This window comes from Pecten maximus, chromosome 9 (assembly GCF_902652985.1).
Source record: "Pecten maximus chromosome 9, xPecMax1.1, whole genome shotgun sequence".
NCBI lineage: Eukaryota > Metazoa > Mollusca > Bivalvia > Pectinida > Pectinidae > Pecten > Pecten maximus.
This window is the reverse complement of record NC_047023.1, coordinates 1,251,925-1,373,820: the sequence shown is the minus strand read 5'-3', so window position 1 is coordinate 1,373,820 and position 121,896 is coordinate 1,251,925. Positions and strand designations below refer to the sequence as shown.

Below are 121,896 nucleotides of genomic sequence, written 5' to 3'. Positions count from 1 at the left end.
TTCGTGTTTTGCCATAAATAATATATCCTGATTTGCGTAAATAACATATTTTGTACTACATAAATTATCAAAATTATCATGGGATGTTGAAATGATAATTATTGGCTAATTTTGCGGAGATGGCATACAATTTGTTTAGTGCGTAAAATTTAAGGTTAAAAAAAATTTTGCCCCCCCCCCCCACTTTTTGACGACTTCCTACGCCACTGTCATATATTAAATACGAAGTAGACAAAAGACCAGTCTTACAATGAATCAATAAAGAAAATTTAATGGTGGGCGCCAAGATCACTCCGAGATCTCTTGTTTGTTTATAACCATCAGTTCTGCTCTTAAAATAAAAACAATATGAGATCAGATGTGAACTTCATCCTGTCGGACATTTTATTTATATATTATATATGTTTTGTAATTAAATGTGATGCGGCTGACCCAGACTAATAACAGTATCCATATGTCATGTACACCTTATTTACCCACACAGCAATATACACTGGTACTACTGATGTGACAGAGTGACGATTCATACACGGCCACTGACGTTGACAAATCTCAACTACCAGGTTAGAAAAGTTACGGATCTCATCCCGGATATTAATATCTGTCCATGACACACTCAAGTGCTGAGAAGTTCTACAGAACTGAAATCGGCATACCAGGCGACCTTCAATTCAGAAAAAGTTCTACAGAACTGAAATCGGCATACCAGGCGACCTTCAATTCTTCTGAATTGTAGGTCGCCTGGTATGCCGATTTCAGTTCTGTAGAACTCCTGATGAATCAATTTCTAAATCATGAAGTTCATCAAAATAAATAAAGTCCAACATATTCAGAAACTTGTCAGCTGATGTTTCAAAACATATGGTGTTTAATTAGTTATAATATTTCACAAATGAAATACAATGTTATGTTACTTTTCTCTCTCTGTTTTTTGGAATTTACCATCAACATCTGATTCTAGTATTTGTTTTTTGATGAGGGAAAGAGTGCGTCAATCAGTCTATAAGGCTTGTGCTGTGAAACAGAACATTAAAATGAAGCCAAGTTATACTCTACGCAGCCCCGGTTTTACCATCGCCACTTAACTTCCGGAATTTCTTAGCCGAAAATTTACCATTAGAAATCATTATAGAATTTAAGGGGGGATATAATACTTTAACGCTTTCCTATGGAAAATTTTAAGCTAAGGAATATCAATGAAACTGGCCTCAGACATCTTTACCTTGGTGATGTGTCCAGAGTTAATCCGGATCCCAACTTTTTCATCATTTATGACATATTTAAGAATAATCACTGACTCTCTTAAATCACACATTGTAATATGCACACAATAGTCAGTATCAACGACGCCTTTTATATAAAACACTCTTTCTGTTCTTTTTGTTTCTTTCTTTCTCCTCCAGCTCATCCAAAGTCATTTCCCTTTCTTCCTCTTTCTCCCATGGAGCTTTTATATATGCCCTCTTGATTTGCTGTTTGTTTTCAAAGAATCTAAGTGTCTCCTCCTTTTCCTGGAGTTCTGCAAGTTTCTGCGCGATTTCTTCAATCTTCTCATTACGTAGATAATCCTCTACCTGTTGATCGAACATCTCCTGTCGTTCTTTCTCCCATAGGTTTAAATGTTTTACATAGCTGTCCATGTCTGCTTTCTCCGAGTTTTTCAGCTGTCCTGTCACAAATGTCTCTACTTCAGTAATCAGAGAGTGAGAGGATAACTGACCGTTGCTTTCAAGTTCTGCAGACAGTACCTAAATCAAGAAAGAGTAAATTAAATCAAAATTACTGTAAATTATGTTATAACATCAGCATAAACCGGTATATTTACATCTGAACGAGTCCTGTAACGTGTAATACACATACTTCCAAAGAAAAACTTTCATATCTCCTGGATCTATTGCGTATGAAATTTAATGTATACAGTAAAAGCTAGGTAGCGTAAGTGTGTAATTATGACACCAATAATCCGGTGGTTATATGCTGTCTGTGGACTCCGACACCTGTATCAAAACATGCATGAGATCGACCACAGTACCCTGGGGTTCGACACAGCTAAGTGTTACACAGGTAAATATGGTCGGCTGTGGTACCTGTTCGACAAACAAGAAGGATTATGAATATGAAGGAAGGGGGATAAATAAGAGAATAGTTCGAGGAATGCAGGTATTAAACAAATAGTGGTTGGAGTTATCCGAGATTAATTTACAAGGAATATATAAGGACATGGTCAGGACCAGTTTGACAAATAGGGCTATTTGAGTAATGCGGGTTCGAGTAAGTGGGGTTTTACTGTGAAAAAAACTTATTTTTAACTTCTTGATGTCAGGCAGAATCAATTTGCTAATATATTTTTTTAAATCTATCAATCAAAATACAGGTTTGAGAAAGTGGGGTTTTACTGTATATAAAACTTTTTTTTAACTTCTTATTGCCAGACAGAATAAATTTGCCAATATTTTCAAACTCTATCAATCAGCATACAAAACAAGTGAATTACTTGTAGTTCCTTTGTGTATTTTTCTTTTTCCTCAGGTGTTAGGTTATGTTTAAGTATATCATCCTTCAATGTCCGCATCGCGTATTCCTTCTCCGGAGCATCTGGGTCTCTAGTAGCAGTTTCGTTCAGTAGTTCTCCCAATCTGTCGACCTAGTTAACACATTATACGTTATAGTTCAACTGCATGTAAATCAGAAAATATAAACGATGTAGAAATTGAATCAAACACACATTTCATAGACTTAATGTAAAAAAAGGTCTCGTGAGTCTCTTTGAAATCGGAGCATTCGATCGTAAAATGCTTGACAATAAAAGATTGATAACATGCGTGAAAAAGGAGGATCTTCCTTTCGTAAAATAAAACTGTGGGTGATGTATTGGATTGGATTGTTTTTGTTTAACGTCCTATTAACAGCTAGGGTCATTTAAGGACGTGCCAGGTTTTGGAGGTGGAGGAAAGCGGGAGTACCTGGAGGAAAACCACCGGCCTACGGTCAGTACCTGGCAACTGTCCCACGTAGGTTTCGAGCTCGCAACCCAGAGGTGGAGGGCTAGTGATAAAGTGTCGGGACACCTTAACCACTTGGCCATCGCGACCCCTGGGTGATGCACTTATCGCCAATGTGGAAACGTGAGAAGACAACTTCCTCTCAATTATTTACTTTAAAGTTTATGTTGAACATCGTTCAGTTTTCTACAGTTTGCGACCAATGGTCTTGCCACTTCAGTTTAATCATGTTTGATACCGATGGTATAAAATCAGAACTTGGTGGTCTTATGCCATTTTAATGTAGGTTTAACAGTCGTATCATCTTTCTCGTTTCCCGTAATTTTGACATGACCTGGAATCCAAAACAGGGTAAAGTGATACATCGTTAAAATTTTATGGATGCAAAATCCACATTTTCTTAAAATTTTGATTATACATGCAAGACAAGGTATCTGTATGACATGAAACGGAAAAACAATGTTGTTTGTTTAAAATATGTTTTTGTTCTTACCGCTTCTTTCATGACTACCTCCTTCTCCCCCGTCTCCTTCCACTGTTTCAGTAGACTCAAGGCCCTAGCGAACTTGTCATAGAGGGCCAGGCCTGTTAGCTTTACTGACCGTCCCAGGAGGTTGTCCCCTTGGACACAGCCAAGCATGTACATAGTCTTCCCCAGTTTGTACTGTTCACATTGGATGTCAAAGTGGTCATCATAATGTGGGGCTTGGACGACTTTCTTGGCTACCCACTCGACGTTCTGTCAATCAAAAAAAATACTGTGGTCACACCTAACTAGAACACTAACTTGATTCATCATCTGTTAAAAGGAGTCACATTTTTAAAATATTCCTTTAAAAAAGGTTCCATATGTAACTCATCAGTACTGTTACTCTAAAACTAATCTTATTTTCTGTAAGTCCCCATCGGTAAAACTGGGGGACAACAGGTTTCCTCCCCAACAGTTTGTCAGTCCGTCCACTCAGTTTTCCAAATTTTTCTCAGCCATGCTTTAAGGTATTTTGGTGAAAGTTGGTATTTAACTTCAGTATGAGTAGCTACAGATCATGTTTGAATTTCAGGTTTGTTTTTGTCAAGGTCAAGGTCACTATGCACGTGATCAGCTTCAGAATACCAACGATATCAAATCTAAAATCAATAGGATTCAATGGAGCACCCCTTTAATGTTTCTAATATATTAAAGCAAGATAAAGCTGTGATCCTGCCATTACAAACAAAAATTAAATAAAAGTATTACATCATCATCATCGTCTTCATCCTCTTCCTCCTGAACGTCCTCCTCTTCCTTCGAGTGGGCGTCCATGGTCGCAGTGTGAGTCAAGTGTTTTGTGCACGTGTACAAGGCTAACAGGAAGTTTATCCGACCACTGAAGTCTTCCTGGAACATCAATTCATACGCCACCTTGGCAGCCTCTGGAAAGGATAAACAACATTTGACAATATTCTCCCTTAACATACGTGAATCAGCTACTCAGGCGGTAAGACACTTGTTTTTCACCTAGGTGGCCGTGGTTTGATTCCCTGAGCAGGTGTGAAAATGTGGAGGTAAAGGTCCTTGCCTGACCACAGGTGCCGGACTCGTTTTATAAAATAATAACACATAAATGAGATATGTACTCTTACATGTTATTATTTTATAAAACGAGTCCGGCACCTGTGGCCTGACCATGTCTTTTTTTCTCCAGGTACTCTGGTTCCCTCCAACGGAAAGACCTCTCACACACTTCTATCCAGGCCAACAACATTGGTTAATGTAAATTGATATTACATGTATCACAATCGTTGTAAAACAAATAGAGGATATCTAACAGTGTCTTCAGTAATACCAAATATATTTCACTCGTGTGGCTAATACATGTATTTTGATATTTTTCACTCGTGAAAAATATCAAAATATTAGCCCCACTCGTGAAATTTATTTGGTATTACTGAAGACACTGTTAGATATTCTGTTTATTACATTTTTTATCAACGAAAAACCTACCCCGTATGCTAACTAGGCCTACAGCGAAAGTTTGCATACTTTTATAGTAGTCCCCCCTGTCCAGGTGCTGACATATATGTCGGGCTTTCTGATTGGTCAATTATTTTGGTATTTTCTAATCATTGATTTGATTGGTCAAATCAGCAAAAGTGATATTTTTCACTATGAAAAATATGATATTTTTCACTAGTTTTTCACTAGTGAAAAATATCCCTTTTATAGATGAATAATTTTTGATATTTCACTGGTAAAAATGTAATAAATAAAGTTTACATTAACATGTATGAGAGATAACAGTACGTATCCTTAGGCATGTGGCATGAAAATAATGAGAGAACGATCAATCAAAATTAACGAGGGAACCTTTCCAAAAGAACAAACAATAAAAAATAAACGAGGGAACTGTTCCCAATAAACGGTCAATTAAAATCAATGAGGGAACTGTTCCCAAAGAATCAATCAAAATTAACCTGGGAACCTTTCCCAAAGAACAATAAATCAAAATAAACAAGGGAACTGTTCCCAAAGAACGATCAATTAAAATTAACGAGGGAACTCTTCCAAAAGAACGATCAATTACAATTAATGAGAGAACTGTTCCCAAAGAACAATCAATTAAAATAAATGAGGGAACTGTTCCAAAAGAACGACCAATTAAAATTAACCAGGGAACTGTTCCCAAAGAACAATCAATTAAAATTAACGAGGGAACTCTTCCCAAAGAACAATCAATTAAAATTAACAAGGGAACTGTTCCAAAAGAACAATCAATTAAAATTAACAAGGGAACTGTTCCAAAAGAACAATCAATTAAAATAAATGAAGGAACTGTTCCAAAAGAACGATCAATTAAAATTAACGAGGGAACTGTTCCAAAAGAACAATCAATTAAAATAAACAAGGGAACTGTTACCAAAGAACAACCAATCAAAACTAACGAGGGAACTGTTCCCAAAGAAAGATCAATTTAAATAAACGAGGGAACTGTTCCAAAAGAACGATCAATTAAAATTAATGAGGGAACTGTTCCCAAAGAACAATCTATCAGAACTAACCAGGGAACTGTTCCAGCTTGATGAAGTGGTCCATCAGTAAATTGGCAGTGTAAGAGTCGGGAAATAAACCAAATGTTTTCTGCAACAGAAAATCAGAAATTTATATATATACAGTACAAGTATTGACAAATTCTACTGGATGGAGCAAAAGTTAATCATTAAACTGCTAAGTAATAGTCCTTTAATTCATTGAATAACGTGCGTAAGACAAAACAATGTCATTAAGGTCAATGTCATGAACATTATTCTTCACATCACTACACCACGCATGTGGGTTAATGTTGCATATATAATTGAAAAGAACTAAAATAGTTATGTTTTTAAATAAATGCATTATTTAACAATTTCCCCGTCAGTTCTGTTTGTTTCCTTGATCGGATTTTAATGTTAGGTGTCCACCGTCCTAATCGGGATGTTTTCGTCGGTCCTCGTGTTGTCGCGTGGTCACGTGACCGGCACGAAGGACTACATTAACACTTGGTCTGTAAATATGGCCAGAGCACCCAACTAACGTATTTTGCCGTACAAACAAACGTGATACACTTGTTCATCGTACTAAGAAACCGCGGAAAAGTGCTGTACATTCTTCTATTTATTCCCGTACAGTTACATAACGGCGTTATGTATGTTTCATAAGTATTAATTTTGGGTAGTAGGGTGCTCTAGGACGATTTATTGAGCAAGTGTTAATGTTCACGCTTCAATATTGGAACTCTTAAATGTTTTAAGTATCGAAATCGGCATATAGAAACGAACAAACGTTGATAGACGAATGCAATGGATCGTAATTAATCTAATTAATTATTTACAGGTGATTTCCAAAGAAATAATGTATAGTTACAAGTTTTCGGTTGTACAAACAAGTTTGTAGATTCGACACTGTGGTAAAACCACCGTCCTCGTCGTTGCCATGACAGCCGATCTAAGCCGCGATCACGAATGCACTGACAAAGTGAAAGTTGAAGTCTTTTGCGCAACATGCCGTTGTTTCTTAAAACTACATTCACAACTCATATTGATTGAGGCTGTTTTACCATACCTGATCAATTGAAATCAAAGAAAACTAACAAAAACACTAAAAAACACAGAATGAAGCTTTCGTGTCAGGCAGTGCAGACACAACGCGGGATCTCTACACAATGTGACGTCATCTGAATGTACAAGTTGCAACAATGTACAACAATGTATATTTTATATGAATACACTAATGAGCAACGAAATGGAACGCAACATTAACCCACATGCGCAATGGGAATTATTTGAGAATTATGATCTGATAACTTCAAATGTTTGTTTGGTAAGGTTATATAGAGGCAAAGCAGTGCAAATTGAAATATATGGTTGTTCCATGCCTAATTCAAATAGAATATCAAAATATATACAGAAATGTAACAATGAAGAATTATTCAATTAAAGCTTTGCTGTCACATTGACAAAACCTACCAAGTTTCGTACAGATTAGTTTACAGCCTGACGATCTCCAGGCAATGTTAAAAAAATCAATAAGTGCAAATGTACAACAACTTCTCAAAATTATAAAAAAAAAAATACTAGCTGGGAAACCACAAGCATTGTTCATAAATGAGAGAGTGTGTGGCAGAAAAATATATATACCCGTCAAATGCCATATAATGTTTGAACTATCTTACATCACATCAAAATAAGATTTACATCACCTTTAAGAGTGGCGAGCTGTTACTTCAACATCAATGTTCAATTTTCTAACCATTTCAGTAAAACAAGTAATCAATTGACTAAATGATTATAAAGCCTACCAAGTTTCAAATCAGTTGAAAAAGATCTCCAGATAAGATTTGAGTACTGGAAATAAACAAAGGGCAATAACTTCTGCAAAAATACTTGAATCAAAATTCTTTTTCGGGGAATACAAAATGCAAAATAATGTGACAACAAAGCTTACCAAGTTTCAAAGAAATCGAAAGAAAATGTAGGAGATCTCTGGACAAAAAATTAAATACAAATGCACTCAAATAACAAAGGGGAATAACTTGCGTAAAAATGGTCTATTCACACAAACACAATTTCATATCATGGTTATAATATTAACCATGTTTCAAAGAGTTCCGTCAAAAAATGTAGTAGAACACCGGGCAGACAAAACTTAATGCCACACTTATGATGCCATACCATAATACTCCTGTCAAATTTGACAGGCGTAAAAAAAGTTGGTACCCTAAATTGGGATGTCTTTCTCCTAAATTCTAAATCTACACAGTTGCCAGAGATGTGTACTTACCCGATCTTGTATCATTTCTAGGATTTCTTTGTCCATTCCTTTTTCTAGGTAGTTCCTTATAATACCATGTACAATGGAATCACGTACAGGAAATGCATCTTTGCTTCTCCGAAACCTGAACAAAAATTGGGAACTTTGGTATATAGTTTCTAGTAGGATATGACCTGTGTCCAGACTTATCATTACAAACATTGGTATAAGACAGAAAAAAGACTTTTTTTCAAATATTGTACCAGGCCACTTTATATATGCTGTTAATGTTGGCAAGCCTCATGCTTACCAAACTCTTACACTAGGGTTGAGATATCCCTGTTCACGACTCATGTTAGATTCTGTTAGTCTTTTCTCTACCAAAAACTGGGAATTTCCCTCTGAAATAACTCCCTTGAATTTGGAGGAAAAAACGACCTTGTATAAATTTTATATCGTAAACAGCTGTATAAACCGCAGATATACCAAAACCTACATTTTAATTATTCTCTGCATGTATTCGTGGTCCTGTTCATGCATTGTCTGTATTTTATTGGCAAGCTGAAAGTAAAAATGATAACAATAGGCAATATTAAATATATACATTACTATATCTACAGCTAATAATTAAAACATAATTTTGAAGTAGGTAATGTTTGAATATACATGATTTTATACTATTTTATGTCAATGATATCAAATTCAAAGTTTGTTAAATGACTGATAAAGGACTTTTGTCACTTTACAAAATAACAGTAGCTACATTTATATACTGGATAAGGGTAAATAAAATGAATTATTTGGTTCTCAGGCCAATTTTTCTAGAGGGAATTCCTTTTTATCACTAAACTGGTGAAAAAAACAGATGAGGGCATGATTTGTTTTTAAATTTCTCAAACCAAACATCCTTTTTCATATAAACTCATTCAAAATTAGGGAAACAAGGATTTATCATGATTCTTTGTCTTACATTAATGAACATGTGCTCTAATTTCATGGTTAAATAGCATAATGGATATTACAGGAGAAAGGTTTGTTGGTGATGCTATTTTCTACACATTTTTCTCCCGAAGAATAATGCAATTTTTTATTCAACAGGAAAAATATATATGATAAGTTTTTTTTTTATTATTTCAAAGCCTGAGAACCAAGTAATTATTTTTTGGGGCCTATATATACAGTACTATGTATTATTTTTTCTGGTAATAAAAAAGGAATGGAAAATCATATATACAATACAGAAAGCATCATTATCTTTAATACTTACAATATCCATGTCTATCAGACTGCTGAAGCCCTGATTATCAAATTTTGTATACATTTGATAAGACAGGTATCCTGCAATAAGTATGAAAACTATTTATAAAGTAAAATATTAATTGTATATATCAAAACTAAATAATACATGTATCTGGAATCAAAAAAACAAAACAAGCGTTCCGAGAGGGATATTGGCACCCACCATTGAATTATCTTTATAAGTCCTATGAAAGATATTTTCTCTACTTTTCCCTTTTTTCATCTCTTTCTCTCAATCAGTTACAAGTTTAATCTACTTGGTGTGTAAGAAGATCCAAGAAGAACTAAAAGATATATCAATAACAAATTCCCACTTTCAAAAGCAAACATGGCGGCTATACTGTTCTCTTGATCTGACTCAAATTTAAATTGGCTCCACGGGGAACCTACATTTAAAGTTTGAGAAATATCCAGTCCTCCTCAAAATAGCAATAATAAATGTCAACTGTCAAAATCCATAATGGGCCCTGTCTGCAATTTTTTCCTGGTAGGACTCAAAAATTAACAGGTACACGATTCTAGGGATCAATGAGAACCTATACATCAAGTTTCAAAAATATAATTCCAATAATTCTCAAGAAAAGGTGATAACAAACTTTCATTGTCAAAATACAAGATGGCCTTCTGTCAGCCATTTTGTTTTTCCTGATCAGTCCTAAAATCAAAAGGACACAACTACAGACCAAAGAGAACCTACATATGAAACCTGAGGAAGATTCATCCAGTACATTTCTAGAAATATTGATAACAAGAATTCTTTATAGACTGATGACAGTTGAATGAATGACCACAGATCTAGACACAATGTGATTTTAACAACCCTCATCTGGGGATGGCAGGCTAATAAGTAAAAAGCCTTCAATACTCTTTCTTAAATGTATAATACTGGTATCTAAAAAAAACTATTATTGAATTGCAATTCAGCAAATGCAGAGCACCAACTTAAAAGTTTAACAGTTGGAATTTTAAAATGATAAAATAATGAGTTGTCTTACCAAATTCTACTTGTGTCAGAGTGGGAGAATTGAGATATTTTTGCCATTCTTCTTGACATCGATAATTGTCAGACAATAAGCAGCGTCGGAATTCTGAAAGAAAAAAGTTAGAAAATTGAGAACTAAAATGGAAAAATATTACAACAAACCCAAAGTACAGAAGTATGGTAGCACACCACAGTAAGACAGCCTGGCCATGGGCAATTTTTTTGTTAAGCAAATAACTCCTGTATCATGATATGCATAAAAAATGAAAAAATAAATGTACACTATAATTGGTATATTCAGTATGAAGTAGTACATACAGGCTTCACATTTATTAAAACAAAAATCAATAAATTGGTTCCAGATTTTAAATATCCAGATTTTCCGAACGTGTGTTAACACAGGAAATTTAGTTTTGCCTACAGCGCAAAATGGAAGCCCACAGAAAAGGTAAGATAGCGGAAAAACTTAATTTACAACATATGTCCAAACAAGATTAATTCTGTCTTTGGGATAGAGATATTTAATTTTAAATAGGTTTCAGAAAAAAAATTGTGTAGAGAATTGTGCCATTTTGGGTCAAATATCATAATATTTTGCAATTTTTGAGAATTTTTTAAGCTGTTACCATGGTATTCACAGCTCTAAAAATCACAGAAAATATCAGTTTACTTATCCTTCAGAGCTCTATTAAAATTGCAAATGTTGTACAGATTTCAAATATATATACTTTATTAGAGGTTATATGTAAGGTTAACTGGCAATGTTTACATATCTAAAACATGTGCCATATTTTTCAGAATATGGCATTTTTACTGTACACTGCTACCTATGCTAATACATTACTCCAACAATGTTAGAGGTTTTACATGGCGAGATACTTTTGACAGGCGCCGTGTAACGTCGCAGTCGGCAAAATAATATCCGATAGAATAAGAGCCGACCAGCAGCTTCTTATGTTATAGGAGTAGCTAATACATGTAAGAACCTTGTTTTATTACAAATCATGGGGGGGGGGGGGGGGGGGGGGGGGGGGGGGGGCACAAAACTACTGCTACTAGTTTGGAGTTAATTTTCTAGTGAAGGGCCACAGTGCACTCTTATATGAAAACGAGTGATTTCCCGACACCGTTCGATGTCGGAAAGATTTTGGTGCAAATACAATCAAATTGGGCGTGACATAACACCTACTGCTACTAGTTTGGAGTTAATTTTCTAGTGAAGGGCCACAGTGCACTCTTATATGAAAACGAGTGATTTCCCGACACCGTTCGATGTCGGAAAGATTTTGGTGCAAATACAATCAAATTGGGCGTGACATAACACCTACTACTGCTACTAGTTTGGAGTTAATTTTCTAGTGAAGGGCCACAGTGCACTCTTATATGAAAACGAGTGATTTCCCGACACCGTTCGATGTCGGAAAGATTTTGGTGCAAATACAATCAAATTGGGCGTGACATAACACCTACCTTCAGTTTTTGATAAATACGTGTAGACCCTCGCTTTACGCGTTACAAATAACATAAGATAACAATATCGATTAAATGGAAACGTGGCTACGTTAATGTTCATATGTAATGCAATATATCTATTCATCTAGCTTTGAAAAGTTAAATAAAACAAACAAAATTTCCCATTCGTCAAAACTGGAGACGTATCGCAGAAGATTTATCTACTGCAACCAGTTACTTATAACTTTGTTACAACACGAAAACAAACATAAATCAGGCTCTTATTAAGTTAGTGAAACGAGTATTACACAGATGCATACTTAAACTGTCTATATACCTAAATATTTGCAAAACGTTCCCCGATATCGTCGAGTGTGCCGGATTGACCTCCACAAGGCAGCCATGCTTGATTGTGATCAAAGTCCGTCAGGCGCTTTTAATTTGTACTAACTAAGAACCAACCCGGATCATTTTGCTTTTATCCGCAGCGTCGGCGTCGAGTTCTGTTTAAAAACTCTTGTGATTTCTCAATAACAATTCTATGTGAATATGTATCCAGTTGCCAGAAGGATATTCTGTAATTTCCCGGATCTAGCTATATTAAGTGATCAATTTGAAATCGAATCGGTGATGAGTGTAACTGCCCATTATCTCTACTGTACAAAAATACATTTATCGCATTCTTTTAGCTTAAATAGCCAAAATCTTTAAAAAAAATCAACCTAAGGTAATATGTAATAAATATTAAAACTGCTGGTCATGTCGGCAATTTATATATATATATATATATATATATATATATATATATATATATATTAAGCGTTTATCTCAAGTTATATGGTAAATATAACCTAACACTCGTGCTCATATAACATATAATTCAGTTTTCAATTAAATCATCATCATCACTACCACTACTGCCGCCGCCATGCACCGCCACCACTCCAATCGAATGTCAGGGGGAATAATTAATATACGTCCGTCGGATGTCATATATTGTTAAATACTATCTTGCATTAGAATAAGATCTGCATTACCATAGCGGTCTGGTATGCTATCAATCTCACTTTTCACTACAAAGTCTGTATATAATTTTCTGACCAGAAAACCAGTCTTCAACATCTCCAATACCAGAAATTGATTTAAATAACTCTTGCAAGTAAAGAACTTTTTTTTCGGGAAAAAAACCCACATAACTTCCAGTATATATCATGACTCTAATGCATTAATGTTTCACAGAAATATAGGACGAAATTTAATACCGAAATAAACAAAGTGGATTTTTTTTTTTTTTTTTTTTTTTTACAAAAATCGTTTAACAAAGAAATTGATTGAAAACTGAAGGAGGAGATTCAAGGAGGAGAACTCCGGATAAAATAAAAATTATAATAATGATAACAAGAATAATCAAATAAATTATTGGCAGCAATTTTTGTAAAAACCGCGGAATTGGAATTATTTTCAAGGGGACACAACTTTGTATCAGGATCATAGTGCCTTCTAAGTTTCAAAGAGATCGGTCAAAAAAGGAGATCACTGGACAAAAATCAAATAATGAAATAAACAAAGGACAATTTATAATTTGTTCAAAATAATTGAATCATTTTCTGGAATTCATTTTCGGAAAAACACAAAAACATATTACGAGTATAAAGCCTAGCAAGTTTCAAAGAAATCAGCCAAAAAATATAGGAAGAGATCCCCAAACAAGGATTGAATACTAAAATAAACAAAGGGCAATAACTAACGAAAAAAAGTGGGATTGAAATTCTTTTCAAGGGACACAACTTCATACCAGGATCATAATATATCCCAAGCTTCAAAGAGATCGGGTGGAAAATGTATAGTATATTGCCGTACAAAAAATGAATATTGAAATGATGTATACATGTACTAAGTCCGAAAGAGATCGGTCGAAAAATGTAGGAGCAGATTGCCGGACAAACGAAAGTCCGGACGGACAACGCAATACCATAATATTCTCGTCAAAGCACCCAGTCTTCAAAATACAATTCAATTTTTAAAATGTATTAGTTTTACCATTTTAAATTTCCTTACATAATATAAAGGATATCTACCTTATTCAAAATATACCATTGCATTACAAGCCGACTTCTTAACTTTTGAAATCTTCTTACGAAAGTGTAGGAGTTCTCTCTCAATAATGCAATGGACCTTTGACTGAATGCGGATGGACAGGCAGCTCATCATAGTCTAGCAGTCCGTCTAGAGTTCGGAGGTCCCGAGCCCCACTCGATTTGCACTCTTCTCCTTCTAGAATATATCTTCCGGTCACTCTATTTGTAGCTCTTCTGCTTCTGGAAGATTTTCTACTTCTTCCGTCTCGAAGCTGGAAGATTCATCTTCCAAGATGTGGCGACGACCAAGTTTTAAGTGTGCGAGTGACGAGTTTTACTAGAGAAGGATTTATGACACATATATGCACGTGTCTGTGTCAAAGTGTTTGAGAAAACTTGAAAATTTGTTTATTTTGGGTTATATTTTCCCGGTTTACTCGATAAAGCTTCTCTTCTGAGAAGAGTGCAAATCGAGCGGGGCTCTTCTTAGAAAGCTTCTCTTCTGAGAAGAGCGGAAATTGAGTGGGGCTCTGGGTTCGAGCCCCGGTCTGGTCGTTGCTTATATATCCTCTTTTATCGTAGTATAACAAATAGTTCATTCAAGTGTATGACATTTATAGACGCATGTAACAAATTGAATATTTCGAATTGTATAAAACATAAAATAGATACATGGGGGTTACCGCGACTAGTTAATGAGATATGCAGGAAGATATGTTTATTACATACTATATGTGTGTTATAAATAAACACTGGGGTATATATATGTATTGTACTGTATGTGTCGTACACGGTAATCTGATACCTCATACCCAATATACACAACTTCCTTGTTCATACTACGACATGCCATGAATCGACCACATTTAAACTGTGCACCGATAGACGCCAACACCTGTATGGAATCCCCAAGTATCGATTTGTAACGTTCAGGTAAGATGGAAGACAGGAGAGTGACTGAGGAGAACCAACAACCTACCCAAGTCCCGCGGGTGGGTGTATCACAGACTCGTCGCCGCTCCCCCTCGGGGACAGACAAAGCCATAGTCGCCGCGATAGATTTCGGTACGACGTATTCGGGATACGCTTATACGTTCAGGAGCGAGTTTGAGAAGTCAGCAGGGGCGCGGGAGATCTTCTCTAACAGGTGGTCCCCCAACACAGGGGCGCTTCTGTCGGCCAAGGCCCCCACCACCGCCCTGTTTGACTCTGGGATGAACTTTCACTCATTCGGGTATGAAGCCGAGGAGAAATACGCGGACTTGATACAGGAAAAATTACAGAAAGATTGGCACTGCTTTAGGAGATTCAAAATGAAACTACACGACAGAATGGTAATTATTAAAGAGGAATGATTGGAAAAATTAAACACTATTCGATACGTAGGCCGTGTGTATATTATATATGTACCACAGGGACCCGATAATTTGTGACAGTCTACATGTATTTGGACCCAGTATGTGCTTATAATGAACATCGGGGTGTCATTTTTATCAGATTTCAATCCAGGTAGCTAAAACACTAGGAAGATCTGGCCGTGGCTTTTTTACTCTCCTATAACATAGTCCTAATTAAGTTATTATTCGAATCAGATTCTCACAAAGAAAGATCGCTGTATACTGATGACCTTGGAAAATGACAGAAAGCGATTGTCAACAGCAAAAACTGGACCCAAGTAATGTACGGTGTATTTAAGTGTATTTCAGCATGTCAGTAGATTTAAATCGCTACCTACGATTACCTACATGTAACGTTACAATTTACGAGCTATACATGTAGGTACTGATTGAAGGGCTATGCCGGTAGGGGGTTAAAGTACTCGTGATCAGCGATGTGAACTCAATTATTACACGGAAACATTAAAGATCCGGAAATGTACGCCATTATCACCCCAGAATATAGAATTATCGGTGGTTGATGGAACCGAATTAGCCGATAATTATTTTCCCTTCAGTGTCATATTTTCTGATAGGTGGCGTCGTGGTCGAGTAGCGCGCGTACTTGGGTACGTGATTTTCGTTTTTGATTTAATATATATAAATCTATATACTATTCATTTACGTGATTGAGTGGAAATTTACAACTTATAAAATTTGTATAGAATGAGATTTGATTGAATATCAGAAAAGTGAGTTGTGTGAGATGATGACATTGTACATATCACCGGGACTTGAGAATTAGTTACAGTCTACGTGTGTATCTGGACCACCCCAAGTGTGTATCACAGGGACTTGAGAATTAGTTGCAGTCTACGTGTGTATCTAAACCTCCCCTAGTGTGTATCACAGGGACTTGAGAATTAGTTACACTCTACATGTATACGTATTTGGACCTCTCCTAGTGTGTATCATAGGGACTTGAGAATTAGTTACAGTCTACATGTATTTGGACCTCCCCCAGTGTGTATCACATGGACTTGAGAATTAGTTACAGTCTACATGTATTTGGACCTCCCCTAGTGTGTATCACATGGACTTGAGAATTAGTTACAGTCTACGTGTATCTGGACCTCTCCTAGTGTGTATCATAGGGACTTGAGAATTAGTTACAGTATACGTGTGTATCTGGACCTCCCCTAGTGTGTATCACAGGGACTTGAGAATTAGTTACAGTCTACATGTATTTGGACCTCCCCTAGTGTGTATCACATGGACTTGAGAATTAGTTACAGTATACGTGTGTATTTGGACCTTCCCTAGTGTGTATCACAGGGACCTGAGAATTAGTTACAGTCTACATGTATTTGGACCTTCCCTAGTGTGTGATCACAGGGACTTGAGAATTAGTTACAGTCTACATGTATTTGGACCTTCCCTAGTGTGTATCACAGGGACTTGAGAATTAGTTACAGTCTACATGTATTTGGACCTTCCCTAGTGTGTATCACAGGGACCTGAGAATTAGTTACAGTCTACATGTATCTGGACCTCTCCTAGTGTGTATCACATGGACTTGAGAATTAGTTACAGTCTACATGTATTTGGACCTCTCCCTAGTGTGTATCACAGGGACTTGAGAATTAGTTACAGTCTACATGTATTTGGACCTTCCCTAGTGTGTATCACATGGACTTGAGAATTAGTTACAGTATACGTGTGTATTTGGACCTTCCCTAGTGTGTATCACAGGGACTTGAGAATTAGTTACAGTCTACATGTATTTGGACCTCTCCTAGTGTGTATCACAGGGACTTGAGAATTAGTTACAGTCTATGTGTATCTGGACCTCCCCTAGTGTGTCACAGGGACTTGAGAATTAGTTACAGTCTACATGTATTTGGACCTCTCCTAGTGTGTATCACATGGACTTGAGAATTAGTTACAGTATACGTGTGTATTTGGACCTTCCCTAGTGTGTATCATAGGGACTTGAGAATTAGTTACAGTCTACATGTATTTGGACCTCCCCTAGTGTGTATCACAGGGACTTGAGAATTAGTTACAGTCTACATGTATTTGGACCTGCCCTAGTGTGTATCACAGGGACTTGAGAATTAGTTACAGTCTACATGTATTTGGACCTGCCCTAGTGTGTATCACAGGGACTTGAGAATTAGTTACAGTCTACATGTATTTGGACCTGCCCTAGTGTGTATCACAGGGACTTGAGGATTAGTTACAGTTTACATGTATCTGGACCTCTCCTAGTGTGTGTCACAGGGACTTGAGAATTAGTTACAGTCTACATGTATTTGGACCTTCCCTAGTGTGCATCACAGGGACTTGAGAATTAGTAACAGTCTACGTGTATTTGGACTTCCCCTAGTGTGTACCACAGGGACCTGAGAATTAGTTACTGTCTAGATGTATTTGGACCTCTCCTAGTGTGTATCATAGGGACGTGAGAATTAGTTACAGTCTACATGTATTTGGACCTTCCCTAGTGTGCATCACAGGGACTTGAGAATTAGTTACAGTCTACGTGTATTTGGACTTCCCCTAGTGTGTACCACAGGGACCTGAGAATTAGTTACTGTCTAGATGTATTTGGACCTCTCCTAGTGTGTATCATAGGGACTTGAGAATTAGTTACACTCTACATGTATTTGGACCTCTCCTAGTGTGTATCATAGGGACTTGAGAATTAGTTACAGTCTACGTGTATTTGGACCTCCCCCAGTGTGTATCACAGGGACTTGAGAATTAGTTACAGTCTACATGTATTTGGACCTCCCCTAGTGTGTATCACATGGACTTGAGAATAAGTTACAGTCTATGTGTATCTGGACCACCCCTAGTGTGTATCACAGGGACTTGAGAATTAGTTACAGTCTACGTGTATTTGGACTTCTCCTAGTGTGTACCACAGGGACCTGAGAATTAGTTACTGTCTACATGTATTTGGACCTCCCCTAGTGTGTATCACAGGGACTTGAGGATTAGTTACAGTCTACATGTATCTGGACCTCCCCGATTGTGTATCACAGGGACTTGAGAATTAGTGACAGTCTACATGTATTTGGACCTTTCCTAGTGTGTGTCACAGGGACTTGATAATTAGTTACAGTCTACATGTATTTGGACCACTCCTAGTGTGTATCACAGGGACTTGAGAATTAGTTACAGTATACGTGTGTATTTGGACCTTCCCTAGTGTGTATCACATGGACTTGAGAATTAGTTACAGTATACGTGTGTATTTGGACCTTCCCTAGTGTGTATCACAGGGACTTGAGAATTAGTTACACTCTACATGTATTTGGACCTCTCCTAGTGTGTATCATAGGGACTTGAGAATTAGTTACAGTCTACATGTATTTGGATCTCCCCTAGTGTGTACCACAGGGACTTGAGAATTAGTTACAGTCTACATGTATCTGGACCTCCCCGATTGTGTATCACATGGACTTGAGAATTAGTTACAGCCTACATGTATTTGGATCTCCCCTAGTGTGTACCACAGGGACTTGAGAATTAGTTACAGCCTACATGTATTTGGACCTCCCCTAGTGTGTATCACATGGACTTGAGAATTAGTTACAGTCTACATGTATCTGGACCTCCCCGATTGTGTATCACAGGGACTTGAGAATTAGTTACAGTCTACATGTATTTGGACCTCTCCTAGTGTGTATCATAGGGACTTGAGAATTAGTTACAGTCTACGTGTATTTGGACTTCCCCTAGTGTGTACCACAGGGACTTGAGAATTAGTTACAGTCTACATGTATCTGGACCTCCCCGATTGTGTATCACAGGGACTTGAGAATTAGTTACAGTCTACATGTATTTGGACCTTTCCCTAGTGTGTACCACAGGGACTTGAGAATTAGTTACAGTCTACATGTATTTGGACCTCCCCTAGTGTGTATCACAGGGACTTGAGAATTAGTTACAGTCTACATGTATCTGGACCTCCCCTATTGTGTATCACAGGGACTTGAGAATTAGTTACAGTCTACATGTATTTGGACCTTCCCTAGTGTGTATCACATGGACTTGAGAATTAGTTACAGTCTACGTGTATTTGGACTTCCCCTAGTGTGTACCACAGGGACCTGAGAATTAGTTACTGTCTACATGTATTTGGACCTCTCCTAGTGTGTATCACAGGGACTTGAGAATTAGTTACAGTCTACATGTATTTGGACCTGCCCTAGTGTGTACCACAGGGACCTGAGAATTAGTTACAGTCTACATGTATTTGGACCTTTCCTAGTGTGTGTCACAGTGGCTTGAGAATTAGTTACAGTCTACATGTATTTGGACCTCCCCTAGTGTGTATCACAGGGACTTGAGAATTAGTTACAGTATACGTGTGTATTTGGACCTTCCCTAGTGTGTATCACAGGGACTTGAGAATTAGTTACAGTCTACGTGTATTTGGACTTCCCCTAGTGTGTACCACAGGGACCTGAGAATTAGTTACTGTCTAGATGTATTTGGACCTCTCCTAGTGTGTATCATAGGGACTTGAGAATTAGTTACAGTATACGTGTGTATTTGGACCTTCCCTAGTGTGTATCACATGGACTTGAGAATTAGTTACAGTCTACGTGTATTTGGACCTCCCCTAGTGTGTCACAGGGACTTGAGAATTAGCTACAGTCTACATTATTTGGACCTCTCCTAGTGTGTATCACAGGGACTTGAGAATTAGTTACAGTCTACATGTATTTGGACCTCCCCTAGTGTGTATCACAGGGACTTGAGAATTAGTTACAGTCTACATGTATTTGGACCTCCCCTAGTGTGTATCACAGGGACTTGAGAATTAGTTACAGTCTACGTGTGTATTTGGACCTCCCCTAGTGTGTATCACAGGGACTTGAGAATTAGTTACAGTCTACATGTATCTGGACCTCTCCTAGTGTGTATCACAGGGACTTGAGAATTAGTTACAGTCTACATGTATTTGGACCTCTCCTAGTGTGTATCACAGGGACTTGAGAATTAGTTACAGTCTACGTGTGTATTTGGACCTCCCCTAGTGTGTACCACAGGGACCTGAGAATTAGTTACAGTCTACATGTATTTGGACCTCTCCTAGTGTGTATCACAGGGACTTGAGAATTAGTTACAGTCTACGTGTATTTGGACCTCTCCTAGTGTGTCACAGGGACTTGAGAATTAGTTACAGTCCATATGTATTTGGACCACCCCTAGTGTGTATCACAGGGACTTGAGAACTAGTTACAGTCTACGTGTATCTGGACCTCTCCAAGTGTGTCACAGGGACTTGAGAATTAGTTACAGTCCATATGTATTTGGACCACCCCTAGTGTGTATCACAGGGACTTGAGAATTAGTTACAGGATACGTGTGTATTTGGACCTCCCCTAGTGTGTATCACAGGGACTTGAGAATTAGTTGCAGTCTACATGTATTTGGACCTGCCCTAGTGTGTATCACAGGGACTTGAGAACTAGTTACAGTCTACGTGTATCTGGACCTTCCCTAGTGTGTATCACAGGGACTTGAGAATTAGTTGCAGTCTACATGTATTTGGACCTCCCCTAGTGTGTATATCACATTTTCAGACGTTTTTGGGGACTAGAAATGTGCTTTACCCATTAGGGGAGGTCTAATACATGAAGACTGTAACTATAATTCCCAAGTCCCCGTGGTGCATAGCTGTCGGCGATTATGCGCTCCTTTTCAATAAATATTATTATTGTTATTGAAGAGTTGAGTTTTTTCCTGTCAGAATGTATGGTCTTTGTATTGACTTCATAACCGATAAAACCATCGCTTACACACCAATAAAATATTTAGTTTTTTGACGAAAATTGCCTGTATATCTAGGTACTGAGCCGTAAGCTGGAGATCACAGATGAGGCTGGGCGCCCTTTCCACGCCAAAACCGTATTCACCGAGAGCATCCGGTATCTACGCCAGCAGTTGATCAACACGATCGAGAATCGAAACCCTATGAACAAGAACGACGCCATACATTGGGTTCTTACCATACCCGCCATATGGACTGAACCCGCAAAACAGTTCATGCGCGAAGCGGCAATAGACGTAAGCAAATATAGAAACTTATACACATAGATAAAGAGAAGCAGATTGCTAAAAAGAACATTTATACACATAGATATAGAGAAGCAGATTGCTAAAAAGAACATTTGTTAGAGTATAATTCAGTTCGGTTTTTGTAAAGTTTGCCCTCAAAGTTATTGTCTCGAAATGTCATATGATAAGAAAAGATAAGATAAATTTTATTACCAGTGCAGGACCTTTTGATCCTCTATACCGGACTCAGAAATATGGTTATTACAATCAGGGACATATATATTATACGTCCCTGTTACAATAAATAAAATCAATGAATTGTGATAACAGTTCCAATTCCTATATAATTTCACATTTATAGTTATATAAAAGTTCCTGATTTTCCCAATGATTATCTGGTCTATTTTTGAAAGAATTTACTGTTGGTGTCATTCGGTTTTTTTCAGAGATCTATATACTAACTTTAGTATATAAGTTTCTGGGTTTTTTAAGGAACACGTACAAACGGAGAATTAGAAAAAAAATCATATCAAAATGGATACTCAAAGAACCATTTTTTAGCCTATAGCTAAATATGTTAACTATTATAAAATATCGATATCACAAATGTGCTAGCGTTAGCTCTATTTTCTGACCTTAGGCAGGAATCCCCACCGGAGACTTACAAATAGCCCTTGAGCCTGAGGCCGCCGCTGTTTACTGCCGATCCCTTCCGGAAGGCATTTTGAGAGACTCCCAGGATCGCGGGGTGACGGATGCCTTCCGGCCTGGTGGGTGTTACATGATCGTCGACCTAGGAGGTATGTTATATTCCAAGAATTTGTTTGTTTGTTTTTTTTTGTTTAACGTCCTATTATAACAGCCAGGGTCATTTAAGGACGTGCCAGGTTTTGGAGGTGGGGAGTACCCGGATAAAAACCACCGGCCTACGGTCAGTGTACCTGGCAACTGCCCCACGTGTGTCGGGACACCTTATCCTCTCGGCCACCGCGGTCCCTCCATAGATGTATTATAGTACCTGTGTATTATAAATATAAATACCGTGGGTTAGAAATTTATGCCAAGTCCCTGTGTTATATTCTGTTTGTAACATTTATTATTATTTTTTTCAATGACAAATATAGATATTATGGTATTTTTTTGTGTGTGTTAACCTTGGTTAATACTCTTGAGTAGTTAAGGGTACAGAGAAACGGCTGTCAAACAAATTACAACAAATTATTTTGTTAATTTAATGTATCTAATTAGAAATAAATGTACACGTTAAGACAGTCATGATGTATGTATGTAAATATTTATGTTAGGAGACGGCTTATTTTGTTGTAAGAACTTGTGCCTAATCCTTTTTGTCATTTTAAGGCTTTAAAATATGAGACGGAATGCCCCTTTAAAAATTAAGTCAACAATTGTATTTTATCTATTTGATGACGTAATTATCTAATGACGTCATATGTGTTAAAATAACGTCATCGTTTATATTAAGCTATAATAGTGTTAAGATCTTTCTTTAGACGTTTCTATAGCATGTCTGTAATATTGTTCCGTATCCAATACCGCGTCACGTTGTGACTAACAACCACGTGACTCTTTTAGGTGGAACTGTTGACACGACTGTACACGAGGTAGCCGAAGACGGCCGACTTGTGGAGATTCGACAAGCGTCTGGCGGACCCTGGGGTGGTACCTCTGTCGACGATACGTTTTACGGCTTTGTCGTTAGGAAGTTTGGCAAAGAGTTCATTGAGCAATTCCGAATCGAACGAGCCAGTGAATGGATGAAGTTATCCATGGATTTTGAAACACAAAAAAGAAAACTCAAATTTGAAACTAACTATAACATCAGGATAGAGATTCCTCAGCGTCTGATCGCGGAGAGTAACCTACAGGTAGCCGACATCCAATCCTACAATAAACTGAGCATAGAAAACGATGAATTCAAAAACTTCTTCCGTCCATCTTCAGAGGATATCGTGGCCCACATACAGTCGATTCTAGCGGAAGTGAGTAAGGTTGACTTGATTTTATTGGTCGGTGGGTTTGCTACATCCGGGTATGTTAGCCATGTCATCATGGACGCTTTCCCTGAAAAACGCGTGGTAGTTCCGCTGCAGGCGGAAGTGGCTGTAATGTACGGCGCCGTGCTGTTTGGGTTCGAGCCTTTGGTCATCAGTTCAAGAGTTTGTCGATACACCTATGGAATTGACGTCTTCGAGGACTTCCGAGAAGGGTATCATCCGCCGGAGTACAAGGTGGTGATAGACGGAGAACCGTCCTGTGTGAATGTGTTCAGTGTCCTTGTGAATGAAGGAGAAGCCATGGGAGTTGCAGAGAAACGCAAGCGAACGTACTCTTCCACACACCGAGATGAAGATCGTAAGTACCTCATAATGGACGTTCCGGTGTTCGCCTCCAAGACAGCTTGTCCCAAGTACACAACGGAGGCGACCTGTGTGGAGCTCGGCCGCATCCAGGTGGAGCCACCGGCAGACGGATGGCCGCTGGAGGTCCACTACTCTGTTAACATGTTCTTCGGGCAGACTGAGTTCAATGTTATCGTGAAAAACGACGTCACTGGACACGAATATAAATCCAGACATGACTTTCTGCAGTGAGGGAATATAACATGCATTCTCAAGTATTATCACTTACATTATTTTATTTACGTGGCAATGAAAATTATGCTGATTGTAATTGACATCCATCCCGTGGCCATTATGAAGTCACAAGTGTGAGGTTATAAACGTCAAAGAAATCGTACAGAAGCGAGGATATATCCTTCTTACATGTTGTAGGCGAATGGATTGTGGCGAATTGTTGCTCAGATGTCTTTTGCCAAGAGGACACTGATGGCCTTAGACCCGATATATCCCGCGACATATAGCTATGGGAGGCCACTTAAAAGTGAAGAATCGAGAGAATTATTGCCCGTCTCCATCCAAATTTAGGGGTTATAAAGATAGACCAAAAATAATGTGTTTTTCTCCTCGCCCTTGTTTATCTCTTTTTTTCTTTCCTCTGTATGATTTGTTTTCCTCTTTGGTATCTCCTTCGTCCGTCCTCATGTGACCCAGGTGGATTTTATAACCCCGTAAAACAAAGCCGTCCAAATAACTGCCCATCGCCCGGAATATTTTATATTAAATTTTAAATGATCTTCATAAAACAACAAAGGGTGCCGTAATTGGTAGAATGCATTGAACTCTCTAGTTATGGTATTGAAAGTGGTTATAAATGACAAAGCTTTTATGGACAAATATGATGCGTGCTTATCCACAGCTAGACATTTCAACGCTTGCTGTTCATTTTGTAAAGTTTGTCGTTGGCAGGTAAATAAATATATTTTTTTTTACAATTATATAGAAAAAAGCTATTTCAGGTTTCTTTAATTTTATACTTGGATGCAATATTTATACAAATTTACACATGCCACTTTATATATATATATATATACGTTCTATCATATTTCATCAGTGTCAAATTTTACATAGCAAGTGTTGTCGATGAAGTAGCTTATACGCTTCCGAAACCTCTTGTCTTTGTATTTTTCTACTTTTTAAGAGCCTCATATCTTGATATTGTGTAACAATAACGATTTATTCTACGTCTGTATTATCTTGACCTTTTTGTTCTGAATTGCGTTGATTGTACACATATGTTTTATTTCTGTGACACACGTGACTCACACCTTCCTCCACGACTGTTTTATGACTGTGATTCATGTGATACAAGCTTTCCCTACGTCCATATTTGGGTTGGGAATTTGGTCCCTGTGCCCACATTTACCAATTGTATATTATAACTGTGATAAAATGTCTACATCCGTCCAACAGAATCATTAATTCCAACATATGTTTACAAGTAATAAAAACTGTACAATAAAAAATGCACCATTGTCTTGTTCTAATTCAGTTGGGAAGAAACCAGATGAATATGTTCAAGTTAAATAATTTATCATGGGATTTAGTCAGAGAATCGATTATCTAATGTATCAATGAATTTAGTCAGGGAATAAGTTACCTAATGTATCATGGAATTTAGTCAGAGAAACGGTTAACATATATCATGAATTTAGTCAGGGAATAAGTTAACTAATGTATCGTTGAATTTAGTCAGAGAATCGGTTATCTAATGTATCAATGAATTTAGTCAGGGAATAAGTTAACTAATGTATCGTTGAATTTAGTCAGAGAATCGGTTATCTAATGTATCAATGAATTTAGTCAGGGAATAAGTTAACTAATGTATCGTTGAATTTAGTCAGAGAATCGGTTATCTAATGTATCAATGAATTTAGTCAGGGAATAAGTTAACTAATGTTTCGTTGAATTTAGTCAGAGAATCGGTTATCTAATGTATCAATGAATTTAGTCAGGGAATAAGTTAACTAATGTATCGTTGAATTTAGTCAGAGAATCGGTTATCTAATGTATCAATGAATTTAGTCAGGGAATAAGTTAACTAATGTATCGTTGAATTTAGTCAGAGAATCGGTTATCTAATGTATCAATGAATTTAGTCAGGGAATAAGTTAACTAATGTATCGTTGAATTTAGTCAGAGAAACGGTTAACATATATCATGAATTTAGTCAGGGAATAAGTTAACTAATGTATCATGGAATTTAGTCAGAGAATCGGTTATCTAATGTATCAATGAATTTAGTCAGGGAATAAGTTAACTAATGTATCGTTGAATTTAGTCAGAGAAACGGTTAACATATATCATGAATTTAGTCAGGGAATAAGTTAACTAATGTATCGTTGAATTTAGTCAGAGAAACGGTTAACATATATCATGAATTTAGTCAGGGAATAAGTTAACTAATGTATCATGGAATTTAGTCAGGGAATAAGTTAAATCAGATAATAGACATATACCACAAGATTTGTTCAGACCTAGAAAAAAAGAAACACGCTTGACTGTTACCCTGACTTTTCTAAAACCTTTGACAGAGTCTGGCATAAAGGTATATTTGGAACGTTAAAATCATCATGGTATTTCAGACATATCTCGTCATCTGATGTTGATGGTTTATCATTGGGACTGGAGGTCCACAGGGCTCCAGTCTCGAGCCTCTTCTTTTTCCTATTTATATAAATGATATAGCTCATTTGTTGATGATACCATCCCTGGTTATTTTCATATCAAATTCAGATGATACTGATGAAGATCTTGACTTTTATACATGGATGCTCGCAATCGGATTAGAAAAAAAGTTTATCGGGATCAGCGTGAAGCAGAAAGACTAATTACTGGATTGCCATCTTATATATCTTATGCCAAAAAAAGAATCTATATATCGAATCAGAATAATTACTTTATATATAGAATCGGAAGTATAATCACTTTCAGAAAGAAGAGCAACACGCGGAAACTTTAATTATATATTTATACAGTATTATCATATCAAATCTAAAAATAAGCTTAAATATGTTTCTCTTTGGAAATTAAAACCAGGCTTTGGGTGTAAATTACAATGTACAGTCTTTCATTAAATCAAGCAGAAGATTTTGAAAATTAACTTTATATACATATTTTGAATATGTGTCATTGACTTCCGTTCTTCCCGTTGTTAAATTTGAAACTAATTGTCTATGTAATCAACTGCACACACACACATATACATATACGAAAGGAGATGGCTCTATAAGTTGCTATAACTTGTGCAAAATCCTTAATTTATACCAATTTTGAAAAATAAGATATCATAGTCATTGAAACTTCCTTGATGATATCTCAGAAATTCTTCAATCTACTGCACGTCTTTTCGCTGACGACACCTCTTTGAAAGTCTCTTCATCTTCATGTCTAGAAATACAAACAGTTTTAAATAGAGACCTGGATGCTTTAAACAGATGGGCAAGTACTTGGCTAGTTACTTTTAATCCAAATAAGACGGAAGTTATTTTTATTTCTAATTCGGATAACGTTGATGAAGATCTGGAACTGATTTTTGATGGCCATTTTTTAAATTTTAGTAGTGAGCATAGACATCTTGGAGTTAATATAATCTTAATATTATTCACACTAAATTAAGACATGAATGCAGTTCCCTTAATCATGATCTTTACCGTTCAAATCTGGTCCAAAACTCAAATTGTGTAAATTGTGGCTATTATTGTGAGAATGCCTATCACTTCTTCTTTGAATGTCAATCTTACACAAATGCTCGAGTTGTGCTTTTAAATCATTTAAGTGATTTAGATATAAATATATCTTTAAGATTATTACTTTTTGGAAATGAAAATATGTCTTTGGATTTAAATTGTGTTGTATTTAACAAAGTACAAAATTTTATAAAATCCAGAGGAAGATTTTAACAAGATTTTAACAATATTTAACATGTTTGAAAATTTTATTGACTTTGTTATATTATTTTGTGTGAGTGCCTAATGTTATGTAGGCCTATATCTCTTTCGTACTGCAGTTGATCAGTCTGTAATATCATCTGTTGTCTATGTAACTATTGTAAGGAAATGGCTTCATAAGTTGTAATAACTTGTGCCAAATCCTATTTGCAAATATGTGTAAATAAAATATGTTTAAAGTCAAAGAAACTTCCTTCCTACCACAATCACCGGGACCATTACGTTTGCCCAACAACACAAATATGTTAGCCCCCTTTAATATGATAAACAAAATCATTCGACTGTAACTTATTACACACACGTACCTAATACATATATCTCTAAGTGTGGAGCTGTGTTCTTTTATGATGAAATTATAGTTTCCCAATTCATTGAATAGATTATAGTTCGACCTTTTATTGCTCATACACTGTATAATGAATAATTATGTATCCGTTTATAAATGGGAAAAAAACAAGTGAGAAGAAGAAAAATTCTAGGTCTAATATTTACTTGAAAATCCAAGAAGTTGGCAAGCTATTTTAACTTTCTCCTACCGAAGATCAAGGGGAATAACTGTAGCAGACTTGGAGTTTTGTACACCTAACGTGTCATCGCACATGCGCACAAACACCAAAATGTGTTTGTAAACAAACCAGCAGGCCTACGTCTACGTTTGTAAGAATGACAGAAGAAACCGAGGTCTGTATGCAATATATACTTTTGCTTTGGTATCGAAACTTTTTTTCATATAAACTCTAATGATTTCTGAATGCGAATATCATTGATAACGTCATACTAAACATCCTCGATCTTAGTTTGCGATGTGAACTTAACGTTAGGCCGCCAGTAGGCAATGAATGGGCATGAAAATGTCGCCTCGTTTAGGCCACAGACAATTAGTCGTGAAAGCATGGGAACGAACAGTAAGTTCGATGTTCCAGTAGACTTATTTTGCAAAAATGTTATTAAACAAATTCTATGACATTAACATGCAATAAGCCCTCTCGTGCACACTACTTTGATTATGTTGTGGCCCCGGGGCTTATCAGTACTGCCCTACTCAAGTCCCATAAAGGGGGTGGGGTTGTTGGAAGTTGCTATCTAATGACAATGATAGGTAAATGGGCCACATGAATTGTTAGCATATTGAATTATTAGATATCCAAAGTGTTTTATTTAAATGATGTGTAAATTGGATGTAATTCTAATTTCGTTAATTTTTCATTTCAGTTTCGTATGTAATTCTAATTTCGTTAATTTTTCATTTCAGTTTCCTTCAGTTATTGAATTAAATGTCGGTGGGAGACATTTCACAACTAGTCTCCTAACCTTGACTAAGTCTGAAGGTACAATGCTGGCCGCTATGTTTAGTGGTAATTATGATGTCAAAAAAGACAAGAATGGCCGATATTTCATTGATGCAGATGGCGACACTTTTGCACATGTGTTGAACTATTTAAGGTACGGCGAGCTGCCCCCGACACAACAGGCCCCGTCTGTGTATCGTGATGCTGTCTACTTCGGACTCCATGGCTTAACGGAAGAATTGGAACGCTACCCTAGTATGCTCTCAAAAATTCAACGTGATGCGTATCGGACACAATTTCCTGGCTATCAGAAGGTACTGGTGAAGATTTTAGACACCGTTACAGATTCCAACCAAAAGATTATTGATACCACTTCAGATATCTTCATCGCATTGTTTGCTAAAGTGAAAAAAAATAAATTACCAAATTTTGATAAAAGTCATGTTTGTTCTTATAAACCAAAAAACAAAGAAAACAAGCATGCTGATGTTTCCTTGGGTCCTTGGGATATTCCAACACCTGAGAAAGATGTTATGAATTGTATAACTTTTGACCTCAAAGAGCGAGGATTTGTTGTGACCCACGACTCGCTGGGACAGTGTAACTACATGTGTGAAAAAATCCCAGGAATGCCAGGTCAACTCCTGGTAGAAAATTGTTGTTATTCCATGTTTAAAATTACATTTCATTGGTGGAAAATGTAATGTTTGTCTACACGATAAATTTACATGCAAGACTTTTGTTGCAGTTTTCATATAAACGTTACCATCAAATGAGGAGAAAATGCCAAGTGTGAAATATTGCTTAGAATAAAAAAATGAGGACTTCTTCATCTGACTTCACATACATATTATTTTAAACCTGTCGCCAAAATAACTATAATTTTACAGTATACTGTAGATGAAAAGTTTTAGACTTTAGAGTTCAAAAGATTGATCCCTAAGTATTTGTCCTTTTTGTTGTGAATTCATTGTTTTACATTGTTTATAAAAACACAATAGATGTTTATTGTTAACACCTATACCAAACAGATGTTTATTGTTAACACCTATACCAGTTTTACATTTTAATTCTTATTCAATATTGGGTTCTGTGAACTTTATAGCTTTTAAGTGTAAAGTTGATTTGACACTCATATTGAAAATTTAAATACATTTTTAAAATATCATATTTTTACTAGTTAGTATTTTCACAGAATAAATTTACGTTTGATGTAATTGGTATGTCATATATATTTCACATATATATGTGTGAGCGTACAAGTCTACAACTCATGGCTGTATCAACTTGTGCATTACTTACCTTTTTGTGCCAGGATTTGTTTTACATCAGTTAAATTTTTCAATACTTTGAAATTGTTGACATTTTATCTGTTGGAAATTGTATACATTTTACATATACCCATTTGATTTTACCCAGAATGTATTATTAAGTGAGTAAATGCTTTATCTTGTTGAATAAATCTTTGAACATTCATTTAACACGTGATTATTTTTAGGTCATCTGACCCGAAGGGTCAGGATGACCTATAGTCATCATGCTTCGTCCGTCGTCGTGCGCCGTCCGCCGTGCGCCGTGCGTAAACTTTTCACATTTCAAACTTCTTCTCAAGTTCCACCAGTGGGATTGAGCTGAAACTTGCCAGAAATGATCCTGAGATGGTCCTGACCAAGTGTTGTTAATTTTCGGGTCGGTCCAAAATCCAAGATGGCCGCCATAGCCGCCATCTTGAAAAACACATTTGAAACTTCTTCTCAAGTTCCACCAGTGCTATTGGGCTGAAATTTGCCTGAAATGATCCTGATATGATGCCGACCAAGTGTTGTTATTTTTCGGGTCGGTCCGAAATCCAAGATGGCCGTCGTGGCCGCCATCTTGAAAAACACATTTTAAACTTCTTCTCCAGTTCCACCAGTGCTATTAAGCTGAAACTTGCCTGAAATGATCCTGATATGATGCCAACCAAGTGTTGTTATTTTTCGGGTCGGTCCGAAATCCAAGATGGCCGCCATAGCCGCCATTTTGAAAACACATTTTAAACTTCTTCTCATGTTCCACCAGTGCTATTGAGCTGAAACTTGCCAGCAATGATCCTGAGATGGTCCTGACCAAGTGTTGTTATTTTTCGGGTCGGTCGAAAATCCAAGATGGCCGCCATAGCCGCCATCTTGAACAAGAGATCCCAGAGGGATCTTGGCGCCCACCATTGAATGATCTTGATAGGTTCCATGTCAGATTGATCTTTTCTCTACTTTTCCCTTCCTCTAAGCCTTACTAATCTGTGTAAATTCAGAAACAGCCCTCTAGTACTTTTCAAACAAGGGAAACCTATATATAAAATTTAAGATTTAGCGATAATGGCTGTCTGTCGGCCATGTTGTTTTCGGATTGGTCCCAAAATGCAACACCAGGGACCAAGGGGAACTTACATATGAAATTTGAGAAAGATCCCTTCAGTACCTTCTGTAAAATAGCGATAACAAACTTCAATTGTCAAAATACAAGATGGCTGCCTGTCGGCCAGGTTGTTTTCTGACTGGTCTCAAAATGCAATATGCATAACTAGGCACCAAGGGAAACCTAAATATGAAGTTTGAGAACGATCCCTTCATTACTTTCTGAGAAATAGCGATAACAAACTTCAATTGTCAAAATCCAAGATGGCTGCCTGTCGGCCATGTTATTTTCCGTTTGGTCTCAAAATGCAATATGCATAACTAGGCACCATGGGGAACCTATATATGAAATTTGAGAAAGATCTCTTCAGTACATTCTAAGAAATAGCGATAACAAACTTCAATTGTCAAAATCCAAGATGGCTGCCTGTTGGCCATGTTGTTTTCCAATAGGTCTCAAAATGCTTTATGCATAACTAGGCACCAAGGGAAACATACATATGAAATTTGAGAAAGATCTCTTCAGTACATTCTGAGAAATAGCGATAACAAACTTCAATTGTCAAAATCCAAGATGGCTGCCTGTCGGCCATGTTGTTTTCCGATTGGTCTCAAAATGCAATATGCATAACTTGGTACCAAGGGGAACCTACATATGAAATTTGAGAAAGATCCCTTCAGTACTTTCTGAGAAATAGCAATAACAAACTTCAATTGTCAAAATCCAAGATGGCTGCCTGTCGGCCATGTTGTTTTGCGATTGGTCTCAAAATGCGATATGCATAACTAGGCACCAAGGGGAACCTACATATGAAATGTGAGAAAGATCTCGTCAGTGCATTCTGAGAAATAGCGATAACAAACTTCAATTGTCAAAATCCAAGATGGCTGCCTGTCGGCCATGTTATTTTCAGATTGGTCTCAAAATGCAATATGCATAACTAGGCACCAAGGGGAACCTACATCTGAAATTTGAGAAAGATCCCTTCAGTACTTTCTCAGAAATAGCGATAACAAACTTCAATTGTCAAAATCCAAGATGGCTGCCTGTCGGCCATGTTGTTTTCCGATAGGTCTCAAAATGCGATAAGCATAACTAGGTACCAAGGGGAACCTACATATGAAATTTGAGAAATATCCCTTCAGCACTTTCTGAGAAATAGCGATAACAAGAATTGTTTACGGACGGACGGACGGACGGAGGGACGGACGACGGACGCAGGACGATTTGAATAGCCCATCATCACAATAGCCCACCATCTGATGATGGTGGGCTAAAAACACATTTTAAACTTCTTCTCAAGTTCCACCAGTGCTATTGGGCTGAAATTTGCCTGAAATGATCCTGATATGATGCCGACCAAGTGTTGTTATTTTTCGGGTCGGTCCGAAATCCAAGATGGCCGCCGTGGCCGCCATCTTGAAAAACACATTTTAAACTTCTTCTCCAGTTCCACCAGTGCTATTAAACTAAAACTTGCCTGAAATGTGGTGATATGATGCCGACCAAGTGTTGTTATTTTTCGGGTCAGTCCGAAATCCAAGATGGCCGCCGTGGCCGCCATCTTGAAAAGCACATTTTAAACTTCTTCTCAAGTTCCACCAGTGCTATTGGGCTGAAATTTGCCTGAAATGATCCTGATATGATGCCGACCAAGTGTTGTTATTTTTTGGGTCGGTCCGAAATCCAAGATGGCCGTCGTGGCCGCCATCTTGAAAAACACATTTTAAAATTCTTCTCCAGTTCCACCAGTGCTATTAAGCTGAAACTTGCCTGAAATGATCCTGTTATGATCCTGACCAAGTGGTGTTTTTTTTTTGGTTGGTCTGAAATTCAAGATGGCCGCCATAGCTGCCATCTTGAAAAACACATTTTAAACTTCTCAAGTTCCACCAGTGCTATTGGGCTGAAATTTGCCTGAAATGATCCTGATATGATGCCGACCAAGTGTTGTTATTTTTCGGGTCGGTCAGAAATCAAAGATGGCCGCCGTGGCCGCCATCTTGAAAAACACATTTTAAACTTCTTCTCCTGTTCCACCAGTGCTATTAAGCTGAAACTTGCCTGAAAGGATGATGTTATGATCCTGACCAAGTGGTGTTTTTTTTTTTGGTTGGTCTGAAATCCAAGATGGCCGCCATAGCTGCCATCTTGAAAAACACATTTTAAACTTCTTCTCAAGTTCCACCAGTGCTATTGAGCTGAAACTTGCCTGAAATGATCCTGATATGATCACGACCAAGTGTTGTTATTTTTCGGGTCGGTCCGAAATCCAAGATGGCTGCCATATCTGCAATCTTGAAAAACACATTTTATACTTCTTCTCCAGTTCCATTGGTGCCATTGAGCTGGAAATGGGTGAGGATGTCAAGGCAGGCGAGCCAACATAGTGTTGTTATTTTTTCAGCCTCGTAAAAACTTTGACTTGACAGCCATGGCGGCCATTTGTAACATGATTGTGCAATCATGGTTTTCCTGAACAATGCCTATTTTAAACTTCTTCTCAAGTTCTCCCAATGGGATTCAGCTGTAACTTACCAGAAATAATCCTGAGATGGTCCTTACCAAGTGTTGTTATTTATTGGGTCGGTCAGACATCCAAGATGGCCACCATGGCAAACAGTGCCACTATATACTTGCTACAGAGAATACATACTACAATTATATAAGGTTTTTAATTTAGAGTCAGATGACCGTTAAGGCCCCTGGGCCTCTTGTTTGTCTTTTCAAATCCTTAGATCATATCTCAATTGTTCATCATATTGTGTTTCAGTGTATAAGGTGTCCCTAAATTGTATTACCGCGTACAAGATATCCCTAAATTGTATTACTATGTATAAGGTGTCCCTAAATTGTATTACTGTGTAGAAGGTGTCCCTAAATTGTTTTACCGTGTATAAGGTGCCCCTAAATTGTATTACCGCATATAAGATATCCCTAAATTGTATTATTATGTATAAGGTGTCCCTAAATTGTATTACTGTGTAGAAGGTGTCCCTAAATTGTTTTACCGTGTATAAGGTGCCCCGGAATTGTATTACCGTGTATAAGGTGCCCCTAAATTGTATTACCATGTATAAGGTGTCCCTAAATTGTATTACTGTGTATAAGGTGTCCCTAAATTGTATTACTGTGTATAATATATCCCTAAATTGTATTACCATATATAAGATATCCCTAAATTGTATTACCGTGTATAAGGTGTCCCTAAATTATATTACCATGTATAGGGTGTCCCTAAATTATATCAAAGTGTATAAGGTGTCCCTAAATTGTATTACCGTGTATAAGGTGCCCCTAAATTGTATTACTATGTATAAGGTGCCCCTAAATTGTATTACCGTGTATAAGGTGTCCCTAAATTGTATTACCGTGTATAAGGTGCCCCGAAATTGTATTACCGTGTATAAGGTGTCCCTAAATTATATTACCGTGTATAAGGTATCCCTAAATTGTATCACCGTGTATAAGGTGTCCCTAAATTGTATTACCGTGTATAAGGTATCCCTAAATTGTATTACCGTGTATAAGGTGCCCCTAAATTGTATTACCGAGTATAAGGTGTCCCTGAATTGTATTACCGTGTATAAGGTGCCCCTAAATTGTATTACCGTGTATAAGGTGTCCCTAAATTGTATAACTGTGTATAAGATATCCCTAAATTGTATTATCGTGTATAAGGTGTCCCTAAATTATATTACCGTGTATAAGGTGTCCCTAAATTGTATTAGTGTATGAGGTGTCCCTAAATTGTATTACTGAGTATAAAGTGTCCCTAAATTGTATTACTGTGTATAAGGTTCCCCTAAATTGTATTACTGTGTATAAGGTGCCCCTAAATTGTATTACTATGTATAAGGTGCCCCTAAATTGTATCACCGTGTATAAGGTGTCCCTAAATTGTATTACCGTGTATAAGGTGCCCCTAAATTGTATTACTGTGTATAAGGTGCCCCTAAATTGTATTACTATGTATAAGGTGCCCCTAAATTGTATTACCGTGTATAAGGTGTCCCTAAATTGTATTACCGCGTATAAGGTATCCCTAAATTGTATTACCGTGTATAAGATATCCCTCAATTGTATTACCGTGTATAAGGTGTCCCTAAATTGTATTACCGTGTATAAGGTGTCCCTAAATTATATTACTATGTATAAGGTGCCCCTAAATTGTATCACCGTATATAAGGTGCCCCTAAATTGTATTACTGTGTATAAGGTGTCCCTAAATTGTATCACCGTGTATAAGGTGCCCCTGAATTGTATCACCGTGTATAAGGTGTCCCTAAATTGTATTACCGTGTATAAGGTGCCCCTAAATTGTATTACTATGTATAAGGTGTCCCTAAATTATATTACCGTGTATGAGGTATCCCTAAATTGTATCACCGTATATAAGGTGCCCCTAAATTGTATCACCGTGTATAAGGTATCCCTAAATTGTATTACCGTGTATAAGGTGCCCCTAAATTGTATTACCGTGTATAAGGTGTCCCTAAATTGTATTACCGTGTATAAGGTATCCCTAAATTGTATTACCGTGTATAAGGTGTCCCTAAATTGTATTACCGTGTATAAGGTATCCCTAAATTGTATTACCGTGTATAAGGTATCCCTAAATTGTATTACCGTGTATAAGGTATCCCTAAATTGTATCACCGTGTATAAGGTGTCCCTAAATTGTATTACCGTGTATAAGGTGCCCCTAAATTGTATTACTATGTATAAGGTGCCCCTAAATTGTATCACCGTATATAAGGTGCCCCTAAATTGTATTACTGTGTATAAGGTGTCCCTAAATTGTATTACTGTGTATAAGGTGCCCCTAAATTGTATTACCGTGTATAAGGTGCCCCTAAATTGTATTAGTGTATGAGGTGTCCCTAAATTGTATTACCGTGTATAAGGTGTCCCTAAATTGTATTACCGTGTATAAGGTGTCCCTAAATTGTATTACTGTGTATAAGGTGTCCCTAAATTGTATCACCGTGTATAAAGTGTCCCTAAATTGTATTACCGTGTATGAGGTATCCTAAAATTGTATTACCGTGTAGAAGGTGCCCCTAAATTGTATTACCGTGTATGAGGTATCCCTAAATTGTATTACCGTGTATAAGGTGCCCCTAAATTGTATTACCGTGTATAAGGTGCCCCTAAATTGTATTACCGTGTATAAGGTGTCCCTAAATTGTATTACTGTGTATAAGGTGTCCCTAAATTGTATTACTGTGTATAAGGTCTCCCTAAATTGTATTACCGACATTGAATATAAATGAAGTCATTATAGGAAAATTGAGCAAACAATAATCAATATATTATGTCTTGTTGTCTCAGGTGACAAAACGAAAGGTGGAGTCGCTGACCATTCTTTCTGAGATGTCCCACCTTTACTTTGTGGGACACACAAGGAAATAATTAAGACTTAAAAACCGGATTGTCCAATCAACATTTTTAATTAATGAAGCAGATTTAATTTGAAAATTTTGCACAAATTATCAAAATAGTTCAAACCAGCCGTATATAAGACCATTACAACAGTTGGTACAACATATATATATATATGTATATCTTATTATAATAAATATAAGATATTGTCATCAGGCAATAGAACTGATTGTCATATAGATCAGGAAAAAGATTCTGAAATCACAAAATGAAATGTGAATTATGAAATGATATCAAATCTTTGTAATATAAACAGATTATCACACATATACTATAAATGGTAGGAATTTGTATCAATCATGAAAAAGTAAAGAACAAAATGTATGGTTTACAATGCAATGAACTACTAAAGTCATAAAGACTATAGCACATGATTTATACATTTTATCAGGAATTCTCGTGATCACCTGCCCAGGTGTGCAGAGAACTGATTAGACAAATTAAAACACCACTTAAGACTCGCACATTCTCACATCTGTCTCGAGACAGAACAGGTCCATATTCCTGAACTGTTTTGGTTACTCCAGTACAGATTATATAACAAATCCAATACAACCCCATTGATGATACAAAGTTCATTTATTTCATTCTAAGAAAACTTATACAATATATACAGGGTAAATGGATATGAGTTAGATATTTGTAAAAAAAAAAAAATGTAATTATGTACTTTCAGTTGTTGTTTTTTTTAAATAATTTTTACTAAACTCTACTGTTTTTTTTTATTTTATAACCAGTAAATGATAATATACTGTTAAAAACAGTTTTAAAGGCATGTGTAGCAAGCAGAGCCTAAAAAATACAAATATTTGTAAAGAGTATAAAAATCTTGATTATACGACAAATTTCAAGTTCACAACATAGGCTATCCCTTTCCTAGTTACTATCAACTGAATTAAGCATAAAATATGTCCCCAGTTTTTGTACATCTTTTTGCACGTGTCTGTCAATGCCTGTGATTCATGCTGACATGAGTGACACTGTACTTTTGGGGTCAAGCTATTGTTCACAATGTTGCCGGGTCATTGACGTCATTTACATTTATATACCAAAAGATTTCCTAATTTTTAACAATATGCGGTCACTGACATCATCAACGATTTCATTATGTACCAAAAGATTTCCTAATTTTTAACAATATGTCTGAAGAATCTCATTTGATAATTTACTCAATAGCTCTTCAAATATCTTCTTGTATGTAGAAACTACCCACACCTTTCAAGTGCCGCCCTCAATAATCAAGTGCTACAGGTCTAGTCAGGCACTTCTCCGACATTTGTTACATTTTTCATTCATCGAATGACGATAGCCACTTAGTATGTACCGTATTTAGACCAATTTACGCCCCAGGGACTTAAATTTGGAGATGAGAAATAACACAGGAAAAGACTAATAACACTTTAGAATTAATGCTCTATACAATGCTTCTACAATATATGATAACATTTTATAAAATACTATTGTGAAATGAATTATCAAAGGTACTGAAAATGTGACACACATACAATATATGCCCTTGTGAGGGGATAATTAACACGGTAAATACAAACTATTTCCTGTTTAGTATACACATTAACAAGTATTTCCGATCTTAAGTCTCCCACAACTTAGTTACCTGATTTAGTTAACAGATAGGTAGGCATACCATTCACCTTAATAGTCAAATACTAAATTCATCACACATTAAAAATGTACTTGGAAGATTTAAGGATATTTAATCATCACTATCAAACTCCCTCCAGTAACTAAACCAGATCAAGTAGATCTCCATCTTGGGCTAAGATTCTGAGTCATTAAAGCTTAGCTCCATGTCCTCATCTCAGCTTATTTGGGGTTAAGAGAATCTTTCACTGCCTTGGGGGTGAGACGGGGAATCTCAACCCGAGGGGAAAGATTCTTAAGTAGCTAAACATGAGGCTTGCCGAGTGTTTGGCAGCTTAAGTATCTTACCCCGAGGGTTGAGATTCCCCTGTCTCACTTCCATGGGGGTGAATGATTATTTTTCTCTTACCCTGTTTACCCTCTTGTGTAACTAATATTGATGTTACATCAATACAAGACAATGTTGATGTGACGTCATTGAATTTTTGATGTGACATCATTGTATTGTTGCTGCAACATCATACAATTGTTGAGAGCATGCAAAGAGCACATGTAGGTTGTCTTTTCCCAAGGATAAGAAAAGAAAATCTCACCCCGGTAAAACTGCAGACATATTCCTGTCGAGGGTAAGAGAATAATAGAATCTTTTGGAAGATTTGTTGACCCGACATCCTTGTAATAGAAGCTCACATGAGTGTGTTCCGTAAACAGCGATATCTCAACCAAATGTGAGAGTTGAGCTGGACAGCATGAGGCTTGCTTATGCTACTTGCACATACTTACAAATAAAGAAATTCAAGTTGGAATAAACATCATTCTCCTTCATCTGAAAAGATGAGAGTTTAAACAGATTCCATATTTACAACAATTGTATGAAGTCACCAAAACAATACACATAATGTCACATCAACAATTCATTATTATTCGGCCTTAACTGAGAGTCATAATCTCCCTCAGCCTTGACTGAGAGATCAAATCTCTCTCGGCCTTGACTGAGAGTCATAATCTCTCTCAGCCTTTACTGAAAGTCATAATCTCTCTCAGCCTTGACTGAGAGATCAAATCTCTCTCAGCCTTGACTGAGAGATCAAATCTCTCTCAACCTTTACTGAGAGTCATAATCTCTCTCAGCCTTTACTGAGAGTCATAATCTCTCTCAGCCTTTACTGAGAGTCATAATCTCTCTCAGCCTTGACTGAGAGATCAAATCTCTCTCGGCCTTGACTGAGAGTCATAATCTCTCTCGGCCTTTACTGAAAGTCATAATCTCTCTCAGCCTTGACTGAGAGATCAAATCTCTCTCAGCCTTGACTGAGAGATCAAATCTCTCTCAGCCTTGACTGAGAGATCAAATCTCTCTCAGTCTTGACTAAGGGACACAATCTCTCTCAGCCCTTGACTAAGGGACACAATCTCTCTCAGCCCTTTACTGAGGGACACAATCTCTCTCAGCCTTTACTGAGGGATGCAATCTCTCTCAGCCCTTGACTAAGGGACACAATCTCTCTCAGCCCTTGACTAAGGGACACAATCCCTCTCAGCCCTTTACTGAGGGACACAATCTCTCTCTGCCCTTGACTAAGGGACACAATCTCTCTCAGCCCTTGACTAAGGGACACAATCTCTCTCAGCCTTTACTGAGGGATGCAATCTCTCTCAGCCCTTGACTAAGGGACACAATCTCTCTCTGCCCTCGACTAAGGGACACAATCTCTCTCAGCCCTTTATTGAGGGACGCAATCTCTCTCAGCCTTTACTGAAGGATGAAATCTCTCTCAGCCCTTGACTAAGGGACACAATCTCTCTCTGCCCTTGACAAAGGGACACAATCTCTCTCAGCCTTTACTGAGGGATGCAATCTCTCTCAGCCCTTGACTTAGGGACACAATCTCTCTCTGCCCTTGACTGGGGGACACAATCTCTCTCAGCCCTTGACTGAGGGACGCAATCTCTCTCGGCCTTGACTGAGGGACACAATCTCTCTCAGCCCTTGACTGAGGGACACAATCTCTCTCAGCCTTTACTGGGGGACGCAATATCTCTCAGCCCTTGACTGAGGACGCAATCTCTTGCAGCTTTTGACGGAGGGACGCAATTTCTCTCAGTTATAAATTTCTTTCGATTACTGACTATGTTATATGATGAACATGATGAATGTTTAACATAATCATTTATCAACAACCATTAATTACCCTGAGATTTTTTTTATTTAAAAAAAGTAGCTTTGGTTTTACTTTCCTAATTTCTAATGAAAATCACAGCAGTAATATAAAACTATTGTAAATATCTTTAATCATATCACTTTGAATTAGAATATGAGATACAGTTGAAATCACAGACTTATTATCACTACACATCACTAAGGATATATCTGTGACCTTGAAATTGGGTCAAGGTCATTCATATGAACGTCATGCCAGCATGTTACTGGTCCAATGTTATATCTTTAGGTCTCTGGGTAATGAACAAGTTGCTTCAAGGCACAAACCCTTAGGCAGTTGAACCAAAAATCACTGGTTGGAAATTTCAATAACAATCACCATTTAGAAATTTCATTAACAACCCATAATGCTAATCTTTACCACTGATTATCAAATGCTGTCAGTTCAAATATATGGGTAAGTGTTTTCAACCTTTTGTACATGGATATGTCATTTTAGAGAAAACATTTCATCATTCAAAATCTGGTTATTTTATTGTCAAGCCATACCTCTGTCGTGAATTTTCTATTCCTCATAAGTTAATAAGTTACAGGTTTCCCATGTATTTGTAGTTAATTGATATCCTCGAGGAATTCGCGCATGTGCTCGTTGACAATATCGGGCGTGTCTATCTGTACCCAGTGACTGGCGCCCTGGATATACTTGATGGTCAGGTTTGTGACGTAATCCTTCGCCAGAGCCGGGAGCTCTTCAGATAGGGCTACATCCTTACAGCCCCACACAATCAATGTGGGCTTCTGAATCTTTGGCACATTTGTTGCTAAAGCTTTTTCATTTTTCATGGCTGACCTATAGAAGTTCAATGGCCCGGTGAAACCACCTATAAATATTTATAAAGGAAAGTACAAATATTTTTGTTTTAAAAACAAAATTGATCGACGGTCCAGCTTCAATGTGACAAGTTAAGGAGTTACACTGGACAGTACTTTATAAATACAAATTGTAAACATGATAATTTACAAATGGCCACTTCTTTTTTTCTAATCAGTAATCAGAATGCACAACTAGGGACCAAGGGGAATAAACATCTGACATTTGAGAAAGATAAAATTGACTACAGACCACAGACTACCAACAACAGACCATGAACGACATACACTACCGACAACAGACCATGAACGACATACTACCAACAACAGACCATGAACGACATACTACCGACAACAGACCATAAACGACAGACTACTGACAACAGACCATGAACGACAGACTACCGACAACATAACATGAACGACAGACTACCGACAACATAACATGAACGACAGACTACCAACAACAGACCATGAAGGACATACTACCGACAACAGACCATAAACGTCAGACTACTGACAACAGACCGTGAACGACATACTACTGACAACAGACCGTGAACGACAGACTACTGACAACATACCATGAACGTCAGACTACCGACAACATACCATGAACGACAGACTACCGACAACATACCATGAACGACAGACTACCAACAACAGATCATGAACGACAGACTAACAACAACAGACCAAAGCCATGAACGACAGACTACCGACAACAGACCAAAGATGATGGACTGCTTATGACAGACCATTGACGACAGACTACCGACAACAGACCACTGAAAACAGACTACCAATGAAAAAACAGTGATGAAGGGTAATTTGAATAGCCCACTTATCTGAAAACGGAAGGCTGTAAAATCTATTTACTAAATGTCATCAAAGTCAAAGTTCTTGACCAACTAGCACATGTCCAACGTAACAAAAAATGTATAGTAAGTAGCATCAAGTATGTGGATTGTTACCCAAAGCTAAAAACGCATGAACAGGGATGTGAATGGTTCATGTAGACAAGGAGGAAAACCAACCATTGGTACAAGGTCCTTAGTCGGTGTTTATAGACAAAATGTTTCCAAAAAACCTTAACAGCAAACAGATGGACAGTAACCCAAAGCAATAAGCACCCTTTGGACAAGTGAACTAAAAATCACACTAAGAATATTTAACAACACATAACGCGGAAGTGGTTTCTTCCAGCTAGAAAGCACTGATGTCATGTGTCAGGTTCTTCACTGATGTCATGTCAGGTTCTTCACTGATGTCATGTCAGGTTCTTCACTGATGTCATGTAAGGTACTACACTGATGTCATGTTAGGTACTACACTGCTGTCATATGTCAGGTTCTACACTGATGTCATATGTCAGGTTCTACACTGATGTCATGTCAGATTCTTCACTGATGTCATGTTAGGTTCTACACCGATGTCATATGTCAGGTTCTTCACTGATGTCATATGTCAGGTTCTACACTGATGTCATATGTCAGGTTCTTGACTGATGTCATATGTCAGGTTCTACACTTATGTCATATGTCAGGTTCTACACTGATGTCATGTCAGATTCTTCACTGATGTCATGTCAGGTTCTACACTGATGTCATATGTCAGGTTCGTCAACCTTTCATATTTGATATGTGAACATCACCAAAGAGAAAACATTTCAACATTCAATATCTAGTTGCTTGCATTCCTCAAACTTGAAGGTTCATGTTCCCCATGTATTTGCCGTTAATTTATTTCCTCGAGGAATTCGCGCATGTGTTCATTGACAATATCGGGTGTGTCCATCTGTACCCAGTGACTGGCGCCCTGGATATACTTAATGGTCAGGTTTGTGACGTAATCCTTCGCCAGAGCCGGGAGCTCTTCAGATACGGCTACATCCTTACAGCCCCACACAATCAATGTGGGCTTCTGAATCTTTGGCACATTTGTTGCTAAAGCTTTTTCATTTTTCATGGCTGACCTATAGAAGTTCAATGGCCCGGTGAAACCACCTATAAATATTTATAAAGGAAAGTACAAATATTTTTGTTTTAAAAACAAAATTGATCGACGGTCCAGCTTCAATGTGACAAGTTAAGGAGTTACACTGGACAGTACTTTATAAATACAAATTGTAAACATGATAATTTACAAATGGCCACTTCTTTTTTCTAATCAGTAATCAGAATGCACAACTAGGGACCAAGGGGAATAAACATCTGACATTTGAGAAAGATAAAATTGACTACAGACCACAGACTACCAACAACAGACCATGAACGACATACACTACCGACAACAGACCATGAACGACATACTACCAACAACAGACCATGAACGACATACTACCGACAACAGACCATGAACGACAGACTACTGACAACAGACCATGAACAACAGACTACCGACAACATAACATGAACGACAGACTACTGACAACATAACAAGAACGACAGACTACCAATAACAGACCATGAAGGACATACTACCGACAACAGACCATGAACGACCGACTACTGACAACAGACCATGAACGACCGACTACTGACAACAGACCATGAACGACAGACTACTGACAACAGACCATGAAGGACATACTACCGCCAACAGACCATAAACGTCAGACTACTGACAACAGACCGTGAACGACATACTACTGACAACAGACCGTGAACGACAGACTACTGACAACATACCATGAACGTCAGACTACCGACAACATACCATGAACGACAGACTACCGACAACATACCATGAACGACAGACTACCAACAACAGATCATGAACGACAGACTAACAACAACAGACCAAAGCCATGAACGACAGACTACCGACAACAGACCAAAGATGATGGACTGCTTATGACAGACCATTGACGACAGACTACCGACAACAGACCACTGAAAACAGACTACCAATGAAAAAACAGTGATGAAGGGCAATTTGAATAGCCCACTTATCTGAAAACGGAAGGCTGTAAAATCTATTTACTAAATGTCATCAAAGTCAAAATTCTTGACCAACTAGCACATGTCCAACGTAACAAAAAATGTATAGTAAGTAGCATCAAGTATGTGGATTGCTACCCAAAACTAAAAACGCATGAACAGGGATGTGAATGGTTCATGTAGGCAAGGAGGAAAACCAGCCATTGGTACAAGGTCCTTAGTCGGTGTTTATAGACAAAATGTTTCCAAAAAACCTTAACAGCAAACAGATGGACAGTAACCCAAAGCAATAAGCACCCTTTGGACAAGTGAACTAAAAATCACACTAAGAATATTTAACAACACATAACGCGGAAGTGGTTTCTTCCAGCTACAAATCACTGATGTCATGTGTCAGGTTCTTCACTGATGTCATGTCAGGTTCTTCACCGATGTCATGTCAGGTTCTTCACCGATGTCATATGTCAGGTTCTTCACTGATGTCATGACAGATTCTTCACTGATGTCATGTTAGGTTCTTCACTGATGTCATATGTCAGATTCTTCACTGATGTCATATTTCAGGTTCCTCACTGATGTCATGTTAGGTACTACACTGATGTCATGTCAGATTCTTCACTGATGTCATGTTAGGTACTACACTGATGTCATGTTAGGTACTACACTGATGTCATGTTAGGTACTACACTGCTGTCATATGTCAGGTTCTACACTGATGTCATATGTCAGGTTCTACACTGATGTCATGTCAGATTCTTCACTGATGTCATGTCAGGTTCTACACTGATGTCATGACAGATTCTTCTCTGATGTCATGTCAGGTTCTACACTGATGTCATATTTCAGATTCTTCACTGATGTCATATTTCAGGTTCCTCACTGATGTCATGACAGATTCTTCTCTGATGTCATGTCAGGTTCTACACTGATGTCATGTTAGGTTCTACACTGATGTCATATTTCAGATTCTTCACTGATGTCATATGTCAGGTTCTTCACTGATGTCATATTTCAGGTTCCTCACTGATGTCATGACAGATTCTTCACTGATGTCATGTCAGGTTCTACACTGATGTCATATTTCAGGTTCTTCACTGATGTCATATTTCAGGTTCCTCACTGATGTCATGACAGATTCTACACTGATGTCATATTTCAGGTTCTTCACTGATGTCATATTTCAGGTTCCTCACTGATGTCATGTCAGGTTCTACACATATGTCATATTTCAGGTTCTTCACTGATGTCATATTTCAGGTTCCTCACTGATGTCATATTTCAGGTTCCTCACTGATGTCATATTTCAGGTTCCTCACTGATGTCATGACAGATTCTTCACTGATGTCATGTCAGGTTCTTCACTGATGTCATATGTCAGGTTCTTCACTGATGTCATGTTAGGTTCTTCACTGATGTCATATTTCAGGTTCCTCACTGATGTCATGACAGATTCTTCACTGATGTCATATGTTAGGTACTACATTGATGTCATGTTAGGTACTACACTGATGTCATGTTAGGTACTACACTGATGTCATGTTAGGTACTACACTGATGTCATGTTAGGTACTACACTGATGTCATGTTAGGTACTACACTGATGTCATGTTAGGTACTACACTGATGTCATATGTCAGGTTCTTGACTGATGTCATATGTCAGGTTCTACACTGATGTCATATGTCAGGTTCTACACTGATGCCATGTCAGATTCTTCACTGATGTCATGTTAGGTTCTACACTGATGTCATATGTCAGGTTCGTCAACCTTTCATATTTGATATGTGAACATCACCAAAGAGAAAAAATTTCATCATTCAAAATCTAGTTGCTTGCATTCCTCAAACTTGAAGGTACATGTTCCCCATGTATTTGCCGTTAATTTATTTCCTCGAGGAATTCGCGCATGTGTTCATTGACAATATCGGGTGTGTCCATCTGTACCCAGTGACTGGCGTCCTGGATATACTTGATGGTCAGGTTTGTGACGTAATCCTTCGCCATTGGCGGGAGCTCTTCAGACAGGGCTAAATCTTTACAGCCCCACACAATCAATGTGGGCTTCTGAATCTTCGGGACTTTTGTTTCAAAAATACTAGAGTTTTTCATGGCTGACCGATAGAAGTTCAACGGCCCAGTCAGACCACCTGTAACAGGTAGAACACAAAGGTGTCACATGTCTCGTTTATTTGATGCTATAAATAGCGGAATCTTTAGGTGTTTCCATGCAGGGATACTTTCTAGAAGTCATAGGTCGGCTAATATTACAAAGATATAATTGGAAGTCATGCTCAGAGATACTTTCCCAGGAGTAGTAAAGGTCGGCTAATATTACAAAGATATAACTGGTAGTCATGCTCAATTCTACATATGGCCTAAAGAAACTTGAACAGTTAAATGAATGATACTAGAATTTTTTTATTTACCATTTACATAAAAAATTCTAGAACAGTTATTTGCAGTGATATCTGATTTTAGGGCTACATATCACATACTAAGGGTTATATCTTATATTATTGTATGTGGACAATGACCTTGATTTTTGACCTTTTTTATTTCAAGTAAGCAATTTTCAGTAAGGAAGCTGGCTGTATCAAATCTGAATTTGTCCACGCAGGGAAAAGCCTTGACCTTTGACCTTCAAGTAATTTACATTGAAGGAGCTGAGCGTATGTACATCAAATCTGAATTTGTCCATGCAAGGAAAACCTTGATCTTTCAACTTCAAGCATAATAAGCAATCCAAAGCATGCATTTTCAGTGGGGAAGCTGACTGTATTATATAGCTGAATTTGCCCAGGCATGTTAAACTGTGATCACGACATTAAAGCTCTTCTCAGTGAGGGAGCACAAATAAAGCTCTTCTCAGTGAGGGAGCACAAATAAAGCTCTTCTCAGTGAGGGAGCACAAATAAAGTTGAGTTGATATGGCCTAAGGGATCTCAATTTATTGTGAGGAAACCAATAAATGTGACCTTCACCTTTGACTTTAAAACCTGAAAAGCAATCCTAAGAAAAACCTATAATGAAGGCAGAATTGTGATAAGCCGCCTGAGTTCATTTAGCCTTCAAAGAACAACTAAACTTTTCTATTTACATTAACAAATGACCATGATGTTGGACCTTCACCCGCGGTGGCCGAGTGGTTAAGGTGTCCCGACACTTTAACACTAGCCCTCCACCTCTGGGTTGCGAGTTCGAAACCTACGTGGGGCAGTTGCCAGGTACTGACCGTAGGCCGGTGGTTTTTCTCGGCTTTCCTCCACCTCTAAAACCTGGCACGTCCTTAAATGACCCTGGCTGTTAATAGGACGTTAAACAAAAACAAACCAAAGGACCTTCACCCCCAGAAACCAATACCAAGTAACTCAACGTCAGAACTTTTGATAAGGAAAAACTATAACTGAGTTTCAGTTTCAATAGCCAAAGGGAACATAAGACAACACACAAACCTTTCTCAGTTGATACAATTAGCCATGCTGTACAACACCAGGAAAACCATACATCACACTTCAAGGTACAAACAAAAGGTTGTATGATACAATTAGTCATGCTGTACAACACCAGGAAAACCATACATCACACTTCAAGGTACAAACAAAAGGTTGTATGATACAATTAGCCATGCTGTACAACACCAGGAAAACCATACATCACACTTCAAGGTACAAACAAAAGGTTATATGATACAATCAGCCATGCTGTACAACACCAGGAAAACCATACATCACACTTCAAGGTACAAACAAAAGGTTGTATGATACAATTAACCATGCTGTACAACACCAGGAAACAATCTTTATTCATCACACTTCAAGGTACAAACAAACAAAAGGTTATACAGAATATTTTTGGAAGTTTCAGAACATTGCTTAGCTGCTTGTTCCTACTCTCCATGATATTAATTTTACCTCATGCCTGGCACAAAAGGTACCTTTAATTTACTTTTAGTAATGCGTAAATATATTGAGCAAATGAGCAAATAAAGAAATTATACACAACTTTAACCTGAACAAGAGAAATTTATATAAAACTTACCCCAATGAAAGAAATTTATACATAACTTACATGAATGACAGAAATTTATACACAACTTACCTGAATGAGAGATATTTATACATAACTTACCTGAACGAGAGATATTTATACATAACTTACCTGAACGAGAGAAATTTATACACAACTTACCCGAACGAGACAAATTTATACATAACTTACCCGAACGAGAGAAATTTATACATAACTTACCTGAACGAGAGAAATTTATACACAACTTACCTGAACGAGAGAAATTTATACATAACTTACCTGAACGAGAGAAATTTATACATAACTTACCTGAACGAGAGAAGGCATACTTGTATGCTTCAACATCCTCCTCAGAAACTGTGCCAACCTTTACACCTCCATGCTTGCCAGTGAACATTTCATTGACTGATCGGAAGTCATCCCTGGACAACATATACTCTGGCAGGTAGGGCACTTGGAAAAGAAACATGTACCTGTAAAGGTAAATTATTAAAGATCAATCAGTATCAAACATCTAGGCATGATTAGGAACGTATACGTGGAAGGTGATTACACTACCTCGGAGAAATCACATCAACAAACTTTCAATTTATTTTATGATCAATCTCAAAATTAAGCATTCACTACATGGAACAAAGAGAAAGATACATATGAAATTTAATAAAGATCAAAATAGTCCTTTCTGAGAAATAGGGATTACAAGTTCAACTGTTAACATCAAAGATGGCTGCCTTTCAGGCATTTTGTTTGATTCATCAGCCTCTAAACTTAAACACGGACAAAGAGAAACCTACACATGTATACAAATGAAATTTGAGGATTCTAGAGTAACATTTCTTAGGAAATTGAGATATAATGAGGATTGTTTAAGAGTGAATGACGACACACTCAGACTCCAGTGGACACAGATTTACTTCTAAAATTTATGAGATAATCTTTCTCAGCTCAACCTACTTCATAACAATGTTATTTTTACTGACACACTTTCAAAGACAACGGTTAGTGTCTGTAGACTGTTAAGGTGTGTCAAGTTAACAAACAACAAACCATGATTTCTTAAACTGTGCGAAGCTTTTCCTGAGGTAGGCCCGGAAGGTGGATGGATGTGGGCAGTTCAGGACAATCAGCTTATCTACCATATCCTGATGTTTCATAGCGAATGCCCACGCAATGGCACCACCCCAGTCATGGCCGACAATAACACCGCTCCGATGTCCTACAACAGATATCACATATATCAGATACACCGCTCCGATGTCCTACAACAGATATCACAGATATCAGATACACCGCTCCGATGTCCTACAACAGATATCACAGATATCAGATACATAGCTCTGATGTCCTACAACAGATAGCACAGATATCAGATACACAGCTCTGATGTCCTACAACAGATATCACAGATATCAGATATACAGCTCTGATGTCCTACAACAGATATCAGATACACAGCTCTGATGTCCTACAACAGATATCACAGATATCAGATACACAGCTCTGATGTCCTACAACAGATATCACAGATATCAGATACACAGCCCTGATGTCCTACAACAGATATCACAGATATCAGATACACAGCTCTGATATCCTACAACAGATATCACAGATATCAGATACACAGCTCTGATGTCCTACAACAGATATCACAGATATCAGATACACAGCTCTGATATCCTACAACAGATATCACAGATATCAGATACACAGCTCTGATGTCCTACAACAGATATCAGATACACAGCTCTGATGTCCTACAACAGATATCACAGATATCAGATACACAGCTCTGATGTCCTACAACAGATATCACAGATATCAGATACACAGCTCTGATGTCCTACAACAGATATCAGATACACAGCTCTGATGTCCTACAACAGATATCACAGATATCAGATACACAGCTCTGATGTCCTACAACAGATATCACAGATATCAGATACACAGCTCTGATGTCCTACAACAGATATCTTAGATATCAGATACACAGCTCTGATGTCCTACAACAGATATCACAGATATTAGATACACAGCTCTGATGTCCTACAACAGATATCACAGATATTAGATACACAGCTCTGATGTCCTACAACAGATATCACAGATATCAGATACACAGCTCTGATGTCCTACAAACAGATATCAGATACACAGCTCTGATGTCCTACAACAGATATCACAGATATTAGATACACAGCTCTGATGTCCTACAACAGATATCACAGATATCAGATACACAGCTCTGATGTCCTACAACAGATATCACAGATATCAGATACACAGCTCTGATGTCCTACAACAGATATCAGATACACAGCTCTGATGTCCTACAACAGATATCACAGATATCAGATACACAGCTCTGATGTCCTACAACAGATATCACAGATATCAGATACACAGCTCTGATGTCCTACAACAGATATCAGATAAACAGCTCTGATGTCCTACAACAGATAACACAGATATCAGATACACAGCTCTGATGTCCTACAACAGATATCACAGATATAAGATACACAGCTCTGATGTCCTACAACAGATATCACAGATATCAGATACACAGCTCTGATGTCCTACAACAGATATCACATATATCAGATACACAGCTCTGATGTCCTACAACAGATATCTTAGATATCAGATACACAGCTCTGATGTCCTACAACAGATAACACAGATATCAGATACATAGCTCTGATGTCCTACAACAGATATCACAGATATCAGATACACAGCTCTGATGTCCTACAACAGATATCACATATATCAGATACACAGCTCTGATGTCCTACAACAGATATCAGATATCAGATACACAGCTCTGATGTCCTACAACAGATATCACAGATATCAGATACACAGCTCTGATGTCCTACAACAGATATAAGATACACAGCTCTGATGTCCTACAACAGATATCAGATACACAGCCCTGATGTCCTACAACAGATATCACAGATATCAGATACACAGCTCTGATGTCCTACAACAGATATCACAGATATCAGATACACAGCTCTGATGTCCTACAACAGATATCACAGATATCAGATACACAGCTCTGATGTCCTACAACAGATATCACAGATATCAGATACACAGCTCTGATTTCCTACAACAGATATCACAGATATCAGATACACAGCTCTGATGTCCTACAACAGATATCACAGATATCAGATACACAGCTCTGATGTCCTACAACAGATATAAGATATCAGATACACAGCTCTGATGTCCTACAACAGATATCACAGATATCAGATACACAGCTCTGATGTCCTACAACAGATATCAGATATCAGATACACAGCTCTGATGTCCTACAACAGATATAAGATACACAGCTCTGATGTCCTACAACAGATATCACAGATATCAGATACACAGCTCTGATGTCCTACAACAGATATCAGATATAAGATACACAGCTCTGATGTTCTACAACAGATATCAGATATAAGATAAACAGCTCTGATGTCCCACAACAGATAACACAGTGGCGAGTGGCGGTGGCGGTGTCAGTGCGGTCGTCAGTGTCAATAAACAGCTAGGTTAAAGTATTTATAAAACAGTGGTGTGTCAATACTAATGAGGATACGTATACAGCCTTCCTATTTGACATTTGCGTTCTTTGTGACGAGACCTTTACATTGTTACTATTTTTGTAGACCTGCTGACCTTTACTATGACATTTGACCTATTTTTAAAAAATTAATTTGGAATTTCAATCCACTCATTGTTTTCTGACAACTTATGATTTATTTAGATTCAAAAAAATTGTTTGTTACTTTCAGAATGACATTTTTTTTTTACATACACACATGTAGAGAAAATACTATTTCAATTGCAACACCAAAGTTCATTAGTGACACTAGTGTATCAGTACACACCAGATTTATAATCAGTAAGATAGACATTCCATTATCATTTGTTCATTCCCAAGTAAAAGTTTCATTGATGACTGTCTCCTAAACAATTAGTTTCTATTCAGTTGTTTCATGATTATCTAAGCATGGCTGCCAAAATTTACCCTAAAAGAATAAAATTATTTCTTCAAATGCTGTGTATATATCGACATTAAGTGTCCATCCCAACATCTGGTATTACTCTGTCAGCCACTGGAGCAGTGATGTTAAATCACAACATAACATCTAAAAGGGATTCAGGAACAAAAATCTCTGTCTGTACTGCCAAGGTATGTTGTTAAGGTTCAGGGTAATAGGTACACAGAACCCAATACTCCCACTGAATTCTACACAAAACTCAACATGTTTACAGATAAATTATGTGAGTAATTCTGCAACCATTCCCTCCATCACCCTGTGTTGTAAATGCTCAAAAATTATGATGCTGAAATTTGATGTACCATAATTATGTTGTCATTATAGACTAGAAAGTTTTGTGTCCTCACAACTCAGATGAGTTTGACACGGTTTGAACTAGCTTCAATAAAACCAATTTCAGAAAGCAAGATTTAGAATAACAGAAGAGTATCAGAAGTGGGAATGAAGGCTAAGAATAACTTGTACCATCATTCCAAAATATTTACACTTTATCAAACATTGTAGATTATTTACTTCACCACAACACAAATGTTTTCTTCATTACAACACAGGAAAGCCAAGGACGACTCCTTTTAACAAAGTCATAACTCTAATAACTTACCTCTTTTAAGAAAATAAAATTTTGTTCTTACATTCATTAAGTTAAAAGTCTGGACACATTGGATACATGTGTTATACGTATCATTGCAGAGGGAAGAACAGTACTCTGGCTTGTAGAATTTATACTTACCAAGAGCTGGAATGAGTTGTTTTATGTCACCAACAAGCTTTTCTGTTGTGTAGCTGTTGTAGCCATTTGGTTTTTCTGATTCGGCGTAACCTCTTTGGTCGATGGCCACAACCCTGAAAATATATTTATACAATAACGATGAGATTACAACATCACCATTGTTCTATAAATACACTGAGACAATACCACTGAGACAATAACATCAGCACTGTTCTATAAATACACTGAGACATTACCATGGAGACAATACCATCAGCACTGTTCTATAAATACACTGAGACAATCTGTTCTATAAATACACTGAGACATTACCATGGAGACAATACCATCAGCATTGTTCTATAAATACACTGAGACATTACCAGCGAGACAATACCTCACCACTGTTCTATAAATACACTGAGACAATACCATTGAGAGAATAACATCAGCTCTGTTCTATAAATACACTGAGACAATACCATTGAGACAATACCTCACCACTGTTCTATAAATACACTGAGACAATCTGTTCTATAAATACACTGAGACAATACCATTGAGAGAATAACATCAGCTCTGTTCTATAAATACACTGAGACAATACCATCGGGACAATACATCACCACTGTTCTATAAATACACTGAGACAATACCATCGAGACAATACATCACCACTATTCTATAAATACACCAAGACAATACCATCGAGACAATACGTCACCACTATTCTATAAATACACTGAGACAATCTGTTCTATAAATACACTGAGACAATACCATCGGGACAATACATCACCACTATTCTATAAATACTCTGAGATAATACCATCGAGACAATACATCACCACTGTTCTATAAATACACTGAGACAATATGCAAAGCCAGGAACCAAGTGGGACCTACATATGAAATTTGAGAAAGATCCCTTTAGCACCTTCTGAGGACTAGTAGTATCAATCTACTATTGTCAAAATCCAATATTGCTGCCTGCCATGTTATGTTCTGATGAAAATCGATAAGTATGTAAACAAAATCGATAAGTATGTAAACAAAACAAGTTCAGTATGTTTCATGATGCAAGTTGATAAAAAAATAAAATAACCGAGTTCTGACATCAGACAATAAATTCATGACCACAAAGTACAACCCACAACATAAACTTCAATCCTGATGATTTAATGAAAATGCTGCGTATACAATACCCCAGTATTCATGAGTATGGTAAGTGGCATCATGGCAAACAGCTGTTTGGTCCATGTACTTCACCTGAACTGTGAAAGCTGGTGAAACCAAGTTCAGCAGGTCAGAGAGTTTAGTTGTATGTTTGTGGGATTTTAACTGTTGATATTAACTTGTGCTTGCCAAGATATTTGTGTTAGTTCACAGATAAGAACCAAACATTCAGAGATTTACTCTTACCAGAATTAGGGTATAACTGAGGGGGCAGATAAAGATAGCTGTAAAAAAACGAAATCATCAAGCAACCTCAACCCGAGCCCACTGGGACCACAGACACACTCAACTACTACAGTACTATTATAACGTGGCTGTAAATATGGGACAACACTTTATGTTGATGTTGTCAGTTGAGAGTTTTCTAGGTAGATAAGAGAATTTACCGTATTTATTCATCCATAAACCCATGCCTGGTACCATATCTAACCATATGATCAGCTCAGTTAAATATTTGCAAAGGTCATTAAATTTTAATTGCCCTAAAAAACAGCCTACTTTAGGTGAAAATTGTTGTGTTTGCCTCCTGGGCTTGTTCTTGGATAAATACGGTAATGATACAAAGATAATTCAGAGTACAAAACTGATCATGGAAACTTAGTTGGGTCTGTGGTACTGGGGCTAAGGAATTCGGAAAAGTTGAGCATAAACTGGTCTATAAAATCCTGACTTGTGGCTCAGTGTTACGCTGGCTACTAGACGTCCCATTCTAGAAAATTAAAAATTTTTAATCTATCATAGAAATCTGTCTGGTCCCAAGTCTTAAACTAAGGGGAGGTAAGCTAGTGTTAGAATTCAGCTGGGCAATTCTTTACAAAGACTTTTGTCTAATTAATGCCGACTTCCAGTCCCCAAGCTTTTGAAAAAGAATTATCCAGCTGCCTTTTAACACAGTTATCTCCCCCTAGTTTGAAAGCGGGATCAGACATATCAAAGACATTAAATATTTTGAACCTTATTCTTTTATGCAAATTTAAGATTCCAGAGACTGGGGTAACTATATCTATAACTGCATATGTCAATAATCACTGAACAGAAGCATCAGTCTGTGTAAACAGTAATAGGGACCATAGTAAGTGACCTTGACCTTAACCTTTGACCTCAGACCTGAAATGCAAGCCTTTTTCTGTGTAGAAACCTTGACCTTTGACCTCAGACATGAAATACAAGCCTTTTTCTGTGGAGAAACCTTGACCTTCACCTTTGACCTCAGACCTGAAATGCAAGCCTTTTTCTGTGGAGAAACCTTGAGCTTTGACCTCAGACATGAAATGCAAGCCTTTTTCTGTGGAGAAACCTTGACCTTCACCTTTGACCTCAGACCTGAAATGCAAGCCTTTTCTGTGGAGAAGCCCAATGAAACTGAGATGAAGTGTGGAAACTGAACAGTGGGATATGGCCTGACAAATATGTAGTGTAGATTGATTTCAAATTTTCACATTTGAAAGTGTAGCAATATGAATTAATCTGTTGAGATTTTTTTTCGTCCCTATTCATCAAAATTACCTGGATGTATACAAACTAAAACGGTTGTAACGCCTACAATGTACTTATGTTATAAAGGAAATACCTCTCCCTAAGGACATGTACTTATAATATAAACAAGTGCTGATACGGAGAAGTGATGATACAGCTTTATATATAGCTTTGTCCCCCTCAACACAACCTTGGACCAGCCACTTGTACCTCACACTATAATTTATCTAAGTATACATATGTAAGGAGGACCAGATTTGTTATCAGGTATGCGGGTTGTCTGTGTATATCTTAGTATACCAAAGGTAGACAGTTTATCTATCTTAGTATACCAACATTAGGGGTGTGGGGTGTAGACTGATGGAAGGGAGTGAGTGATAGATGACATAACTCCGTCCCAATTCTAACCCCCCCCCCCCCCAAATCCTTACAACTACACCCCTCCCCTCCAAATCTATACAACTACAACCCCTCCCCTCCAAATCTATACAACTACAACCCCTCCCCTCCAAATCTATACAACTACAACCCCTCCCCTCCAAATCTATGACTACACTCCCTCCCCTCCAAATCTATACGACTACACCCCCTCCCCTCCTAATCTATGACTACACCCCCTCACCTCCAAATCTATACGACTACACCCCCTCCCCTCCTAATCTATGACTACACTCCCTCCCCTCCAAATCTATACGACTACACCCCCTCCCCTCCTAATCTATACGACTACACCCCCTCCCCCTCCTAATCTATATGACTACACCCCCTCCCCTCCAAATCTATGACTACACCCCCTCACCTCCAAATCTATACAACTACAACCCCTCCCCTCCTAATCTATACGACTACACCCCCTCCCCTCCAAATCCATATGACTACACCCCCTCCCCTCCTAATCTATACGACTACACCCCTCCCCTCCAAATCTATGACTACACCCCCTCACCTCCAAATCTATACAACTACAACCCCTGCCCTCAAAATCTATACGACTACACCCCCTCCCCTCCAAATCTATACGACTACACCCCCTCCCCTCAATATGTATACGACTACACCCCCTCCCCTCCAAATCTATACAACTACACCCCCTCCCCTCCAAATCTATACAACTACACCCCCTCCCCTCCTAATCTATACAACTACACCCCCTCCCCACCAAATCCATACAACTACAACCCCTCCCCTCCAAATCTATATGATCACAACCCCTCCCCACCAAATCTATACAACTACACCCCTCCCCTCCAAATCTATGACTACACTCCCTCCCTCCAAATCTATACAACTACACCCCCTCCCCACCAAATTCATACAACTACAACCCCTCCCCTCCAAATCTATACGATCACACCCCCTCCCCTCAAAATCTATACGACTACACCCCCTCCCCTCCTAATCTATATGACTACACCCCCTCCCCTCCAAATCTATGACTACACCCCCTCACCTCCAAATCTATACAACTACAACCCCCTCCCCTCCTAATCTATATGACTACACCCCCTCCCCTCCAAATCCATATGACTACACCCCCTCCCCTCCTAATCTATACGACTACCCCCCTCCCCTCCAAATCTATGACTACACCCCCTCACCTCCAAATCTATACAACTACAACCCCTGCCCTCAAAATCTATGACTACACCCCCTCACCTCCAAATCTATACAACTACAACCCCTGCCCTCAAAATCTATGACTACACCCCCTCACCTCCAAATCTATACAACTACAACCCCTGCCCTCAAAATCTATGACTACACCCCCTCACCTCCAAATCTATACGACTACACCCCTCCCCTCCAAATCTATGACTACACCCCCTCACCTCCAAATCTATACAACTACAACCCCTCCCCTCCAAATCTATACGACTACACCCCCTCCCCTCAATATGTATACGACTACACCCCCTCACCTCCAAATCTATACAACTACACCCCCTCTCCTCCAAATCTATACAACTACACCCCCTCCCCTCCAAATCTATACAACTACACCCCCTCCCCACCAAATCCATACAACTACAACCCCTCCCCTCCAAATCTATATGATCACAACCCCTCCCCTCCAAATCTATACAACTACACCCCTCCCCTCCAAATCTATGACTACACTCCCTCACCTCCAAATCCATACAACTACACCCCCTCCCCACCAAATCCATACAACTACAACCCCTCCCCTCCAAATCTATACGATCACACCCCCTCCCCTCAAATCTATACGACTACACCCCCTCCCCTCCAAATCTATGACTACACCCCCTCACCTCCAAATCTATACAACTACAACCCCTCCCCTCCTAATCTATATGACTACACCCCCTTCCCTCCAAATCTATATGACTACACCCCCTCCCCTCCTAAATCTATACGACTACACCCCCTCCCCACCAAATCTATGACTACACCCCCTCCCCTCCTAATCTATACGACTACACCCCCTCCCCACCAAATCTATGACTACACCCCCTCACCTCCAAATCTATACAACTACAACCCCTGCCCTCAAAATCTATACGACTACACCCCCTCCCCTCAAAATCTATACGACTACACCCCCTCCCCTCAATATCTATACGACTACACCCCCTCCCCCCCAAATCTATACAAACTACACCCCCTCCCTCCAAATCTATACCCCCCCACCACCCCTCCCTCCAAATCTATATGACTACACCCCCTCCCCTCCAAATCTATACAACTACACCCCCTCCCCTCCAAATCTATACGACTACACCCCTCCCCTCCAAATCTATACAACTCCAACCCCCTCCCCTCCAAATCTATACAACTACACCCCCTCCCCTCCAAATCTATACGACTACACCCCCTCCCCTCCAAATCTATACAACTACACCCCCTCCCCTCCAAATCTATACAACTACACCCCTCCCCTCCAAATCTATATGACTACACCCCCTCCCCTCCAAATCTATACAACTACACCCCTCCCCTCCAAATCTATATGACTACACCCCCTCCCCTCCAAATCTATACAACTACACCCCCTCCCCTCCAAATCCTTACAACTACACCCAACTACACCCCCCCTCCCCTACAATTCTCCAAACCACTATGTTATTCTATAGCCACTCAAGCTGTGATTAGTCTGTTTAATGTTTCCTGTGTCTGTACCAATCAATAGAACTGGGATAACAGTGTAACAGCCTAAAAGTGCATCTCTCTAAGGACTGCTGTTTATAGAATCAGTGGTACTTAGACTACAGCCTCTGATGTAGGATGACAAATCCTTCCTGTTGATGATGTTCGATATCTCTATATATTCTTGCTGGCATCTTCATTATATGTTACATTCATTATTCATCATTTTAATCAGATTTTAAACTTTGCAAGCCATAAGAACACGGATTGGTCAACATCTTTGGATCACTAACGTCTTTGTAATTCAAGGTTTAAAAAGGGTAACACTTAAACAGGGGTAACATATCACTTGGGATTTCTACACAGGGTAACACATCACTTGGGATTTCTACACAGGGTAACACATAACTTGGGATTTCTACACAGGGTAACACAACACCTGGGATTTCTACACAGGTAACACCACCTGGATTTCTACACAGGGTAACACATCACCTGGGATTTCTACACAGGGTAACACAACACCTGGGATTTCTACACAGGTAACACCACCTGGATTTCTACACATGGTAACACAACACCTGGGATTTCTACACAGGGTAACACAACACCTGGGATTTCTACACAGGGTAACACAACACTTGGGATTTCTACACAGGGTAACACAACACCTGGGATTTCTACACAGGGTAACACAACACCTGGGATTTCTACACAGGGTAACACAACACCTGGGATTTCTACACAGGGTAACACAACACCTGGGATTTCTACACAGGGTAACACAACACTTGGGATTTCTACACAGGGTAACATATCACTTGGGATTTCTACACAGGGTAACACAACACCTGGGATTTCTACACAGGGTAACACATCACTTGGGATTTCCACACAGGGTAACACATCACTTGGGATTTCCACACAGGGTAACACAACACTTGGGATTTCCACACAGGGTAACACAACACCTGGGATTTCCACACAGGGTAACACAACACCTGGGATTTCCACACAGGGTAACACATCACTTGGGATTTCTACACAGGGTAACACAACACCTGGGATTTCTACACAGGCTAACACAACATCTGGGATTTCTACACAGGGTAACACAACACCTGGGATTTATACACAGGGTAACACAACACCTGGGATTTCTACACAGGGTAACACAACATCTGGGATTTCTACACAAGGTAACACATCACTTGGGATTTCTACACAGGGTAACACAACACTTGGGATTTCTACACAGGTAACACCACTTGGATTTCTACACAGGGTAACACATTATCTGGGATTTCTACACAAGGTAACACATCACTTGGGATTTCTACACAGGGTAACACATAACTTGGGATTTCTACACAAGGTAACACATCACTTGGGATTTCTACACAGGGTAACACAACACTTGGGATTTCTACACAGGGTAACACAACACCTGGGATTTCTACACAGGGTAACACAACATTTGGGATTTCTACACAGGGTAACACAACACCTGGGATTTCTACACAGGGTAACACAACACCTGGGATTTCTACACAGGCTAACACAACATCTGGGATTTCTACACAGGGTAACACAACACCTGGGATTTCTACACAGGCTAACACAACATCTGGGATTTCTACACAGGGTAACACAACACCTGGGATTTCTACACAGGGTAACACAACACCTGGGATTTCTACACAGGGTAACACATCACTTGGGATTTCTACACAGGGTAACACATCACTTGGGATTTCTACACAGGGTAACACAACACCTGGGATTTCTACACAGGGTAACACAACATTTGGGATTTCTACACAGGGTAACACAACACCTGGGATTTCTACTTAGGGTAACACAACACCTGGGATTTCCACACAGGGTAACACATCACCTGGGATTTCTACACAGGGTAACACAACACCTGGGATTTCTACACAAGGTAACACAACACTTGGGATTTCTACACAGGGTAACACAACACCTGGGATTTATACACAGGTAACACCACTTGGATTTCTACACAGGGTAACACATTATCTGGGATTTCTACACAAGGTAACACATCACTTGGGATTTCTACACAGGGTAACACATAACTTGGGATTTCTACACAAGGTAACACATCACTTGGGATTTCTACACAGGGTAACACAACACTTGGGATTTCTACACAGGGTAACACAACACCTGGGATTTCTACACAGGGTAACACAACATTTGGGATTTCTACACAGGGTAACACAACACCTGGGATTTCTACACAGGGTAACACAACACCTGGGATTTCTACACAGGCTAACACAACATCTGGGATTTCTACACAGGGTAACACAACACCTGGGATTTCCACACAGGGTAACACATCACTTGGGATTTCTACACAAGGTAACACAACACTTGGGATTTATACACAGGGTAACACAACACCTGGGATTTCTACACAGGGTAACACAACATTTGGGATTTCTACACAGGGTAACACAACACCTGGGATTTCTACTTAGGGTAACACAACACCTGGGATTTCCACACAGGGTAACACATCACCTGGGATTTCTACACAGGGTAACACAACACCTGGGATTTCTACACAAGGTAACACAACACTTGGGATTTCTACACAGGGTAACACAACACCTGGGATTTATACACAGGGTAACACAACACCTGGGATTTCTACACAGGGTAACACAACACCTGGGATTTCTACACAAGGTAACACAACACTTGGGATTTCTACACAGGGTAACACAACACCTGGGATTTCTACACAGGGTAACACAACATTTGGGATTTCTACACAGGGTAACACAACACCTGGGATTTCTACACAGGGTAACACAACACCTGGGATTTCTACACAAGGTAACACAACACTTGGGATTTCTACACAGGGTAACACAACACCTGGGATTTATACACAGGGCAACACAACATTTGGGATTTATACACAGGATAACACAACATCTGGGATTTCTACACAGGGTAACACATCACTTGGGATTTCTACACAGGGTAACACAACACTTGGGATTTCTACACAGGGTAACACAACACCTGGGATTTCTACACAGGCTAACACAACATCTGGGATTGCTACACAGGGTAACACAACACCTGGGATTTATACACAGGGTAACACAACACCTGGGATTTCTACACAGGCTAACACAACATCTGGGATTTCTACACAGGGTAACACAACATTTGGGATTTCTACACAGGGTAACACAACATTTGGGATTTCTACTTAGCGTAACACAACACTTGGGATTTCTACACAGGGTAACACAACACCTGGGATTTCTACACAGGTAACACCACCTGGATTTCTACACAGGTAACACCACCTGGATTTCTACACAGGATAACACAACACTTGGGATTTCTACACAGGGTAACACAACACCTGGGATTTCTACACAGGTAACACCACCTGGATTTCTACACAGGTAACACCACCTGGATTTCTACACAGGTAACACCACCTGGATTTCTACACAGGGTAACACAACACTTGGGATTTCTACACAGGGTAACACATCACTTGGGATTTCTACACAGGGTAACACAACATTTGGGATTTCTACACAGGGTAACACAACACCTGGGATTTATACACAGGGTAACACAACAACTGGGATTTATACACAGGGTAACACAACACCTGGGATTTATACACAGGGTAACACAACATTTGGGATTTCTACACAGGGTAACACAACACCTGGGATTTCTACACAGGGTAACACAACACCTGGGATTTCTACACAGGGTAACACAACATTTGGGATTTCTACAAAGGGTAACACATCACTTGGGATTTCTACACAGGGTAACACAACACCTGGGATTTCTACACAGGGTAACACAACACTTGGGATTTCTATACAGGGTAACACAACACCTGGGATTTCTACACAGGGTAACACATAACTTGGGATTTCTACACAAGGTAACACAACATTTGGGATTTCTACACAGGATAACACAACACCTGGGATTTCTACACAGGGTAACACAACACTTGGGATTTCTACACAGGGTAACACATCACCTGGGATTTATACACAGGGTAACACAACATTTGGGATTTCTACACAGGGTAACACAACACCTGGGATTTCTACACAGGGTAACACATCACTTGGGATTTCTACACAGGGTAACACAACATTTGGGATTTCTACACAGGGTAACACGACACCTGGAAATTCCAAACAGTATAATACATCACCTGGGCTTATTGATGGACAAATACAGTACATATCCTAAACATAATGTTACCACACCAATTTCAGAAATTTTAGATTTAAACAAAATTAGGACAGACTTCCTTTCAAATGGTAACCTGTAGCTTGCCTGGGATTATGGACATTTACCCAACCACGTACCTAAACCAATTAAATTTCTTTCGGTTGGAATTAATAATAATGATATTTATATTTTCTCTATTATGATAAAATAAATCTCAAATGTCAACTACAAGAAATAAAGATGATCTTTTTATTTTGCAAAGCTAAGCACTCACTGAAACTTCTCTGTCATGGAGGCTTAAGTGGCGACTGACAGACAATTTGGACAGACAGATGGACTATACGGCCTGTAGACAGACCATTTGGACAGACAGATGGACTATAGGCCTTTAGACAGACAATTTGGACAGACAGATGGACTATAGGCCTTAAGACAGACAATTTAGACAGACAGATGGACTATAGGCTTGTAGACAGACAATTGTGAGACAGATGGATGTTAGTCCTGTAGACAGGCAATTGGACAGACAGATGGATGTTAGTCCTGTAGACAGACAATTGGACAGACAGATGGATGTTAGTCCTGTAGACACACAATTGGACAGACAGATGGACTATAGGCCTGTAGACACACAATTGGACAGACAGATGGATGTTAGTCCTGTAGACACACAATTGGACAGACAGATGGATGTTAGTCCTGTAGATCACACAATTGGACAGACAGATGGATGTTAGTCCTGTAGATCACACAATTGGACAGACAGATGGATGTTTGTCCTGTAGACTCACAATTGGACAGACATATGGACTATAGGCCTGTAGACACACAATTGGACAGACAGATGGATGTTAGTCCTGTAGACAGACAATTGGACAGACAGATGGCCTTTAGGCCTGTGACAGACCATTTGGACAGACAGGTGGCCTATAGACAGACAATTTGGACAGACAGATGAATGTTAGTCCTGTAGACACACAATTGGACAGACAGATGGATGTTTGTCCTGTAGACACACAATTGGACAGACACTATGGATGTTAGTCCTGTATCTCTGGTGGTGGAGGGTTGGGTGTCATCCAATGCTACTGCAAAGTTAGCATTTCCAAATAATTAACCATTTTAATTAGTCCTATAATTTATAAATATATCTTCAGATAAAATCAAAACAGTATTCTATGCAAGTGTGGTCAAGCGTCTGTGATATAATGACTACTGTGTGTTTTAGTCTACAGATAGATGATTTATTTACTGGTGCGTGTACTCTGTTTAGTGTGTGATAGTTTCACGATTCAGACTCCCTCAGACTCCCGTACCTAGATTATGTAACTCCAAATGCTCCACTTATTGTATTCAACAAAATAATTGCCCTGGGCTCTTCATCACTTGGATAAACAAACTTTGAGTGCACACATCCTCTTTTCCTCAAAAAAAGGGGTGGTGGGCACGATGAGGTATGACAGCCCAGTCAGTTGGAGCGTAGGTCGCGCAATCTCAGGTGCTGTCATGGAACAGTCACTTGTGTAGACCCCGTATGTAGTTCAGTGTTGTAGTCCCCAACTACTACAAGGGCCCCCGTCCACCACCACCCCCCCCCCCCCCACCCCCCAAGCACCATCCCCCAGCCCATTCCCCACCCGCCTCAAAACGACCCTATAGCTTTTCACAGGATAATAAACCCAGCAAACAAACATTCCCTGAGGTGTACTAAAAGGCAAGGCGCATTTATTTGAGCAACTACGATATATCATATTATTTTCTGATGTTCTACTTGGTGACTTAGTTTTACCGCATTAACCCACACTAACTTCTATCTGTAAAACGTATAGTTAAGATCCTAAACCAATTAAGCTGGCCTGAGGCTCTACTGTTGGAGCTGCCTACCCACGGGGGAACAATCAGATCCACAACTCCTGACAGACATATGGTATCTATCACAAACACACAAGTTTATATGCTTCAAAATTTAATGGCAGATCTGTCGGAAATACAGAAATGAATATATTTTTTTGTATAATGAGAATTCAGTTCAGTGTAAATTATCTGGAAAACAAATTGTTTCCTGTTTTTACGACTGTTTCATTAACAGTTTAACAGGAAGTCTGTTAGTTTTTTTTAAGTCAAAGACAGTTTCCAGATGAAACATTTGAATTTATTATAAAAGAGAGCATCCTTTTACAATTTAATTTCAGACCACTTCAGTATCAACCCTTTAATAGTGTTATCAACATCCCCATGCTCTACAGCACCGTGAGGATTACAAACTCACAATTAATCAACCACTGTGGATGATAAAGAGAGCCAATGCACATTGTAACTAAACACACAAACATGACTGCTAAGGCTGCAAAATGACAATGACAATTAAGTTAAAAACAAAATTCAAACTATATTCTAAGCCAATGGCTAACCATACAATACTCCCTTCCACCATCATCCCTCATTTGCCATCACTGCTTTTAATCCCTCAAAACACTTATATACCAATTTTCAGCTTAACAACACATTCTCCATTCTGACCAATCAGAAGCCAGTTTATTCCTGAGTAATTCTGTTCCTCTGATCCCCAATGATCATCCCATCACTTAAAATTTCTGCCATTTTTTTAATGGAATATGCCTTTTTCTTTTAAATTTCTGATAATGTTATCTGCTTAACAGGTGAAAAAGGTATTTATCTTGTAACAGGAAAGCAAGTAGTGTGCTTCCACATGGATCCAATCTGTGACCTTGTCCGTCCTTCAGTCTATATATAGATAATACCAATTGAGCTAAAGGGAGATTCCTCCTAGTGCAAAGCTAGAAGGCAACCATAACAATTTACACCGTTTACAATTAAAACCTGCCATAATGAAATAAAAACAAAAACAAACAAACATATTTACTCTTATTTACTCATATCTTCCTTTGCCAGTATAGAGGATTAAAAGATTCTGCGCTGGTAATAAAATTCATCTTTATCTTATCTTATCTTATATTTACATTTTCTACGAGAATCTTGAATGCTTCAGTATTTGAAGTTGTGTAGTGATGGGAATCGGTTTCACTAGCTTTCAGAATCGATAATCGGAAACTCAAAATTGATCGATTATCGATTATAATCATTTCTTAAAATTTAGCACAAAATTGCCCTTTTGTACAAAAAATTAATGAACATATCTTCATCCCATAACAAAAATATGTGAAGCCAAATATTTATGAAAACTTTCAGAAATTTCCAATTAAATGCCTTTTCAAATTCATTATCGATGATCGGTTTTATCTATTTATTTTTTGGAACAATTTTCTATTATTTTTAATAATAGGCCGACCACCATTTTTTAGTATCCAAAAATAATGACATACCTGTATTTGTCAGCAAAGGCTCGGAGCTGAAACCTCCACGAGTACCAGAACTCCGGAAAGCCATGGATCAGTAACATCAGAGGTTTCTTCTCATCTCCATTGGATACGTAGTGTAGCTTCACGTGCTGGCGTCAGGGAAATTACAAAAAATACAGTTCATAAGCTTCAATTAATAGTTGATGGTTAAAGTTTACCCAGAATGATTTTTGTTATGGTTGGTTATTGTTAGAAAAAGTTGTCAAATGTAGTATTTTGAATAAATCCTCTGAAAATATTGTGTCGTTTTCAAGGAATGGGAGGTAAAAAATTAAAAAATTTCTGAAATGTATCAATAACAAATTTCAACTGTAAAATTCCAAGATGGTTGCATGTGAGCCATTTTGTTTTCCTGATCAGACTCAAAAATGGGCACAATTTCGGAGCAGGGGGAACCTACATAAGAAGTATGAGAAATATCTCTTTAGAACTTTTCAACAAGTAGTATGTGATATAAACAAACTTCAACTGTCCAAATCCAAGATGGCCACCTGTCAGCCATCTTGTTTTCCTGATGAGACTCAAAATCGAATGGGCACAACTACTTGGTAGGTACAAAGGGGAACCTACATGTGAATAATGAAAAATCTCCCTCTAGTACTTCAGTGTTAATAAGAATTTCTATGGACGTACCACCGATGTAGGGCGATTTGAATAGTCCACCATCTGATGACGGTGGGCTAAAAAATACAATGATTAAAAAATTCTTGCACATCTCTTGTCTCATCCATAGTTACATGCAAGTCTACATATTTTTACATGTAAAAAGTAAACTATTTTTCTCCTGTGTTTGTCACCACAGCATCATTAGTTGGAAAATTATGGTTTATAAAGTTCAATCTAATAAATTTTAAACTTTAGAGCCAAGCTGGAGTAAAATAAATTATGAACAAGTAACCATTATTCATAGTTTATGTGATGACTTTGGGGAATGAGACTACATTTTTATCTTAACAGATAAGTTCAGTGCTTCCTGTTAACACTTGCTGCCATATGTCCAACTGTTTACAGAAAGACTTGGCAGTCTCTCATTCCTCAATCTCTAAGTAAAAACTAGATATTTCAACTAAAATCAGGAATTTCAATATCCCAGATACTTATAAATACTGTATACCATACTGACATCTGTAGACGTACAATATGTAGATATATAAGTAAACTAATAGCCACATGAAATTTATCTATCCCAGATACCTATGTATGTACATACACTGTATATCATATTAATGTGTATATGCTGTATATATACATACACTGGTAAAATTTAAGCATCAGATTTTTATCTTTTCCAATACTGAAGTTTTTAGAGATGATGTTATTAGAGCTAGCACTTTAAAATTAATTACCGTATTTGACTAAACAAGAGATCCCAGACAGATCTCGGTGCCCACCATTGAATTACCTTTATTGGATCTCTGTTAGGCTGATTGTTTACCTATTTTTCTCTTCTTTCTCTCAATCATTTGAAAACATGGGGAACCTACACATGAAATCTGAGAAAAATTCATTAAAAATTCTCTGAGAAATAAGGATTACAGCTTCAACAACCGGTAACACAAGACAAACCTATGAATGAATACCGTAACACAAGACAAACCTATGAATGAATACCGTAACACAAGACAAACCTATGAATGAATACCGTAACACAAGACAAACCTATGAATGAATACCGTAACACAAGACAAACCTATGAATAAATACCGTAACACAAGACAAACCTATGATTGAATACCGTAACACAAGACAAACCTATGAATGAATACCGTAACACAAGACAAACCTATGAATGAATACCGTAACACAAGACAAACCTATGAATGAATACCGTAACACAAGACAAACCTATGAATGAATACCGTAACACAAGACAAACCTATGAATGAATACCGTAACACAAGACAAACCTATGAATGAATACCGTAACACAAGACAAACCTATGATTGAATACCGTAACACAAGACAAACCTATGAATGAATACCGTAACACAAGACAAACCTATGAATGAATACCGTAACACAAGACAAACCTATGAATGAATACCGTAACACAAGACAAACCTATGAATGAATACCGTAACACAAGACAAACCTATGTATGAATTTAAAGAAAGACTATAACAAACTTCAACTGTCAAAACCCAAAATGGCCACATGTCAGTTATCTAATTTTCTGACCAGGCTCAAAATAGAACATGCATGACTAGGGATTAAGAGGAATCTACATATAAAATTGAGAAAGAACTTTCTGAGAACTGATAATAAACTTTAACTATCAAGATTCGAAATAGCCACCTGTCAGCCATCTTGACTTTTTATCAGTTTCAAAATGAATCATACATAACTAAGGTTGGTTTATTTTGTTTAACGTCCTATTAACAGCCAGGGTCATTTAAGGACATGACAGGTTTTGGAGGTGGAGGAAAGACGTCGAAGTAACTAGAGAAAAACCACCGGCCTACAGTCAGTACCAGGCAACTGTCCCACATGGGTTTCGAACTCACAACCCAGAGGTGGAGGGCTAGTGATAAAGTGTCGGGACACCTTAACCACTTGGACACCTCGGCCCCTCACATAACTAGGGACCAAGAGGAACATACATATGAAATATGAGAAAAGCCATCAAGAACTTTCTGAAAAATATAAATAAAAGAGGGGAAATCCCCACAGAACCAACGTCCATTCAGTGTAGTTTAGGGAAAAGTTTGTCTTCTAGGTCTCAGGAGGATACCACATGGTATGCAGGGCACTCTTAAAAAGTAGACAAATTAAGGTATGACAGAGCAGCAACTCCAGAGTCCAGGTTTGAAAATGATCCTGCTATTTCAGGCCTCGAATTTAACACTTAATTACTTGCTATTTGCAAGAAGATGTTAGAGAATAGAGAGTAGAAAATAAATGTGCTTGCTTTTTCAGCAAGTGGTTTCATCAGATTCAAACTGTAACAATTATATAACAAATTAATCCAATTAGTCAGTTCTTACTATTATGTCTATATACATTCTCACATACACATGATAAATCACATTTTTCATAACAAAACACATATCTTAATTGTCTTTGGAGAGTACATAGAAAGTAAAAAGACATTTTAGCAAGGTGCTTGCTGTTTTTAGCAAGTGACATAAAATGTTGAATTCAAGGCCTGTATTTCTAAGCAAATAGTGATAACATGGATTGTTTATAGATAGACAATGTACAATGGATGAATGCAGAGACAGAGTGATGACGGACCAAGGGCTAATGGCAATTTGAACAGCCCACCACCTGGAGGGCCAACTCGCACACCAAGCATGGATAAATGACTAAATGATATGTATGACATTTACTTTTTCTACTGTAACAGAGATATGGAGATCTGTTTAATATCACTCTCTTATGTTAAACTGAAGATAGATAAAACATGATATATTCATTGTGTATAAACACTCACAGCAGCTGTGGTTGAGGAAGAACAGATATACAACTGGTTGAAATTCTAGTCCGTCATTCATTAGGTGAGGTATCCATGAACCACAAACTAATCTAAATAGCCAGAAACCACGAAAAGTAGTACCCTCAAATATTTCATGTTATACAGTAACATGGCTGGTGAGAACTATTTATGCTAGGCTCATCCTCCAGACAAACTTTGGTCTGATCTGGGTGCTGTGTACATTACATTTGTCTCATTTTGCACTGGTAGCATCTGGGGAGGGGAAGAGCATGAATGGGGGCAGAACAGGGATAGGCAGGGATGGGACAGAGCAGGAAGTGGCAGGGATGGGACAGAGCAGGAAGGGGCAGGGATGGGACAGAGCAGGAAGGGTCAGGGATGGATCAGAGAAGGATGGTCAGAGATGGATCAGAGAAGGATGGGTCAGAGATGGGATAGGCAGGGATGGACAGAGCAGGGAGGGTCAGGGATGGGACAAAGCAGGGATAGGCAGGATGGGGCAGAGCAGGGATAGGCAGGATGGGGCAGAGCAGGAAGGGTCAGGGATGGGCAGAGCAGAGAGGGTCAGGGATGGGCAGAGCAGGGATAGGCAGGATGGGGCAGAGCAGGGAGGGTCAGGGATGGGGCAGAGCAGGGATAGGCAGGGATGGGGAGAGCAGGGACAGGCAGGGATGGGCAGAGCAGGGATAGGCAGGGATGGGCAGAGCAGAGAGGGTCAGGGATGGGCAGAGCAGAGAGGGTCAGGGATGGGCAGAGCAGGGAGGGTCAGGTATGAGCAGAGCCGAGAGGGAGGCTGAGCAGGGATTGGGAAGAGCATGGAGGGAGGCAGAGAAGGGATATGAGCAGAGCAGGGAGGGGCAGGGGCAGGGAGGGGCAACAATGGGGCAGAGCAGGGAGGGGCAGGGGCAGGGAGGGGCAACAATGGGGCAGAGCAGGGAGGGAGCACAGCGGCAATGCACAGCAGAGAGGGCAAGAGGAGAAATAGATAGATAAACCTTACACTGAAAACTTCTAGGGAGGGGCAGATCAGGGAGGGGGCAATAGGGGAAATCGAATGGGTAATTTCTAGGTATTTGTTAATTCATCTGCAGCCTTACAGGTTAGATGAGAGCCCATTGTTTATAAAACTGGGGCCAGCCATGTAGAACATACATGTCGTATAGAACATACATGTCGTATCGACAATATTAGCAAAGAAATAAAGATTGGGCATAAAACTGTTTTATCTGGATTAAGTGATGCAGGCCCACTAGGCCTTTTGGTATTACTTTGTATATATGTGTGTTTAGTAGTAGTACAGTTGACTGACTGGGCTTTCTAGTATAATAATAATGGAGTTAATTTAAATGACCCCTCTAGCACCCAGGAGAAGAAATATATAAAAACAATAAAGGAATTAAATATTGTAATACATTGTTATAATAAGTAACAGATTTTTTTAAACCTGACATATAGTCTGTAACTGTGAACATAATAGATACATTGTATAATTATATCTCAAAACAATGCTACATGTATATTAAGACTATATCTTAGCGCCACCCTGCTACAGAAGCCGGATATAAATAAGGGGTGCTGGATATCCAATGCATGGCTCCCGAGTTTTAGGTGCATGTCCGGATATCAAAGTCCACTGCTAAACTTAATCATAAAAGAAATTATCAAATTTTATGTAGTAAATACCTGAGCATGACAACTGTCAAATGGTTCATATATTGCTAGAAAAAAACCATTAGCATATACGTTTGATGGAGTTTAAAAGCCTACTTTCATTTCAAACTTACCTCCAAATGGATAAAACCGTGGGTTCCCAAAGTCGGGTCGTTCAGACAAGCCGGCATAACTTCTCTTTTTTTCCTGTTAGTTTCTTCTTGGATAAATTTGAACGGGTGTCGTACACATCTCCATAATAAGGACAAAATGCACATCAATCCAATGCCAGCAGCAATTACATGTGCTATCACTACCTGTATATAATGTGCAGCAGTCATTTTGGTACGTGCTTCACGATCTCTTCAAATCTCAGAACTGACAATCATTCACATCTACACGCAGAGTTACTTCCCTTGTTACATATTGCACTCCGTCAATACTACATTAATATCACTTGAAAAAAAGATAAGAGGTCGCTTAAGTTCACAGTGATTTTCATATTCACAACTTCAGAATTTCTTCCGTAAATTTGATAATAGGCTTTATAGGACAAATTCACAGACATTAATATTACCGCAAATATCCGTGAAACACTGATGTTTAGATAAGGTTTACGCCTCTCGCTCTAAATTGATAACAGATTTGAGTATAACAATTACATGGACGGCACGCCAACACAAGTTTATGAATGGTTTGCTTGAACATTTCTGCGTTTTTTCCTTGCATTGAACTTTGACCCTACATGAATTGTGAGAAAATTGCCTCGTGATTTAAGCGTAATTTTTTAATATTCATTCAAATAACAAGTTCAAGAGTTAACCTCTTGACAGTTAACACATGTCAAAAATCACTCTGGACAGTGCAGTCCTCTCGACGAAACCCGTGTCTCAACCAACCCCCGTCCTCCCTAACCCGTGTCACACCCAACCACCGTCCTCCCTAACCCGTGTCACACCCAACCCCCGTCCTCCCTAAAATGTCTCAACATTCCCCCGTCCTCTCTATTACGTCACGATAAAAATGCATCGACAAACACATAAACAGACCAGGCAAACTCACAAATTCAATATATCTCTCTTTTATCCTTTCAAACTTCAATTTCTGTCCACTAACATGGCACTTCTGCGGAGCGCACAAATGGAGAAAAAAATCAGGAAAGGGCACTCAGATTCATATACGACACACAGGAAGATACTTACGAAAATTTACTAGTCCGTTCAAATTATCATCACTCAGAATTAGGAGACTCAGAAATTTTGCAATAAAAGTCTTCAAAATCACAAACACCAGCATACTCACATGACAGAAAAGCATACACATACCACATGTTAGGACAACAAAAAACGGCCAGCATTCTTTTCGGTCAGAAGCACCTAAAATCTGGAATGCCCTACCAGACCACTTCAGAACAACAACTTCACTCACACAATTCAAATCACTGACAAACAGCTGGTATGGGCCACAATACAAATGCAGAACATGTAGACATAACATATAGACATACACATAACATCAGAGGGTCAGATGTATATACCCTAGTCCTACCACTTCCAATAAATAAATAAACTTAATGGTTATTTCCACATTGTAACAGTGCTATATTTAAAGGGGTAAGTCTTATATGTAGTATATATTTTCAAATAATTATTTTTTGCAATTATCTGGGTTTTTTTTGTTTTTGTTACATTTTCAACAGGTATATTATAATATCTTTCAAATCTTAGTAATAAAACTCATAATCAGGTAAACACATTTGTATGTTTTTTGATGTTTTATTATTTATTTATTTATTTATTTATTATTCATCATTATGTATCTTTATTTATTTTGTATTTATGCAGGTCTTTTACTGTTTGAGTCGGTTTTAATAGTTTATTAGATCTAATGTTGATTTGTTATAATAAGTAACAACTATAAATAAAGTTTTAATTTAATTGACCAACTGCCGTCCTCCCCAACCCGTCACAACCAACTCACGTCCTATTTAACACGTCCCAACCAACTACCGTCATCTCCTAACACCCGTCACAACAAACTCACGTCCTCCCTAACACCCGTCACAACAAACTCCCGTCCTCTCTAACACCCGTCACAACAAACTCGCGTCCTCTCTAACACCCGTCACAACAAACTCACGTCCTCCCTAACACCCGTCACAACAAACTCCCGTCCTCTCTAACACCCGTCACAACCAACTCGCGTCCTCTCTAACACCCGTCACAACAAACTCGCGTCCTCTCTAACACCCGTCACAACAAACTCGCGTCCTCTCTAACACCCGTCACAACAAACTCCCGTCCTCTCTAACACCCGTCACAACCAACTCCCGTCGTCTCTAACACCCGTCACAACAAACTCCCGTCCTCCCTAACACCCGTCACAACAAACTCCCGTCCTCTCTAACACCCGTCATAACAAACTCCCGTCCTCTCTAACACCCGTCATAACAAACTCCCGTCCTCTCTAACACCCGTCACAACAAACTCGCGTCCTCTCTAACACCCGTCACAACAAACTCCCGTCCTCTCTAACACCCGTCACAACAAACTCCCGTCCTCTCTAACACCCGTCACAACAAACTCCCGTCCTCTCTAACACCCGTCACAACAAACTCCCGTCCTCTCTAACACCCGTCACAACAAACTCCCGTCCTCTCTAACACCCGTCACAACAAACTCCCGTCCTCTCTAACACCCGTCACAACAAACTCCCGTCCTCTCTAACACCCGTCACAACAAACTCCCGTCCTCTCTAACACCCGTCACAACAAACTCCCGTCCTCTCTAACACCCGTCACAACAAACTCACGTCCTCTCTAACACCCGTCACAACAAACTCCCGTCCTCTCTAACACCCGTCACAACCAACTCCCGTCCTCTCTAACACCCGTCACAACAAACTCACGTCCTCTCTAACATGTGTCTTCTATACGACTTCTATAATAGGTGTCACAGCCAACTTTTGTCTTCTGGCTGAAATATATAAAGTCTCAGAACTTCGTTGGAATAGAAGTGAACTGGAAGCCGATAGCTACCTAATTATAAATACTTTTTAAGAAGTGATAATTACGAGCACTTGATGAGAAGTGATACGTACTGTCATCAAGTGAGTAAGCAGCAACCTTTAAATAATCTGTGTAATTATGTAATAACTGCGATCGGTGGGGAAGGTCATTATAAAAATATTATGTACAAACAAAATATGTTATTATGTGCGAACGTTATAGTATATGAGATAATAATTATCATACATATTGACAGGATTGATGCTGATGATGCTGATGATGATGTTTTTACTTCTCCCGAACCCAATAATATTTCGTTAAAACGTAATGGATGGGTGTGACGGAGTATCAAATATGAGTGAATTCCAAAATGATTTGATTTTCTCGTAACCTGTTAATTTTATTGTTTTTTGTTGTTTTTTATGACTTTGTTTTTTTTCACTATTTATTTTACTCCCCACACTGTCCTAGTTAACCTGAGAGAACAGTCGTAATCAGTGATGTACTCAATCAGCCTTGTTAGCTTTACACATGTACGATATATGTCAGACTTCTACAAAAACAAGTTTGTGGTGATTTAAAAACACCTTCGCTAACTTTCATTGATCAGCCTAAATTCCGTACAAACAAATGTTTTCCCACAAGTTAGTGTTTTTGTTATACAAATTCACACGAAAGCATCTATTAATTTCATCAATTAAATCCGATTCCTTAAAGTTAGCATATAAACAAATATATAGATACGTTCGTGCGGCCTTATTTGGTCAGAACGGGTTTGCGTTTTAATAGCAGAACAGTATAACATATTTGTCTACATTCTAAACTCGGTCAGAAGTAATCAAAGCCTAAAGAAGCAATGAATTCGAACTTGTGATCACAGTAGGAAATTTAAGTGGACCAGGGGTAATGCCACCATTTCGCTTGTTTAGATGTTTGACAATAGTTTTAAAAGTAGTTAGAAAGAGTTCTTAACAAGAAATATCTTTAAAAAAGATAAACGGCATAGTTTTAATGCTGGTGGTTATAATGTAAAACTGCTAGTGAATAAATTAACGAACTGATACGTTTCAGCACGGATAACAAAATTATATCAGTTTGAATCATTTTTGGTGATAATAAGACTGCATTTGAATCATGAATATAAATTTATTAATGTGTCATTTGAAAAGATACTTTCACTTATTCAGCTTGCATTCAATTTTATCTTTGTTTCGTTTTTAACTGCATATCTGCATTTTGCATACTTCATCTTGACCAGTAACGCCACCTTTCGCGTCATATCCGGGGCAAAGCGAAAATTATACGGCTATGCCGAAAAAATAAGGAACATACAGGATTGTCTGTCGCTGTTCCATACCCTTCACATTGAGTAACTGTCCAGCCATTTCCTATTAATTCTGTACTGTATGGCAAGCCAAAGTGGAAAAAGTCCCTAATTATTGACATCAATAATTCATGTACGGATATCCATAATTCATTTATTGGTTTCAATAATTCATTCATGGAATTCCGAAATTCGTTTATTGAATTCCAAAAATAATTTGCTGATATCAATAAATCGCCTATTTGTGATATCCATAATCTTTTTCTAATATTGATTTATTGATATCAATAAATCATCAAATAAATCATTTATTGATATTAACAAATGTGCATATTTATTGATTTCCAAAAATAGATATTTATTGATATCCATAAATCGAATTATGGAAATAAATAAAATAATCATTGATATCCATCAATCGATTTATTGAGACTTTTTTCCATTTTGGCTTGCCATAGTTTTGCATAGTAGGAAAATCAGTGAGTCTATGGTATATATGCCAACGAGTGTGTGATGTGCATATGATGTGCTTGCTTTCTGCACTTGTGTATATTAATTAGTGCTTATTTGGTTGTATTTGTTTGTTTCGTTAATCTTAATATCACATTTGTTGTAAAAATAGCTCCACAGAGCTTAAGTCTGTACACATTGTGTCTTGCAAAAATATTTTGTCTGAAATAACAAGTAAATCTGGCGAATTGTAGACTAGATATCTACATATTGACAAATTAATTATATCGACACGAAAGGACACGTATTCGGCTTTTCGTAATGTTGAGAAATGTCCCTTTTTAATGAGCGTTTTGCCAATGTCGATGGTTAATGCCTAGCTATCAAATCAGAATTATCATTTATCAAAATTATCAAAATGCCTTTTTTTCGAATGACCCTCATTTGTCCATAGATGTAGTAATGATGTGCGCTAAGCACACTCGTTTGGAGCCCTCTCTATAATATATACGTGTAATTATGCATGGACCTCGCTCTATAATTATATGGAGCGCTTGATATTGTGTAGTTAATGTCCGTCATGGTTCGATAAATTTTCTGAAATAGTCGTCTGCATCGCGCACTTTAACAGGTGCCCGTACACTTGATAACGAACGATTCACGCCCTTAAAATCTTTCCTTTCAAACTCCGTACAAACAGTTGCGTATGCATACATCAGGTTGAAATCCCTTTCGATATTTTCTTGCTGGAAACCAATTAAACAATTGAACTGGTGGAATTTATTATCTTATAAAACATATCAGTAAAATATAACGCTGAGTTTTACTAGATATATTTCGTAAACAATTTTAAAACGAAATGTAAACATTTTGTGCGGCGCTAACATCTTCGCGGATTGGCAGCGGGAACTGATCAAAATGGCGACCGGATCGCCAGTGTTTGATCCATGGTATGCCTCATTACTAGGATTAGCGGAGACATTTAGGACTTCAAACCCTCCAAATATCAGACTATGTATCCACTGCCTTCAGTCCATGTTCAACTTCAAACCGCCACCAAAAATCGAAGCCAGAACACACCTGCAACTCGGTAACATTTTGTTAGCCCATACAAAAAACACCGACTTGGCCAGGACGCATTTAGAACAAGCAGTAAGTATACATCCAGTTCTGTGTGACATTCGTGATCACCTTGTCTACACTGGCCGATGTTGTTACATATTTCTCTGCTGATTCATACGTGTATGACATTAATCCATTGTTTATTTCTACTTGCAGTGGACGTTGTCTGTTTCTGTATCCTTTTGAGTATTTATCAACAATGAACAACTATTTTGATTGTCAACGGCTGACTGCTCGAACGGACCTCAACGAGGGTAAACAATGGCTCGCACTATAGGGTCGCTATAATGTTGTTAGCAGAAAGAAATACGAGAACAGTTGGTAAATAAAGCGATAATTGAGAGAAATATTTTAACTTGTTTTGAAAGCAGTTGGTCAAGGGGAAGTAACCTAACATTATTTTAGATATTCAATAAATAGGAAAATGGAGGTATCCTATTCATTTTCTATTACACTTGGTGCCGTTTACCACTGCAAGCTGTAGGGGATTTAGAGGCTTCCTTGTTACATGTGATGTTCGGCAGGGGCGAACATGTTCAAAATGTGGTAATGGTATGGCAGATTTTGATTGTTAATTAGAATACTGTCACCTTGAGCTTCATGAAAGGGTTATCCTTTTCTTCATTCAATGAGTGACAAGATGGAAGTCACAGGCTTATTTTCAGTGCAAATACAACTCGAAGAACAGGGAAAAACATGACCTGCCAAGTGCCGCTACAGAAATTGAGTCTGGGTCTCAAATCATGAAATGTGATAATTTCATGAATCTACTTCCTGTGCAAATGAAGCATTCTCTGTCAGCTGAGTGATCGAGAATTATTAAACACTATGTACAGCCACACTGACCCATTGTAGCGGAACTGGACTGGGATGAATGCCGGCGATCAGGCAGCTCAATTGTTAGAGCATCTGGCTATATAGCTAGTGTTCGGAGGTCCAGGGTTTCAACCCTGGTCTGGCAGTGCATTTTGTTTCAATCCTGGTCTGGCAGTGCATTTTGTTTCAACCCTGGTCTGGCAGTGCATTTTGTTTCAATCCTGGTCTGGAAGTGCATTTTGTTTCAATCCTGGTCTGGAAGTGCATTTTGTTTCAATCCTGGTCTGGAAGTGCATTTTGTTTCAATCCTGGTCTGGAAGTGCATTTTGTTTCAACCCTGGTCTGGCAGTGCATTTTGTTTCAACCCTGGTCTGGAAGTGCATTTTGTTTCAACCCTGGTCTGGCAGTGCATTTTGTTTCAACCCTGGTCTGGAAGTGCATTTTGTTTCAATCCTGGTCTGGAAGTGCATTTTGTTTCAATCCTGGTCTGGAAGTGCATTTTGTTTCAATCCTGGTCTGGAAGTGCATTTTGTTTCAATCCTGGTCTAGAAGTGCATTTTGTTTCAACCCTGGTCTGGCAGTGCATTTTGTTTCAACCCTGGTCTGGAAGTGCATTTTGTTTCAACCCTGGTCTGGAAGTGCATTTTGTTTCAACCCTGGTCTGGAAGTGCATTTTGTTTCAACCCTGGTCTGGCAGTGCATTTTGTTTCAACCCTGGTCTGGAAGTGCATTTTGTTTCAACCCTGGTCTGGCAGTGCATTTTGTTTCAACCCTGGTCTGGAAGTGCATTTTGTTTCAATCCTGGTCTGGAAGTGCATTTTGTTTCAATCCTGGTCTGGAAGTGCATTTTGTTTCAACCCTGGTCTGGAAGTGCATTTTGTTTCAACCCTGGTCTGGCAGTGCATTTTGTTTCAACCCTGGTCTGGAAGTGCATTTTGTTTCAACCCTGGTCTGGAAGTGCATTTTGTTTCAACCCTGGTCTGGAAGTGCATTTTGTTTCAACCCTGGTCTGGCAGTGCATTTTCCACTCCTCTCACACTATTCCTTTTGCAAAACTCTCTGTTTTTCTTGAGATTCAACTCGAGACTTTCATTAACACACCACCAGGGGTTTTAGTTGAGTGCCAATGTGAAACAGGGAAATACATATTTCTGCCTATTGTCCAACAGGAATCGAGTCTGGATCTAAGTGATAATCCATGACTATTTCCTGAGCAAAAGAAGCATGCTCTGTCAGCTGAGTGATAGAGACCATATAGTTAACACTTGAGTACAAGTTACAATGACCAACTCTGTCAGCTGAGTGACACTGACAGAGAAAGTATTTAACACTATGTACAATTCACACTGACCAACTCTGTCAGCTGAGTGACAGAGATCGTATTTAACGCTATGTACAATTCACACTGACCCGCTCTGTCAGCTGAGTGACAGAGATTGTATTAATGCTATGTACATGTCACACTGACCCGCTCTGTCAGCTGAGTGACAAAGATCGTATTTAACGCTATGTACAATTCACACTGACCCGCTCTGTCAGCTGTGTGATAGAGATCGTATTTAACACTTGAGTACAAGTCTCACTGACCAACTCTGTCAGCTGAGTGACAGAGATCGTATTTAACGCTATGTACAATTCACACTGACCCGCTCTGTCAGCTGAGTGACAAAGATCGTATTTAACGCTATGTACATGTCACACTGACCCGCTCTGTCAGCTGAGTGACAAAGATCATATTTAACATTATACACTTAGTGTTGGGAATCGGTTGGGAAATCATAATCGATAATCGGTTGGAGACAACTTAATAATTATCGATTATGTAATTGGTTGGGACGGTTGCTAAATAGTCCAACATAAGTTACAACTTACATGAATGAAAGTTACAATAGTGAACAGTCATTCTTTCTGTCAACATTTGCTAAAAATGCATAGCAGAAAAACAACTGAGCTATGTTTCAGACTCAATTCAGAGAACCCGGAGCAAAAGTGAAATTGACTTCAATTCGCGGAACTCCGATTGTAAAACGAAACTAGTTTCGTGCACTTAGTCTAACGTTTGTTGGCATATGACCGCCTGCACAGTTTGCATATCACCTTCGTCATATCCAGATTTTCTTTGGTTGGCCCCCCTTCTCTTATTTTATAGAACCCGAAATGGGTCCAAACCCGCGACCGGGCTTTGCCGCCTGGATAGGGATAGATTGGGGCAACCGCGTCCATTTTATTTTACAGCGGAAGTACCATCGGAAGGTTACACGTTCGGAACATTTTTGTTACTTTCTTTTTCAATGTACCAAATCTACCGCCGATGGACCAAAACCAACTACGTTACAACCGTTTCATAATAAGGAAATCACAATCGTTTTCAATGAAGAAAAACAGTTCTAAAACTGTTAATAACGTATTTCTTTTTGGGATATGATATGTTATATTCACTTGATAATAATAGTACATGTAGTTATGTATGAGTTACCTCCCGTCCTATATAATCGATTGTTAGCTTTCATAATCGATAGTCTCTACCAGGACAAGAAACAATCAATTATCGATTATAATCGATAATCGTCCCAACACTATTATACACTACAAGGTCACACGAGCCCACTCCTTTAAATACAGATGATCAAATAGTGATGGAGATGCACACTTGGTTTGCATTTTAGTTTTATTTGTAAACCTGTGGATTCTATGCCACTAAAAAATAATTAGAAATAATTTGATCATAGAAAAGTGTTTAATGTCAATAATCTTAATTGCTGCTGTTACAGATCGATTTAATATAACTGTAGACAGCATGTGTATACATTGATTTCCCAATGCATGATCAGGGCCTAGCCTGTCCACGTGTACATGTTGTTGTCATATGAATGAGAGTGGAATGTATATCATAAAGCCCCTGTGTCTGTGCATGCATCTCGAGGATTCTCGTAGGCGCATGCGCTGCCACATCGGCTCACACACCCCAATCCCTCACACGTTCATTCGTAGCTATGACATGGACCAGGACACATGAGTCCCCACTGATGGCTCCCAACTACCTGGTAAGACAGCACAACATATAAATATATATAATGCGTTTCTATTATATAGTATCATATATGCGTATAAAGAACCTACTTTTATATGTTTTATGTCCATTGGACTTATACTTGTTATATTTATATTTGTAGGCTCTATTTACCAGAAATATAATGAAAACCCTACTACGGAGTTTGTGTTGTAATTCCATGTCTTCACAAGTCTAAATAACTATCTCTTGTCAATTGGAAACAATTGCACAATATATTTATTTCTATCAACATCGTGAGGTTGCAAGAGTAGTCAAAGGGAAATAACTCCACCTTACTTATGAAGATTTTACTTTAAAATTTCAGATGGAGAAAATTTATTCTATATATTTGTTTTGGTGATGAAAGACTTGACATAAACAATTCCTTAACATACATACAGATGCCAGCTTGTGATGATGTCAAATTTGAAGCTGCTTGTGTGTTAGCACAGATGTTCCAGGATCAGGTAGGGTGAAATCACTTCCACAGGTTATAATATCAGTCATCTTACCATTACAATGGTCGGATATCCCCGGATCAATGGTCAGATATCCCGGGATCAATGGTCAGGTATCCCAGGATTAATGGTCAGATATCCCAGGATCAACAGTCAGATATCCCAGAATTAATGGTCAGGTTAACTCACTATTAGATTGGTCATAATTAACAATCAAAGTCCAAAGTTTGATTGGTTTTGAGTTAAAGGGACCTGAGCAGTTTTAGTATTTCCATTAGCTGTAAATAAATAGAATAATCTGCTTGGAAATTGCAATGAAAGCGAGTGTTAGACAGTGCTGTTTGTGTTTTCTGGTGTTAAAAACGTGTGAACCTTTTCGTATTTCAAATTTCAATGGAACTTACTTTTTGCCTTTAGAATCAACTACAGCATGCAAGACAGATCCTGATGAAGGCAGTAGAAATCTCCCAACAGGCGCCCTATTGGCACTGCCGGCTCCTATTTCAGCTTGCAGTAAGTATCCTGTCCATATTAATGCAGGATTAAAATACATATCTATAGTGTTTATCCTGGTATGATGAATTTAATCTGTAGTCAATGTTTATCCTGGTATGATGAATTTAATCTGTATTCAATGTTTATCCTGGTATGATGAATTTAATCTGTAGTCAATGTTTATCCTGGTATGATGAATTTAATCTGTAGTCAATGTTTTGGTGACAAGCTAAGTTTATGTCTTATTGCTTCATCAACAAATATCAAATAGTTAAAGACAATTTTCAATCTTTCTTGGAGTTTACATCATGAATTGATAGATTCTGATTAAACTTAAAATATTAGTAATGTAATTTAGGGCTATTCCATTAAAATATCTACCCGGCCCCAGGACTCCACGATAAATCACTGCTATCCATGGTTGGATTTCCTTCCTATTACTTCTATGTAATTCATTGAATAAATTCTGTAAGTGGTACCCCTTAACCCACCCTGGAATCCTGGGGTGAGGAAGATATTTTACTGGAAAAGCCCTTACACAACAGTAGTGTGCCATGCTTACTGAAATATCCCAGTGTGTGATGCAGGCCCTCTGGGCCCCTTGTTTATTGGAAAACATATGTAATTACTTGTGGTATACTGATTGTCAGAGTATGACATTCAACCCTCGGCACATTATAAATGCATGGTACCATGTCATCAACAAGTTCAATAATTAAAACATCATATTACTGACTGGCCATGTCATTTATTTTCAGCAAATCCATTCAATAGAGAAGGATTTTGTCACAGCCTGTCAGTTACTGACAGCAGGAGCAGAGTTCTCGGACACCGCTCACTCGGAGTACACCAAGCTCCTATTTGTTCTCAGCAAAGGCATGGTGAGTATAAGTCATTGTTACCTTTCTGTGCAAAGATAAATTAAATATTTTTGACCGTGTCTCAGGATAATTGCTTGAAAACTGTAACATGTCGGCCAGTCAAAATTGTCGACAGGCTTGTTTCGACTGTTGACCTGTATGGAACATCCGAGCAAGCCCAAGTTTTGTTATTTCTTTTCTTAGTTTTGTGAAGTTGTACTCCAGTTTTGTTGTAGAAATTTACACATATAGTGGTCAAGTATGAGTATACATCGAACAAGTTTGTGTTTAAGGATGCTAAGGTCAAGGTCACTGTTGCTGAAGACAATTCACTCTTTTAAGGTTACTTCCTTGTAAAAGATTTTGATCAAACTTCATAGATTTGTCATGTATGAGAATACTTCAAACGAGTTGGCATCACTCCGGACTTATTGCAGGATATTTCAGCAGATATACTTGGCATGCATGGGGATCTGTATTGTTTGCGGTGCCTTGTTTTTTTTTCTGATTCTAAATGATAAAAATCTGTATAACGGGGCACTCAAAGTGGATATTATTACCAGGGTCCAGTTGTTCAAAAGGCGGTTAGATTAATCACTTGATGAGAGAAAATTTCATTTCTCACTTGTTACAAAACCTTTAAATAATGCCAGAACTTGGAAGACAGTAAGAATTACAGAATTTTTGACAAGCTAGGCCTACCAGAAATCATATCAGGATTTGAAAAATGTTGTTAAAATGTGATTAGCTTAATCACCTGTTGAACAACGGGGCCTAGGTGGCCTAATTGGCTAACAAGTCATAAAATCTAGGTGCCAATTGGAAAACTTAGTCACCTGGCCTATATTTAAAAAAAAAAAAATGAAATTCTTTAGTTCAGTATAACATCTCTCTGTAACTTTTTCAATTGTGAACGTCATTTTAGCATTGACTGCAACCTTTGACAGATTAACAAAATTGCAAATTTACACAATTTGTACGGATAACAGTATATAATTTACCTGTACCGATAACTATATAATTTATCTGTACCAATAACTATATAATTTACCTGTACCAATAACTATATAATTTACCTGTACCAATAACTATATAATTTACCTGTACCAATAACTATATAATTTACCTGCACTGATGACAGTATATAATTTACCTGTACCGATGACAATCTTTGATTTACCTGCACTGATAACAATATATAATTTACCTTTACCGATAACAATATATAATTTACCTGTACATAACAACTGATAATAATCTGATTTACCTGTAGTTGTACCTGATAGACAAGAAGACGGCAGATGTACACAGCACCCTAAGTACTGCTGGTCAGATGATCGAAACGTACAACGGTCAACCTGTACAGAAGGAGTCGTTGAAGGTGTTTTTCCTTGTCCTGCAAGTGTGTCATTATCTCATGGCAGGCCAGGTAAATTTTAATTCATTTCCATCTAAAACCATCTCTTAGTTAACCATGTTCTGAGCGCATATTCGTATATTATATTGATAATCAATACATGTCCAGCTTTGATCATTGTGGAAATTTTTAAATGAAATATCATCTTTCAACAACTTTTCAGACAAATTATGTCAGTGATGTCTGTGGAAATTTCTCATTCAGTGTAGAATTCTTTATTCAAGGACCAACTTTATACAAATGTCATTGTTTCTGACAATGATGAATTGATACATTGCAATACAGTGGAATTTCGTTAACTCGAATACCCTGCTTAACTCGAATACCCCGCTCAACTCGAAGTAGTTCGTCAGTCCCAGCCGAATTCTCTCTTTATCCTAGTAAAAAAAACTTGAATTAGGAAAACTCGAAAAACTCGGATAATACGATGTGAAATTTGGCCCCAAAAATACAAATCCTACCTGAAATGATCAAATAACTCGAAGTATTATTTGTGTGTCCAACCCAACAAAGATCGGTGGTAAATGCCAACATTTTTTCAACATCGAAATTCCGTTTGTATCAGCACTACAAACCTACCGATTATTATATGCTATTGTAAAATGTTTAATAAATTCATTTAAGAAATTGTCGGTGGAATCCAATAACTGTCGGTGATAAAAAGTACTGTTCTTACTTACATCAGGTAATGTCCTAAGGCTGTCGCCGATAATAGTACACATGATAGTCAACAACTCATCTACCCGCTCGCTCAAGCGGAACTTATCTCTGACACACTGGTAGATCTACTCGGCTGATATTTTTACCGGTGTAGAAATGAAACAGTCACCGGTGCCTATTAAATCTTTAAACTGCTGAAACAATAGCGTAATTACTACCGAGGTGTTCTGAATAAGACTGTATCGGTCAGCGCTGTCTATTAAATCGGATAACACGCCAACTCAGTAACAATAACATTTTATACGCACATGCGCAGCCCAACTTCCTGTGCTAATACACTTGGAAATGGCGTGGTTGTCGGTATTAAAACGTAAGTAGGACTATCAAACAGTATTTTATATGTCCAATATAAGGTAATGGTTCTGTTAAGTTTTTACATATAATCTATCTTAAATTTAAGCGGTTATTTGATATAACATTAATAAATTGTTATTCGGTTGAATTCCATTTTATCGTTATTAGCTCACCGGTTACGAGTAACTGAGAGCTAATGCTGTCACCCCGGCGTCCGCGTCGGCGTCCCACCCCAAAACTTTAAAGTTTTTGGGGTAAGTTTTTGGAAAGCTTGTAAGTCCGAAAGTATACACCTCATGCCCTTCTAATTTGGTTTATACATTCATTAGAGGTCTAGAAGTGATGTTATGGCAAAATCATGCACAAAAAAATGTGATTTTTTCGCATTTTACCATTTTGTGGACTTAACTTTTTTTCAACCAAAGCTCACTTTAAAGTTTTGGGGGTAACCAAAACTCACTTTAAAGTTTTGGGGGTAAGTCCAAAAGTATACACATCACCCTTCTAATTTGGGTTTTACATTCATTAGAGATTCAGGAGTGACGCTGTGGCAAAATCATGCAGAAAAAATTTGTGATTTTGTTTTTGGCATTTTAACATTTAGTGGACATAATTACTTTTTTTGACACAAAAACCCACTTTAAAGATTTTGGGGGTTAGTTTTGGAAAGCTTGTCAGGCCACACCCTTCTTATTTGGTTTATACATATACATCCATTAGAGGTCTAGGACATTGCTTATACATACATAAAAAATGAATGCATAGTGTGATTGCTGCCGCCGGTGAGCTTTCGCAATCATTGATTGCATTTGTTCCTTTTGCAAACATGACATGTACATCAGACCGTTCTTGAAGGACTAAGCGAAAGAAACTTTATCGAGGCTGTATATCGGCAAAACTACACCAAACTACGAGTGACAGAACGAAATATTACATATACATTTACATGTATTCACCAATCTTTACACTTAACTGATGAGCGACAGAGCGGAGTTATAATGATTATATAATGTTGACAAATATTGACCAAACTTTGTACCAAAAATGACAACTCGCTTAATTCAAAAACTCTGATAACTCAAAATTTTCTTGTGGTCCCGTCGAGTTCGAGTTAACAAAGTTCCACTGTACATTGAATTAATAATGACACCTGTACATCAGAATTTGTTACACTAATTGAACTGATTCTTTAGAATAACTTGGACTTGTCAGGTTATTAGACTTGTCAGGTTATTAGACTTGTCAGGTTATTACAAAATATTACTGAACAATTATATTGTTCAAATTTTCATCACCAGATGCTCAATCTGTGTAGTAGTGTAAATTTGTTAATTCTGTTTCAGGTGAAGAGTGTGAAACCAGCCCTAAAAAATCTTCAGCAAATCATACAGACCATTACACAATTACACACAGACGAAGGTAGGTCTTCAGCAAATCATACTGACCATTACACAATTACACACAGACGAAGGTAGGTCTTCAGCAAATCATACAGAACATTACACAATTACACACAGACGAAGGTAGGTCTTCAGCAAATCATACTAACCATTACACAATTACACACAGACGAAGGTAGGTCTTCAGCAAATCATACAGACAATCACACAATTACACACAGACGAAGGTAGGTCTTCAGCAAATCATACAGAACATTACACAATTACACACTGACAAAGGTAGGTCTTCAGCAAATCATACTGACCATTACACAATTACACACAGACGAAGGTAGGTCTTCAGGAAATCATACAGACCATTACACAATTACACACAGAAGAAGGTAGGTCTTCATGAAAACACAGAACATTACACAATTACACACAGACGAAGGTAGGTCTTCAGGAAATCATACAGACAATTACACACAGACGAAGGTAGGTCTTCAGGAAATCATACAGACAATCACACAATTACACACAGACGAAGGTAGGTCTTCAGGAAAACATACTGACCATTGCACAATTACACACAGACGAAGGTAGGTCTTCAGCAAATCATACTGACCATTACACAATTACACACAGACGAAGGTAGGTCTTCAGGAAAACACAGAACATTACACAATTACACACAGACGAAGGTAGGTCTTCAGGAAAACATACTGACCATTATACAATTACACACAGACGAAGGTAGGTCTTCAGCAAATCATACTGACCATTACACAATTACACACAGACGAAGGTAGGTCTTCAGCAAATCATACAGACAATCACACAATTACACACAGACGAAGGTAGGTCTTCAGGAAAACATACTGACCATTACACAATTACACACAGACGAAGGTAGGTCTTCAGCAAATCATACTAACCATTACACAATTACACACAGACGAAGGTAGGTCTTCAGGATCAGTGAAGTGAAATAATCCTAGAATTTGTATTATACCCACTGATAATGACACAGGACTAATGACAAAAATGGACTCGTCCGATATTTGACATATTTGCTGTGATTTTTGCCAAGCCAGTTTGGTTTGTTAAGTTAGTTTATTTTATGATTTGTATCAATAATATTTGAATTTGATACCATGCATCCTACTATTCTGAATAAATTATCTTCATGAATATATTTGAAGAATTGAAATAAAAATCATTGTCAGTCTACAATATATGCTACTGTTCATAAATCATCTTGGAAGTTAATGAATATATTCAAGTTTTCAGTTATTAGTTATTGTCTGGCCTGCCCCGAGCAGGACTGTGAATTTACGTTTCTGGTGGTGACAGCATCGTTGTCAGCAGTTCACTGGTAAAGCTTTGTGTTTAGATCCATTGCTCGAAAGGTGTTAGGCAAACTGAACCAAATTTGGTAAATAGTTTGATCCCGGACATCTCAAAATAGCCTTCATTTATGTCATATCATCCAGAAGTTATTGGTCCCGTGACTCTGGAAATTAGAGATGCTGGGAAACTGGACTTTAAAGTTTTGTGTTCATCTCAGTTTCTCAAAAAGTATCAATATTATTCTAACCAAGCTAGGAGTAAAATCGCATTGAAGTATGGATACCTCTGCACACCCAACATGTTACACATTATTTTTTGCTGTATTTTGAGGTTAAGTTTTTAGATTTTTAGAAGTCATTAAGAAATCTTTATTGCTTTTCCAATTTACTTACAAATTAGTTTATCAAATTCAAATAAATTCTATAATACATCAGATGTATTTTCTTCACACCCTTCAGGAAGAGTGATATTTTGGGCTAAAATGTCATGTTTAGGTGAATTTTGACAATGAGTGACTTTGTGAAATCTGATATTTGTTTTTGCAATTCATTGATATTCACTCATTTCTGTAACATAACATGTGCTTCCATACTATGAAGCGGAGACCTTTTGGTCATTTTGGAAAAATACCAGTATTTTAGTGAATAGTTCAGTTTGCTTGAATTTACTAATTATAATACTGACATTAAAGAAAGCGGGAGAGACGAGACATGAGACAAGACTTTACATGTAATTCTGGTGTATTATAGGCTGTTTATTGTGTCCACAGGATCCTTAATCGATTTGTTACTTTTTCATCCCCAGAACCCACGTCCAGTAACCCTGTAGATATGTTTCACTGGCTCCCTATTGAACACATGTGTGTTCTGGTATACTTGGTAAGTATGTGTGTTCTGGTAGACTTGGTAAGTATGTGTGTTCTGGTAGGTAAGTATGTGTGTTCTGGTATACTTGGTAAGTATGTGTGTTCTGGTATACTTGGTAAGTATGTGTGTTCTGGTATACTTGGTAAGTAGTGAAGCTCAAATTGCACTGGTATTCTGGCTGATCAGGTTTAAATATCAGGTGTGGGACAGCATCAGCATCATTTAGAAGCTTTTTTACAATAAGTTTGAATGAAGCTGATATTAAGTTGAATTGATTTTGTTTGCCTTGTTGGAAGAAAACAGGGTGGGTACTCGGGGGGGGGGGGGGGGGGGGGGGGGGGGTGATGAGAAATGAAACATTAAGAGATATAGGAAAAGTTGGATCAAAGCTTCTGAAAAAGATATCTTTTTTTTTTGTTCTGGAAGAAATTTATTGGATTCCCATAAATATGGTCAACTTAATACAATTATCGACAATACCAATATCTGACATGTTTTGTATGTTGAAAACGGCACTAATTGATTAAAATGTGAATGACAGCGAAATTGATTTGTTTCATTTCAGGTGACAGTGATGCACTCCATGCAGGCAGGGTACATGGACAAGGCACAGAAATATACAGACAAAGCTCTTATGCAAATAGAAAAATTAAAAAGTAAGAAAAAGTGCTTCTGTAGACAAAATTATCTAATTGTTTGAAATGTCTTTTTATGTCATGTTGAAAAAGTGCATGTATACAATTATTTGGGATTCCATTGGTCATTTCATTTGGAAGCAATATATATAGGAATGTGGTTGTCAACCATCCTTGTCTACTAAAATAGGCTGTCAAACATGTTATTAAACAACATGTGAAAATATGCTGTTGGACATGTAAACAACATGTGAAAATATGCTGTTGGACATGTAAACAACATGTGAAAATATGCTGTCAGACATGTAAACAACATGTGAAAATATGCTGTCAGACATGTAAACAACATGTGAAAATATGCTGTCAGACATGTAAACAACATGTGAAAATATGCTGTCAGACATGTAAACAACATGTGAAAACATGCTGTCGGTCATGTAAACAACATGTGAAAAACGTGAAAATATGCTGTCTGACATGTAAACAACATGTGAAAACATGCTGTTGGACATGTAAACAACATGTGAAATTGTGCTTCAGGAAAAGTTAGTCATCTCTGACAAATTTAAAATTCCCTGATAAGTTATATGATCTACTTTTAGATTCCCTGATTAAGTTATATGATCTACTTTTAGATTCCCTGATAAGTTGTATGATCTACTTTTAGATTCCCTGATAAGTTATATGATCTACTTTTAGATTCCCTGATAAGTTGTATGATCTACTTTTAGATTCCCTGATAAGTTGTATGATCTACTTTTAGATTCCCTATTAAGTTGTATGATCTACTTTTAGATTCCCTGATAAGTTGTATGATCTACTTTTAGATTCCCTGATAAGTTGTATGATCTACTTTTAGATTCCCTGATAAGTTGTATGATCTACTTTTAGATTCCCTGATAAGTTGTATGATCTACTTTTAAATTCCCTATTAAGTTGTATGACCTACTTTTAAATTCCCTATTAAGTTATATGATCTACTTTTAGATTCCCTATTAAGTTGTATGATCTACTTTTAGATTCCCTATTAAGTTATATGATCTACTTTTAGATTCCCTGATAAGTTGTATGATCTACTTTTAGATTCCCTATTAAGTTATATGATCTACTTTTAGATTCCCTATTAAGTTGTATGATCTACTTTTAGATTCCCTGATAAGTTGTATGATCTACTTTTAGATTCCCTATTAAGTTATATGATCTACTTTTAGATTCCCTATTAAGTTGTATAATCTACTTTTAGATTCCCTATTAAGTTGTATGATCTACTTTTAGATTCCCTATTAAGTTATATGATCTACTTTTAGATTCCCTATTAAGTTGTATGATCTACTTTTAGATTCCCTATTAAGTTATATGATCTACTTTTAGATTCCCTGATAAGTTGTATGATCTACTTTTAGATTTCCTGATAAGTTGTATGATCTACTTTTAGATTCCCTATTAAGTTATATGATCTACTTTTAGATTCCCTGATAAGTTATATGATCTACTTTTAGATTCCCTGATAAGTTGTATGATCTACTTTTAGATTCCCTGATAAGTTGTATGATCTACTTTTAGATTCCCTGATAAGTTGTATGATCTACTTTTAGATTCCCTATTAAGTTGTATGATCTACTTTTAGATTCCCTGATAAGTTGTATGATTTACCTTTAGATTCCCTGATAAGTTGTATGATCTACTTTTAGATTCCCTGATAAGTTATATGATCTACTTTTAGATTCCCTATTAAGTTGTATGATCTACTTTTAGATTTCCTGATAAGTTGTATGATCTACGTTTAGATTCCCTATTAAGTTGTATGATCTACTTTTAGATTTCCTGATAAGTTGTATGATCTACTTTTAGATTCCCTATTGTATGATCTACTTTTAGATTCCCTGTTAAGTTGTATGATCTACTTTTAGATTCCCTGTTAAGTTGTATGATCTACCTTTAGATTCCCTATTGTATGATCTACCTTTAGATTCCCTGATAAGTTGTATGATCTACCTTTAGATTCCCTATTGTATGATCTACCTTTAGATTCCCTGATAAGTTATATGATCTACTTTTAGATTCCCTGATAAGTTGTATGATCTACTTTTAGATTCCCTGATAAGTTATATGATCTACTTTTAGATTCCCTGATAAGTTGTATGATCTACTTTTAGATTCCCTGATAAGTTGTATGATTAACTTTCAGTGTTGGATTCCCTATTAAGTTGTATGATCTACTTTCAGTGTTGGATGCCCTGATAAGTTGTATGATCTACTTTCAGTGTTGGGATTCCCTATTAAGTTGTATGATCTACTTTCAGTGTTGGATGCCCTGATAAGTTGTATGATCTACTTTTAGATTCCCTATTAAGTTGTATGATCTACTTTCAGTGTTGGATGCCCTGATAAGTTGTATGATCTACTTTCAGTGTTGGGATTCCCTATTAAGTTGTATGATCTACTTTCAGTGTTGGATGCCCTGATAAGTTGTATGATCTACTTTTAGATTCCCTGATAAGTTGTATGATCTACTTTCAGTGTTGGATGCCCTGATAAGTTGTATGATTAACTTTCAGTGTTGGATGCCCTGTTAAGTTGTATGATCTACTTTCAGTGTTGGATGCCCTGATAAGTTGTATGATTAACTTTCAGTGTTGGATGCCCTGATAAGTTGTATGATCTACTTTCAGTGTTGGATGCCCTGTTAAGTTGTATGATCTACTTTCAGTGTTGGATGCCCTGATAAGTTGTATGATTAACTTTCAGTGTTGGATGCCCTGATAAGTTGTATGATCTACTTTCAGTGTTGGATGCCCATCCCCTGTTGTCACAGTTCCAGCTCATGTTACTGGAACACATCATAATGTGTCGACTCATAATGGGCAACAAAACCATGGCTATTCAGGAGGTGAGCAGGACCACAATGATAACAATTTTTACCATGGGTACTGATTGTACCGACTATAGTTTTCCTCTCCGTCTGTCTTGTACATATGTACGTAATGCCAGATTTTGTCAGCACTCTAGTGGCTTCATTCTTTCAGATATTTTGATAAAACAAATGACAAAGGACCACAAGGGAGGGGGGGGGGGGGGATGTGTATTGCTTAAACAATACCCAGTATGATTGTTTCCCTTCCCAGGGCAGTCTACATAATACTCTACAGTACATTCCAGTTAATCGGGTAACGCTTAATTGGGTATTTCGTTTAATTGGGTAAAATTTCAAAAACCAAATCATGTTAAAAAAATTTGTTTAATTGGGTTGGAAAAGTCGTATTTTTCGGTTATTCGAATAAACAATCGGAACAAAAAAAATAGAAATGCTCCAATTTTCACGAAAGTCATCGCGTATTTCTTAAAGTTTTAGACATTTATCAACAAATAGTGTAATTTAGATGGTTAAAATGTCAAAAAACGGTTAAATATTACCTTAAACGGTAATGTTATGTCAGGGTTTTGTCATGATGTTGTTGATTCTGCCTCGTGGGGTTTTCCCCAACAGGAAGTCGACTAAGAATTGTGGGTAAAATTAAATGTTATTTTTAGAGTCAGCAGCAGCCGAACGTAATGGGGGTTTAAAAGCATAATTAAGCGACTAGACAATTAAACTTTTACTTCTGGGATGAAAAATCTTCGAAGCAGAAACCAAAACAATAGGTTGTGACCTGGGTCTGACATTGCTACAGATCGATTGATATCACCGCTTACTGTATGTGGCGAATCCAAATAGAGGGGTTCGCCATGCACGGGGAAATGTGATGACACCGGTACACAGGTGAGTTAAAAAACAGTAGCGAGCAGTTAAAGGACAGATGCCCGACGTTAGCTTTTAATTCCTATTCAGGTAAGGATTAGAACTGGTTAATAAAAAACATTACATTGGATTTCGTGTTGTTTTATCAGTGATTGCCAGTGTCAAGTTCGTATAAATTTATACCACAGGAAACAACCTAAATAAACTCGGTTTCACCGATCTTGTGCTTTGGTAATCGGAAATAATATGGAATATTTTAAACTTCAAAGCGAACATAAGAATGTCTCTATGATAAACATAAATGATTTTAGCTGTAATTGTCGGCGAGTCCTTAGATTGTATGTCAAATTAGGAATATGTGGATGAAACAGGGATGTATGACCCCCGATTTGAGGTGCTACAATTGTACTGTGCCGCGAATAAGAAAATCATTAAGGTTTTGTTATTTTAATACACACATTTTTATACAATTAGTAATAGTAATCTGACAATTTGACATCAGTAAAAGCACAAACAAAAACACCATTTATTAACAATAATAACGCAAATATTTTCATCCAAAATCGACCCAAGTCTGACAACCATTACGGACCAAATCCAAGATGGCGACGTGCATTTCGGCTTATTGCATAAGTCGGTTAATCGGGTAAAAAGTCCCCACAAATAGGCAACCTGCATTAAGCGGAATGCACTGTATTTTTTTGTAATTTTTTTTTTTGCGTTATTATGATTTTAGATACAAATAAATCACTTTCCTATATGTTCTTGGTCCATACAGGATGTATATTAAGATGACAGGAGATAAGTTGGATTATTAACTAAATTTACAAACATCTCAACTCAATACCAAACTGATAAATTGGTTCCTAAGTTCCTTATCGAGAGTTTATGATAGGATTACAAAGTAACTTTGTCAACAGATAAATATTTTGTTTAATAAAAACTGTCATATGTTATATATAAGCTAATTAAAGCAGTTGTCTTTACTGGTATAGAAATATTTAATTCACTTCTCTTTGATTTGGTATAGAAATATTTAATTCACATCTCTTTGATTTGGTATAGAACTATTTAATTCACATCTCTTTGATTTGGTATAGAACTATTTAATTCACATCTCTTTGATTTAGTATAGAAATATTTAATTCACATCTCTTTGATTTAGTATAGAACTATTTAATTCACATCTCTTTGATTTGGTATAGAACTATTTAATTCACATCTCTTTGATTTGGTATAGAACTGTTTAATTCACTTCTCTTTGATTTGGTATAGAAATATTTAATTCACTTCTCTTTGATTTGGTATAAAAATATTTAATTCACTTCTCTTTGATTTGGTATAGAAATATTTAATTCACATCTCTTTGATTTGGTATAGAACTATTTAATTCACATCTCTTTGATTTGGTATAGAAATATTTAATTCACTTCTCTTTGATTTGGTATAGAACTATTTAATTCACATCTCTGATTGGAAATATTGAGATAATGATCTTAAATTGATTTGTTGATGATTTATGTTAGCTAACGTGTATTTCCCTCAGATTTTCCAAGCGTGCCATGTGTGTCAGCAGCAGCCTCGACTATTTAGCACACACTCAGCACAGATCCATACATTGTTGGTAAGTAGCCTGGTTTTCCCAAACTTACCCGTGCCTGTACCTGTGTACTGGATATGATGAATAAAAGGTCTTCTGTAAATTACTCACAGAGATTAAGACCCTACAGCAAGAGTTATTTCCCTTCCCTCCACAAAAAAAAAGAAGTTTACAGCTGTCAACAATTATAGCATTCAGTTGTATTGACAATTACTATTGATTTTGTTGGCTGTTTGAGCATTTAGGAGATTTCATTTTAAAATAAGACCTGACTGTGGCTGAATTACTGTTAATGAAATGCTTTGTATGACATTTTGTTTTATCCCTTTGCAGGGCTTATATGCCATGTCCATGAACTGTATGGAAGCTGCAGAGGCACAATTCAAAACCGCCATTAAGGTGAGTCGTTACTACAAAAAAAATTCTTTATAATTCCTTTTCAGCTGTAAGTATTTCATTTAATAAGTAAATATACATTATTATATATATGTTCAATATGATTTCAAAATAAACCAGAAAATTTAAAAGTCTAAAAGTAAGCGCCCCTTCTCTAGAATTGGGTACCTACCCTTAACATGCTATAAACCTAAGAGTGGCCATTGACATTTTACGTTTGTAAGGGCTATTCCATTAAGATATCTACATGACCCCAGGACTCCACAATAAATCACTTCTATCTGTGGTTGGATTTCCTTCCTATTACTTCTATGTAATTCATCAAATAAATTCTCAGAAAGATCTTGATAGATATTTCTCTGATTTCATATGTAGGCTACAATTGTCCCTTGTTGTACATGATTCATTTTGAAACTGATCCGAAAACAAGATGTCAGACAGACGACCATTTTGAATTTTGACAGTTATCACTGTTTCCAAGAAAGCTATTCTAGGACTTTTCTTTAATGTCATAAGTATTAATTGAGGCTGATGTCCTTGTATGTCAGAGAATTCTTGATGGATCATGTGTAGTTTCCCGTTGTTTTCAAAAGATTTAGAGGAAGTAGAGAAAAGATCTGTTTTCATGTGTAGTTTCCCGTTGTTTTCAAATGATTTTAGAGGAAGTAGAGAAAATATCTGTTTTCATGTGTAGTTTCCCGGATTTTCAAATGATTCTAGAGGAAGTAGAGAAAAGATTTGTTTTCATGTGTAGTTTCCCGGTGTTTTCAAATGATTCTAGAGGAAGTAGAGAAAAGATCTGTTTTCATGTGTAGTTTCCTGGGGTTTTCAAATGATTTTAGAGGAAGTAGAGAAATGATCTGTTTTCATGTGTAGTTTCCCGGATTTTCAAATGATTCTAGAGGAAGTAGAGAAAAGATCTGTTTTCATGTGTAGTTTCCTGGTGTTTTCAAAAGATTTTAGAGAAAGTAGAGAAAAGATCTGTTTTCATGTGTAGTTTCCTGGGGTTTTCAAATGATTTTAGAGGAAGTAGAGAAAAGATCTGTCTAACAGATGTTAGTCGATAATGGCCATCATGATCTCTCTGGTACGTCTTGATTGATGTCACATTGATCAATATATCTGTCATGTCTACATTAATTATAGTTTGTTTCTAGATGTTGGCTAAAAGAATTCGAAAATAAACTTTCTTTGAAATTTGTTTTACAATAAAGTATTATTTGTTTTTCTTTCAGTTTTCCAAGGCAATGGAGTTGGAATCTTTTGTTCACCTCAATTTAGCAATAGTTTACCTGAGAACAAACCGGCAGGGGGAACTTGTCAGCATTCTTGAAAAACTTGAACCGGAGAAATTGTCAACTCAGTAAGTGATGGTCAATTATCAAATCAAAAAACATCTGAAAGGTTTGTTTCTCCAGTTGAATAAATTGATATAATAATGTTTGTATCTTGATAGTACAAAAATAAGGGAAAACACACGAATATTTTGTGGGAATCTTCTGTAAACAAAAAATTTATCCATTAAGATAAATGTTTTGTGGGGATGGTGTAAACTAGAGCTGTAAGATAAATGTTTTGTGTGACAGTGTAAACTAGGACTGTAAGATAAATGTTTTGTGTGACAGTGTAAACTAGGGCTGTAAGATAAATGTTTTGTGTGACAGTGTAAACTAGAGCTGTAAGATAAATGTTTTGTGTGATAGTGTAAACTAGGGCTGTAAGATAAATGTTTTGTGGGGATAGTGTAAATAGGGCTGTAAGATAAATGTTTTGTGGGGATAGTGTAAACTAAGGCTGTTAGATAAATGTTTTGTGGGGATAGTGTAAACTAGAGCTGTTAGATAAATGTTTTGTGGGGACTGTAAACTAGGGCTGTAAGATAAATGTTTTGTGTGATAGTGTAAACTAGGGCTGTAAGATAAATGTTTTGTGTGATAGTGTAAACTAGGGCTGTAAGATAGATGTTTTGTGGGGATAGTGTAAATAGGGCTGTAAGATAAATGTTTTGTGGGGATAGTGTAAACTAGAGCTGTAAGATAAATGTTTTGTGGGGATAGTGTAAACTAGGGCTGTAAGATAAATGTTTTGTGTGATAGTGTAAACTAGGGCTGTAAGATAAATGTTTTGTGTGATAATGTAAACTAGGGCTGTAAGATAAATGTTTTGTGGGGATAGTGTAAACTAGGGCTGTAAGATAAATGTTTTGTGGGGACAGTGTAAACTAGGGCTGTAAGATAAATGTTTTGTGTGATAGTGTAAACTAGGGCTGTAAGATAGATGTTTGTGTGATAGTGTAAACTAGGGCTGTAAGATAAATGTTTTGTGTGATAGTGTAAACTAGGGCTGTAAGATAAATGTTTTGTGGGGATAGTGTAAACTAGGGCTGTAAGATAAATGTTTTGTGTGATAGTGTAAACTAGGGCTGTAAGATAGATGTTTTGTGGGGATAGTGTAAACTAGGGCTGTAAGATAAATGTTTTGTGTGACAGTGTAAACTAGGACTGTAAGATAAATGTTTTGTGGGGATAGTGTAAACTAGGGCTGTAAGATAGATGTTTGTGGGGATAGTGTAAACTAGGGCTGTAAGATAAATGTTTTGTGTGATAGTGTAAACTAGAGCTGTAAGATAAATGTTTTGTGTGATAGTGTAAACTAGGGCTGTAAGATAAATGTTTTGTGTGATAGTGTAAACTAGGGCTGTAGGATAAATGTTTTGTGTTACAGTGTAAACTAGGGCTGTAAGATAGATGTTTGTGTGATAGTGTAAACTAGGGCTGTAAGATAAATGTTTTGTGTGATAGTGTAAACTAGGGCTGTAAGATAGATGTTTGTGTGATAGTGTAAACTAGGGCTGTAAGATAAATGTTTTGTGTGATAGTGTAAACTAGGGCTGTAAGATAAATGTTTTGTGGGGATAGTGTAAACTAGGGCTGTAAGATAAATGTTTTGTGGGGATAGTGTAAACTAGGGCTGTAAGATAGATGTTTTGTGGGGATAGTGTAAACTAGGGCTGTAAGATAAATGTTTTGTGTGACAGTGTTAACTAGGACTGTAAGATAAATGTTTTGTGGGGATAGTGTAAACTAGGGCTGTAAGATAGATGTTTGTGGGGATAGTGTAAACTAGGGCTGTAAGATAAATGTTTTGTGTGATAGTGTAAACTAGAGCTGTAAGATAAATGTTTTGTGTGATAGTGTAAACTAGGGCTGTAAGATAAATGTTTTGTGTGATAGTGTAAACTAGGGCTGTAGGATAAATGTTTTGTGGGGATAGTGTAAACTAGGGCTGTAAGATAAATGTTTTGTGGGGAATAGTGTAAACTAGGGCTGTAAGATAAATGTTTTGTGTGACAGTGTAAACCAAGGCCTTAAGATAAATGTTTTGTGTGACAGTGTAAAACCAAGGCCTTAAGATAAATGTTTTGTGGGATAGTGTAAACTAGGGCTGTAAGATAAAGGTTTTGTGTGACAGTGTAAACTAGGGACATAAGATAAATGTTTTGTGTTACAGTGTAAACTAGGGCTGTAAGATAAATGTTTTGTGGGGACAGTGTAAACTAGGGCTGTAAGATAAATGTTTTGTGGGGATAGTGTAAACTAGAGCTGTTAGATAAATGTTTTGTGGGGACAGTGTAAACTAGGGCTGTAAGATAAATGTTTTGTGGGGATAGTGTAAACTAGGGCTGTAAGATAAATGTTTTGTGTGACAGTGTAAACCAAGGCCTTAAGATAAATGTTTTATGGGGATAGTGTAAACTAGGGCTGTAAGATAAATGTTTTGTGTGATAGTGTAAACTAGGGCTGTAAGATAAATGTTTTGTGGGGATGGTGTAAACTAGGGCTGTAAGATAAATGTTTTGTGTGACAGTGTAAACTAGGGCTGTAAGATAAATGTTTTGTGGGGATAGTGTAAACTAGGGCTGTAAGATAAATGTTTTGTGGGATAGTGTAAACTAAGGCTGTAAGATAAATGTTTTGTGGGATAGTGTAAACTAGGGCTGTAAGATAAATGTTTTGTGGGGATAGTGTAAACTAGGGCTGTAAGATAAATGTTTTGTGTGATAGTGTAAACTAGGGCTGTAAGATAAATGTTTTGTGTGATAGTGTAAACTAGGGCTGTAAGATAAATGTTTTGTGTGATAGTGTAAACTAGGGCTGTAAGATAAATGTTTTGTGGGGACAGTGTAAACTAGGGCTGTAAGATAAATGTTTTGTGGGGATAGTGTAAACTAGGGCTGTAAGATAAATGTTTTGTGTGATAGTGTAAACTAGGGCTGTAAGATAAATGTTTTGTGTGATAGTGTAAACTAGGGCTGTAAGATAAATGTTTTATGGGGATAGTGTAAACTAGAGCTGTAAGATAAATGTTTAGTGGGGACAGTGTAAACTAGGGCTGTAAGATAAATGTTTTGTGGGGATAGTGTAAACTAAGGCTGTAAGATAAATGTTTTGTGGGATAGTGTAAACTAGGGCTGTAAGATAAATGTTTTGTGTGATAGTGTAAACTAGGGCTGTAAGATAAATGTTTTGTGGGGACAGTGTAAACTAGGGCTGTAAGATAAATGTTTTGTGGGGATAGTGTAAACTAGGGCTGTAAGATAAATGTTTTGTGGGGATAGTGTAAACTAGAGCTGTAAGATAAATGTTTTGTGGGGATAGTGTAAACTAGGGCTGTAAGATAAATGTTTTGTGGGGACAGTGTAAACTAGGGCTGTAAGATAAATGTTTTGTGGGGATAGTGTAAACTAGGGCTGTAAGATAAATGTTTTGTGTGATAGTGTAAACTAGGGCTGTAAGATAAATGTTTTGTGGGGATAGTGTAAACTAGAGCTGTAAGATAAATGTTTTGTGGGGATAGTGTAAACTAGGGCTGTAAGATAAATGTTTTGTGGGGATAGTGTAAACTAGGGCTGTAAGATAAATGTTTTGTGGGGATAGTGTAAACTAGGGCTGTAAGATAAATGTTTTGTGTGATAGTGTAAACTAGGGCTGTAAGATAAATGTTTTGTGGGGATAGTGTAAACTAGGGCTGTAAGATAAATGTTTTGTGGGGACAGTGTAAACTAGGGCTGTAAGATAAATGTTTTGTGGGGATAGTGTAAACTAGGGCTGTAAGATAAATGTTTTGTGTGATAGTGTAAACTAGGGCTGTAAGATAAATGTTTTGTGGGGATAGTGTAAACTAGGGCTGTAAGATAAATGTTTTGTGGGGATAGTGTAAACTAGAGCTGTAAGATAAATGTTTTGTGGGGATAGTGTAAACTAGGGCTGTAAGATAAATGTTTTGTGGGGACAGTGTAAACTAGGGCTGTAAGATAAATGTTTTGTGGGGATAGTGTAAACTAGGGCTGTAAGATAAATGTTTTGTGTGATAGTGTAAACTAGGGCTGTAAGATAAATGTTTTGTGTGACAGTGTAAACTAGGGCTGTAAGATAAATGTTTTGTGTGATAGTGTAAACTAGGGCTGTAAGATAAATGTTTTGTGGGGATAGTGTAAACTAGGGCTGTAAGATAAATGTTTGTGGGGATAGTGTAAACTAGGGCTGTAAGATAAATGTTTTGTGTGATAGTGTAAACTAGGGCTGTAAGATAAATGTTTTGTGTGATAGTGTAAACTAGGGCTGTAAGATAAATGTTTTGTGGGGACAGTGTAAACTAGAGCTGTAAGATAAATGTTTTGTGGGGATAGTGTAAACTAGGGCTGTAAGATAAATGTTTTGTGTGACAGTGTAAACTAGGGCTGTAAGATAAATGTTTTGTGTGATAGTGTAAACTAGGGCTGTAAGATAAATGTTTTGTGTGATAGTGTAAACTAGGGCTGTAAGATAAATGTTTTGTGTGATAGTGTAAACTAGGGCTGTAAGATAAATGTTTTGTGAGACAGTCTAAACTAGGGCTGTAAGATAAATGTTTTGTGGGGACAGTGTAAACTAGAGCTGTAAGATAAATGTTTAGTGGGGACAGTGTAAACTAGGGCTGTAAGATAAATGTTTTGTGTGATAGTGTAAACTAGGGCTGTAAGATAAATGTTTTGTGGGGACAGTGTAAACTAGGGCTGTAAGATAAATGTTTTGTGGGGATAGTGTAAACTAAGGCTGTAAGATAAATGTTTTGTGGGATAGTGTAAACTAGGGCTGTAAGATAAATGTTTTGTGTGATAGTGTAAACTAGGGCTGTAAGATAAATGTTTTGTGGGGACAGTGTAAACTAGGGCTGTAAGATAAATGTTTTGTGGGGATAGTGTAAACTAGGGCTGTAAGATAAATGTTTTGTGGGGATAGTGTAAACTAGAGCTGTAAGATAAATGTTTTGTGGGGATAGTGTAAACTAGGGCTGTAAGATAAATGTTTTGTGGGGACAGTGTAAACTAGGGCTGTAAGATAAATGTTTTGTGGGGATAGTGTAAACTAGGGCTGTAAGATAAATGTTTTGTGTGATAGTGTAAACTAGGGCTGTAAGATAAATGTTTTGTGGGGATAGTGTAAACTAGGGCTGTAAGATAAATGTTTTGTGGGGATAGTGTAAACTAGGGCTGTAAGATAAATGTTTTGTGGGGATAGTGTAAACTAGGGCTGTAAGATAAATGTTTTGTGGGGATAGTGTAAACTAGGGCTGTAAGATAAATGTTTTGTGTGATAGTGTAAACTAGGGCTGTAAGATAAATGTTTTGTGGGGATAGTGTAAACTAGGGCTGTAAGATAAATGTTTTGTGGGGACAGTGTAAACTAGGGCTGTAAGATAAATGTTTTGTGGGGATAGTGTAAACTAGGGCTGTAAGATAAATGTTTTGTGTGATAGTGTAAACTAGGGCTGTAAGATAAATGTTTTGTGGGGATAGTGTAAACTAGGGCTGTAAGATAAATGTTTTGTGGGGATAGTGTAAACTAGAGCTGTAAGATAAATGTTTTGTGGGGATAGTGTAAACTAGGGCTGTAAGATAAATGTTTTGTGGGGACAGTGTAAACTAGGGCTGTAAGATAAATGTTTTGTGGGGATAGTGTAAACTAGGGCTGTAAGATAAATGTTTTGTGTGATAGTGTAAACTAGGGCTGTAAGATAAATGTTTTGTGTGACAGTGTAAACTAGGACTGTAAGATAAATGTTTTGTGTGATAGTGTAAACTAGGGCTGTAAGATAAATGTTTTGTGGGGATAGTGTAAACTAGGGCTGTAAGATAAATGTTTGTGGGGATAGTGTAAACTAGGGCTGTAAGATAAATGTTTTGTGTGATAGTGTAAACTAGGGCTGTAAGATAAATGTTTTGTGTGATAGTGTAAACTAGGGCTGTAAGATAAATGTTTTGTGGGGACAGTGTAAACTAGAGCTGTAAGATAAATGTTTTGTGGGGATAGTGTAAACTAGGGCTGTAAGATAAATGTTTTGTGTGACAGTGTAAACTAGGGCTGTAAGATAAATGTTTTGTGTGATAGTGTAAACTAGGGCTGTAAGATAAATGTTTTGTGTGATAGTGTAAACTAGGGCTGTAAGATAAATGTTTTGTGTGATAGTGTAAACTAGGGCTGTAAGATAAATGTTTTGTGAGACAGTGTAAACTAGGGCTGTAAGATAAATGTTTTGTGTGATAGTGTAAACTAGGGCTGTAAGATAAATGTTCTGTGGGGATAGTGTAAACTAGGGCTGTAAGATAAATGTTTTGTGGGGATAGTGTAAACTAGGGCTGTAAGATAAATGTTTTGTGTGACAGTGTAAACTAGGGACATAAGATAAATGTTTTGTGTGATAGTGTAAACTAGGGCTGTAAGATAAATGTTTTGTGTGACAGTGTAAACCAAGGCCTTAAGAGAAATGTTTTATGGGGATAATGTAAACTAGGGCTGTAAGATAAATGTTTTGTGTGATAATGTAAACTAGGGCTGTAAGATAAATGTTTGTGGGGATAGTGTAAACTAGGGCTGTAAGATAAATGTTTTGTGGGGATAGTGTAAACTAGGGCTGTAAGATAAATGTTTTGTGGGGATAGTGTAAACTAGAGCTGTTAGATAAATGTTTTGTGGGGATAGTGTAAACTAGGGCTGTAAGATAAATGTTTTCTGGGGATAGTGTAAACTAGGGCTGTAAGATAAATGTTTTGTGTGATAGTGTAAACTAGGGCTGTAAGATAAATGTTTTGTGGGGACAGTGTAAACTAGAGCTGTTAGATAAATGTTTTGTGTGACAGTGTAAACTAGGGCTGTAAGATAAATGTTTTGCGTGACAGGTTGCCTAATCTCTTTTTCAGCTCCCATAGTCTGAAGGCATCCTCCTTTTATGTGCGTGGTCTCCAGGCATTCTTCCAGGCTCGGTATAGTGAGGCCAAGTAAGTGTAGTATGTTGTCCGTCTCATGAAATTGTCAATGAGTGCACTAATGGTTCTATATTTGTTGTACTGTGGATTAGGCTGTGGGTGGCTCTATTATAGATTAGGCTGTGGGTGGCTGTACTGTAGATTGGGTTGTGGGTGGCTGTACTGTAGATTGGGTTGTGGGTGGCTGTACTGTAGATTGGGTGGTGGGTGGCTGTACTGTGGATTGGGTTGTGGGTGGCTGTACTGTGGATTGGGCTGTGGGTGGCTGTACTGTGGGTGGCTGTACTGTAGATTGGGTTGTGGGTGGCTGTACTGTAGATTGGGTTGTGGGTGGCTGTACTGTGGATTGGGCTGTGGGTGGCTGTACTGTGGATTAGGCTGTGGGTGGCTGTACTGTAGATTGGGCTGTGGGTGGCTGTACTGTAGATTGGGTTGTGGGTGGCTGTACTGTAGATTGGGTTGTGGGTGGCTGTACTGTGGATTGGGCTGTGGGTGGCTGTACTGTGGATCAGGCTGTGGGTGGCTGTACTGCAGATTGGGCTGTGGGTGGCTGTACTGTGGGTGGCTGTACTGTAGATTGGGCTGTGGGTGGCTGTACTGTGGATTAGGCTGTGGGTGGCTGTACTGTGGATTGGGCTGTGGGTGGCTGTACTGTGGATTGGACTGTGGGTGGCTGTACTGTAGATTGGGCTGTTGGTGGCTCTACTGTGGATTAGGCTGTGGGTGGCTGTACTGTAGATTGGGCTGTGGGTGGCTGTACTGTGGATTAGGCTGTGGGTGGCTGTACTGTGGATTGGACTGTGGGTGGCTGTACTGTGGATTGGGTTGTGGGTGGCTGTAATGTAGATTGGGCTGTGGGTGGCTGTACTGTGGATTGGACTGTGGGTGGCTGTACTGTAGATTGGGCTGTGGGTGGCTGTACTTTGGGTGGCTGTACTGTAGATTGGGCTGTGGGTGGCTGTACTGTAGATTGGGCTGTGGGTGGCTGTACTGTGGATTGGGTTGTGGTTGGCTGTACTGTAGATTGGGCTGTGGGTGGCTGTATGGTGGATTGGGTTGTGGGTGGCTGTACTGTGGATTGGGTTGTGGGTGGCTGTACTGTGGATTGGGCTGTGGGTGGCTGTACTGTGGATTGGGTTGTGGGTGGCTGTACTGTGGATTGGGCTGTGGGTGGCTGTACTGTAGATTGGACTGTGGGTGGCTGTACTGTAGATTGGGTTGTGGGTGGCTGTACTGTGGATTGGGTTGTGGTTGGCTGTACTGTAGATTGGGCTGTGGGTGGCTGTATGGTGGATTGGGTTGTGGGCAGCTGTACTGTGGATTAGGCTGTGGGTGGCTGTACTGTAGATTCAATTGGTTCAATAGATACATTCACATTTGCTGTCTGCATCCCTGGTGCCAAGATACCTGACCTAATGACAGGCTAGTCAGGATTGCCATACCAGATACCTTACCATATGACAGGCTAGTCAGGATTGCCATACCAGATACCTGACCTAATGACAGGCTAGTCAGGATTGCCATACCAGATACCTTACCTTATGACAGGCTAGTCAGGATTGCCATACCAGATACCTGACCTAATGACAGGCTAGTCAGGATTGCCATACCAGATACCTTACCATATGACTGGCTAGGAACGTGGTTGTTGCTCCTCTGATATTTTATATTCCTCGGATGAAGAGAGCAAAAATAAATACACTGTAAAACACTTTTGCCACACCTAAACTTGAGCACATTTCTGAACAGATTAATTAGGGCATTGATGGATTGGTGCACGAAAATTGTTACAATTATACATAAAACAGTGAATAGAAAGCACAATTAGAGCAATGATGATTTAGAGTAATGCTTCTTGCGTAAAAAGCGCTAGAATAAGATAACCTCTAAAATACGAAAGTTTACAGTAACCCCTCGAGAATTGAGGATGTTGTTAGCCATAAAATAGACTAATTGCCAGTTAAGTTGATAAAGAGCCATGTTTACCCTAAGCACTGTAATTTTACTGACATCAATGAGTTTGTTTTCCAGGCGCTACCTCAGAGAAACTCTTAAAATGGCTAATGCAGAGGACCTGAACCGGTTGACGTCGTGCTCTCTGGTTCTGCTCGGACATATATTTTTGTCACTAGGCAACAATACTGTAAGTATACGTTACATAATCAAGTGAGTTAGAGGTAGTCTTGGTAGTATGGGAACTTGGCAAACCCAGTTAGGGTTTAACGCTGAAAAGCACCAAGAAAACTGTGGAAGTTCATTATCAGAACAGATCAATTAAATCAAATACTCTACACTAGAATCGAATCTTGTATATTGTATGAACCACCTATTAAGGGTGTATTAAATGTCACAAGATATTACACTAACTAGGAAAATATGTTGAGGAAAAAAAATCTTGGTATTTTTAGCCTGACTGAATTGATAAAGGTTTTTCTTATAGGAAGCCCTGAATATGGTCACACCAGCCATGCAGCTCGCAGGAAAAATACCAGATGTTCACGTTCAGCTCTGGGCCTCCTCCCTCCTCAAAGGTATGTTAGATATAGGACACAGCAAAACTATGTTACACACAAAATGTAGACCTCCTTCCTCCACAAAGGTACTTTACACATTTGCCAAAATAAAGTTGCGTTATACCCAATATGTAGGCCTCCTTCATCCACAAAGGTATGTTACACATAGACCACAACAAAGAACAAAGTCTTGTTACATCCAATATATATATATTGGTGTGTATGGAGCATGTTGTTGTGGTATACCATGTAATGTAAGTCCAGATCTGGGCCTCCTCCCTCCTCAAAGCTACCATAGATATAGGACAAAGCAAAGTCGTGCTACATTCAATATGTAGGCCTCCTCCCTCCACAAACTTATCATCACAGTCCAGCTTTTTTATAACCATATACGTTTTCCGTATAGACATTCCCCCACCCGTGCACACATAAGTTAGTTATGCATAATTTTTTAAGTTAAACCTGCTATAGTTTTTAGTATCTTCGAAATGAGGATTATCGCAATCTAAAAAAAATCTTTTGCCCTACTCTAAACAGAGTTACAGCCCTTTGTTCATTTATCATTGCTAAGTTTACCTGAAGCATGCCTTAAGTTTCATGTGCCACTTTGTAAAGTTAGGCCTCTGTTGGCAGAAGTGCACATTTTAAGATTGTGCTTTGGGAGAAACATCTGGAGGACCCAGAATTCTGAGATGGAAAAACACACGTGTACCAGATATTGGAAACATTACAGTGTAGCCCAAAATGCATAATTATAGAGTTTTCTGTAATAGATCAAATACAAGTCTTCATATCATATCTACAAGACACCCATTTAGTTTGAACATGTATTGCCTCTGTACCCATCATCATCTATTTGCCCTGTGTTCTGAAGGCCAGCTTAGTTTCTGACTGTTGTTGTGTTTAGGTTAAACCAGGTCTGTGAAAGCAGACAAGGTTTATATCCTACTTAGTTATGGTTGTTAAGTGGATGGGTTGTTGTTGGGTGATGTCTTTAAACAGGTTTTCCGACCAGTAAGACAAATATTTATAATGGTACTGAATCAGTAGTTAATTAGCTTGAGTTAACATTTTTTCGTTACTGAATCAGTAGTTAAGCTTGAGTTAACATTTCTTCGTTACTGAATCAGTAGTTAATTAACTTGAGTTGACATTTCTTTGTTACAAAATCAGTAGTTAAGCTTGAGTTAACATTTTTTTGTGACTGAATCAGTAGTTAAGCTTGAGTTAACATTTCTTCGTTACTGAATCAGTAGTTAAGCTTGAGTTAACATTTCTTCGTTACTGAATCAGTAGTTAAGCTTGAGTTGACATTTTTTTGTGACTGAATCAGTAGTTAAGCTTGAGTTAACATTTCTTTGTTACAGAATCAGTAGTTAAGCTTGAGTTAACATTTCTTCGTTACTGAATCAGTAGTTAAGCTGGAGTTGACATTTCTTTGTTACAGAATCAGTAGTTAAGCTTGAGTTAACATTTCTTTGTTACAGAGTCAGTAGTTAAGCTTGAGTTAACATTTCTTCGTTACTGAATCAGTAGTTAAGCTTGAGTTGACATTTCTTTGTTACAGAATCAGTAGTTAAGCTTGAGTTAACATTTCTTTGTTACAGAGTCAGTAGTTAAGCTTGAGTTAACATTTCTTCGTTACTGAATCAGTAGTTAAGCTTGAGTTGACATTTCTTTGTTACTGAATCAGTAGTTAAGCTTGAGTTAACATTTTTTTGTGACTGAATCAGTAGTTAAGCTTGAGTTAACATTTCTTCATTACTGAATCAGTAGTTAATTAACTTGAGTTAACATTTCTTTGTCACAAAATCAGTAGTTAAGCTTGAGTTGACATTTTTTTGTGACTGAATCAGTAGTTAAGCTTGAGTTAACATTTCTTTGTGACTGAATCAGTAGTTAAGCTTGAGTTAACATTTCTTTGTTACTGAATCAGTAGTTAAGTTTGAATTAATATTTCTTTGTTACAGAATCAGTAGTTAAGCTTGAGTTAACATTTCTTTGTTACTGAATCAGTAGTTAAGCTTGAGTTAACATTTCTTCGTTACTGATCAGTAGTTAAGCTTGAGTTAACATTTCTTCGTTACAGAATCAGTAGTTAAGCTTGAGTTAACATTTCTTTGTTACTGAATCAGTAGTTAAGTTTGAATTAACATTTCTTCGTTACAGAATCAGTAGTTAAACTTTTACTTGAGTTAACATTTCTTCGTTACAGAATCAGTAGTTAAGCTTGAGTTAACATTTCTTCGTTACTGAATCAGTAGTTAAGCTTGAGTTAACATTTCTTCGTTACAGAGTCAGTAGTTAATTAGCTTGAGTTAATATTTCTTTGTTACAGATTTGTACAGACTCTGTGGTGATAAAGTAAATGAAGCTGAAGGTTTCAAAATGCACACCAGCTTTTCACAGTCCCTGTTGAAGGACCACTTTCAGTCATCACAGCTCTCAGAACACGGCTTAATACAGGTGAGTGGATTATCTGAGTGAGAATCCAATAACTTGTCTCTTTTTCTGAGGGCTGATCTGAGTTTAGGGGTGGAATAAAAGGCAAACTATGATCTTTGTCACATTCTGGTGTAAAATTCTGCTACAGATTTTTGCCAAATGAAAAGATTGAAATTGCAGGAAACCGCCAATTTTGATATAGAAAATTTTATCTTATTTTCTTTACATTTTAGTTGACTTCAGGGGCATTGTACTTTCCATCTAAACTGGACAGATAAAAAAAAAGGACTTGGGGCCATTTCATTTCCAACAATTTGTTTTCTCTATTTTAGTGGACTGAAGGGCCTTGTCCTTTCCATCTAAACACGACAGTGGGGTCCAGTAACATGCTGTGAAAATCAAAGTCATGAAAAACATTTTGATGTCCACCAAGAACAATAAAACTGCCAGTGTTTATCAACCAGGACTCGTGACGCAGCTTCATAAAGTTAAATCAGGTCGATCAAGTTATGATGCAGTTGGATAAGATTCGGCCTGGACTGATGGCATAGCAGTGTAATGTAAAACCACACTGACACTTCAGTGAAAACTAGGACTGGTGAGGATTTAGTCCAGCCAGAAATGATTGTACTGCCTTGATAGTATGATACATGGATTGGTCGGTTGAGCCGTCATAATCACAAAGATGGTTGAAATGCCTAATTAAACACGGGATTATGTGTCCATGACAGATTGTATCGCGAGCATTCAGCCATAACAGTAGAATGGATTCTATACAGTTTCTGTTTGAATACTGTAGTACGAGTTTGTGTACTTCAGGAAATTTGTGCCTAATCTAATGCAGTGTTCACATATACTTAAGTATATATCTTAAAACTGGGGTTTATGATATCAGATCTCACAAAAACTGTATAGATTTTGTGGTTGGTAGGTTCTGAGGGAAGAAAAAATACAGTATGTCACTTATTTTCTGTGATATTTCCTTGGACGTAAATTTGAGTTTTAGTATCAAATTCAATTTTCATGTGAAGAATAATTTATACTTAATACAAACAATAAAATACATTCAACAAAGTTATTCTTGTGACCAAAAGCAGAATCTTAATGTTGCAAAAATTGTGTGTATGAAATGTAATTTACAGTATATGGAGATTTATTTGTAATATGGTTGAAAATATCAGAGAGTATTCACGATACATTATACTTGTGTGTAAAGTGAAGCATATAGACTCTTAATTTAGAAAATTAATTTGTGAATGTACAAAAAATGTTTGTACCTTTGAGCTTTAAAGCTGAAAGAGTGTTAAGTAGAGAAACTAGAAAGAGTTCTGATAGGAGGCCATATCGAACAAATGAATCAGACAAATTCCGAGTTTATGTGTGTATTCTCGGGATCCATGTATGTATACTAAGTATGTACATAATGATGTACTCCGCAGTACATGTGGATGTGATATAATTTAATACCTGTATATTATTTCATGTTTCACTACACACAATCTATAAACCATAATATAGATATAATGCTGTACCTATAGGGCCTGTTGGTTCATTCCTGATCATATCCAGATGTTTGATAATACTAAAGGCTTTTTCTCAACAAAAAATCCTGATATTTCAACACATGATGTGTTTCACTATACTTATACAAAATGCAAGGGGAGTTTTCAACATTTCTTATTGGTGCTTTGAAAATTTATGCTGATCTTATCATCTGTTTGATGTTTCGGTTTGCCAAGGCCATTCTTTAGTCTGTAAATGACAAAGGAAATGTCTAACTGTCAATGCATTGTTCTTTTTTCTGTAAATGACAAAAGGGGACTTCTAACTCTATACATTGTTCCATTATCTTCATACTGATAGTGTTAGGTGCTGAAACGGAAAACAAATAGTGGAATCTGTGTGTTCTTATTATGCATATAAATAAATATAAATAAATTTACAAAATTCTGTTTCTAAAACCCAGAGTTTATCGACTACTTAGTAACTTGTCATTGTTACTTAGTATATCTACCTCCTCCTCTACACCAGTGTACCGGTCTACTGGACGTGCTGTGGTCGGTCTACTGGATGTACTGTGGTCAGTCTACTGGATGTACTGTGGTCAGTCTACTGGACGTACTGTGGTCAGTCTACTGGACGTACTGTGGTCAGTCTACTGGACGTACTGTGGTCAGTCTACTGGACGTACTATGGTAGGTCTACTGGACGTACTGTGGTAGGTCTACTGGATGTACTGTGGTCAGTACTGGATGTACTGTGGTAGGTCTACTGGACGTACTGTGGTCGGTCTACTGGACGTACTGTGGTCAGTCTACTGGACGTACTGTGGTCGGTCTACTGGATGTACTGTGGTCAGTCTACTGGACGTACTGTGGTCAGTCTACTGGATGTACTGTGGTCAGTCTGCTGGACGTTCTGTGGACGTACTGTGGACGTACTGTGGTCAGTCTACTGGACGTACTGTGGTCAGTCTACTGGACGTAATGTGGTCAGTCTACTGGATGTACTGTGGTCAGTCTACTGGACGTACTGTGGTCGGTCTACTGGACGTACTGTGGTCAGTCTACTGGACGTACTGTGGTAGGTCTACTGGACGTACTGTGGTAGGTCTACTGGACGTACTGTGGTCAGTCTACTGGACGTACTCTGGCAGTCTAATCCATCCTCAATTTCTGCTGTATGATTGTATGTCATTTGTATCTGTACGCATGTTCATAACTGTGTATTCCTAATGGAGAAAATCTGCATCCCCATGATGTTTGACTTACATTGGTTTCTCTGTACTTATCACAATAAAATAACCATGGATGGTTATTTTGATTCCCATAATACTTTTGGTTCCCACCATATTAGGTTGAACAATTTCCAACCTTCCCTTAAGACATGTCTGAATATTGAGGCACAGATAATTGGTGATTGATTTAGCCAGACTCTGTATAATTAAGTGTAAAAATGTTTTCAGTTGGCATTTATAGTTGGAATGAATGTTAACTGAACCATTACAAATTCAGTAGAGCATGCTTTGTGTTACATTTGTCATTTCCATTTGGCATTCATATTGACTATGAATGCTGACTGAAAGTTTAAATTAATACTTAAATTATTTTAATTTCATGCAAAACTAATTGATCATATTAACATTTGGTTCAATAAGTGTTTGATGTAATATACTTTTTATGCCTTCCAGAGATTGTCAGTGGGAGCCATTGTTAGAATTAGGGATATCATAAAGATGTAGTCTATATTTGAGTCATTGCATTCATAGCTGATATGAATACTATTTTGACATAGTAGGGATGTAGCAATCCCATTGGAGATTAGTACCAGTATTACCTGTAACAGGCACGTTTTGTGGTTTCGACAGCTCATAATCTGAACAAGGACAATCTTAAAAGATCACTTTCCAATGCTGTATAGACGATTTAGATTATGATTTAGAGTCAGTTACACTGAAGTAAGGATTTCTTTTTACAAATCCTTGAAGTGGGTTAACGTTTTGGGGGAGCCTATGTTTTAAACTGTTTATATGTGTAAAGATTTGATTTTGGACAGTGTTACAGTTTGTGAAATCATGAATTACATGTATTGTGCCATTTTGTACGTACTGCATTGGAATCTATAGGAATAGAGATATTTTTGCAGTCTTTTTCATTGTAAATGTCATCTGATCATGTTAATGTGTTGATTAATGTGAAAGGCAGCAGACAAGGTGTAATATGAACTTGTATATTATAAGTGTACATGGCTTGTTGTTAATCTCTTATAGAAACACAATATATACGACACTTTGTGACACCAAAAATCACACAACTAACACTTCAGACAGAGGGGAAGAATTGAGATGCAAATGGATCAAGGAGTGGGAATGTGATCGAGGTCGGGAGAGACGAGCGTATGATTAGTCGGAACAAATATCCAGCTGCCTACAAGTTTACATACCACTGGCAGGATAATCTTCCTAGCTCCCTGTCTGTCAAAAAGTGGGAAAGCAAAGTGTTAAAAATGTGTGTCTCGTTTCTTCAGTTTGAAAGTTTATGAAACTTTTACCATTAATACAGATTCTCTTTTTATGGTCCATAATGTATCATGTTTTAAATTTTTACACTTTTTCATCTTATTACAAAGTTTGTCACTGCAGTTTTTGTTATCACCAATATCATAATGAGCAGATTGGTGTAAAAATATTTCTAAAGCGCTGATTGTGCAATAAGTGCAATGTGTCGCTAGATAAGTGTTGGATTTGAAAATACATGTATTATGATGTGTATTCTCAGAAGATATCCGATCATTTGTTGGTGAATACATTTGGAGTATTGAAGTAGGTGTAAGGTGACTACATTTGGAGTATTGAAGTAGGTGTAAGGTGAATACATTTGGAGTATTGAAGTAGGTGTAAGGTGAATACATTTGGAGTATTGAAGTAGGTGTAAGGTGAATACATTTGGAGTATTGAAGTAGGTGTAAGGTGAATACATTTGGGGTATTGAAGTAGGTGTAAGGTGAATACATTTGGAGTATTGAAGTAGGTGTAAGGTGAATACATTTGGGGTATTGAAGTAGGTGTAAGGTGAATACATTTGGAGTATTGAAGTAGGTGTAAGGTGAATACATTTGGAGTATTGAAGTAGGTGTAAGGTGAATACATTTGGGGTATTGAAGTAGGTGTAAGGTGAATACATTTGGAGTATTGAAGTAGGTGTAAGGTGAATACATTTGGGGTATTGAAGTAGGTGTAAGGTGAATACATTTGGAGTATTGAAGTAGGTGTAAGGTGAATACATTTGGAGTATTGAAGTAGGTGTAAGGTGAATACATTTGGGGTATTGAAGTAGGTGTAAGGTGAATACATTTGGAGTATTGAAGTAGGTGTAAGGTGAATACATTTGGGGTATTGAAGTAGGTGTAAGGTGAATACATTTGGAGTATTGAAGTAGGTGTAAGGTGAATACATTTGGAGTATTGAAGTAGGTGTAAGGTGAATACATTTGGAGTATTGAAGTAGGTGTAAGGTGAATACATTTGGGGTATTGAAGTAGGTGTAAGGTGAATACATTTGGAGTATTGAAGTAGGTGTAAGGTGAATACATTTGGAGTATTGAAGTAGGTGTAAGGTGAATACATTTGGGGTATTGAAGTAGGTGTAAGGTGAATACATTTGGAGTATTGAAGTAGGTGTAAGGTGACTGGATACAGAGATACAGCTGCTGGCCTTCCGGCTGTATACATGTTAATATCTAATTAATGGTTTACACACAAGTACATATTTAGTCATGTATCACTGTTATGACATTGCTATTTTAATAATTGTTATGGCGAGAGAGAAATTATGAAAAAAAAATCTGCTAGTGATTAATGTTATATAACTACTGCAGTACATTTAGGTAATGCTAGGAGGCTGCGGTGGCCGAGTGGTTAAGGTGTCCCAGCACTTTAATCACTAGCCCTCCACCTCTGGGTTGCGTGTTCGAAACCTACGTGGAGCAGTTGCCAGGTACTGACCGTAGGCCGGTGGTTTTTCTCCGGGTACTCTGGCTTTACTTCACCTCCAGAACCTGGGAACGTCCTTAAATAATCATGGCTGTTAATAGGACATTAAACGAAATAAACCTAAACCTAAAAAAACACTTAGGCTAACTCGAAGTTACTTTGTTACTGGCGACTTTGCCTTGGTATTTAATTGTTTTTAGTGGCTTTGTTTTCGTAGACTTTCCAAATCAGTGTTAAAGGTAATAAATGTTTTGTAGATCTGGTGTTCTGTGCATCTCAGCCGACCATTATCAGATGGTGGGCGTGGGTTCTTCAAATCGGACTTGTTCATGGCTCCTCAATTCAACTGGTCCATTTCATACAAACTTCTCGTTACTGCTAGTACTCATAAATCACTCATGGGAACTTCTCAAAACTTAACCAACATGTGTACCACGTTTTAAATATGATAGATGTTTGATATGACTGTCATCAACTTGATCTTGAAACATAAAGGGCATGATCAGTGTCTTAGCTGTGACAAATGTCCGATCGAGTAGATATTAAAAATGACTGTCAGTGGCCATTTTGAATTTGATATGAAGTTTGTGAGTGCTGCTTCTCTAGAACTACTGAAGAGATCATGTTGCTATTTAATCATATTTAAGATGATAATCCTCAATTTTAAAGGACAATATGAATTTATAAGCATGTTACTTTATAATTCATAACTGATAATCAATTGCAAGATTAAACCAGAAAATAGCTCAAGTTTAAACAGATTGTATGGTAGTGATTGTCCAAATCCCTGTGGAATCTCATTATGAAAAAAGAACATTTGTATTGATCTATGAATCAGTTAGGGGATATCTCTGAGGGGCTGACGAGAGATATGTTCTGCAACATGGGAACATACTGAGGATTTTTTTTTTACCCCTATTTACTTTTAATTCCTTGTGTACAATTATCAGACCTTGTTTGCTGTTCCGAGACCATTATCAACAGTGTACAGAGATATTTACCCCCACCTGTCTACAAAACAAATGAGCATAGCAAAGAGTAACCCTTGGTTAGCGAAGATGTCACTGAGGTAGCCCGAGTTTCCTCTGGCCCCGACACCATTTCTGGTGTAGGGGTCCTACACCAGAAATGATGTCAAGGCCAGAGGAAACTTGGGCTATACCAGAAATGGTGTCAAGGCCAGAGGAAACTCGGCTATACCAGAAATGGTGTCAAGGCCAGAGGAAACTCGGGCTATACCAGAAATGGTGTCAGGGCCAGAGGAAACTCGGGCTATACCAGAAATGGTGTCAGGGCCAGAGGAAACTCGGGCTATACCAGAAATGGTGTCAGGGCCAGGGGAAACTCGGGCTACACTAGACATGGTATCAGGGCCAGAGGAAACTCGGACTATCACTGAGGCATTGTCATACAATATATGGTACTGCTTTATTAGGTCATGTTTCAAACCAGTAAGTTCACAGGAGTTTCAAAACTTTTAGTTTAAAATGTCTGGAGTTAAAATGTGTTGTTTACTTTTTTTTATCATTACAAACACATGCAGGTCGTTTTGATCTGTTTTATAAATGTTTCGTTTTATTTATTGTTTGTGTAAATAAGGTCCAACTGTGTATACTTTTGTTGTCTTCTGTCACATCATCAATGTTACATAAACTATTGCATGAATTGTCACCTGTGTCCTTGTCTTCATTTAAAGTCTTCCATTCAAACTTTCTCAAGTGTTGTATCTAATCATTGCTTACAATATTTGGCACGTCGGGTGTTTCCTGAACCGTTACTATGGAAACATATATAATGGAGGCTTCTGATTGGTCAAAGACTATGAAGTCTACTGTATAACAAGATTTAAATCGTGATAGTTCCTTCCACTTAATTTAAGGAACGATAACTCTTGGTAGAGATTGACGATATACATGCTTACATTAAACATATTATAAGTTTTGTTCAGACGATATTGATAGCAAAGGCAAGATATCGAAACATTGGAATGACCTCTTTGGAACCGGAAAAGCTGGGGTCATGAAAATGCCCTCAAATGATTGACATTAACTTGCTTTCTTATTTATCGGGATCAAATGTTTAAAATGATATCCTCGATACCTAAAAGTAGGAGAGTGAGACCATTACTTTATGCTCAGAGTGGTTAGAGAAAAGAAATGGAATAGTGCATTTGGAGTCTATTGACTATTGGACAGATTGGTCAAGGCAAGAGTAGTCGGGAATAGCAGAACTTAAAACAATACGTGGTCGGTGTTCAAGCTACATGGTAGCTCGTGCATAAATGTGTACTTGTAGCGGGACTGGACTGGGTCGATCATCGATAACCAGGTAGCTCAATTGGTAGAGCATCCGGCCAGTGTTCGGAGGTCCCGGGTTCGAACCCCGGTCTTGCTGCTACATTTTCTCTCCTGTTACAATATCATGACTTGTGGTAAGAGTAATCCCCCTTTATTAGCCAACTATCATTAGGTAATGGTAGACTGTTGATTTCAGAATATTAGAGGTCTGGGATCAAGAGTGGACTCTTGCATTAAGCCACCTTCCCAATTGTCCTTCGTCTGCCCATTAGCAGCCCTTATACCATCGTCTTAATTACTCGCACGATCTTTCTGACGCATCATAGCCTCCCATTGGTCCCAAGATGTGCATGATAAATTTTGTGACTTGTCAGAAAACAAAATGGCCGATAGACCGTCGTATTTGACAGCTAAAGATTGTTACGGTTACATCTAGGAAAGTCATTTATGGTTTTCTGCTCGTCACTCTACATGATATTATATTTTTTCAATACATTATATACAGCATGTAAAGAGGTAGATATGAAGAAAAGAGCAAAGAAGGGGGAAAAAAGATATCAATCTCGCCGATCTTCCTGGATTTGTTTTGGTAATTACGTCACGGGAATTTTTCTTGCAGTCTGAAATAGCAAAACCATGCGTTCGGTACAAAAGACAGCTAGGGTGAAGCTCTTTACATGTGCTATAGCGGAGAAGGAACTTGCTGATAAATTACATAATTAATGGTCATCCGTTGGGAACCGTATATGTATATATACATCACTTAAACTATTAACTGATATTATTGATTACAAACATCGGAAGAAAGTCAAAACTATGTTTGCTGTAGATGTTTTTGAGTATGAATTTGTTTGCTATCTGCCTGCAGTTTTATGAAGTGCACCAGAAAACCACGGAAGTAATAAGTATGTCTGATTTGCAGCCATTTGCTGGTACAGAACGTCTTTGATGGATATTGATCTATACCGACCGGTATCGTGGGGGAGTCGCTGTAATATCGAGGTGTAACAACTGTTAAATTATCAGAAAATACTGTAACATTAAGTGGAATGTGGGGACTTGTCAAATGGTAGTTTTGTTTGGTTGTCAAATTAACATACCCAATGAGTTACACCGAACATCATGCATATACATCTTGTGTGCAATTTCAATGTGCAGAAAGCTTTTATATGAAAATTGGCATTGTTTTATTATGATACAAGCATGGTATTATTACGATTAGAGCAATTTACATGTCTTTATTTTGAGAGGAAAGATAGGTTTTAAGCAAGAATCACCGAGCACCATTTAACCAGCAAAGTATATTGTTGATAGTATGCAAGTCTAGGGCCGAGGCAGTAAAACATCACAGGACCAGCGCAGGAACGAATCTGGAAAATGGTGGGTTATTCTGGAGGTAACATTTGGGGAGACAAGGGCATTGCTGGAGCGAATCTCGAGAGGGATATTTTGGAGGTAACATTTGGGGAGACAAGGACATTGCTGGGGCGAATCTCGAGAGGGATATTCTGGAGGCAACATTTGGGGAGACGGGGCATTGCTGGGGCGAATCTCGAGAGGGATATTTTGGAGGCAACATTTGGGGAGACGGGGCATTGTTGGAGCGAATCTCGAGAGGGATATTTTGGAGGCAACATTTGGGGAGACGGGCATTGTTGGAGCGAATCTCGAGAGGGATATTTTGGAGGTAACATTTGGGGAGACGGGGCATTGCTGGGGCGAATCTCGAGAGGGATATTTTGGAGGTAACATTTGGGGAGACGAGGACATTGCTGGGGCGAATCTCGAGAGGGATATTTTGGAGATAACATTTAGGGAGACGAGGACATTGCTGGGGCGAATCTCGAGAGGGATATTTTGGAGGTAACATTTGGGGAGACGAGGACATTGCTGGGGCGAATCTCGAGAGGGATATTTTGGAGATAACATTTGGGGAGACAAGGACATTGCTGGGGCGAATCTCGAGAGGGATATTCTGGAGGCAACATTTGGGGAGACGGGGCATTGTTGGAGCGAATCTCGGGAGGGATATTCTGGAGGCAACATTTGGAGAGAGGAATGAATCTCTAGACCAGTAACTGCTGGAGAGACGGACGACTCGAGAGCGACTCTCAAGAGGGTATTCTGGAAGTAACTGCTTGAGATACACTCGCAGTGTATCAGCGACTCTCGGTATTCTGGAGATCACTGATAAAGAGAATAGGTCGGGGAATTAGCATACGTCTTAGTTCCTAAAACGTCTTTTTTTATAAATCTTGTCGTCTGCTCAAGTCCTTGTGAATATTATCTATTGACATGACATGAATGGTATCGAATCTGGACGAAGGTACAGTTGTTTTGTGATGTATCTCTACTTACGATAAAAAGGTTTGAATTGCAGCTTCTCATAAAATCGGAAAATTTCACAAACTATTACTATTAATGACTCATCCATGAAATTGATAACCTCGCGGATTTATAACTACAATCATCCCGGGCAAACTTAACCAACATTATTGTTACCATCTCAATTGGTATATATGTTCTTCTGTTTAATTTTCTTTTCTGTCTTTAAAGCATCGTCTTACAGTGTCCCAGTTACACATGTAAGGTCTGCGGGTTGTTGATGACTACGTACCAGTGTTCCATATATCTTTTGTGGGTAGGCCTCATGAATATACATGCTCAACTGACCTAGCTGAAATATAGTTTAAACTTTGTGATAATATGCGACACGACTATTCCGAAAAGATGCTTCCGGACTTGTTATAAGAATAGATCCGTTGCCGGTATCACTGCATATACCTACATCATTAGGCTGATATTGATTTCTCAACCAGAGTCGCCATGGTGATTCCATTTATAGTCATTAATCTGTTCATTTGACAGATAACAAATTCAGTTTCTGCAAAATAGTATGCATCACCTCATAAAGCGTGTATATGTTATACTCATATTACAAGAAAATTGAAAATTCCATGCATATTTGTTTAAGTCACTTTCCATTTAGTCATTAATATTTAAACAAAAATCTGTGCAAGAGACCGCGCAATTCCCTCATATCCCATTGGGATAAAGATTCTGGTGGGTAATCGATAAAAGTCATTTTGTCAAACGGTATTTACTGGGTTTATCGCCACGTGAACAGGCGGTGTCATTTTGAGGCAGGGTCTCTTTGTAGTAGTTGGTGACAACCTCGCTGTCAAACGGTGAGTTATCTGGCGACATTAGATTTGATATTGTTTGTCCTTATTGCTCCTGTACCGTGTGTTATGATGATATAATATATGTATGCCTTTGCTGTAATCGTTTTACATTTCTACCGACTTCCATTTCCGTGACCAAATATCGGATTAAACATCAATTTCACAAGAAGAAAAAAAATGAGGAAGACGAATGTCAAATACTCTGAGTCAGTTAAGGTAAATGGAAAGGACGAAGATGAGATATAAGAGTTTGCCTGTAGGATAACATCTGATGGGAACGCCGACGAAAATGCAAAGGCTCGTATCAACGAAGTCAAATGGACTTCTGCATCACTGAAGAACAGCTGGAAGTCCACCAAGGTCAGCAACAAAACCGAACTAAGGTGATGCAAGTCATTTTGCCCAAGCTGTCTTTTTGTAGGGAGAATAATCCTGGGAGGTTTATAACACCATTCCTATCTCAACGGAAATCAAGAAACGCAGGCGGAGGTCCTGTCTATGTTGTTTCGTTAGGGCCAAATTTCCAATATCGCTCGTTCGCTCATTCGACCTAAACGCGAAGGAGCCAAAACACGATGGCGAAGGAGCTATTGAACTTCGCTCCCTCCTTCTAGTTAAGAAAGTGTCTCCCTCCGCCAGTTAAGAAACTCGATCACCATCTTTATCAAATGGTTGTCGCACCTCTTTATTGTCGCTCACATGCAGTTTTACTCAACTTCTGTGTCACTCGTAATGTCCTATGATGTCATCTGAATGTTCTATGATGTCATCTGAATGTCCTATGATATCATCGATATGTCCTATGATGTCACCGCAATGTCCTATACTGTCCCATGCCATGTCCTATATTGTCCCACTCCATGCCCCTTGCCAGTGTCTCTTTTAAGTCTGCCTTAACGCCGTACAAATCTTCCCAGACAGAATAGGTCAGCATGTTATAAACCACACAAGATTGCTGCATTTATGTGTGAACCGACTTAAAACTTTTATCAAGGATCGAGACAAATCATCAAATTCAGCTTTATTAACGTTAATGATCAGTGACATGAATAACTATATTATATTATCACGTCCAGTCTGTTGTCAGTTTTCCTATTCAAACTTTAACAATGTAATAGGGGGTTTGTTTTGTGCAGAAAACATGTACATGTACACGTTGTGTACATGCCCGAGACAGTGGTGTTGCCAGCCCTGGGCCTGATTTACTGCAGCATCTATTCTTTAGTTTCACAGCTTACGTGGAATCAATAATGGAGTTTGGGTATGGAGGGTTAAAAGGGACATAATTATACTTCTTGTTTGTTTAACCATTTAACTTATTGTTTTGATTATTGTTCCTTTATCTTTTATTTTTTCATTTCTTTATTTTTACATCGTGATAAGTGTTGATATTAAATTTCTTTTATTCAGCGGTAGATAGTTTGTGTTTCTTTGTTTCATATTCCTATTGCTGAAGACTGATGCTATAAACTAAGTAAAATTGTGTTTAACAATTTTAGATATTAGTCGGCTATTTCTATTTTGTGACCAAAAACTTTGATTTAATATGTCATTTTTTCAGTTTCTGCTTGATAGTTTTATGGTTTTCAAATTTAGTGGTTTAATATCGCATTTTCTTCTTTTCCTATTTGGTTATTTAAGTATATTTTGTTTCACAACAACAATGTAAGTGTTTCAGAATTATGTCCCAAAAAACCCTTGATGCATT

At 37.9% G+C, this 121,896-nt stretch overlaps 5 protein-coding genes across 9 annotated transcripts; 3 read left to right on the top strand and 2 right to left on the bottom strand.

Moving 5' to 3' along the window:
• Window positions 1-354: 354 nt before the first annotated feature.
• On the bottom strand, window positions 355-12,426 carry LOC117334992 (28S ribosomal protein S27, mitochondrial-like). The gene is made up of 10 exons (XM_033894878.1): window positions 12,339-12,426; window positions 10,563-10,655; window positions 9,536-9,606; window positions 8,765-8,829; window positions 8,299-8,413; window positions 6,042-6,120; window positions 4,240-4,415; window positions 3,496-3,741; window positions 2,495-2,644; window positions 355-1,748 (listed from the first exon to the last, which is right to left on the bottom strand). The coding sequence occupies exons 1-10, from the start codon at window positions 12,403-12,405 to the stop codon at window positions 1,341-1,343; spliced, it is 1,470 nt and encodes a 489-aa protein (XP_033750769.1). The 5' UTR covers window positions 12,406-12,426; the 3' UTR covers window positions 355-1,340.
• Window positions 12,427-14,921: 2,495 nt separating this feature from the next.
• Window positions 14,922-25,420, top strand: LOC117334991 (heat shock 70 kDa protein 12A-like). Its single transcript, XM_033894877.1, has 4 exons — window positions 14,922-15,413; window positions 21,324-21,542; window positions 22,174-22,333; window positions 23,127-25,420. Exons 1-4 carry the CDS (start codon window positions 15,018-15,020, stop codon window positions 24,143-24,145), a joined length of 1,794 nt encoding a protein of 597 aa, XP_033750768.1. The 5' UTR covers window positions 14,922-15,017; the 3' UTR covers window positions 24,146-25,420.
• Window positions 25,421-28,477: 3,057 nt separating this feature from the next.
• On the top strand, window positions 28,478-30,670 carry LOC117334990 (BTB/POZ domain-containing protein KCTD7-like). The gene is made up of 2 exons (XM_033894876.1): window positions 28,478-28,581; window positions 29,153-30,670. Exons 1-2 carry the CDS (start codon window positions 28,564-28,566, stop codon window positions 29,891-29,893), a joined length of 759 nt encoding a protein of 252 aa, XP_033750767.1. The 5' UTR covers window positions 28,478-28,563; the 3' UTR covers window positions 29,894-30,670.
• Window positions 30,671-41,648: 10,978 nt separating this feature from the next.
• Window positions 41,649-72,539, bottom strand: LOC117334989 (epoxide hydrolase 4-like). 2 transcript variants are annotated; one of them, XM_033894873.1, is made up of 6 exons: window positions 72,105-72,529; window positions 66,848-66,972; window positions 53,442-53,554; window positions 49,683-49,851; window positions 48,945-49,108; window positions 41,649-43,670 (listed from the first exon to the last, which is right to left on the bottom strand). In XM_033894873.1, exons 1-6 carry the CDS (start codon window positions 72,309-72,311, stop codon window positions 43,402-43,404), a joined length of 1,047 nt encoding a protein of 348 aa, XP_033750764.1. In that variant the 5' UTR covers window positions 72,312-72,529; the 3' UTR covers window positions 41,649-43,401. The 2 variants fall into 2 exon arrangements, with proteins under 2 accessions (XP_033750764.1, XP_033750765.1); XM_033894874.1 differs by having other exon boundaries at window positions 43,552-46,753; window positions 72,105-72,539.
• A 5,088-nt stretch (window positions 72,540-77,627) lies between these two features.
• LOC117334733 (MAU2 chromatid cohesion factor homolog) lies at window positions 77,628-116,377 on the top strand. 4 transcript variants are annotated; one of them, XR_004534217.1, is made up of 19 exons: window positions 77,670-77,903; window positions 78,030-78,047; window positions 82,143-82,208; window positions 82,617-82,712; window positions 83,453-83,575; window positions 84,828-84,983; window positions 87,329-87,404; window positions 89,522-89,595; window positions 90,149-90,239; window positions 93,005-93,108; window positions 95,504-95,581; window positions 95,891-95,956; window positions 97,189-97,316; window positions 104,193-104,270; window positions 106,290-106,401; window positions 106,699-106,789; window positions 109,110-109,237; window positions 109,549-111,438; window positions 111,483-116,377. XR_004534217.1 is itself a non-coding variant. In XM_033894527.1 (18 exons), the coding sequence occupies exons 1-18, from the start codon at window positions 77,670-77,672 to the stop codon at window positions 109,609-109,611; spliced, it is 1,782 nt and encodes a 593-aa protein (XP_033750418.1). In that variant the 5' UTR covers window positions 77,628-77,669; the 3' UTR covers window positions 109,612-116,377. The 4 variants fall into 4 exon arrangements, 1 of the variants encoding a protein (XP_033750418.1); XR_004534220.1 differs by having other exon boundaries at window positions 109,549-113,541; window positions 113,576-116,377; XR_004534218.1 differs by having other exon boundaries at window positions 109,549-114,357; window positions 114,392-116,377.
• The last annotated feature ends 5,519 nt before the right edge of the window (window positions 116,378-121,896 follow it).

What these genes read in the sequence shown, in the direction of transcription:
- LOC117334992 (XM_033894878.1), bottom strand. Translation starts at nt 12,405, where the DNA reads ATGGCTGCCTTGTGGAGGTCAATCCGGCACACTCGACGATATCGGGGA. An exon ending in AACGTTTTGCAAATATTTAG is followed by an intron (nt 10,656 to 12,338) that starts GTATATAGACAG and finishes TTTTTCTTTCAG; the next exon opens with AATTCCGACGCTGCTTATTG. An exon ending in CAAGCTGGAACAGTTCCCTG is followed by an intron (nt 4,416 to 6,041) that starts GTTAGTTCTGAT and finishes TATCCTTTCCAG; the next exon opens with AGGCTGCCAAGGTGGCGTAT.
- LOC117334991 (XM_033894877.1), top strand. Translation starts at nt 15,018, where the DNA reads ATGGAAGACAGGAGAGTGACTGAGGAGAACCAACAACCTACCCAAGTC. An exon ending in TGAAACTACACGACAGAATG is followed by an intron (nt 15,414 to 21,323) that starts GTAATTATTAAA and finishes CTGTATATCTAG; the next exon opens with GTACTGAGCCGTAAGCTGGA. An exon ending in CATGATCGTCGACCTAGGAG is followed by an intron (nt 22,334 to 23,126) that starts GTATGTTATATT and finishes TGACTCTTTTAG; the next exon opens with GTGGAACTGTTGACACGACT.
- LOC117334989 (XM_033894874.1), bottom strand. Translation starts at nt 72,311, where the DNA reads ATGACTGCTGCACATTATATACAGGTAGTGATAGCACATGTAATTGCT. An exon ending in ACAACTCATTCCAGCTCTTG is followed by an intron (nt 49,852 to 53,441) that starts GTAAGTATAAAT and finishes TATCTGTTGTAG; the next exon opens with GACATCGGAGCGGTGTTATT. An exon ending in GCACAGTTTAAGAAATCATG is followed by an intron (nt 49,109 to 49,682) that starts GTTTGTTGTTTG and finishes TTACCTTTACAG; the next exon opens with GTACATGTTTCTTTTCCAAG.
- LOC117334733 (XM_033894527.1), top strand. Translation starts at nt 77,670, where the DNA reads ATGGCGACCGGATCGCCAGTGTTTGATCCATGGTATGCCTCATTACTA. An exon ending in GGCTCCTATTTCAGCTTGCA is followed by an intron (nt 82,713 to 83,452) that starts GTAAGTATCCTG and finishes ATTTATTTTCAG; the next exon opens with CAAATCCATTCAATAGAGAA. An exon ending in GCAAATAGAAAAATTAAAAA is followed by an intron (nt 90,240 to 93,004) that starts GTAAGAAAAAGT and finishes ATCTACTTTCAG; the next exon opens with TGTTGGATGCCCATCCCCTG.